This window comes from Melanotaenia boesemani, chromosome 13 (genome assembly GCF_017639745.1).
Source record: "Melanotaenia boesemani isolate fMelBoe1 chromosome 13, fMelBoe1.pri, whole genome shotgun sequence".
In the NCBI taxonomy this organism is placed as follows: domain Eukaryota; kingdom Metazoa; phylum Chordata; class Actinopteri; order Atheriniformes; family Melanotaeniidae; genus Melanotaenia; species Melanotaenia boesemani.
In genome coordinates, this window is record NC_055694.1 from 1656159 (window position 1) to 1781158 (window position 125000).

At 44.5% G+C, this 125000-nt stretch overlaps 2 protein-coding genes across 10 annotated transcripts; one reads left to right on the forward strand and one right to left on the reverse strand.

Annotated features, from left to right (window-relative positions):
• Nucleotides 1–18365: 18365 nt before the first annotated feature.
• On the reverse strand, nucleotides 18366–57978 carry ptpn18 (protein tyrosine phosphatase non-receptor type 18). Of its 5 annotated transcripts, XM_042004460.1 has the most exons (17): nucleotides 57892–57978; nucleotides 53609–53752; nucleotides 50056–50164; nucleotides 49430–49506; nucleotides 49227–49322; nucleotides 48604–48642; nucleotides 48221–48289; nucleotides 48077–48139; nucleotides 46756–46898; nucleotides 43482–43548; nucleotides 27780–27857; nucleotides 27003–27095; nucleotides 23733–23782; nucleotides 21712–21801; nucleotides 21083–21261; nucleotides 20899–20988; nucleotides 18366–19759 (listed from the first exon to the last, which is right to left on the reverse strand). In XM_042004460.1, the coding sequence occupies exons 2-17, from the start codon at nucleotides 53678–53680 to the stop codon at nucleotides 19686–19688; spliced, it is 1389 nt and encodes a 462-aa protein (XP_041860394.1). In that variant the 5' UTR covers nucleotides 53681–53752; nucleotides 57892–57978; the 3' UTR covers nucleotides 18366–19685. The 5 variants fall into 5 exon arrangements, with proteins under 5 accessions (XP_041860394.1, XP_041860396.1, XP_041860397.1 ...); XM_042004462.1 differs by lacking the exon at nucleotides 57892–57978 and having other exon boundaries at nucleotides 48077–48136; nucleotides 53609–53877; XM_042004463.1 differs by lacking the exon at nucleotides 57892–57978 and having other exon boundaries at nucleotides 20899–20982; nucleotides 53609–53874.
• On the forward strand, nucleotides 53959–101418 carry gripap1 (GRIP1 associated protein 1). Of its 5 annotated transcripts, none has more exons than XM_042004458.1 (29): nucleotides 53959–54196; nucleotides 69204–69270; nucleotides 70884–70945; nucleotides 71046–71072; nucleotides 71298–71405; nucleotides 71479–71644; nucleotides 72449–72612; nucleotides 72714–72744; nucleotides 74661–74827; nucleotides 78103–78150; nucleotides 78224–78255; nucleotides 78693–78740; nucleotides 79010–79109; nucleotides 79200–79277; nucleotides 79645–79737; nucleotides 87251–87385; nucleotides 87470–87565; nucleotides 89173–89283; nucleotides 89686–89787; nucleotides 89860–89973; nucleotides 90052–90129; nucleotides 92655–92750; nucleotides 93362–93418; nucleotides 93563–93662; nucleotides 94717–94847; nucleotides 95308–95424; nucleotides 95654–95747; nucleotides 98953–99125; nucleotides 99220–101418. In XM_042004458.1, the coding sequence occupies exons 5-29, from the start codon at nucleotides 71328–71330 to the stop codon at nucleotides 99292–99294; spliced, it is 2484 nt and encodes an 827-aa protein (XP_041860392.1). In that variant the 5' UTR covers nucleotides 53959–54196; nucleotides 69204–69270; nucleotides 70884–70945; nucleotides 71046–71072; nucleotides 71298–71327; the 3' UTR covers nucleotides 99295–101418. The 5 variants fall into 5 exon arrangements, with proteins under 5 accessions (XP_041860392.1, XP_041860387.1, XP_041860388.1 ...); XM_042004453.1 differs by lacking the exon at nucleotides 53959–54196 and adding an exon at nucleotides 57906–58032; XM_042004455.1 differs by lacking the exon at nucleotides 53959–54196 and adding an exon at nucleotides 57907–58032 and having other exon boundaries at nucleotides 74757–74827.
• The last annotated feature ends 23582 nt before the right edge of the window (nucleotides 101419–125000 follow it).

Here is a 125000-nt window from a genome sequence, read left to right on the forward strand (position 1 = left end):
TCTTCTTATTATTATTATAAGATGTGAAGAATCATCCATCATGATCGGCTGCTTGTGCAGCATCCTTCTCTAAAAAAATAAGATCCAGATCAGAGCAGGTCAGTCCCCAGAACAGAACCAGAACCTCTGGATCTTCATTCTTAAAGGATAATATGGATGAAAACCCACTGCTAACAGTTTGATGTCATGTGTGCAGATCTTTTTCTTTCCCGTGACATGTCTGAAAACTATCGCAGGACTTCGTCCTTTTAGTTTCTACTAGCTTTATTGTCTCAATCTGCTCGTACAGTCTTAAAGGTCCAGTGTGTAGGATTACTGCCATCTAGTGGTAAAGATGGGTAAATCACAATAGTGTATGTACAGTGGCCGTCAGTGGCCAAACTTCTTCCAGACATAAAGCTGTTTTCATGTGTGAGTGAATCCAGTGACTGCACGACAGGTAACTACTGTCTTCTTCTATGGTACTTATCCCAAACGGAGCTCTAGGTCCTTTCAAGCAAAGCCTGTGCTGTTGTTTTAAAGCTTGTTTGTTCATTCAGAAACACCGTAGTAAAAATGTGGCAGCTGCCATGTATGCAGACCTGTAGTGAGTAGATAGAAATGCTTCGTTCTAAGAGAATAAAATTTTAGTTTAGATTTAGTAAAGTGATTAGATGCCAATAGAAACAATGAAAGACATTCAAAAACTTGAACAGTCAATTTGAGTTAGCAGGAGACAAGAGAAGTTACCCGAAGCTGATTCATTCATTATCTACCACTTTGTCCATTACAGGTCGCAGGTAAGCTGGAGCCTATCCCAGCATTTAACAGGTGAGAGGCAGGTACACCTGGACAGGTCACCAGTCCATCGCAGGGCCAACACATAGAGACAAACAACCATTCACACTCCTAGGGAGAATTTAGAGTCATCAATTTACCTAACGTCATGTGTTTGGATGGTGGGAAGAAGCCGGAGAACCTGGAGAGAACCCACACATAGACGGAGAGAACATGCAAACTCCTAAGTCCTTTGTTTAAATACAAACATCACGATTTCATCAAACAACATCATCTTGGACATAAGTGCAGCAGCTTCTTCAGTACCTTGTTGAGCCAAAGAGCTGGACAAATCTTTCTAACTCATTCTGAGTAGAAGAGTTAAGCTAAATGTGGAAATGCTCCTTAAACAACTGAGTCTTTAGCTTGCTTTTAAAAGTGGAAATGGACTCTGCGGATCGGACGGAGTTTGGTAGATGGTTCCACCACCGGGGAACAACAGAGGAGAAGAGTCTAGCTACTGATGTGGCGCCACCTTGTGGTGGGAGCACTAGGCGTCTTTCACTGGCAGAGTGTAACTGTGGAGAGGGAGTGTAGCTCTGGATTAAGGAGTGGAGGTAGACCGGAGCCGTTTGGGTTATTGTTTTGTAAGCCAGAAGCAGAGCTTTGAATCTGATGCGCTGCAACTGGAAGCCAGTGGAGAGCGATTAGCAGCGGGGTGACATGAGCTCTTTTGGGCTGGTTGAAGACCAGACGTGCTGCTGCGTTCTGGATCATCTACAGAGGTTTAACTGAGCATGCAGGCAGGCCAGCCAGTAAGGAGTTGCAGTAGTCAATGCGTGAAATGACCAGAGCCTGGACCAGGAGCTGGACCGTGTGTTCAGTCATGTAGGGTCTGATCCTCCTGATGTTGTAGAGAGCAAATCGGCAAGACCGAGCAACCGAGGCAACATGGTCCTTAAAGGTCAGCTGGTTGTCTACCATGATACCAAGATTCCTGGTAGAAGACGTAGGCACAAGTGTGATTGAGTCAAGCTGCACGCTTATCTGTGGCGGTAAGGAAGGATTGGCTGGAAAGACAATAAGCTCAGTCTTGGACAGATTTAGCTGAAGGTGGCGATCCTTCATCCATGCGGAGATATCAGCAACATGCTGATATTCACATTGAGACGTGTCGTCAGGTGGGAAAGAAAGGAAAAGCTGAGTGTCATCTGCATAGCAGTGGTAGAAGAAACCATGAGAGCTAATGATGCACCGAGTGAGGAGGTGTATAGTGAAAAGAGAAGAGGGCCAAGCACCGAGCCCTGAGGTACCCCTGTTGTCAGCCCATGTGATCTGGACACGCCCCCTCACCAAGATACTTTGAAGGATCTTCCTGTGAGGTAGGACATAAACCACGAGAGGACAGATCCTGAGATACCAAGCTCCAAGAGTTTGGAGAACAGTATATGATGGTGGACCGTGTCAAAGGCAGCAGACAGGTCCAGCAGTATAAGGACTGAGGATTGACCAGTGGATCTGGCAACCTGTAGGGAATCAGTAACTGACAGGAGAGCAGTTTCAGTAGAGCGGCCTTGCCTATAGCCAGACTGATATGGATCTAACAGGTTGTTGTCTTGGAGGAACTGTGAGACCTGACTGAAGACGGCACGTTCTAGTAATTTAGACATGAATGGAAGCAGTGAGACCGGCCGGTAGTTTCCTTTTTCTTTTTTTTTTTTTTAACTTGTCCTGTCCAGCATCATAGCAGCAAAATGATAATCTGGTTGCTGTATCGTGCTGAACAAATTTGCTCTACCAAGGGGAGGCCTATGGGTAAGGCTCCTCTTGATAATCTGATTAATTTATTTATTTATTTACTTTGAATCACGGAATCTATGTAATCGTGCTGGACCTGACCGGAGGGGACAGAAAAAGATGGAAAATAGCAAAAAGAGCAAAAGGGAAAGAAGAAAGGAGACAAAAAGATCACAGACAGAAGGAAACGACCCTTCAATCCACACGATCACCAGACAACAAACTGTTACACCTGTACATGAACACACCAGAAAATTTCCTACAACTTTTACAAAAGCAGAAACACACACACAGAAAAAAACAGAGCTGCCAGTCATTAAGAGTTTTTAAATAATAACCAAATCAAAAAGACATAACAGCAACCAGATACTAACTCACAGGAAAAATACAAAAAAAAAAAAAAAAAAAAAAATTTAATAATCATCGCTTACTATTAAAACCCACTAGACAACTCAGTGACTGTGTCAGCATGCAGAGCATGAGAAACAAGGAGTGATCAGTGATGAAGGGTGGTGAGTGAGATCATGCAAATGCGACCACGCCTCCACGGAGGCCAAAGGCAGACCAGGGCCAGAGACCTGGGCCCTCAGCAGCAGCCCCGGAGCACCAACCCAAGCCACCCCACCACAAAGACGACTCCAGCCCCACCCGAAGGGCGGCAGAGGAGAGCCCCAGCAAGAGCCCCCCACGGTCCCGGGGCACAGGTCCCAGTGGGCCAAGATCAGCAGCCGCTGGCCCCGCCAGGGACCAGCTACCCAGGGCAGTCCAAGCGAAGGGCCCAGGGCCCCAGGAGCCCAGAGGCGGCCGCCCCACCCCCCAAAGGCAGAGGTAACATGCCTAGGAGGACCAGGCCCCCCAGACAGCCACCCGGTGTAGGCCAGCACACCTACCGGCCGGTAGTTTCAACCTGGGCTGGGTTGAGTGTGGGTTTCTTCAGCAGTGGGGTAACCCGAGCTTGCTTGAAGGCAGAGGGAAAGACACCGGATTTAAGAGAGGAGGTGATAATATGGGTTACTGCAGGTTTGATTGTAGGTAAAATGCTCTGCAGGATGTCAGAGGGAACAAGATCAAGAGGACAGGTTGTGGGTTTTGAGTTGACTAGAAGTCTAGAGACTTGGTCCTCATTTAGAGAGCTGAAGGAGCAGAGTGAGGCACCAGTAGCTGGTTTGGTAAGGCTGAGTTGATCAGGCTCAGTGAATTGGTTACTGATGGTAGCGACCTTTTCAGTGAAGTAGGAAGCAAACATTTCTGCAGTCAGCACAGTGGGAGGCTGAGCAGGTGGTGGAGATAGAAGAGAGTTAAACACCATGAACATGTCGTGTGTTGGGAGCATTGCGGATCTTGTTCTGATAAAAGGCTATCTTGGCCGCCTTTAGGCTGGATGTGAAAGTTTCAGGTTTTTGCTGCTACTCAGACAAGCCAGTGTGCTCTTTTGATTTGTGCCACTTTCTTTCTGCAGCCCCGAGTCCGGCTCTGTGCTCCCTTAGGACCTCTGTGAGCCATGGACTGGGAGGGTTTTGTCTGGCTGGTTTGGACACCAGAGGACAGGGTTTGTCCAGAGAAGAGGCGAGTAAAAAAATCTGTCATGTTGACACCAAGGGGCCCTGGGTTAAAGTGCTCATAAACATACCACGTCTTTATAATAAAACATATGTTCTGAGTACTGGGGGCCTGGGCCCCTGCAGACCTCTATGTCTAGCAACACCCCTGGCACCAGCTATCAAGAGCCACATAGAGACAAGACCTAGCAGGATCTAAGTTAAGCTGTTTAGCAGAGCCACATGGAGCTAACAAGAGCTAATAGAAGCTATTTGGAGCATCACAACATGGCTCCCACAACTCCACCTCATGTAAAAGAGATACCAGGAGCTAACTGGAGCTATCTGGAGCTAACTGGTTTATGCAGTGGTTCTTAGGTCATAGGTAGCATGCTGTAAACATGGTGAATGAAGAGGTTTGATTCCAGTGAAATGAAGCTGCAGAGTTAGAACCAGTGTGGTGGAAGTTAGCAGCAGCATCTTGATGCCTGCAGGCGTGTGTGGTTAGCATGAAGCAGCAGGCTCACGGTTTCCAGCTGGAGCCTAAAATAACGGAGAGTCGGGGCTGGTCCAGGTTCAGGTTTAGACTGGGGTTACCCTTGCCCTGTAATCAGCTGACAGCTCTGGTTTCGCCTTCTCTCTCGCTCTCTGTAATTTTCTTAATTGAAACCAGTCGAGGGTCTAACCCTCTGTTCATCCTCACTTTCCAAGTAGTTCCACCTCTCCCGTTTCCCTTTATTTAGGTTATTTCATTCACACACTTTCCTTCCTTAAACGGTTTCATTTTCCTCATTTTGTCTTACTCACTTTTTCTTGTTTATTATTCTCACCTGTCATCCTTTTTCTTCACTTGCTTTGTTTTCCTTTCACTTTAACTCCTTCTTCTCACTCCCTTTCATCTGTCATTGATGGCTTTACATCTACATTGTCTCCAGCAGGAAGTAAAGCCATCTGATTGTCTCCGAGTCTAGATGATCAGAAACAGCCTGCAGGAGACAGCGTGATTTCCCTTCATGTTGTCATGGTGACATGTTGGTCCTCTGGGAGGGAAACTGGTCCAGGCCTCTCTGATAATAACAGCAGTTCTAACCTTTGTGCCCTCCTCTGGGGTTTTTGTACATGTTATAATTTTTTTAAAATAAACTGTTAGTCAGATATTTACACTACAACCTAAGACGTTGGTTTTAATCAAAAACAAAAAGCAAACTTGTGGAGTTTTTGTGACTGAAGTAACTAGAATGATGTGATTTTGTGGAACTTTTATGAACTTGATGAATCTTGGGATGCTGTAAGTACATGATGATGAAACCTGATGTGATCAGTTCCACGTAAATTAGAAAAGATACTTCACGAAATCTTGGTTTTATTTTCAACACACAGAGATTTCAAGTTGTCCTCCATGGGGCCCGTTGTGTATCTGATGCCACATAAAAAATACGAATGACATCAAATCTGTTTACTCGTTAATCTTTGACAAGTGCAAGTTTTTAATCTCCACCACAGTCCCATCCTTCTAATGTTTATTCATAATGGAGGAGGCAATAACTCAAATATTCAAATTGACATTTAAAGGGTTAAAATCCTAAAAATGACGGAACGTTTATGAAAAAAATTGGTGTTTGACGAATTCCGGCTTCCTCCCAGACATGATGTCAGGTTAGCAGGTGGAATCCTCCCGAGGATTGAGTGTCACCGCTTGTCTGTCTGTCTATGTTGCCCTGCAACCTGTCCAGGTGTACCTGCCTCTAACCCCTCCTTTACACTGAGTGTGTGTGCGCCACAGCTTTGTTCTGCCCACCATGGCGCAGCATGTCAGGTGTGGAGCGCCCACGAGTGCAGTCCACCTAGCAGGATCCGCAAGATCACGAAATCACAGGAGAGGAGATCACAAGATTCTCCACTTCCAGGATAAACGTCTCATCGTCTGTGATGTAAAAAAAAAAAAAAAACCTCTGACCAGTTAAACACGTCATGTTTTCATGGGTCAGCAGCGCAAATCTGCACAGGGACTTTTATTTTGAAAAATACCGGAAGCTTTGACACTGCTCCCATGTCGGACTTTCTGTCTGCCCCCATCTGAACTGTGGAAATGCATTCTGGGTGTGTCAAAAATACGGCACATAAATTTAACGGAGCGCTGCGACAAAGTGCTTCTGGGACGCTTCTGATGCGTTGCACCACTGCTGACTAAAACAGCCGCGGGTAGCAGCGGCGGTCGCGAGTAGGAGCGGAGGTCGGGGGTAGGAGTGGAGGTCGCGAGTAGGAGCGGAGGTCGCGAGTAGGAGCGGAGGTCTCGAGTAGCAGCAGAGGTTGGGGGTAGGAGCGGAGGTCGCGAGTAGCAGCGGAGGTCGCGAGTAGCAGCGGAGGTTGGGGGTAGGAGCGGAGGTCTCGAGTAGCAGCGGAGGTCGGGGGTAGGAGCGGAGGTCGCGAGTAGGAGCGGAGGTCGGGGGTAGGAGCGGAGGTCGCGAGTAGGAGCGGAGGTCTCGAGTAGCAGCAGAGGTTGGGGGTAGGAGCGGAGGTTGGGGGTAGGAGCGGAGGTCGCGAGTAGCAGCGGAAGTCGCGGGTAGCAGCGGAGGTCGGGGGTAGGAGCGGAGATCGCGAGTAGGAGCGGAGGTTGGGGGTAGGAGCGGAGGTCGCGAGTAGGAGCGGAGGTCTCGAGTAGCAGCAGAGGTTGGGGGTAGGAGCGGAGGTCGGGGGTAGGAGCGGAGGTCGCGAGTAGGAGCGGAGGTCTCGAGTAGCAGCAGAGGTTGGGGGTAGGAGCGGAGGTTGGGGGTAGGAGCGGAGGTCGCGGGTAGCAGCGGAGGTCGAGGCGCAGCTGTAATTTGGCGCACACACACACGGTGGAAAAGAGGAGTCACTTATTATTTAATATTCAAAGAACTGAAGACATGGCCGACATTAGGAGAAGTTCTCCCTCATCACTACCAGGTTGAAATGAGCTGCATGTCTGCAACGACGTTAATTAGAGACGATCTAATTCACACGCGTGTGTTTTCAGCAGCAGGTTGATTTTTGTCCCCCCCCCCACCACCACCACCACCACAGGTGTAAATTGATGCCGATCTCTGTTTAATCTTTTTAAGTCACCGTAAAACTTCCAGCAGCATGCGTGACAATGGCCCTGTGTGTGTGTGTGTGTGTGTGTGTGTGTGTGTGTGTGAGTGTGTTCGGTTTACTGTTTGCTTCCTTTACATCCCAGCTACTATTACCTCACACATCTGGACTGTGTGTGTGTGTGGGATGTCCTCAGAAGTGATGGAAAACATGTGAGTGTGCAGCTGTTGGTTAAATCTCGAGTTTATGAGGTCGAAGTCGAGGAGCAGAACAAATTCTCTGCATCTCGCTCTTTATTTATTTTTACTTCTCTGAGGTTTGCCTGATATCCAACATATCTGCGTGTGTGTGTGTGTGTGAGCGCGCACATCAAAAGCAGTTTTTTGTTTGTCCTGCACAACTTTTCCTCTCTAAGTAAAAACCTGTATTTCAGTTTGTGTTCTTGTTGGTGCATTAAGTTGTTTCCAGAGAACAAACATTAAACAAACCACAGATTCTCCAACTTCCTGTGAAAAAGTGGTGAAATAAAGAAAAAAAACTGACGCTGAGGCAGATGAGACAGAGTTTAGATGTGAGTTCAGCTCCAGGTTATTTAAAAAGTCTATGACTTAAATCTGTGACGTAATCCATGGAAGATTTCATCTCCAAACCAGTTCCTGAAATCTGGAACTTTCTGCTGCTTCAGATCAGCTTCTACACCAGCGGCTCCAACCTGGAGTCCCTGGACCCCCAAGGGGGTCCCCCAATAGCACAGGGCCTCTGAGGCTTTGACTGTTCAGAGTCAGTGTGATTTAACCCTTTAAAGCTTGGCCTAAGAAGAAATGGGGAAGAAATTCTCCTTTTTAATCTTTATCAAAATAATTGGTAAAAAAAAAAAAGCAAAAATAAGTTTTATTATTTTATCACTGCATGATTATTGTGTTATCATTGCATCCAGCAGGGACAGAAGACACGTATCTGATTATGTACAACAGCATGCTGAGCAAAGTTTTTACCATAAAATGATGCATAAGGTCTCAGAAAATGTCAGATATGATAGAAGTGGCATTAAAGAGTTAATGGAAGAGACGAGTTGAGGCTTAAGAACCAGACATTTCTGTTATTGTTTATTTGTGTTTGCTTAAAGTTGTTTTCTTCATCCTGTAGATGTGTTTGTTTTTGTTTTATTATCAGCTGTTTGTATTAAAATGGTTGTTTCTGTTTGTGACTGACAGGTGAAAAAACTCGCGCCATGCAGAGGTTGTGGCCTGGGTCCCCTTGGGGGCCCCTGTCCCCCCAGGGGCCCTTTTAAGGGACATGTGGACGGCAGTAAAGTGAACCGTCCTGCTGCTGGAGGGATGGGATGGCCGGCAGGCGTGGTGCTGAGGCGGTTGCTATGGTTACGGCTGAGCCTGGCTTTGACCTGATTGTTGGAGGAAAAAAAAAAAAAAAAAACAATGAGTGAAAACTTCAAAGAGGGGCTGCTCAGTTGCCTAGCAACAAGGCAGGACTGTTCTCTCTCTTTCTCTCTGTGTATCCCTCTGTTTCATCACTCTCTCTCTGAAATCACGATCTGCCTTTTCACCACTCTATCGCTCCTCTCTATCTCTCTCCCTCTTACATCGCTCTTCCTCTTTTTATCATTCAGTCATCACACTTCCTCTCTCTCTCTCTCTCTCTCTCTCTTTGACTTCCAGTGTCCCTTGTCCTTTCCTAACTTCCTCTCCTCTTTCTCTCTGTCCCTCCATCACTCCATCCCTCTCACTGTGATATAAAAAAAGAATCTGTCTATTTTCGTTCTGTCATGTTATATATTTTCTGACTGAAAACCTGAGAAAGATTTCCTCCAGCAGTTATTTATCCATCAGGTTTGTTTCTGCGTCAAACCACCTGATTGATGAAACGCTGAAATGACAAAATTTATCAGCATCTGTTTCCTCGCGGTGCTCCAGTTTCCTCTCACATTTCACAACATGCCAGCGTCACTTACTGCAGAGTTTTCCTGCAGCTCAGCCTGAAAAATCCCCAGGCTCAGTTTACTGTGGACTGCATGGTAAATACTTCTATACTATGTGGTAAATACTTCTATACTGCATGGTAAATACTTCTATACTACGTGGTAAATACTTCTATACTGTATGGTAAATACTTCTATACTACATGGTAAATACTTCTATACTGCCTGGTAAGTACTTCTATACTACGTGGTAAATACTTCTCTACTATGTGGTAAATACTTCTATACTGCATGGTAAATACTTCTATACTACGTGGTAAATACTTCTATACTGCATGGTAAATACTTCTACACTACGTGGTAAATACTTCTATACTGTATGGTAAATACTTCTATACTACATGGTAAATACTTCTATACTGCCTGGTAAGTACGTCTATACTATGTGGTAAATACTTCTATACTACGTGGTAAATACTTCTATACTACATGGTAAGTACTTCTATACTACGTGGTAAATACTTCTATACTACATGGTAAATACTTCTATACTACATGGTAAAATACTTCTATACTGCATGGTAAATACTTCTATACTATGTGGTAAATACTTCTATACTGCATGGTAAATACTTCTATACTATGTGGTAAATACTTCTATACTGTATGGTAAATACTTCTATACTACATGGTAAATACTTCTATACTGCCTGGTAAGTACTTCTATACTACGTGGTAAATACTTCTATACTACGTGGTAAATACTTCTATACTACGTGGTAAGTACTTCTATACTACGTGGTAAATACTTCTATACTACATGGTAAAATACTTCTATACTACATGGTAAATACTTCTAATACTGCATGGTAAATACTTCTAATACTGCATGGTAAATACTTCTATACTGCATGGTAAATACTTCTATACTACGTGGTAAATACTTCTATACTACCTGGTAAATACTTCTATACTGCATGGTAAATACTTCTATACTACATGGTAAATACTTGTATACAACATGGTAAATACTTCTATACTGCCTGGTAAGTACTTCTATACTACGTGGTAAATACTTCTATACTACGTGGTAAATACTTCTATACTACATGGTAAGTACTTCTATACTACGTGGTAAATACTTCTATACTGCATGGTAAATACTTCTATACTACATGGTAAATACTTCTATACGGCCTGGTAAATACTTCTATACTACATGGTAAATACTTCTATACTACATGGTAAATACTTCTAATACTGCATGGTAAATACTTCTAATACTGCATGGTAAATACTTCTATACTACATGGTAAATACTTCTATACTACATGGTAAATACTTCTATACTGCATGGTAAATACTTCTATACTACATGGTAAATACTTCTATACTGCCTGGTAAGTACTTCTATACTACGTGGTAAATACTTCTATACTACGTGGTAAGTACTTCTATACTACATGGTAAATACTTCTATACTACATGGTAAAATACTTCTATACTACATAGTAAATACTTCTAATACTGCATGGTAAATACTTCTAATACTGCATGGTAAATACTTCTATACTGCATGGTAAATACTTCTATACTACGTGGTAAATACTTCTATACTACCTGGTAAATACTTCTATACTGCATGGTAAATACTTCTATACTACATGGTAAATACTTGTATACAACATGGTAAATACTTCTTTACTACATGGTAAGTACTTCTATACTGCATGGTAAATACTTCTATACTACATGGTAAATACTTCTATACTGCCTGGTAAGTACTTCTATACTACGTGGTAAATACTTCTATACTACATGGTAAATACTTGTATACAACATGGTAAATACTTCTTTACTGCATGGTAAATACTTCTATACTACATGGTAAATACTTCTATACTGCCTGGTAAGTACTTCTATACTACGTGGTAAATACTTCTATACTACGTGGTAAATACTTCTATACTACATGGTAAGTACTTCTATACTACGTGGTAAATACTTCTATACTGCATGGTAAATACTTCTATACTACATGGTAAATACTTCTATACTACATGGTAAATAATTCTATACTACATGGTAAATACTTCTATACTACATGGTAAATACTTCTAATACTGCATGGTAAATACTTCTATACTACATGGTAAATACTTCTATACTACATGGTAAATACTTCTATACTGCATGGTAAATACTTCTATACTGCATGGTAAATACTTCTATACTACATGGTAAATACTTCTATACTACATGGTAAGTACTTCTATACTACGTGGTAAATACTTCTATACTGCATGGTAAATACTTCTATACTACATGGTAAATACTTCTATACTGTATGGTAAATACTTCTATACTACCTGGTAAATACTTCTATACTACCTGGTAAATACTTCTATACTACGTGGTAAATACTTCTATACAGCATGGTAAATACTTCTATACTACATGGTAAATACTTCTATACTGCATGGTAAATACTTCTATACTACATGGTAAATACTTCTATACTACATGGTAAATACTTCTATACTACGTGGTAAATACTTCTATACTACATGGTTAATACTTCTATACTACAAGGTAAATACTTCTATACTGCATGGTAAATACTTCTATACTACCTGGTAAATTCTTCTATACTGCATGGTAAATACTTCTATACTACATGGTAAATACTTCTATACTGCATGGTAAATACTTCTATACTACATGGTAAATACTTCTATACTACATGGTAAATACTTCTATACTACGTGGTAAATACTTCTATACTACAAGGTAAATACTTCTATACTGCATGGTAAATACTTCTATACTACATGGTAAATACTTCTATACTGCATGGTAAATACTTCTATACTACCTGGTAAATACTTCTATACTGCATGGTAAATACTTCTATACTACATGGTAAATACTTCTATACTGCATGGTAAATACTTCTATACTACATGGTAAATACTTCTATACTACATGGTAAATACTTCTATACTACGTGGTAAATACTTCTATACTACAAGGTAAATACTTCTATACTGCATGGTAAATACTTCTATACTACATGGTAAATACTTCTATACTGCATGGTAAATACTTCTATACTACCTGGTAAATACTTCTATACTACATGGTAAATACTTCTATACTACCTGGTAAATACTTCTATACTGCATGGTAAATACTTCTATACTAGGTCCACCAACTCAGAAAATACAGAGCATGATGTTTGTGCTACAGGAACCAAACTGTGACGGCGGATCAGGAAAGGTCAGTAAAATCCACACGTGGTAATCTGGTGGTAACAGTGATCTAACACTGAGAACATAAGTTCTAACTTACATACATGAGTTCATCATGGCGGCCTTGTACACGTTTTTTTTGCAATTTTCGAAGCATCGTTTATTCACGTACTTAGAAAAGAACGCTACATGTTCATAAGCTGCAACCTGTGAGTAACCAGTAGGGGGCAGCAGAGGGACCAGTTTCATCAGATTTAAGGTCGACAGCAGTAAAGATGGCGGAGAAAACAGAACCAGGGGGCCAAGTTTTCCACAACAAAGTGTCCCTGCAGCCCACTTAGATATCATCCCTGTATTGGTTTAATTTTTATTCAATAACTAAAACAAATCTAGTTGCAGTTTAAGAGTTAAAACCTTGTAAACTATGAAATGATAAAAAAAATATTTAAAAAGTATGACATGATGCGATAAGATCATCACAAAGACATTTATACATGACATATGTGAAACTGCACATACAAATCAGGCTCCTACAAGAACATGTTTAAAAGCTCGTCATGATTATAAACATAAAATAAACTAAATATTAGAGTTTACTAAGAAAAAAGAGGCACATGGAAAAACTGACAGATGAAAAAAAGATCAAAGTTTATTTAGATATTTAAATAAACAAAATATAATAACTGTTTATTTATTTATTTAATAAACTTTTCTTAGAGAGTTTTTAGGTCACCGGACATGCTTTCTGCATCTTATTTTCCTGTTAAAGAATCAGTTTTCCAAGAGTTGGATGTTTGGTTAACTTCGGTGATGCTAGCATGTTAGCTAACACTCAGCTAACACTCAGCTCTGCCTCGTGAGCTCCGTTTAATAAACCAAACTTAGTTCATTGTTCTTGTGCATTATTTTTACATTTAGGGAGTTTGGGACCATGTTTGTCTTCATTTTGTCTTTTTAAAAACGTCCTCATAACTTCAGCTACAGGCTAGCGGCTAGCTGCGTGTCTTCTGCTTAGTGGTCCGGCCGCATGGGTAAGAATCACAGGTTTGGAGGCCTTAAAGAAGCACAGCAGATTTTTCCGGTGACTTCCAGTCGACGGCTGATGCAGCATCATCTTCATCCCACCTGCATTGTGAGATCTATCCAGCCAGTTTAATCTGGACCATTGTCTCATCGCTGCCTCTGTCTTCTTTGTCTCTCTTCCTCTGACCTCCTTGCATTTCTTTGCTGAATCAGCCACAGTGTGCATTCAAAATGGCCGGAGTGTTGGTATCCGCTTGCGAGTGTGAGTCGTGCGTAAAGTGAAACTCAGCTGCAGCGCAGTGTCCTGGAAGAAGATGACGTGAAGCGGTTTCTCAGTAGGATCCAGAGTTGGGCCCAGCAGATGCCACCGTGCCATAAAATGAGTTTTAAAATCAGAAACTTAACGTAGTGCGACTAAAGAAGCGCATGATTAAAACCTTCAGCTGCACTGATGATCTAGATTACCTGAACCGAAAGAAAACTTCAGGAACAGAAACATTTGCTGCTGGTAAAAAAAAGGTCAATCCGAACCCTGAAACTTTTCACATCTTCGTTTCTGAGTCTGCATCAGAATTTACAGATTTGAACAACAACAGATGCGATCGGTATCTCAGAATGAAGCTGTTTTTATCAGACTGTAACTGCAGAAGCTTCACGAAACCGTGACGGTTTAAAATGATACGAGCCTGGTCAGAGACAGGGGGAGGCCATCTTGGATTTTTTTTAACTTTACACTTATTTGACTTTTTTTTAACTTTATTTTTTACTTTATTTTGTTTAAAAATTAGCATTTAAATTTAATCTGTAAATAAGGGGGAGTTTCTATAAGACCTTTTCTTCTTTCTGCTCCTTTTGATTCTCATTTTTGGATTATCTTTTATCTGCTTTTCTTTTATTTTCTCGGATTGTATCATGAATGAATTCAATAAACTAAATTAAGATGAAAAAGTCAGTCAGAGCTGCTGGGTTAAATTACACCAGACTGCACAGGTGTGTGTAACACACAGGTGTGTTCGGTTACTGTACAACTGCACACATACGAAGCTCTGAGACTCTTTTCTGTCCTGTAACTTGCCCCATCGCTCCATTTCATCTCTTTCTCTGTGAATACCTGTGGTCTTCTCCTCCACAAGCCGACACCCATGACCTGGCAACAAGTGGAGTGTGTTTGGTGGCAAAGCTGCACACGAACAGCTGGCATCAAAAAGCTGCACTTAGTGGTTTTTAAAAATCAGTGATGGACGTGTGTATCAAAGTGTTTGTTTATCTATAACTGTGGGGACCCAGAACACATGAGGTCCTAGAGTCCAGAAGTTTGGTGGCCAGAACTTAATTTACGGCCGTATATAGAATTAGGTGAAGGTTCACACTCAGCATTTACATGGATCTTATTACATGTGATGTAATAAGATGCAACATGACCTAGTTTGGGATATGCAGATGAATTAGTTCGTCCCTTCAGTTTAGATGCCTGAGGTCTCAACACCTGTTCCATCATTACCGACATTTTTTAACAATGGTTTGGATTTGCAATTGATTTGAGCTTCCTCTGAGGAAGGTTTCCACCACCTGCTTCCATCTATCGCACCAAGATGAAAAAGGTCAGACCCGGTACTAGAAGGAGGTCTTGATCAAGAGGACGACCCGGTACTAGAAGGTGGACCTGATGAAGAGGACGACCCGGTACTAGAAGGTGGTCCTGATGAAGAGGACGACCCGGTACTAGAAGGTGGTCCCGATGAAGAGGACGACCTGGTACTAGAAGGTGGACCTGATGACGAGGACGACCTGGTACTAGAAGGCGGACCCGATGAAGAGGACGACCCGGTACTAGAAGGCGAACCCGATGAAGAGGACGACCCGGTACTAGAAGGCGGACCCGATCAAGAGGACGACCCGGTACTAGAAGGCGGACCCGATCAAGAGGACGACCCGGTACTAAAAGGTGGACCCGATGAAGAGGACGACCCGGTACTAGAAGGTGGTCCCGATGAAGAGGACGACCTGGTACTAGAAGGTGGACCTGATGACGAGGACGACCTGGTACTAGAAGGCGGACCCGATGAAGAGGACGACCCGGTACTAGAAGGCGGACCCGATGAAGAGGACGACCCGGTACTAGAAGGTGGACCTGATGACGAGGACGACCCGGTACTAGAAGGCGGACCCGATCAAGAGGACGACCCGGTACTAGAAGGTGGACCCGATGAAGAGGACGACCCGGTACTAAAAGGTGGTCCTGATGAAGAGGACGACCCGGTACTAGAAGGTGGTCCCGATGAAGAGGAAGACCCGGTACTAGAAGGTGGACCTGATGAAGAGGACGACCAGGTACTAGAAGGTGAACCCGATGAAGAGGAAGACCCGGTACTAGACGGTGGACCTGATGAAGAGGAAGACCCGGTACTAGAAGGTAAACCCAATGAAGAGGACGAACCGGTACTAGAATATAAACCCGATGAAGAGGACGAACCGGTACTAGAAGGCGGATCTGATGAAGAGGAAGATCCGGTACTAGAAGGTGGACCTGATGAAGAGGAAGACCCGGTACTAGAAGGTGGACCTGATGAAGAGGAAGACCTGGTACTAGAAGGTGGACCCGATGAAGAGGACGACCCGGTACTAGAAGGTGAACCCGATGAAGAGGACGAACCGGTACTAGAAGGCGGTCCTGATGAAGAGGACGACCAGGTACTAGAAGGTGGACCTGATGAAGAGGTCGACCCGGTGCTAGAAGGTAAACCCGATGAAGAGGACGAGCCGGTACTAGAAGGCGGACCCGATGAAGAGGACGACCCGGTACTAGAAGGTGGTCCTGATGAAGAGGACGACCCGGTACTAGAACGTGGTCCCGATGAAGAGGAAGACCCGGTACTAGAAGGTGAACCCGATGAAGAGGACGAACCGGTACTACAAGGCGGTCCTGATGAAGAGGACGACCAGGTACTAGAAGGTGGACCTGATGAAGAGGACGAACTGGTACTAGAAGGCGGTACTGATGAAGAGGACGACCAGGTACTAGAAGGCGGACCTGATGAAGAGGACGACCAGGTACTAGAAGGTGGACCTGATGAAGAGGACGACCAGGTACTAGAAGGTGGACCTGATGAAGAGGACGAACCGGTACTAGAAGGTGAACCTGATGAAGAGGACGAACCGGTACTAGAAGGTGGACCTGATGAAGAGGACGAACCAGTAGTAGAAGGCGGTCCTGATGAAGAGGACGACCCGGTACTAGAAGGTGGACCTGATGAAGAGGAAGACCCGGTACTAGAAGGTGGACCTGATGAAGAGGACGACGCGGTACTAGAAGGCGGACCTGATGAAGAGGAAGACCCGGTACTAGATGGTGGACCTGATGAAGAGGACGACCCGGTACTAGAACGTGAACCCGATGAAGAGGACGACCCGGTACTAGAAGGTGGACCTGATGAAGAGGACGAACCGGAACTAGAAGGCGGTCCTGATGAGGAGGACGACCCTGTACTAGAAGGTGGACCCGATGAAGAGGACGACCCAGTACTAGAAGGTGGACCTGAGGAAGAGGACGACCCGGTACTAGAAGGTGAACCCGATGAAGAGGACGAACCAGTACTAGAAGGCGGTCCTGAGGAAGAGGACGACCAGGTACTAGAAGGCGGACCTGATGAAGAGGAAGACCCGGTACTAGAAGGCGGTCCTGATGAAGAGGACGACCAGGTACTAGAAGGTGGACCTGATGAAGAGGACGACCAGGTACTAGAAGGTGGACCTGATGAAGAGGACGAACCAGTACTAGAAGGTGAACCCGATGAAGAGGACGAACCGGTAGTAGAAGGTGGACCTGATGAAGAGGAAGACCCGGTACTAGAAGGTGGACCCGATGAAGAGGAAGACCCGGTACTTTATGTAAACCTTGACTGAGGCGATGACTGAAATGTTTTAGTCATAAAAATTTTAATTTCTCATGTTGACAGTTTATCTGGTAAAAATTAGTCAAATGTTTTTTCCTTATCTCGGATTTAATATTTCCTTTCACACATTTTCTTTTCATTTTCTTTTCAGTGAGGATGACTTGTACGTTGTGAATTTGATATTTCTATTAGTTAACTAACTAGTTAACTAGTTAACTAACCACATCCGTCCTCCATGACATAAGCACAAGATGAACAATATCAACAGTCTCCGTCACCCTGGCAGCTTGCTTCACTGCCAGACCACCTCTGCTGGTTTCTGTAACCTGATTCACATCTCATGATATCACCGTCTGTCTTCACACAAACACTCGTGTTTTCATTACTTCTGAGGTCTTCACATTGACTTCCATTCATGTCCTGGAGAGTCTTAGCTGAAATCTGACTCTATTTTACAATTTACTTCGGCTTTATTTTCACCTCAAAAAGGTGGTGAGAAGAACACAAACCTCTCAAGTGTGTGTGCTTCTGTCCTAAAGTCCACAATGTCCTCATAATGTCTCAAAGGGAGATTGGTCCTCACAATCATGTCCATGCGTGCATGCACACACACACACACACACACACACACACACACACACACACACACACACACACACACACAGTCCTGCCAAAATTTAATTGAAACCATTTCTCTGTCTTCCAGTGTGTGATTTGTCCTCCATCACTCAGTCCTGGATCAGCTTCTGTTTCTTCTTCTCTGCTGCTGAGGGTTCATGCTGCTCTTCTGCCCCCTGGTGGTCATCTCTGCAAACACGTGACTCAAACTACCTGCAGAAACCAGGTGGAATTTAAAAAAGAAAAACACTCCAACACTTATTCCACACAAAACACCAGTTTATTCTGTAAATCATGAATAACAAATTTAACATTCAACAACATAACAGGTGATGTCATCCAGCAGAAGACCTGTGATGCAAACGGTAAGTGTGCAATGTGAAGGAGGTCTCTGTAAAGATGCTTTAGTAAAAATAAAGAGATGCTTTATGGGAAATGAAGCTTAAAGTTTTGAGGGTTCATCCATTCTGGGCACGAGTTTTATTTTTTTACTTAATAAAATCCACTTTAGATATTTTTACATAACAATTCAGCTTAATTTGTATGAAACAGACTCAGGTCGATAAATACACACAAAACAGATAAAAGAGAGAAAAACCAAACCTAGAAATTATAAAAAATCTCCAGTGTCAATACGTCCAGTATTAAGGCCATTAACAAATCACAGCACTTATTAAATTAGAAGAAGCCAGTAAATATATTTCATTTCGCTTCTGTGCATAATTAATTCACAGCATTTCTGAGGAAAATATTTGCTTAACATTTATCAGACAGTTGGAGTTTCAACACAGTTTTAGTTTTCAAGTAAAAACAGGTTCAGATTTTTGTATTTCAATTTGTTTTATTGTGAATTAACGGAAGGCCATGTAAGGCAGCGAGAGAGGAAAAAAGATCCTTTAAAATCATTATAAGAAGAAACTGTCCCAACAAACAATTCAGCTAGTGTCTTCCAGTTTGCTCAGAAACGTAGATTTCTGCTTTGGTCAGTTTGGTTTTCATCTCATTTACTGATCATTTTCTATTTTCAGTCCAGCTGTTTTGAGTCCCGACGTTGGTCCAGCTGTATGTTTCCAGGCACAACTTTCCCACTTTGTTGGTGCTTCAGCTCCAGACTCGTGTGCATAGTTGGGCTTTTACCGGTTTTTGTTTTAGAAACTACTTGTTCTGAAAATTATTTCCTATCAATTAAAGCAGTTTTATTTAATTAGTTGTTTTACAAAACAGAAAATTTTAACTGTTGAAATAATTTTCTGCCACATTTTTGATTTGTGAGCTGAATAAAAATCCTCAGCTGATTTTCTATTTTCCTTTTTCTCCAGGTCTTAAAAACACTTTTAGGACATTTTTCATGATAAATACTTTCTGGATGTTTTTTCATCACATTAACAGAAATGAACTAATGTGACTAATTTCAGACTGACTGACTGAAATTATAATTTTCTGAATTTAGCCTCTGATTGTGAGGAATTCCAGTTTAATGCTAATGGAGGAAATAAGTGATGAAGAAGATGATTCAGCGAACAGAACAAGATGAACTCGTGTTGGAAAAAAGCAGCTGTGTTGTTGTTGTTTTATAAACGAAGCACTGCAGATATCAGCATGCTAAAAATTACTAAACAGCTTCAGAAATTATTAAAGTCTGGCAGATTTTTCTCACATATCCTCTAATCCAGTTTTAGTAAAGTGAACTTTTCAGGAATGGATCAGATCAGAGAGTTGCTGGACTAACTGAATAAAACATCAAACATGGAATCTGAGCTTTTCTGACTGTGGACTTCAGTTTGGTTCAGTCCGGTCCGATGGTCCACAGTAAACCAGTTCACCTCTCCAGTCGGCTCCACTCAGCTGGAGGATCTCTGGGTCCTCTGGGCTTCCGAACGCGACAGTTAAACCCTAAAAAACAGGAAAATATATCAATGCACAGAGAAACAGGAAGAAAGTCCAACATTTAGAGAAGCAGAGCCAGACGGCAGATTTTAACACCATCACCTCCCACGTGCACCCTCATCCATCTCCAGCTTTCTGCAGGATAAAAAGCCGGCATGACCAGGAACGAAGCGGAACCAGGAGTCTAATCTTTAAAACCAGCCCACCTTCTTCACTGAGCAAACTTTATTTATATAGCACGTTTCATGTGTACACACACACACACACACACACACACACACACACACATATATATATATATATATATATTGGAAATTGCACATACAGCAAGATGCCAATAGGCTAATAATTCATGGAATATAATCAGAAAAAAATCAGACTCCTATATGAACAGATTTAAAAGTTCAAGTCAGGTTTATAAAGAAAATTTACTAAATATTAGATTTTACTATGAAAAAAGAAAAACATGATGGTATAAAGATGGTAATTTGTTTAGTAAAACGCAATGATAACATACATTCAAAATAAAAGGTTAAAAATAAATAAACATTAAATAAAATTTAAAGTTTATTTAGATATTTATACTCTAAATACATTTAATTAAAATGTTTATTTAATTAATAAACTTTTTTTTTGCCAGCCATGACAGATGTTTTCTGCATCTGTAGCGTATTTTGTTCCAAAAAATCCAGCAGCTGTCCAAGAGTTTTGGATGTTTGTTTGCTAGATGCTCCCTTAGTGTTGAAGGCTTCAGAGCTTCGGTGATGGATAGCGTTAGCTAGCATTAGCTAGCGTTAGCTAATGTTAGCTAGCGTCAGCTAGCGTCAGCTAGCGTTAGCTAATGTTAGCTAGCGTCAGCTAGCGTTAGCTAATGTTAGCTAGTGTTAGCTAGCGTTAGCTAATGTTAGCTAACGTTAGCTAACACTCCATACAGACCTCTCGGCTCTGCCTCGTTGCCTCAGTTTACTGAACTGTACCCATTGAGTTGGATTACTCTTGTGCAATATTTTTAAGGGGGTCAGGACCATTTTTGTCTTTACTTTTTTCAAGTATGCCTTAATATTAATATAATTTATAATTATAATATAATATTTGTCTCCGTCTGTGTAATATAAGACAGAAGAAACATGAACAGGTGTTCTCACCGATGCCACCAGGTGAACAGAAACTCGTCGTGTCAGGCACAGAAGAGGAGATATCTTCGTAATCATCATCATCATCTGCTGCTGCTGCTGAAAGATGTTCAGATGGAAGACAAAACAGAAACATGATCACATCTCTAACTCCCTCAGTCCCAGACAGAACCACCTGTCCAGTCCCCAGACTCACCTGTCAGAAGGTCCGCCCCTTCTGTTGGCTTGTGATTGGTTGGTGCTGCTAAGTCATAGATGGGCGAAGCCGACAGCGATTGGCTGAGCTGCTTAGCTCGGGGTTTGACGGTGCTGTAGATGGGCGCTGCCGGTGCTCCAGTGGGGTCGTTGTCATAGTGATGAGTGGCGGGAAAGGTCCTGGAAGCAGGCCAGGTAGGAGATGAAGTGTTCAGACATAGCCTACACAAACTACCCAGATGTAAGTACTGAATCTAAACTATTATCATTTGTTTATATGGAAATCCAAGATCAGTCATCATTATTTTTTATATTAACACTTTGAGACAGCACAAAGGACACTACCCGTCCCCAACAAGGTGGATTTCTCAACCTGCACGGCCGTTTAGTGCCAGTCCCTTTAGTTCCTGTTGCATTGTGCAGATGGAGATGCTTTAACTTTCACTATTTACGCTTAATTCTCTAAAACGTATTTATGTGAGGAGTTTAATTCAGATACAAAAACTCAATTTACAGCAAAAAATGTTAGTATTTGAAATTGAAAGGCTTGTAAAATCTGATATGTGGTGACAGATTTCCTTCCAGAACAGGTCGCCGCCTGGTGTGTCGCTTTTACAGGAAGCTGTTTACCTGCTGCCACCACCCGGCGCTGACAGGTGAGGCTGTTTGGGCTTGTTAACCACAGCGTACGTATCGTTCATGTTCAGCTGCTGCGACGATCTGGAAACAGAAAAAAATTATCAATAATATGTAAACACTTCGCTTCCCATCAATATAATAACAATAACAAATAGCTTTATTATTCCTGGTATCGTTATAACGAACATACACACTTAACTGAAGATAACACCAAAATAAATGAATAGTAATAAACAAACAAACACACAAACACAAACATAATTTAATACTTTTTTAAACTGGTTTATATGTGGACATTCCCTGAGCGTCGCCCTCTAATTGGTCCAGAGTTTAACCCACAAACCGAAATAGAAAAAGATTTTCTTGTTGTGCACCTGAAGTGTTCTGAAATCACGTTTATCCCCAAAGTTATCACCCCGTCCCTTCCGGTGAATCATTTTTATGTTTTCTGGTAGGAGATTGTTTTTGCTTTAAACAGGATTTGTTCTTAATTAAGTCTTAATTGTTTGGAGGATCTCTGTCTCCCGCCCGTGAATGAGCTGTATTGCTGTGTTTTGCAGAGTGAATGGTGGATGTGTTGTACTGACGTATTTTTACCCAGACTTCATGAGCAGTATCATATGCAGTGATTTAATGCTGCAATGCATCTTGAAATTTTATTTTGTACGTGTTTAATTTGTGACTTCTAACAGGTCAGCACCTTAAAAATGAGATCTCTGTTACTCTTTCACTAGTAACTCCATCCAGCTGTATCATATGTAGATTAGTTCTGTGATGATCAGAACGTTTTATTCCTGTTTTAATCAGATTTACTGATCATTTATTTCGGTCCAGCCTGCTTTTAATTTATTCAGTTCACTGTTAATTACTTGTGCTAGAATTTGTAAGTCACTGGCAGAACAATGTTTGTTCCATCAGCAAAAAAAACCATCCTGAATACTGTAGAAACCTCATATATATCACTGATATGCAGTATGAAGGGTTTGGGGCCCAACACTGGCCCCTGAGGGACGCCACAGGTCATGCCCAAACATGATGAACAAGCATTTCCCGATTTCATAAACTGCTTCCTGTTAGATTTTACATGTTTTATATTTACTCTCTGCCACCTTTATTTTGTTGATACATATGTAAAAACCAGTCACCCTCCAGATCAAATTCCCCTTTTTCTGTGTTAATTCATGTTTCAGATCCTGTTGAATGGTGGTGTAAATAGTTCCCAGTAATCCTTGATGCTGTTCATGTGTAGAACTGATCCAGGTAATCACGCTCGCTGATCCTCTGGGTTGTGTCAGCGTTGTCTCCAGGTGTAGACGTGTTGTTTCATCGTGTTAGTGTAGATTTTCCTTACAGTCCAGCCCAAGTTGAGCATCGGTTTTTGGTCTGGATGGTCAAAAGTGTGAACTTCTACGGACCTGAAAACCAGGAGAAACGTGAACACAGCGATCCGACAGACGCAGCTTCTGATGAATATTTACACAGGAAGTAAATCTGCTCTCTACTTCTTCCTCCAGCTGTTTCACTGTTGTCGTCATGGTTACGTAGTCTGTGACCTCAGCAGTTTCCTTCACTGTACCTGCTTCAGCTCCTCCTCACACCTCCTCTTCCTCTCCTGTTTTTCATCTCCTCTTCACACCTCCATCACTTTTTTCTTTTGTTTCTTTCCTTCCTTCCCATTATTTCCAAGTTCTTCCTTTCTTAGCTCTTTTTCACCTCCGCTTTCCTTCTTTCTCTTCTTTCTTCTCCTTCAGCTCTTCTTATTTAACTCCATCTTTCTCTGTTTCTCTTCCCTCCTGTACCACTGGTTTCCATGGTAACATGGTAACATATGGAGATGGTGGGATGATGATGGAGACAGGAGGCTGAGAAAGTGTTAATTTAACACCTCAGGGTGAAACATCCCATCAGACAGACAGGTGTACAGACAGACAGATGTACAGACAGACAGGTGTACAGATAGGTGTACAGACACACAGGTGTACAGACAGACAGGTGTACAGACAGGTGTGTACCTGGTGACAGAGGAAGCAGGTCTTGTAGTTTTCTTCTCTGGTTTCTTTAGCTGGAAACAGAACATAAATTATAATTTGTAGAAAACATTAATTCATATTTTTATTGACATCTTTCCCATTTTTCTGCTCAAATCGCTGAACCGACTTCAGTCCTAATTAAAAAAATCAAATATATAATTATTAAACTAGCCTTTAATGGCAGTTTGATGACATTATGACTGTTTCATGGAATATAAACCTGCTTCTGCAGGTGTGGCCAAAACGTCCGGTATGCTAGAACATCCTACCATCATGGTCTGAATAGAAGGAAAAAAAAAACTCATATCACTGAGATAAGAAGACAAAATGAAAATCTTTGCGCTGATTCAGGCGCCTTCGAACTTCGAACTTCGAACTTTCAGTAAGAAGCAAAAACCCAGTAAAAGGTGTAAACATGTGATACTGAAGGTTTGATCTCACTCTGGTCTAAAAGCTGTTGACAACTCTTCTTGTTACAGAAACACAGAAGTCTTCCTCTGATCAGACAGCATCGGTGTCAGGTTCACTTTCAGTCTGACTGCTGGAAATCAAACCGTCGACTGCAACAAACAACCAACATAATCAGATGTAGACAAAGAAGACTCCAATCACAGCTGACGTGACCTGATGCAGAGTTCAGTCACACTGACTCAACCTCAGAGACTAAAGCTTCTGTCCAGCAGAAAACACTGTACTTTACAACGCTCCCTTCAGCTCTGAACGCACCACAGTCCAGCTCTGACTGAACTTCGATGGCAACGAGGAACTAAAAAGAAAATGTGGAAGGTTTTGGGTGGATATTTCTGGACCTTAGTGGTCACTTCTGCATTTTACTTCCATCTAACTACCAAAAATCTCCGTCATGTCAGTTCCAGCATTTTAAGCGGATTTGCCTGAAGGTCAGATTCATCATGCGGATGTTTCTGAGCATTTATCTTCAACCAAAGACCCTGAATGTGGCATCATCCTGAAATAGTTTGAGAATTTGGTGATTTCTATTCCAGATTTCTCCCTTCTGAGTCCGTTGGATAGGAAGACAAACCAAAACAAAACCCTCGAGCAGGATCCCCGTCAGGAGCTGTAGATCAAACAGTTGTCTTCATCCTAAAAACAGATTTTAGATCTGAAGAAAAACTGATTCAGATTCAGGATTTCTGCTCGTCTTCATGACCGTTTATGGAGGTCTTCAGATGTCCACAAGTCTAAATATATGCAGGAGGGTTGCAGACATCAAAAATAAGCTGTTTAAATTCCATTAGACCCAGATGATGCTGTGCAAACAGATCCTCAGTGTATTTCTCTTCCAAACAATCAAAATGAAAATGATTTGTCATCACAACACAAACCGCTTCCAGTTGCAGCACTGCGTGGGCGCTGCCATGTTCCACGAAGAGCGGATGTTGTGAAATATCAGGAAATGACGTCATTACGTACATATTCAAAAATAAATCTAATAATGGACTAGAAAATGTTTTAAGAGCTTAGGTTTCTTCAGGCTGTGGATGCTGTAGGGCTGTCTTGGCTGACACGCCTCTGCAGCATCGCGTGGACATCGGAGACAGTTCCCCTGGACTGGCAGACTGGGGTGGTGGTCCCCCTCTTCAAAAAGGGGGACTGGAGGGTGTGCTCCAACTACAGGGGCATCACACTCCTCAGCCTCCCTGGTAAGTTCTATTCAGGGCTGCTGGAGAAGAGGGTCCGTCGGATAGTCGAACCTCGGATTGAGGAGGAGCAGTGTGGTTTTCGTCTCGGTCTTGGAACAGTGGACCAGCTCTACACCCTCTTCAGGGTCTTGGAGGGGACATGGGGGTTTGCTCAACCAGTCTACATGTGCTTTGTGGACTTGGAGAAGGTGGCGGTGGGGGGTTGCTCCAGGAGTCTAGAGTGCTGGACCCCCTTGTACGATCCCTGTATGATCGGTGCCAGAGCTTGGTCCACATTGCCGGCAGTAAGTCGGATTTGTTCCCAGTGAGGGGTGGACGCTGCCAAGGCTGCCCTTTGTCTCCGATTTTATGGACAGAAATTCTAGGATGAGCCGAGGTGTTGAGGGGATCCAGTTTGGTGGACTCAGAATTGTTATTTGGAGACTGATTCAGAATCCAGACCTCCATGGGTTGATGATATATGTATGCTATGTTATGTTATTCTCATCCCATTATGAATTTCAGCTGGAAAATTTCATTCATCAGGATCTAAGATGTGCTGTTTAAGTCTTCATACTAAAATGTTAATTATATAAAAATGTTTATTATAAACTAGCTGCATGTCATCCTGTCGGTTTTAGCACTCTGAGTCATGTGACCAACACGTTCTGCTCTGAGACTCTGAGGTTTTACACAAATCGACTCTGAATGCAGTAATTTTACAGGAAAGGCTGAACTTTTGGTAGATCCTACTTTTATACCCAATCCTGACGCCATCACCTTTCAATCTTCCAGATATTCTAGAAACTTTTCCATCTTTATGTGACTCTAGAACAGCTTTTACTGAGAATGCTGCAGCAGCTGATTTAAATTAGTTTCTATTTGCTAAATATAACAAAATTAATCAGTGAAGACACGGAAATCATTTATTTAGACTCAGAAAGTCAAAACTAATGATGAAATGATAGATTTAAGTTATTTTCCTCTCTGGGGTTTGTTGAACATCAGCTACAAATGTCACTGAGCAGAAAATGTGTTTGTAGTTCCCCTTTTTGTTCCAGAAACATGAAAACATGAACAAATTTACGCTCATTTTCACCGTAAACCCCAGAGCTGCAGCCTGCAGGAGCACATGTAATAACATATGGACCACATGCATAACATCAGCATTTTCATTAATTTCATTGTTGCACTCCTCTGTACTGTTTCATGTGTTTAACATTTTTAAAACTTATTTCTTCTTCAGCTTTGAAACTAGCTTCTTAGTCTGCTGTTGACAGACGGAGAGTCATCACATAAAATTCTGTTGTCGTATGAAAGATAAAACCAGAGAAAAAATCACCGGCATCTTTGCAAAGTTTATCTGAAGTGTTTCTGTCGTCATTGTGTCGGTGTGCTCCTACCTGTTTTATTTCAGCTTTTGTCAGTTTTATCCTTTTATAGGGTTCCGTGCTCCAAACAAGCTGCTGTAAAACTCAGAATTTACATACAGGAAGTCAGTATTACCAAGACTTCCTGTTTCTGCAGCTGCATCGTATCTACTTCCTCCACCCTCACTCCACCCCTGCTAACACCTCATGTTCATCTGATACCGGTGATCAGTGTTTACCTCCGGCAGGTTGGAGTAGAGCTGCTGGTCGGACTCCTGCAGGAAACGCTCCAACATGCTGATGATGGCGGTGAAGATGAACTGATACTGATCCTGCAGAGGAGACGAGACATTCAGGAAAAGCTCTTCAGACTGGTCATCCTTCTTCATGAAAATATTTACTAAATAATATCTTGTCATATTAATATAATATAAATTTTCTATAAAAACACCTGGATCATTTTCTTGTCCTGTTTATCATTGAGGCAAACTGGGTAATTACAGTGTATGTATATATACTATATTAAAAGTAGTTATTCTTTATAGAGTGTTGGTGACTCACTAATGTCCACTGAAATTGCTAATGTACGATCCACACCCATGCATACATTTAAAAACAGCCTTTAAATATGTGTCCACTGTAGTGGAAACTGCATCAAAGGGTTAAGCCACTAAAAGTTCCAGATTGAGACCGACTCATGACCGGATGTAATCTGAGACCTTTTGCATCATTTAATGGTAAAACCTTTGCACAAAACTCTGTTGAACACAATCTGACACTCTTCTGCCCTCTGGTGGACACTTTTTGCATCACAGTAATTTGACATATCACATTATAATAAAGAGTAAATAAACTAAAATTGTTTTTAATTTCTTTTTTTATTTTATTTTATTAAAGGGCTAAGTAAAGATGTCAGATTTTGAAATAAATAATTTTCTCCCCATTTTTTGGGGTCAGGCTTTAAAGGGTTCATTTTAGGGTTCGGTTTCAGAACCAAAGCATGTGCTGATACGTACTTTGGTCTGAACTGCTGATGGTCTCTGCCTCCGGAGCTCCAGGACGATCTTCAGGATGCTGAAACCTGCTGTGATATGCTGCACAACCAATGACACATAACTTCAGAACAAGCCTGTTCTACCTTCCGAGGTTGGTTCAGATGAAATTATCTAATACAAAAAAAACGTTGGGACATAATTGAAAGATTTACAAATCTTATCAACCCATAATTTACTCCCAGTAGAAGATGGTGAAACTGAGACATTTCACCATGTAATATGAAATACAACCTGATAGTGAATCTGAGGTAGCAACACGTCTGGAAAAAGTAGTTCCAGGGTGATGTTCAGCTCGGTGTAAAAAGTAGTTTCAGGGTGATGTTCAGCATGGTGTAAAAAGTAGTTCCAGGGTGATGTTCAGCATGGTGTAAAAAGTAGTTCCAGTGTGATGTTCAGCATGGTGTAAAAAGTAGTTCCAGGGTGATGTTCAGCATGGTGTAAAAAGTAGTTCCAGGGTGACGTTCGGTACGGTGTATAAAGTAGTTCCAGGGTGGTGTTCAGCATGGTGTAAAAAGTAGCTCCAGGGTGGTGTTCAGCGTGATGTAAAAAGTAGTTCCAGGGTGTTGTTCAGCACGGTGTATAAAGTAGTTCCAGGGTGGTGTTCAGCACGGTGTAAAAAGTAGTTCCTGGGTGGTGTTCGGCACGGTGTATAAAGTAGTTCCAGGGTGGTGTTCAGCACGGTGTAAAAAGTAGTTCCAGGGTGGTGTTCGGCACGGTGTAAAAAGTAGTTCCTGGGTGGTGTTCGGCACGGTGTAAAAAGTAGTTCCAGGGTGATGTTCAGCACGGTGTACAAAGTAGTTCCAGGGTGATGTTCGGCACATTGTAAAAAGTAGTTCCAGGGTGATGTTCAGCACGGTGTAAAAAGTAGTTCCAGGGTGATGTTAGGCACATTGTAAAAAGTAGTTCCAGGGTGATGTTCAGCACGGTGTAAAAAGTAGTTCCAGGGTGACGTTCGGTACGGTGTAAAAAAGTAGTTCCAGAGTGACGTTCGGTAGGGTGTAAAAAGTAGTTCCAGGGTGGTGTTCGGCACGGTGTAAAAAGCAGTTCCAGGGTGACATTTGGCACGGTGTAAAAAGTAGTTCCAGGGTGACGTTCGGTATGGTGTAAAAAGTAGTTCCAGGGTGATGTTCAGCGCGGTGTAAAAAGTAGCTCCAGGGTGACGTTCGGTACGGTGTAAAAAGTAGTTCCAGGGCGGTGTTCGGCACGGTGTAAAAAGTAGTTCCAGGGTGAAGTTCAGCACGGTGTAAAAAGTAGTTCCAGGGTGACGTTCGGCACGGTGTAAAAAGTAGTTCCAGGGTGAAGTTCGGCACGGTGTAAAAAGTAGTTCCAGGGTGATGTTCGGCATGGTGTAAAAAGTAGTACCAGGGTGGTGTTCGGCACAGTGTAAAAAGTAGTTCCAGGGTGATGTTCGGCAAGGTGTAAAAAGTAGTTCCAGGGTGACGTTCGGTACGGTGTATAAAGTAGTTCCACTGTGGTGTTCGGCACGGTGTAAAAAGTAGTTCGAGGGTGACGTTCGTTACGGTGTAAAAAGTAGTTCCAGGGTGACGTTCGGCACGGTGTAAAAAGTAGTTCCAGGGTGACGTTCGGCACGGTGTAAAAAGTAGTTCCAGGGTGACGTTCGGCACGGTGTAAAAAGTAGTTCCAGGGTGGTGTTCGGCACGGTGTAAAAAGTAGTTCCAGGGTGACGTTCGGTACGGTGTAAAAAGTAGTTCCAGGGTGACGTTCGGCACGGTGTAAAAAGTAGTTCCAGGGTGGTGTTCGGCACGGTGTAAAAAGTAGTTCCAGGGTGGTGTTCGGCACGGTGTAAAAAGTAGTTCCAGGGTGGTGTTCGGCACGGTGTAAAAAGTAGTTCCAGGGTGACGTTCGGTACGGTGTAAAAAGTAGTTCCAGGGTGACGTTCGGCACGGTGTAAAAAAGTAGTTCCAGGGTGGTGTTCGGCACGGTGTAAAAAGTAGTTCCAGGGTGATGTTCAGCACGGTGTAAAAAGTAGTTCCAGGGTGATGTTCGGCACATTGTAAAAAGTAGTTCCAGGGTGATGTTCAGCTCGGTGTAAAAAGTAGTTCCAGGGTGATGTTCAGCACGGTGTAAAAAGTAGTTCCAGGGTGACGTTCCGTACTGTGTAAAAAGTAGTTCCAGGGTGATGTTCGGCACGGTGTAAAAACTAGTTCCAGGGTGATGTTAGGCACATTGTAAAAAGTAGTTCCAGGGTGATGTTCAGCACGGTGTAAAAAGTAGTTCCAGGGTGACGTTCGGTACGGTGTAAAAAGTAGTTCCAGAGTGACGTTCGGTAGGGTGTAAAAAGTAGTTCCAGGGTGGTGTTCGGCACGGTGTAAAAAGTAGTTCCAGGGTGACATTTGGCACGGTGTAAAAAGTAGTTCCAGGGTGACGTTCGGTATGGTGTAAAAAGTAGTTCCAGGGTGATGTTCGGCACGGTGTAAAAAGTAGCTCCAGGGTGACGTTCGGTACGGTGTAAAAAGTAGTTCCAGGGCGGTGTTCGGCACGGTGTAAAAAGTAGTTCCAGGGTGAAGTTCAGCACGGTGTAAAAAGTAGTTCCAGGGTGACGTTCGGCACGGTGTAAAAAGTAGTTCCAGGGTGATGTTCGGCACGGTGTAAAAAGTAGTTCCAGGGTGATGTTCGGCATGGTGTAAAAAGTAGTACCAGGGTGGTGTTTGGCACGGTGTAAAAAGTAGTTCCAGGGTGATGTTCAGCATGGTGTAAAAAGTAGTTCCAGGGTGACGTTCGGTACGGTGTATAAAGTAGTTCCACTGTGGTGTTCGGCACGGTGTAAAAAGTAGTTCGAGGGTGACGTTCATTACGGTGTAAAAAGTAGTTCCAGGGTGACGTTCGGCACGGTGTAAAAAGTAGTTCCAGGGTGACGTTCGGCACTGTGTAAAAAGTAGTTCCAGGGTGACGTTCGGCACGGTGTAAAAAGTAGTTCCTGGGTGGTGTTCGGCACGGTGTAAAAAGTAGTTCCAGGGTGATGTTCAGCACGGTGTACAAAGTAGTTCCAGGGTGACGTTCGGTACGGTGTAAAAAGTAGTTCCAGAGTGACGTTCGGTAGGGTGTAAAAAGTAGTTCCAGGGTGGTGTTCGGCACGGTGTAAAAAGCAGTTCCAGGGTGACATTTGGCACGGTGTAAAAAGTAGTTCCAGGGTGACGTTCGGTATGGTGTAAAAAGTAGTTCCAGGGTGATGTTCAGCACGGTGTAAAAAGTAGCTCCAGGGTGACGTTCGGTACGGTGTAAAAAGTAGTTCCAGGGCGGTGTTCGGCACGGTGTAAAAAGTAGTTCCAGGGTGAAGTTCAGCACGGTGTAAAAAGTAGTTCCAGGGTGACGTTCGGCACGGTGTAAAAAGTAGTTCCAGGGTGAAGTTCGGCACGGTGTAAAAAGTAGTTCCAGGGTGATGTTCGGCATGGTGTAAAAAGTAGTACCAGGGTGGTGTTCGGCACAGTGTAAAAAGTAGTTCCAGGGTGATGTTCGGCATGGTGTAAAAAGTAGTACCAGGGTGGTGTTCGGCACAGTGTAAAAAGTAGTTCCAGGGTGATGTTCGGCAAGGTGTAAAAAGTAGTTCCAGGGTGACGTTCGGTACGGTGTATAAAGTAGTTCCACTGTGGTGTTCGGCACGGTGTAAAAAGTAGTTCGAGGGTGACGTTCGTTACGGTGTAAAAAGTAGTTCCAGGGTGACGTTCGGCACGGTGTAAAAAGTAGTTCCAGGGTGACGTTCGGCACGGTGTAAAAAGTAGTTCCAGGGTGACGTTCGGCACGGTGTAAAAAGTAGTTCCAGGGTGGTGTTCGGCACGGTGTAAAAAGTAGTTCCAGGGTGACGTTCGGTACGGTGTAAAGAGTAGTTCCAGGGTGACGTTCGGCACGGTGTAAAAAGTAGTTCCAGGGTGGTGTTCGGCACGGTGTAAAAAGTAGTTCCAGGGTGGTGTTCGGCACGGTGTAAAAAGTAGTTTCAGGGTGGTGTTCGGCATGGTGTAAAAAGTAGTTCCAGGGTGACGTTCGGTACGGTGTAAAAAGTAGTTCCAGGGTGACGTTCGGCACGGTGTAAAAAGTAGTTCCAGGGTGGTGTTCGGCACGGTGTAAAAAGTAGTTCCAGGGTGATGTTCAGCACGGTGTAAAAAGTAGTTCCAGGGTGATGTTCGGCACATTGTAAAAAGTAGTTCCAGGGTGATGTTCAGCTCGGTGTAAAAAGTAGTTCCAGGGTGATGTTCAGCACGGTGTAAAAAGTAGTTCCAGGGTGACGTTCCGTACTGTGTAAAAAGTAGTTCCAGGGTGATGTTCGGCACGGTGTAAAAACTAGTTCCAGGGTGATGTTAGGCACATTGTAAAAAGTAGTTCCAGGGTGATGTTCAGCACGGTGTAAAAAGTAGTTCCAGGGTGACGTTCGGTACGGTGTAAAAAGTAGTTCCAGAGTGACGTTCGGTAGGGTGTAAAAAGTAGTTCCAGGGTGGTGTTCGGCACGGTGTAAAAAGTAGTTCCAGGGTGACATTTGGCACGGTGTAAAAAGTAGTTCCAGGGTGACGTTCGGTATGGTGTAAAAAGTAGTTCCAGGGTGATGTTCAGCACGGTGTAAAAAGTAGCTCCAGGGTGACGTTCGGTACGGTGTAAAAAGTAGTTCCAGGGCGGTGTTCGGCACGGTGTAAAAAGTAGTTCCAGGGTGAAGTTCAGCACGGTGTAAAAAGTAGTTCCAGGGTGACGTTCGGCACGGTGTAAAAAGTAGTTCCAGGGTGAAGTTCGGCACGGTGTAAAAAGTAGTTCCAGGGTGATGTTCGGCATGGTGTAAAAAGTAGTTCCAGGGTGGTGTTTGGCACGGTGTAAAAAGTAGTTCCAGGGTGATGTTCAGCATGGTGTAAAAAGTAGTTCCAGGGTGACGTTCGGTACGGTGTATAAAGTAGTTCCACTGTGGTGTTCGGCACGGTGTAAAAAGTAGTTCGAGGGTGACGTTCATTACGGTGTAAAAAGTAGTTCCAGGGTGACGTTCGGCACGGTGTAAAAAGTAGTTCCAGGGTGACGTTCGGCACTGTGTAAAAAGTAGTTCCAGGGTGACGTTCGGCACGGTGTAAAAAGTAGTTCCTGGGTGGTGTTCGGCACGGTGTAAAAAGTAGTTCCAGGGTGATGTTCAGCACGGTGTACAAAGTAGTTCCAGGGTGACGTTCGGTACGGTGTAAAAAGTAGTTCCAGAGTGACGTTCGGTAGGGTGTAAAAAGTAGTTCCAGGGTGGTGTTCGGCACGGTGTAAAAAGCAGTTCCAGGGTGACATTTGGCACGGTGTAAAAAGTAGTTCCAGGGTGACGTTCGGTATGGTGTAAAAAGTAGTTCCAGGGTGATGTTCAGCGCGGTGTAAAAAGTAGCTCCAGGGTGACGTTCGGTACGGTGTAAAAAGTAGTTCCAGGGCGGTGTTCGGCACGGTGTAAAAAGTAGTTCCAGGGTGAAGTTCAGCACGGTGTAAAAAGTAGTTCCAGGGTGACGTTCGGCACGGTGTAAAAAGTAGTTCCAGGGTGAAGTTCGGCACGGTGTAAAAAGTAGTTCCAGGGTGATGTTCGGCATGGTGTAAAAAGTAGTACCAGGGTGGTGTTCGGCACAGTGTAAAAAGTAGTTCCAGGGTGATGTTCGGCAAGGTGTAAAAAGTAGTTCCAGGGTGACGTTCGGTACGGTGTATAAAGTAGTTCCACTGTGGTGTTCGGCACGGTGTAAAAAGTAGTTCGAGGGTGACGTTCGTTACGGTGTAAAAAGTAGTTCCAGGGTGACGTTCGGCACGGTGTAAAAAGTAGTTCCAGGGTGACGTTCGGCACGGTGTAAAAAGTAGTTCCAGGGTGACGTTCGGCACGGTGTAAAAAGTAGTTCCAGGGTGGTGTTCGGCACGGTGTAAAAAGTAGTTCCAGGGTGACGTTCGGTACGGTGTAAAGAGTAGTTCCAGGGTGACGTTCGGCACGGTGTAAAAAGTAGTTCCAGGGTGGTGTTCGGCACGGTGTAAAAAGTAGTTCCAGGGTGGTGTTCGGCACGGTGTAAAAAGTAGTTTCAGGGTGGTGTTCGGCATGGTGTAAAAAGTAGTTCCAGGGTGACGTTCGGTACGGTGTAAAAAGTAGTTCCAGGGTGACGTTCGGCACGGTGTAAAAAGTAGTTCCAGGGTGGTGTTCGGCACGGTGTAAAAAGTAGTTCCAGGGTGATGTTCAGCACGGTGTAAAAAGTAGTTCCAGGGTGATGTTCGGCACATTGTAAAAAGTAGTTCCAGGGTGATGTTCAGCTCGGTGTAAAAAGTAGTTCCAGGGTGATGTTCAGCACGGTGTAAAAAGTAGTTCCAGGGTGACGTTCCGTACTGTGTAAAAAGTAGTTCAAGGGTGATGTTCGGCACGGTGTAAAAACTAGTTCCAGGGTGATGTTAGGCACATTGTAAAAAGTAGTTCCAGGGTGATGTTCAGCACGGTGTAAAAAGTAGTTCCAGGGTGACGTTCGGTACGGTGTAAAAAGTAGTTCCAGAGTGACGTTCGGTAGGGTGTAAAAAGTAGTTCCAGGGTGGTGTTCGGCACGGTGTAAAAAGTAGTTCCAGGGTGACATTTGGCACGGTGTAAAAAGTAGTTCCAGGGTGACGTTCGGTATGGTGTAAAAAGTAGTTCCAGGGTGATGTTCAGCACGGTGTAAAAAGTAGCTCCAGGGTGACGTTCGGTACGGTGTAAAAAGTAGTTCCAGGGCGGTGTTCGGCACGGTGTAAAAAGTAGTTCCAGGGTGAAGTTCAGCACGGTGTAAAAAGTAGTTCCAGGGTGACGTTCGGCACGGTGTAAAAAGTAGTTCCAGGGTGAAGTTCGGCACGGTGTAAAAAGTAGTTCCAGGGTGATGTTCGGCATGGTGTAAAAAGTAGTACCAGGGTGGTGTTTGGCACGGTGTAAAAAGTAGTTCCAGGGTGATGTTCAGCATGGTGTAAAAAGTAGTTCCAGGGTGACGTTCGGTACGGTGTATAAAGTAGTTCCACTGTGGTGTTCGGCACGGTGTAAAAAGTAGTTCGAGGGTGACGTTCATTACGGTGTAAAAAGTAGTTCCAGGGTGACGTTCGGCACGGTGTAAAAAGTAGTTCCAGGGTGACGTTCGGCACTGTGTAAAAAGTAGTTCCAGGGTGACGTTCGGCACGGTGTAAAAAGTAGTTCCTGGGTGGTGTTCGGCACGGTGTAAAAAGTAGTTCCAGGGTGATGTTCAGCACGGTGTACAAAGTAGTTCCAGGGTGATGTTCGGCACATTGTAAAAAGTAGTTCCAGGGTGATGTTCAGCACGGTGTAAAAAGTAGTTCCAGGGTGATGTTAGGCACATTGTAAAAAGTAGTTCCAGGGTGATGTTCAGCACGGTGTAAAAAGTAGTTCCAGGGTGACGTTCGGTACGGTGTAAAAAGTAGTTCCAGAGTGACGTTCGGTAGGGTGTAAAAAGTAGTTCCAGGGTGGTGTTCGGCACGGTGTAAAAAGCAGTTCCAGGGTGACATTTGGCACGGTGTAAAAAGTAGTTCCAGGGTGACGTTCGGTATGGTGTAAAAAGTAGTTCCAGGGTGATGTTCAGCGCGGTGTAAAAAGTAGCTCCAGGGTGACGTTCGGTACGGTGTAAAAAGTAGTTCCAGGGCGGTGTTCGGCACGGTGTAAAAAGTAGTTCCAGGGTGAAGTTCAGCACGGTGTAAAAAGTAGTTCCAGGGTGACGTTCGGCACGGTGTAAAAAGTAGTTCCAGGGTGAAGTTCGGCACGGTGTAAAAAGTAGTTCCAGGGTGATGTTCGGCATGGTGTAAAAAGTAGTACCAGGGTGGTGTTCGGCACAGTGTAAAAAGTAGTTCCAGGGTGATGTTCGGCATGGTGTAAAAAGTAGTTCCAGGGTGACGTTCGGTACGGTGTATAAAGTAGTTCCACTGTGGTGTTCGGCACGGTGTAAAAAGTAGTTCGAGGGTGACGTTCGTTACGGTGTAAAAAGTAGTTCCAGGGTGACGTTCGGCACGGTGTAAAAAGTAGTTCCAGGGTGATGTTCAGCACGGTGTACAAAGTAGTTCCAGGGTGATGTTCGGCACATTGTAAAAAGTAGTTCCAGGGTGATGTTCAGCACGGTGTAAAAAGTAGTTCCAGGGTGATGTTAGGCACATTGTAAAAAGTAGTTCCAGGGTGATGTTCAGCACGGTGTAAAAAGTAGTTCCAGGGTGACGTTCGGTACGGTGTAAAAAGTAGTTCCAGAGTGACGTTCGGTAGGGTGTAAAAAGTAGTTCCAGGGTGGTGTTCGGCACGGTATAAAAAGCAGTTCCAGGGTGACATTTGGCACGGTGTAAAAAGTAGTTCCAGGGTGACGTTCGGTATGGTGTAAAAAGTAGTTCCAGGGTGATGTTCAGCGCGGTGTAAAAAGTAGCTCCAGGGTGACGTTCGGTACGGTGTAAAAAGTAGTTCCAGGGCGGTGTTCGGCACGGTGTAAAAAGTAGTTCCAGGGTGAAGTTCAGCACGGTGTAAAAAGTAGTTCCAGGGTGACGTTCGGCACGGTGTAAAAAGTAGTTCCAGGGTGAAGTTCGGCACGGTGTAAAAAGTAGTTCCAGGGTGATGTTCGGCATGGTGTAAAAAGTAGTACCAGGGTGGTGTTCGGCACAGTGTAAAAAGTAGTTCCAGGGTGATGTTCGGCATGGTGTAAAAAGTAGTTCCAGGGTGACGTTCGGTACGGTGTATAAAGTAGTTCCACTGTGGTGTTCGGCACGGTGTAAAAAGTAGTTCGAGGGTGACGTTCGTTACGGTGTAAAAAGTAGTTCCAGGGTGACGTTCGGCACGGTGTAAAAAGTAGTTCCAGGGTGACGTTCGGCACGGTGTAAAAAGTAGTTCCAGGGTGACGTTCGGCACGGTGTAAAAAGTAGTTCCAGGGTGGTGTTCGGCACGGTGTAAAAAGTAGTTCGAGGGTGACGTTCATTACGGTGTAAAAAGTAGTTCCAGGGTGACGTTCGGCACGGTGTAAAAAGTAGTTCCAGGGTGACGTTCGGCACTGTGTAAAAAGTAGTTCCAGGGTGACGTTCGGCACGGTGTAAAAAGTAGTTCCTGGGTGGTGTTCGGCACGGTGTAAAAAGTAGTTCCAGGGTGATGTTCAGCACGGTGTACAAAGTAGTTCCAGGGTGATGTTCGGCACATTGTAAAAGGTAGTTCCAGGGTGATGTTCAGCACGGTGTAAAAAGTAGTTCCAGGGTGATGTTAGGCACATTGTAAAAAGTAGTTCCAGGGTGATGTTCAGCACGGTGTAAAAAGTAGTTCCAGGGTGACGTTCGGTACGGTGTAAAAAGTCATTCCAGAGTGACGTTCGGTAGGGTGTAAAAAGTAGTTCCAGGGTGGTGTTCGGCACGGTGTAAAAAGCAGTTCCAGGGTGACATTTGGCACGGTGTAAAAAGTAGTTCCAGGGTGACGTTCGGTATGGTGTAAAAAGTAGTTCCAGGGTGATGTTCAGCACGGTGTAAAAAGTAGCTCCAGGGTGACGTTCGGTACGGTGTAAAAAGTAGTTCCAGGGCGGTGTTCGGCACGGTGTAAAAAGTAGTTCCAGGGTGAAGTTCAGCACGGTGTAAAAAGTAGTTCCAGGGTGACGTTCGGCACGGTGTAAAAAGTAGTTCCAGGGTGAAGTTCGGCACGGTGTAAAAAGTAGTTCCAGGGTGATGTTCGGCATGGTGTAAAAAGTAGTACCAGGGTGGTGTTCGGCACAGTGTAAAAAGTAGTTCCAGGGTGATGTTCAGCATGGTGTAAAAAGTAGTTCCAGGGTGACGTTCGGTACGGTGTATAAAGTAGTTCCACTGTGGTGTTCGGCACGGTGTAAAAAGTAGTTCGAGGGTGACGTTCGTTACGGTGTAAAAAGTAGTTCCAGGGTGACGTTCGGCACGGTGTAAAAAGTAGTTCCAGGGTGACGTTCGGCACGGTGTAAAAAGTAGTTCCAGGGTGACGTTCGGCACGGTGTAAAAAGTAGTTCCAGGGTGGCGTTCGGCACGGTGTAAAAAGTAGTTCCAGGGTGACGTTCGGTACGGTGTAAAAAGTAGTTCCAGGGTGACGTTCGGCACGGTGTAAAAAGTAGTTCCAGGGTGGTGTTCGGCACGGTGTAAAAAGTAGTTCCAGGGTGGTGTTCGGCACGGTGTAAAAAGTAGTTTCAGGGTGGTGTTCGGCATGGTGTAAAAAGTAGTTCCAGGGTGACGTTCGGTACGGTGTAAAAAGTAGTTCCAGGGTGACGTTCGGCACGGTGTAAAAAGTAGTTCCAGGGTGGTGTTCGGCACGGTGTAAAAAGTAGTTCCAGGGTGATGTTCAGCACGGTGTAAAAAGTAGTTCCAGGGTGATGTTCGGCACATTGTAAAAAGTAGTTCCAGGGTGATGTTCAGCTCGGTGTAAAAAGTAGTTCCAGGGTGATGTTCAGCACGGTGTAAAAAGTAGTTCCAGGGTGACGTTCCGTACTGTGTAAAAAGTAGTTCCAGGGTGATGTTCGGCACGGTGTAAAAACTAGTTCCAGGTTGATGTTAGGCACATTGTAAAAAGTAGTTCCAGGGTGATGTTCAGCACGGTGTAAAAAGTAGTTCCAGGGTGACGTTCGGTACGGTGTAAAAAGTAGTTCCAGAGTGACGTTCGGTAGGGTGTAAAAAGTAGTTCCAGGGTGGTGTTCGGCACGGTGTAAAAAGTAGTTCCAGGGTGACATTTGGCACGGTGTAAAAAGTAGTTCCAGGGTGACGTTCGGTATGGTGTAAAAAGTAGTTCCAGGGTGATGTTCAGCACGGTGTAAAAAGTAGTTCCAGGGTAACGTTCGGTACGGTGTAAAAAGTAGTTCCAGGGTGAAGTTCGGCACGGTGTAAAAAGTAGTTCCAGGGTGATGTTCGGCATGGTGTAAAAAGTAGTACCAGGGTGGTGTTCGGCACAGTGTAAAAAGTAGTTCCAGGGTGATGTTCAGCATGGTGTAAAAAGTAGTTCCAGGGTGACGTTCGGTACGGTGTATAAAGTAGTTCCAGGGTGACGTTCGGCACTGTGTAAAAAGTAGTTCCAGGGTGACGTTCGGCACGGTGTAAAAAGTAGTTCCAGGGTGGTGTTCGGCACGGTGTAAAAAGTAGTTCCAGGGTGACGTTCGGTACGGTGTAAAAAGTAGTTCCAGGGTGACGTTCGGCACGGTGTAAAAAGTAGTTCCAGGGTGGTGTTCGGCACGGTGTAAAAAGTAGTTCCAGGGTGGTGTTCGGCACGGTGTAAAAAGTAGTTTCAGGGTGATGTTCGGCACATTGTAAAAAGTAGTTCCAGGGTGATGTTCAGCTCGGTGTAAAAAGTAGTTCCAGGGTGATGTTCAGCACGGTGTAAAAAGTAGTTCCAGGGTGACGTTCCGTACTGTGTAAAAAGTAGTTCCAGGGTGATGTTCGGCACGGTGTAAAAACTAGTTCCAGGGTGATGTTTGGCACGGTGTAAAAAGTAGTTCCAGGGTGATGTTCGGCACGGTGTAAAAAGTAGTTCCAGGGTGACGTTCGGCACGGTGTAAAAAGTAGTTCCAGGGTGACATTCGGCACGGTGTAAAAAGTAGTTCCAGGGTGACGTACGACACGGTGTAAAAAGTAGTTCCAGGGTGACGTTCGGGACGGTGTAAAAAGTAGTTCCAGGGTGATGTTTGGCACGGTGTAAAAAGTAGTTCCAGGGTGATGTTTGACACATTCTAAAAAGTAGTTCCAGGGTGATGTTCAGCACTGTGTAAAAAGTAGTTCCAGGGTGATGTTCGGCACATTGTAAAAAGTAGTTCCAGGGTGACGTTCGGCATGGTGTAAGAGTAGTTCCAGGGTGGTGTTCGGCACGGTGTAAAAAGTAGTTCCAGGGTGACGTTCGGTACGGTGTAAAAAGTAGTTCCAGGGTGACGTTCGGCACGGTGTAAAAAGTAGTTCCAGGGTGATGTTCGGCACGGTGTAAAAAGTAGTTCCAGGGTGATGTTAGGCACATTGTGAAAAGTAGTTCCAGGGTGATGTTCAGCATGGTGTAAACAGTAGTACCAGGGTGGCGTTCGGCACGGTGTAAAAAGTAGTTCCAGGGTGATGTTCAGCATGGTGTAAAAAGTAGTTCCAGGGTGACGTTCGGTACGGTGTATAAAGTAGTTCCACTGTGGCGATCGGCACGGTGTAAAAAGTAGTTCCAGGGTGACGTTCGTTATGGTGTAAAAAGTAGTTCCAGGGTGATGTTTGGCACGGTGTAAAAAGTAGTTCCAGGGTGGTGTTCGGCACGGTGTAAAAAGTAGTTCCAGGGTGACGTTCGGCACGGTGTAAAAAGTAGTTCCAGGGTGACATTCGGCACGGTGTAAAAAGTAGTTCCAGGGTGACGTACGGCACGGTGTAAAAAGTAGTTCCAGGGTGACGTTCGGGACGGTGTAAAAAGTAGTTCCAGGGTGATGTTTGGCACGGTGTAAAAAGTAGTTCCAGGGTGATGTTTGACACATTCTAAAAAGTAGTTCCAGGGTGATGTTCAGCACGGTGTAAAAAGTAGTTCCAGGGTGATGTTCGGCACATTGTAAAAAGTAGTTCCAGGGTGACGTTCGGCATGGTGTAAGAGTAGTTCCAGGGTGGTGTTCGGCACGGTGTAAAAAGTAGTTCCAGGGTGACGTTCGGTACGGTGTAAAAAGTAGTTCCAGGGTGACGTTCGGCACGGTGTAAAAAGTAGTTCCAGGGTGACGTTCGGTACGGTGTATAAAGTAGTTCCACCGTGGCGATCGGCACGGTGTAAAAAGTAGTTCCAGGGTGACGTTCGTTATGGTGTAAAAAGTAGTTCCAGGGTGGTGTTCGGCACGGTGTAAAAAGTAGTTCCAGGGTGGTGTTCGGCACGGTGTAAAAAGTAGTTTCAGGGTGGTGTTCGGCACGGTGTAAAAAGTAGTTCCAGGGTGACGTTCGGCACGGTGTAAAAAGTAGTTCCAGGGTGACGTTCGGCACGGTGTAAAAAGTAGTTCCAGGGTGGTGTTCGGCACGGTGTAAAAAGTAGTTCCAGGGTGACGTTCGGTACGGTGTAAAAAAGTAGTTCCAGGGTGACGTTCGGCATGGTGTAAAAAGTAGTTCCAGGGTGGTGTTCGGCACGGTGTAAAAAGTAGTTCCAGGGTGGTGTTCGGCACGGTGTAAAAAGTAGTTTCAGGGTGGTGTTCGGCATGGTGTAAAAAGTAGTTCCAGGGTGACGTTCGGTACGGTGTAAAAAGTAGTTCCAGGGTGACGTTCGGCACGGTGTAAAAAGTAGTTCCAGGGTGGTGTTCGGCACGGTGTAAAAAGTAGTTCCAGGGTGACGTTCAGTACGGTCCAAAAAGTAGTTCCAGGGTGACGTTCGGCACGGTATAAAAAGTAGTTCCAGGATGACGTTCGGCACGGTGTAAAAAGTAGTTCCAGGGTGGTGTTCGGCATGGTGTAAAAAGTAGTTCCAGGGTGATGTTCGGCATGGTGTAAAAAGTAGTTTCAGGGTGGTGTTCAGCGTGATGTAAAAAGTAGTTCCAGGGTGTTGTTCAGCACGGTATACAAAGTAGTTCCAGGGTGGTGTTCAGCACGGTGTAAAAAGTAGTTCCAGGGTGATGTTCCGCACATTGTAAAAAGTAGTTCCAGGGTGATGTTCAGCACGGTGTAAAAAGTAGTTCCAGGGTGATGTTCGGCACATTGTAAAAAGTAGTTCCAGGGTGATGTTCAGCATCGTGTAAAAAGTAGTATCAGGGTGACGTTCGGTACGGTGTAAAAAGTAGTTCCAGGGTGGTGTTCGGCACGGTGTAAAAAGTAGTTCCAGGGTGACGTTCGGTTCGGTATAAAAAGTAGTTCCAGGGTGATGTTCAGCACGGTGTAAAAAGTAGTTCCAGGGTGATGTTCGGCACATTGTAAAAAGTAGTTCCAGGGTGATGTTCAGCACGGTGTAAAAAGTAGTTCCAGGGTGATGTTCGGCACATTGTAAAAAGTAGTTCCAGGGTGATGTTCAGCATGGCATAAACAGTAGTTCCAGGGTGGTGTTCAGCATGGTGTAAAAAGTAGTTCCAGGGTGATGTTCAGCATGGTGTAAAAAGTAGTTCCAGGGTGGTGTTCAGCATGGTGTAGCATCTCTTCTTCTAACATGTCTGGAAACATCTGGGAAGTGAGGAGACCAGTTGCTGGAGTTTTAGGAGAGGAATGTTGTTCCATTCTGGTCTGATGCAGGATTCTAGCTGCTCTACAGTCCTGGACCTTGGTTGCTGGATTTCTGCTTCCATGATGCTCCAGATGTTGTGTACTGGTGAAAGGTCTGGACTGCAGGCAGGCCAGTTCAGCAGCCGGACTCTTCTCCTGTGAAGCCATGCTGCTGTGATGGATGCAGGATGTGGTTCAGCATCATCTTGCTGAAATCTTGCAAGGTCTTCCCTGAAAGAGACGTTGTCTGGATGGAGCAGATGTTGCTCTAAAACCTCCATGTACTTTTCAGCATTGATGGAGCTTCACAGATGTGGAAGCTGTCCACGCCATAGGCACTAATGCAGCCCCATCCCATCAGAGATGCAGCTTTTCACCTGTCCACTGATAACAAGCTGGATGCTCCCTCTCCTCTTTAGTCTGCAGGACACGCCGTCCATGCTTTCCACAAACTAGTTCACATCTTCATCCAGGTTTCCACTTTGCCTCAGACCATTTTAAATGAGCTTTGGTCCAGAGAAGATGGAAGAAGCTGGTTCTGGATCCTGTTCACATCTGGCTTCTTCTCTGCATGATGGAGCTTTAACCTGCATTTGTGGTTTCAGGGTGAACTGTGTTCACAGACAGTGGTTTCTGGAAGTCTTCCTGAGTCCATGCAGTGGTTTCCAGTAGAGAATCATGTCTGCTTTTAATGCAGAACATCACCAGCATCCAGCCTTGTCCCAGGCACACAGAGATTCCTCCTGATTCTCTGAATCTTCTGATGATATTCTACACTGTAGATGGTGGATCTTCAAAGTCTGAGGAACATTTTTCTGAAATTGTTCCACAGTTTTAGATCCAGTTTATCTCAGATTGGTGAAGCTCTGTCCATTTTTCCATCTGAGAGACTCTGCCTCTCTGAAATGCTCCTTTTATACCAGTCATGTTACTGACCTGTTGCCAGGTAACCTGATTAGTTGTCCAATGCTCCTCCAGGTGTTTCTGGTTTGTACCAGGTACTTTTCCAGCCTTTTGTTCTTCCTGTTCTAACTTTTTCCAGACGTGTTGCTCTTTCTTTAAAAAAATCATTTTATTTCATGAAAAACGTTTCTGGTGTCTGATGTTGATCCAACCCAACAAACGAGTTGATGTTGTATCAACAACCTCCTTCGGCTCAACCCAACCTCAGAATATATTTATTTATTTCTCATCCTTTCTCTTTATCTTTAGAACTCGAGTTTACATGAACTCCAATCGTCCCGTAAACTCTACAGCGTATCTGAGCATTCTCGATCAGAATTAATTTTCTGTCCGTTTCTGAAGGGTTTCAACTTTTTCGTGACCTGATCTACAGGCAAGAAAAAAACAAAAACAACCGCTCGTTCTTTTGGTTTCTGGGGTGGATGTTCTTTCTGCTTATGCCTGAACCGTGTTGGGGGTTCAGTGATGTGATGAGTTCCAGGTTAGGGTTGAAAAATTAAACTGTCTTTTATTTATATAGAAGGAATTTCTGTCCATGCTAACGTAGCTACTGATCCATCCAGAGCCTGAAAACATGACACACACAACTGCACTGTTATCATCTGTTACCTTGGTAACCAGTAGGTCATGGATGTAGTCGAGAGCACAGATGACTCCTGTCCTTCCACAGCCTGCGCTGTAAAACACACACATAGCAACAGATGCAGTGTGCATGTTAACTGTGCCATCATTAGCAGGTGTTACCTGCTGCATATTCACAGCCTCCTGCTATCTCTCTCTCTCTTTCTCTCTGTGTGTGTGTGTGTGTGTGTGTGAGAAGCTGCCATATGTGTGATCTGTCCTGTTGAATGTTAATGACCAGCTGACCTGTGATCAGTTCTGCTGGCACAAACAAGGTGCAGAGATGATGAGGAATTAACAGCCATTTAAAGGAAGATGGAATGTTTGTTTTGCTATTGTCATGAGGACCACAGCAAGTTTTCAACCTCTGGACGAGGACATTTTGGCAAAGTGAGGACGTCTTGGCCGCCTTTCCTTTTTTTCCTCAGGAAGGAGGCAGAATGAGACGTCGGCAGCAAAGGTTGTGCAAAATGATATTGTTCACTATAATACCGGTAGAGTTTTTGACACTGGTGGAAAATGTAATATCATTACGTGATCACACATTTCCAGCATGATGCTGTTTAGCTGCATCTCAAACGGTGCAGCACAGGTGAGCTTAGCTGAGTGAGTGAATGAGGAAACATGGCAGAGCAAAGCATTGATGAGTATTGCTCTCCAATTTATAGATATTGGGGTGGGGGTGTCATTGCGTTTAATAAGAGCAAAAGGGAAGCAGACAACAGGAAACACACTAGATTAAATACTTGGCATACGTCTATATGATTTAAATATAGTTGCCAAATTTTCAAAAAGGCGTATTATTTTCTCAGACAGTATGTGATTTTTTTTCCAGGAGGAATGCAACCATTCAGGTGGAGATGAATTGGTGGAGAGGGGAATCAAGCTATCACACACAGCACTTCTTAGCTATACATAAGGATACTTCTATGAATTTAAATTGTGAATTATTTAGACAACCATGAAAACATGCAGTTTCCCAGTAAACAAAGTTCAGGATCTAATGGAACATTATTTCCCAAGATCCTGATTAAAGTGGAGCAGATGTCACACCAGATTAGCCTCAGCTTCATACACTGCCAGGTACAAAGCAGGAAGGAACCGACCTCAGTACCACATCTGAGGCACATCTCTGATATGTTAGATTTAAATTAATGTAAGTTTTCTGTCTGAGATATAATTGATGTAGAAAGTTGTAATTAATCAGCCATTACCAAGTATTAACAGTAGCTGACAGGCCTTTGACATAAATTGGCCCAAAGCTGTTGCAACCCCGAGATCTGACTCCCATTTCAATCTGGATTTATGCAGACCTGGTTCTGGCCCCCATTCAATAACTGGCACTCTCCTCACAAAGCAGTCTCTCACCATCACTCAAGACAGACAGTGTCATGACAAGACCCAAGTTAGTTTAAAAAAGGATCTTAGCTGGAGATAACAGTAAAGTTTGGTAGGAAAGGCAAGGCAACTTTATTTATAAAGTACATTTAAAAACAGGAACTGTTGGCCAGTGCTGCACAAGAGAAGACTCCAAAGCACACACAACATATGAAAAGAGAAACACAAACAGAAATAAAAACACCAACATAAGACAAAGTCAACTGTGACACATCAGGAAAGGCTAAAGGGTAAAAGTGTGTCTTTAGCAAACTTTTAAAGATGTCCAGGTTAGGAGCAGCATGAGGGGGAGGTTGTTTGGGGGCAGCAACCGCAAAGGAACGACCTCCCCGTTGGCTCAACCTATACAGGGACACCACCAAAAGTCTTTGGCCAAAGGACTTAAAGGATCTATGTGGAGTCTAATGGCATAAAAGATCTGCAAAGTAAGAGGGGGCTAAACCATGAAGTGATTTAAAAACAAAAATAAAATCTTAAAATCAATCATCAACATGATGTGCAGCCAGTGCAAAGAAGCAAGGGGTGATGGGGTGATGTGCTCGTGTGTTTGTTAAAAGACGAGCAGCTGAACTTTGGACCAACCAGAGGAAGCTAAGGTAAGACTAGTTTATACCTTTAAAAAGAGAGTGAATCATATTTCCTCTTCAGGTGTTCAAAAGACATAAAAAACACTCCATTGATGCAAAAGTTGAATTACTTTATGATACCAAATAGAATCTTATTATTTACAGTCATAGGAATAAGTTAATTTTGTCTTAAGGGTGTTTTAGGTGACAGTCCCACTTTCAAACCAATGCATTGGTGGACCTCATGCCATTGGATTAGATTGGAACAGATACTGTAGTCTTGGTTGGACGTTAATTTTGATGCAGTTGATTCTGCCAATCAAAGTGAGAGGCAGGTTCATCCACCTTTGGAAATCATCAGTTGTGAAATGGTGCTTTTCAAAAAGTCACAAAGACTATGTCATTAATGCCTAGTCTTTAATTTTGGGCATCCAACCAGAGCATCTGAAAACAGCTGTAATGAAACCTCTCCTAAAAAGGGACAATCTAAACAAGACACAAATGAACAGGCCGATCTCAAATCTGCCATTTCTAAGTAAGATCATCAGTTTTTCAGCACCTAAATGACTTGTTATGCTGCTAAAGTACAGGAACCACTCAAACTTAACTGACAGTTTTCCACACACAGGCTAACCAACACCAACAAAAAACAATTCCTCACACCAACTCCACAGTTCATTTAAAAAAACATTACAAAAAACCATTAGCAAGAACAAACATAGTAAAGAAATCATTCTTTACAAATGGAACCAACATTTTAGTCTTAAACTGGGTTTTCTTAGCTTTGTTGGTGTGACCTTTTTGTTATTTTTTATAGACCTTTTAACTTGTGTATTTTTATTCTGTCAGCTGTTCTGTTAAAGACAAATTTCCACTGCTCTGCAATGGACAATAAAATTCTAAGTCTAAGTCTGAGTCTCAACTTAAAACAACTGCCATGATGTCTCCCAGTCAGGTTTTAGACAGCACCACAGCACTGAGATGTTCGGACCAAAGATATTTTATTTTTTGGCACTATCACCTACCCCTAAAAGCAGTTGCATACCAAATGTGTGTATGTACAAATATACAGAACAATGTGTAAAGAATATAATGCAATACAGTCAATGTGACTGCATGAAGAAGTTCTCGCTACGTACTGATTTTTTACTTTTGTTATTCTAATAATCTGAGATGAGAACCTGGTGTTTAAATGTATTGTATATCTTCCTGTAAGTGAAGCAGAAATGGCGGGCCTCAGTTTACTGGTTATGTTATGCAGTCCCCATGCTACTACTCAGACAGGAATGTGTGTGTACCTGCAGTGTATCATTAGAGGTGAGGAGTGAACTCCTTGGCTGGTTCTGGCTCGTTCTAGCAGGTCCAGAACTCCTCCAGTCTCATAGGGGACGTCATGATCCGGCCAAGACAGGAACTGGTACTGAACCACTGAGCGGGTTTCCTGAAGGAGGAGGAAGAATGGAAGAGAAGAGGATGAGGAAGGGAAAAGCCAAAGAGAGGAGAAGAAGTCAGAAAGACGACGAGAAAGAGGATAAAGAGGGAAAATGATGAAGATGAGAAAGTGAAAAAGGAGAAAGAAGAAGGAGACGAAGTTTAGGAAAGGAAGAGGAAGAGGAAAAGGGAGGAAAGACAAAAAAAGAATGGTGAATAAGAGACAAATAAAAAATGGAAAAAAGGGGCAAAGTAAGGAGGAAGAATCGGACCGAGTAGAAGAGGAAATGGAAAGCATTAAGAAAAGGAGGTTGAAGAAGAGAAGATTATGGCAAGGAAGACGAGGAGGATGACAGAAAAAGAGGGAGGATATGGAAGAAAGGGGAAGAGGAAGAAAGGAAAATTAGTAATAAACGGAAAAGGAAGAAGAGGAGGAGTTAGAAGGTGAAAGAAGAGAGGCATGGAAGACAAAGATGAGGAGAAAGGAAAGAAAAGAATGAGAAGAAAAAGAGAAGGGAAAGGAGGAAAATAGAGAAGGAGAGGGAAAGGAGAAGGAACGAGGAGGAGAAGAGAGCAGGATGAAGATAAAAAAGAAAAAAGAATAGGAGGACGAAGAGAAAAAGACAGAGAATGATAATCAAAGTAGGAGAAAAAGAAAGAGAAAGAGAAAGAGAAAGGGAGAGGAGGAGGTGAAAGAGACATAGAGAAGACAAGAAGGAGAAATAAAGAAGTGAGAAAGATGAGAAGAGAAGAGAAGGAGGGAAATGAACAGGTGAAAGAAAGAAAGAAAGAGGAAGATGAATGAATGAAAGAGAAAGAAAAGGATGAAAAATGAGAAGTAAACAAACGAGAAAAAATAAGAGGAAGAGAAAATACAAGGACAGCAAAAACTGAGAAAATGAGGGGTGAAGAAGAAGAAAAGGAGGATGAGGAGGAGGACGAGTGAAACAAGATGGAGAAGTAAGAAAGAGTAGGATGATGAGGAATTTAGAGATGGAGAAGACAAAGATAAAGTAGAAGAAGAAGAAGAAAGGAGAAACATTGAAGAGGAAGAGAGGGGAAACGAAAAACAAGGAAAAGAAAGACAAGCAGCTGTAAGAAAAAGAAGAGGAGAAGAAAGAGGAGGGAAGAAAAGAAGAAGTGATGAATAAAAACAAGCAGAGAAAACAAAAAGGAAGAAGAAGAGACCTGTTGGAAGGAGACGGTGAGGCTTCTGACAACCACGTCCTCGTTGGGTCGAGACTCCCCCTGCTGGACAAACGTAGAAACTACACGTTACAACCACACGGACAACGAAGAACAAACTTCATGGATCCAAGCGGTGGTTCTTACGTTGCCGACTGTAAACGGTCCGAATGCAGCCGACTGCTGAGCTGCAGCCCAGTAACACTCACACTTTCTCTGCACACACACACACACACACCAACGGAGGGAAATAAATCTGGGATTAGAGACCATTTCATCATTTACGGTTCAGTGTTGGACAGACAGGAAAACACGTCTCACTGTTTTATCACCTTTATTTATACAGATAAATGTCACTGAGACGCAAGGTCTCATTTTCAAGCGTGACCTCTTTTAAATGTTCAGACAAAACTACAACATGTTAGACATTGTTAGCAATTACACGGCATCTAACCAAGTAACAGGAAAACACAACAAGCTCCTAAAAACTAAACATAAAGAGACAGAAGAAAAATAAGATCTGGTTTTACCTTCCCCATCTCAATCTCCCTGCAGGCCATGACTATCACCTGAAACACAATCTGATATTAGTCAGAGCCTCCTGAGGAGGAGGATGATGATGATGGTTTGTTTTGTGTTAAAACAAGGAAGTGACTAAAATACTAAGATAAAACGGTAAATATGTTTATTTATTTGACTAGAAAAACCTTCAAACTTGTTAATTGGGTCACAAAACAAACAAAAATGAATAAATAAACTGTTTCCTAAATATTTTCTTCAATTAAATTAAATTAATTTAATTTAATTTATATCTTTTCATTCGTTAATTTTTTAAATTTGTTTACAATAATAGAAAAATAATGAAAGAAAAATTAGGATAAATGTTTTAAAAGAAAAAGACTGAAATAAAAAAACTACAATTACATCTTTAATAGATTAAGATAAAAATAAATAAGTTAAATTAAAATAGTTATAAATGAATAAAAGCAAATAATAACAAATAAATAAATAAAATAAATTGGTTAGATAGAAATGAATTAAATTAACAAAGACCAGAATATTTGCATATTTGCAAGACCATAAATAAATATAAAACCATAAAATCAAGAAAAACAATGAATATCTTAAATTGTGGATCAGACTAATTCCTGACCTTGACTTCCAGCTGCCAGATCATCCTCCAGAAGTCTGTGACGGTGGAGCTGAGGGGCCCCTGACAGGCCACGTACCTGCAGCCTCCTGACGCCCCCTGCAGGACAAACCGCAGTGTTACAACCAACAGCTCAACACACACACTGTGACAGAAAAAGTGTGTGTTAGAGTTGTGTTTCCATGGCGACTGAGATGCGGCATCACCTTGATGAAGCTGGCATTGATGTAATCAGAGCTGGAGTCTCCGGTTGGAAGAGATAACACCACACGAGACTGGTCGTCTACACACACACACACACACACACCCACACACACACACACACACACATACATACACACACACAGATTTTTTTTAAAAACAGCCACAAAGGATGAGAAACTTCCATTGAGAAGAAAACGACTCTGCCACCCGCCACTCCACCTGCTCCAGAAAACAGAAAATCGAATCATTTCAGGGTCGAGTTACGTTTCGAACTTTTATATTTTATATGTGGATGAAAATGAACACGTTGCAGAAACGGAAACATCATCGTGTTGTTTGGTTGGAAAGATGTGAAAAGGATGGTACGTTTTCTGGAGGAAAACGAGGATAATTAGCTGAGAAATTAAATAAGCTCATATTTCTTCCTCAGACAGGATGCGATCAACGTTCCACGGTTCAAATAAAACTTTAAAACTAAACGAAACCGACAACAACTAATAAACTTTATCAGTGGAGATGGCAAGGAAGCAAGGAAGGATGGAAGGCAGAAAGGAAGGAAGGAATGAAGGATGGAAGAAAGAAAGAAAGGAAGGAAGGAAGGATGGAAGGAAGAGTAGACTGTCCTCACATGGCAGGATGTCTTTGTATCGGTTCTTCTTGATGTTCTCCTTCAGAGCTCCGGTCTCGGTGGTCAAACCCAGTTCTCTTTTTAATGTTAGCGACTCTGAACGCACCACCTGCACACACACACACACACACACACACACACACACACACAGAGGTGATGGTGGAAAACGACCAGCCACACTATGATGTAACAACAGTCTGAAACTGAAATCTCCTGGAATTATTCCTGGAATTAGTTATTGATTTCAATCCCAAGTTTGATCGGGATCGAATCAGGTCAGTGGGAAATTAATCGGCCACAGTGGGAGTTCAGGACGGCCGGTGGGTGGATTCCCGGTTACTGTGATGCTCTGGGATGGAAGATAAGTGGTGAAGAGGTTTCTAGGCATCGGGACGCGGCTTCAGGAATAATAAATGTCAACGAGTCTTTAAAAAAATCAGAAACAGAGTTTAAAGGTTGGAAACTGACGTAGACATTTAAGACTGAGAAGTGCCTCCAGTTAAACTGATAAACGGTAAATGGACTTGTACTTATATAGCACAGCTGGGAATGTACGGAGGCTGTCAGTGGCCAAACTTCTTCCAGACATAAAGATGTTTTCATGTGTGAGTGGATTCAGTGACTGCACTGCAGGTAACTGCTGTCTTCTTCTGTGGTGCTTTTAAGGGGTTAATCATCCCAAATGGAGGTCTAGCGCCGGTCAAACAAAGTTACTGCAGTTTTCAAACTTGTCCATTCAGAGACACCGTAGTACAAATGGTGGCAGCTGCCATGGATCAAAAGCAAGTAAATGCAAATGGTTCAAGAGGATATAACAGTTATTTTAGTAACGTTATTAGATGCCAAATAGAAACCATTTTTATTACATTTTACTGTCTTTGACCTTTGAATCTTTTCGTAGGTCATTGGGGCTGAAGTTGTCTTTGGCCCTGAACGTCTAAGAAAGACTCCTTTAGGTTCTCGGTGCTGCTGTAGACACAGTCGACCAGCAAATCCTGTTATCTGGATCACTTAGTGCGACTCTGGTCAAGTTCTGAACTGGTCTGAATCCGTTGGAAAATATAGATCTAGTCAAAGACGACATGTAGAGTTCCCCGAGACTCCATGTTGGGCCCCCCACTGTTCATCGCCGGCTATCAGAGCCCTCTCTGTGGAACCGGCTCCCAGCTTGGCTTCACAAAGCAGATTTGTTGTTAACTTCATTGTTTTTCTTATCGTTTATTATAATTAATATTTTTGTATCTTTTATGAAGAACTTTGAGATTTAAATCTGTGAAATGTTTTCTTTAAATAAACTTTACTGATAACAAACAAAAAGTCACTGAAAACACCACAAAACCAAAAGCAGAGTGAATAACAACAGAAATGGTTGTAAATCAGCCACTGTGGAGGAAAACCGGAACCTGAGGAGTTTTAGGTCTGTGGACTTTGACAGGATGAGTCATTTCAGGAACAACATGGAGGAGGAGGCTGCTGCAGCGAGTTAATAATGAAACAACCTGAGACGGAGAATGAGGAAGCAGGAGTCCAGACAAGGAAACAACCTGACAGGAAAGACCAAGCAGCTCCATCACACATCAGCTCAGAGTTCAATAAACATGTGTTTGTACATTGTTATTTAACATTGTCTTGCCTCTAGTGTCCTTTATTGTTCAGCAGGTACATATCAATGTGCGTCAAAGAGATGTCAGGATCAAACCCGGTCTGGCTTCGTTTGTAGGGCATCTGCTATACCAAGTGAACTTAACACCATGCCCACAGAAATGCTGATCTACAACAATTATTTTCCTCGTCTTTCTGGTCTTTTTCCTCCTGAAGCAACATTTCTGAGGGTTTATAAACCATGCTGCACTGGTCTGCTGCCTCAACTATTGATAAAACTCCGACAGAAAGAGCTGCTAAACTTTCCAGCACCACACTGAGGAGGTGGAGGAGAAGTCATTCCTCCAGGGTAGCTCCCTTCACTTTACACAGCAGCAGCTAGCAGCAGCTAGCTTCAGGCTTAGCTCCTTTCACTTTACACAGCAGCAGCTAGCTGTAGCTAGCTTCAGGCTTAGCTCCTTTCACTTTACCTAGCAGCAGCTAGCTGCAGCTAGCTTCAGGCTTAGCTCCTTTCACTTTACACAGCAATGGTGAAGCAGACACGGGACTCTGCTGGAGCTAGCAGAGCTGTGTGGTGTTTATTGCTAAAGCTGGTAGGAAAACATTCACCTCTGAACAGGAACTTTCTCAAAGCAACTTCCTCTGCTCTAATGCAGTTGAGGTGCTGTGCATCTCTCTCTCCTCCTTTCTAACTCGACCTTAAAGGGGCCATGCTGGTCTTTCAACACATTGCTGTAAACAGTATTATGTCTGTGCTTTGGTAGCTAATGCTTGTAATCAGTTTTTGTTTTTTAATACAGAAGTAAGTTTTACTCCATTTTATCTTTAAATATATTGCGTTACTTATTTTTTTGTTCTTTTTCATTTACTGTACTAAAGCATATGCTCTTAACATGATATTCTTTTCTCTTGTTCTTTATGTTTATTGGGTTCCTTTTATTTTTGATCCAGTCTCTCATTTTCCTCATTGTAAAGAGAAGGAGCTAATGCTAACGGTAGCCTGCCCGCTAATGTTTGTGTGTGTGTCTGCACATGAGCTTTATTATTTTTCTTTATTCTGTAAAGCACTGTGTATGAAAAGTGCTTTATAAATAAAGCTTTGATTGATTGATTGACTAATTGATTGATTGATTGATGTATTATGTCCAAACTCCATTTTTTGTGATGCTTCATAAAAATGTAAAAAACACTTAAATCTGTAGTTAATTAGTTAAAAACTTTAAACTTGCTGCAATCTTAAATCCTTCTGATGGTAGGAAAGAACGTAGTTTCTAAAGGTTTCAACAACATGTTTATGTAAACTATTTATGTTTTCATTATGTTTTATTTATTTAAATGACTTTTACTGACTTTTACCTCGTTGTCGCTGATTGTTTGCCTTTACGTAATTCTTTTTCTTTCTTCCTTTCTTTCTTTCTTTCTTTCTTTCTTTCTTTCTTTCTTTCTTTCTTTCTTTCTTTCTTTCTTTCGTTCTTTCTTTCTTCCTTCCTTCCTTTCTTTGGATGGATGGATTATAAGATGGATGGCTTGGTTTCCCTCTCAGGTTAAATTAGTTTGTCTGAAATTGAGAATTAATCTGTAACCAGAGTCCAAAGTAAGAAATGTATTTATTGTAAATAAAGTGAATGATAGATGTTTAGGTAACATGATAGAGAAGGAAAATGTGGACAGTAAACCAGCTTTACCAGCTCCAGGTCATGTGACCGACACATTCTGCTGCTGGAACTTTGCATGTTTTACACAAATCGCCGTCGGTTTGTGGGAATATTGCTGGCAGATCATTTGAATGGATGCTCAGAAGAGAAACCGCACACAGAAACACCGGCAGCTGTTTGTCTGAACTAACCTCCACCAGCCCGAGCAGAGACGTACTCATCCTCATTTTCAGCTTCTCGGCAAATTTAGTTTTTGATTGTAAAAGAAGAAAAATCTGAAAGTGGTTCAGACTCACGTTGAACTCCTGCTCCACAGTCCTGTGATCCACAGCCTTCAGTCCAGCCAGCAGGGAGGGCAGCAGCTCCATGTCTGGTCCAGAAGGATCCGGAACCTGAAGCGAGCTGGAGCACCTGGCCAGGTCTCTGAGTCAGAACTAAAACTGAAATGAAAACAAGCCTCTGAGTTTCTCTGCTTCTCTCTGAGGTGTTTTACTTCTCACTTCGCTGAGCGTCTCAGTTCTGCCTCTAAATTTAACTCTGTGAGTTAATAATTGACAGCGGGTCACCGAGCCTCCCTCCCTGACCAGAGAACAGGAAGTGTAAAGAAACTCCTGGTGAAATAAACAGGCTGGGACTGTAATGTGACAACCACGATGAATTTTAACGTCTACGCATGTCAGAGAGGTTTCCTTCTTCAACTCAACCGATGAATAAATGTTATCAACAAGCCTTAATGCACTCTGCGGAGGAAAAGACAAGAAGCAAAAGGAAACACAAACGACCTCGAATACAAAGAAGTGTGAATCTGATGCAAAGACCACACCGGAATTTCCAACCACGAAAACAGAAGAGATGCCTTTTAAATCCAAACATAACTACAAGAGGTTAGTTTCATTGTCTTAACTGGTGTTCACATGAGGCCACATCCGCCTCATGAGTCCTGAAGCAACTGGTGGCCTGCCTCAGTGCAGACTAGCGCGTGATGGGGGGCAGGTTTCTGCAGCACTGCAGGACCCTCGGTTTTAAAAAGAGCTGCTTGGTAGAGGTAGACGAGCCCACCCTGACCTTCGACTTTGACTCCAACCATTTAGCTCATGAACAGCATGAAATGATGGAAAAAGCAGAAAATGTGTTGAATTTTATGATATTAGCAAAAGTGCTGGGACAAGTCTTCAAGTGATTGAATTCAGGTCTTCTGACCAAGGTCCATAAAGACATGGATGGGTTTTTTCTGGAGGGGGTTGGTGGTCCCCTGGTCCCTGGGCTGCGGCATTTGGGTGGGTGCTGACTAGACTAGAGTTAAGCTGATACCGATGCTAGCATCGGAAATACTCGCCCATCCTGCCAAAAGAAAGGGGATCCGTACCTGCGAATATTTCTGGCTAAACACCATCCGTTACCGTGGGAATGGAATAATAAGTCTATGGTTCCTGCCCAACCCCACAAACACAGGAACATCTGCACATGAGTCACTGTTGTGCTAACATTTAGCATTAGCGTTACGTTAGCAATGTGGCATGCCTCATATGCAGGGCTAACGTTTCCAGAGGCGGATGCTGGCAGATTTACCACCAGCAACCTTATAAAGCTTCTGGGTCGTCATTTAATTAAATGAGAAATTTAATAGACCTCTTAATAAAATCACACAAGTATTGAATCGATACTCGGTATCGTATCGGTATCGGAACATCCCTAGTACTGACCCATGTTGGATGGCGGTCCAAGGGGGGCATCCGACGGGGGCATCCGACGGGGCAGTTAATAGGATGTTATTGATATCAGTGCTATTATCATTTCTGCCAATCGATCAGGTTTTCCTCTGAAACAGGTAAACAGGCGTAAAAACACCTGTCTGGCTATTTAATATCCTAAAAGGAGTAAAGTAACTCCACACACATCCAGATCAGTTATATCTTCAAACTGAAGTGGACCCTAAAACTACAGAACTGGTCTGAAAAAGGGAAAATAAAACATTGTGCCTCTAGATCTCCAGCTCCGGTCCTCGTGAGCTACTGTCATACAGATTTTAGAGGTTTCCCTGCTGCAATACACCTGACTCAAATCAGTGGGTCATTAAGAGGCTGGTGCAGAACTTTTCATTTGAGTGTGGTTTGTTCTAGTAGGAAAGATCTAAAACCTGCAGGACAGTAGCTCACGAGGACCTGAGCAGTTCCCTTGTTTAGACCTTTCCTTTAGCTCAGGTTTATACTATACCTTTTATTACACAACCAAACAGCAGGTTGTTGTTTGTCTTATTTACACGACTGCATGTTGGTTCTCCTCTGTTCCTATTCACGGGGATTCTGTTGGGCTCGTGGCTGCCGTCCCTGGTCTCCTTGGGCTGGGTTTCATGGCTGCAGATTGCTTTGGCTGGGCCCTTCCTCTAACCGGGGTCTTCCTCTGATTGGGGTCTTCCTCTGATTGGGGCCTTGCTCTAACCGGGGCCTTCCTCTGGCTGGGGCCTTCCTCTAACCGGGGTCTTCCTCTATCTGGGGCCTTCCTCTGATTGGGGCCTTGCTCTAACCAGGGCCTTCCTCTGATTGGGGCCTTCCTCTGATTGGGGCCTTGCTCTAACCGGGGCCTTCCTCTGGCTGGGGCCTTCCTCTAACCGGGGTCTTCCTCTATCTGGGGCCTTCCTCTGATTGGGGCCTTGCTCTAACCAGGGCCTTCCTCTGATTGGGGCCTTCCTCTGGCTGGGGCCTTCCTCTAACCGGGGTCTTCCTCTAACTGGGGCCTTCCTCTGACTGGGGCCTTCCTCTGACTGGGGCCTTCCTCTAACTGGGGCCTTCCTCTGATTGGGGCCTTCCTCTGATTGGGGCCTTCCTCTAACCGGGGCCTTCATCTGATTGGGGCCTTCCTCTAACTGGGGCCTTCCTCTAACCGGGGCCTTCATCTGATTGGGGCCTTCCTCTAACTGGGGCCTTCCTCTGACTGGGGCCTTCCTCTAACTGGGGCTTTCCTCTAACTGGGGTCTTCCTCTGATTGGGGCCATCCTCTGATTGGGGTCTTCCTCTAACTGGGGCCTTCCTCTGACTGGGGCCTTCCTCTAACTGGGGCCTTCCTCTGATTGGGGCCTTCCTCTAACTGGGGCCTTCCCCTGGCTCCTCTAGGCAAAGCTAATTTGTTTGGCTCAACGTGGTAGTAAATCAGTGGCTGTGTTGGGATCAATAAAGTTGTCTTGAATGGACCTGCAAAAGTCATGTGACTGAACATAAACAAAACAATCCAAAGGCTTTCTCTAATTATCGCCCACGACAGGTGGGTGGAGTGAAATACTCATATGATCAATACAACCTTATCTACAGTGTTTCCTTGGACACTAAAACTCAGTGGAACCGTCTTCCTGATACTTCATTAATTTTATAGATGATTTCCAGCAGAAAGAACATTTGTTCTAATGCAATTCTTTCTCAGTTCAGTTTGGGGATAGATTAAAGGAATAATTCTCTGGAACAGCAGCAGTAACGTTCTGTACTTCTGTGATGGAATTAAGCGTGCAGATATATTTGCAGCAGTATAACAGCTTCATTAATGAGAACATGGAAACGTTTGAGCTCAGGTTTACTGAGCAGATCAAGGGAAGCGCTGACTGGAGGTTTTATCGTCTGTGATCAACTGAAAAGGTCTGCATGGAAGCATGCAAATATGGAAATTACATCCCTATAATCCAGCATAGACATGAAAAATGGAAAATGTTTGAGCTTCACTGAGGTTCACTGTGAGACTTTTACTTTTCCAGATAATTTCACTTCAGGTCAGAAAGTGGTTGTTCGATGGAAACATTTACAGTAAATCATTTAAATGGAAACCTTTCCAGTAAAATCTTAAATGATTTAAATGAATGAAATGTGAAACACCTGGTAGGTTTGACATCAAAAGGTGAGACAAAGATTTTAGCTTTTATTTCCAGATATTTACTTCTGGATTTGATACACAGCTCAGGAGGGAGGATTATTAGTAACAACACCAAAGATTGAGCTATTTTAAAAGAACTGGGACTGATGTGTGTCCTTTCACACTGATAATCCGAACAACAGCAGAGCTGAATGTTTACTCTCAGCTGGGCATAACCTGGGCAGAATGTATCTGTAGCTAGAGGTGTAACATGGAAAGCAGAGCTGTTCGTGGGAGGGAACAAGCCATTGTGAAGCTGAAAGAAGATGGAAAATTAATCAGAGCCATTTCACAAACACTGATCATGACATTTGGGATGTCCTGAAGAACAAAAAGTCTTAAAAATTTTTCCATCACATGGTGAAATGTCTCAGTTTCACCATCTGATGTGTTGGTTATCTTCTACTGGGGATAAAATATGGGTTTATGAGATTAGGAAATTACTAAATTCTGTTTTATTTAAATTTGACATAGTGTCCCAACGTTGTTTTGGAATTGGGGATGTAAACATTGATATTTATATATTTTTCTTTTACTTCATCCTTCATCATATAAATGTCATCATTCTTAACGCAAAGCACTTAAAACACTGGATTGAATTAAAACATTCAGACCAAATCGAGTGTGTGTATTTGTGCAGTCAGACGCTGTGTTTCGGTTGCGTGAAACGGCGTCAGAGTGAGACCTCTGTCCTCGTGTCGCCTCTCTGCGGCTCTCCTCCTCCCTGTAGCTCCATCTCTCCGCTAGCTTAGCCTGCTAGCTGGCAGCCCAGGTAAACATGGCCATGTCGCAGGCTCTGTCCGAAGAGGAGTTTCATCGGATGCAGGTAAGGAAAACACGGCGGCTGTTTTTTCTGTCCGCTGGGATCATGGACAGGTAACTGTCAGTGTTGTGAAAATTACCTGTGGTGCGGCAGCTGGGTACAGCATTGCTGTCGGACACGATAGCTCATCGCGGTATTCGTTAGCCACTGAGGGGTGGGAGCAGTTAACGGTGTCCGGTGTTAGCGCAGGTGCTTGTATGGTAGCAGAGGGTCTGTTGATATTGATTTGTTTTTGTCAGGGAGGGAAGAGTTAGTCAGAGCTCAGCTCTCTGAGTGGAGAAGAAACGACTCTCATTAACTGTCAGCAGTGTTAGCTCGTTAGCCTAGCATTCCCTTTGAAGGAAACAGGAAAAGTGAGGCTAAGCTTTCTTCCTGCTAGCTGCTTCCATCTGACAGTTGGCTAACATGTTAGCTCTCACAGGATCGCCCCGATGAGATTCACGTGGTCTTTGAGGCTGTTCGCCTTTTTTAAAAACTAGTGCAGCAGTCACAAAACTCACATGAATAAAAGATGCAGACACTGGAAAACAGGTCACCCGTTAGCATGCTAGCCGAGGCTAATGTTAGTGTTTACACACAGTTAACAGTTTCTCCACCACACCAGCCTCACCATTTGCCTCCCAGTGACGGAAGAGTCCTGGAGAATAAGTACCAGCACATACACAACACTTCCATATAAAAGGAAGGGTTTTATTTTCTTTTATTAACCAGAAGCTAGGAAATGTTAGCCAAATATCAGAAGTAGGAAACCTCTCCATGTGAGGTGACAGATCCAAAACAAAAGTGTTTAATCAGACTATGACCAGGCTGTAACCAGACTATAACCAGGCTGTACCCAGACTATAACCAGACTGTAACCAGGCTGTACCCAGACTATAACCAGACTATAACCAGACTGTAACCAGACTATAACCAGACTATAATCAGGCTGTAACCAGACTATAATCAGACTATAACCAGGCTGTAACCAGACTATAACCAGGCTGTAACCAGCCTATAACCAGCCTATAACCAGACTGTAACCAGACTATAACCAGGCTGTAACCAGCCTATAACCAGCCTATAACCAGCCTATAACCAGACTGTAACCAGACTATAACCAGCCTTTAACCAGACTATAACCAGGCTATAACCAGGCTGTAACCAGCCTATAACCAGACTGTAACCAGACTATAACCTGTCAGGGCTCGGATGTTTGGACTCAGAAATACTCAGGTTCCCAGGGATAGGTATAAGATCTTTATTGTACAGAGATGAATAATGAGATTGTGCAATCCGGTTTTTTCTCCGCTCAGGGGTCTGTGAACACACAATGTAGAAGTTAGGAGGCAGGCAGCTGAGGAGAACTCTGAGAGGGATTGAGAGTTCACGTACCAGCAGTGGGAATTCAACGGGCGCAGGGTGTGGAATCCAGGGGTTGGAGAAGGTCCGCCAGGGGGAAGACTGCGGAAGGAAAGCTGCTGAACAGAGGAGAGGTAATGGAGGGATACAGGTTGCTGCAGAAGCACCTGAATGAAAGGACCGCAGAGGCAGGGTGTGAATGGTCCGATTGGGGGCAGATATATCAGTCCGTGATCCGAAATCCAATCCTGTTAGACAAGCCAGGGGTCAGAAAGCCAAGTGATCCAATATAACAACCAAAGCAGAGTACCAGACAGGGAGCAGGCAGAATCAGAGTCCAGGTCCAAAGTCAGATCAGCGTCAGGCGGGCAGGCAGGCAGGATAATTCAGGCGGGATACGTGCAGGGAAGAACCAAGACGATCTGGCACTGGAGGAATGTTGCAGAGCTGTATAAATAGGGCTTGGGACAGGTGAAGCGCATCAGCCCTAATCAAGAGCTGGTGGAGCTGAGGCGTTCAGGGCGGCTGGAAAAACTGAGCCACATACCACAGATCATGACAGTACCCCCCACACAAGGGTCGGCTCACGACGACCCACCAGGCTGAGCAGGAAAACGCCGATGGAAGCGGGCCCGAAGCGCAGGATCAACCACAAAGCGTGCAGGAATCCAGGAGCGCTCCTCCACGCCATAGCCTGCCCAGTCCACCAGATATTGAAGGGAGCGACCAGAGCGACGGGAGCGCAGGATCCGGCGCACAGTGTACACCGGCCCACCCCCCACGAACCGGGCGGGCGGAGGGGGTCTGGAGGAGGGCACCAAAGGACAGGAGAAGACGGGCTTAACCCGCGAGACGTGGAAGGTAGGATGGACCCGCATGGCCCCAGGGAGACGCAGGCGCACCGCTGCAGGGTTGATGACCTTGGTGATGGGAAACGGACCCACGAACCTGGGCGCCAGCTTCCTACACTCCACACGCAGCGGCAGATCCTTAGTGGCCAGCCAAACCCGTTGTCCCACCTGGTAGGGAGGAGCCGCCCTGCGATGACGATTGGCCGCCGTCTGATAACGCTGGGAGGCCCGCAGGAGCGCAGCGCGCGCACGCCTCCAGACCCGGTGACAGCGGCGGACCGCCGCGTGCGCAGAGGGGACCCTGACCTCACCCTCCTGTGGGGAGAACAAGGGAGGCTGGAACCCATTGACCACCTGAAACGGGGACAGGCCTGTAGCAGAGGAGGGTAGTGAATTGTGCGCATATTCCACCCAGGCCAGGTTGTGGGACCAGGCAGAGGGGTTCTCGGAGCATAAACATCTGAGGCAGGTTTCCAGCGTCTGGTTGGCTCGTTCAGACTGACCGTCGGATTGCGGGTGGAACCCCGAGGACAGGCTGACCTGAATCCCCAGCAGGCGGCAGAACTCGGTCCAGAACTTTGAGACGAACTGTGGACCCCGGTCCGAGACCACGTCCACGGGGATGCCATGAAGGCGGAACACATGGGTGGTTAGAAGGTCAGCAGTCTGCTTGGCTGTGGGTAATTTGGGGAGAGCAATGAAATGGGCCATCTTGGAAAAACGGTCTATTATGGTTAGAATGACTGTCATACCATTGGAGGAAGGAAGACCAGTTACAAAATCCATGGCTATGTGGGACCAGGGTCGATGGGGGATGGCCAGGGGATGTAGGAGGCCGGCAGGCCGCATTCGGGATGATTTGGAACGGGCACAGACAGGACAGCCAGCCACAAAGTCCCGAACATCCTGACGACAGGAGGGCCACCAAAAACGCTGAGAGAGCAGATGGTAGGTGCGCGTAGAGCCAGGATGACAGGCCAGACGAGAGGAATGACAGAGTACGAGGGTCTTGGATCGCAGGCGAGGCGGCACAAAAAGACGTCCAGCGGGACACCCGGCGGGTATAACCGCCCCAGTTTGGACCTGGTTGATCTCCTCCTCCAGCTGCACACGATTGACACCCAGACGTATGCGGTCAGGGAGGATGAAGTCCCCAGCCTCCTCAGCTTCATCCTCGGGGGAGATAGTCTGACGGGAGAGAGCATCGGGTTTAACATTTTTAGAGCCAGGACGGTAAGCCAGAGTGAAATTAAACCTGTTAAAGAATAGGGCCCAACGGGCCTGACGGGGCGTCAGTCTCTTGGCAGTGCGCAGGTATTCGAGATTTTTATGGTCAGTCCAGACGAGAAATGGTTCTGCAGCGCCCTCCAGCCAGTGACGCCACTCCTGCAAAGCCAACTTGACTGCCAACAGTTCCCGATTACCGATGTCGTAGTTCCGTTCAGCCGGCATCAGGGTCCTAGAAAAATAAGCACAGGGGTGAACCTTAGAGTCGTCCACGCTCCGTTGGGATAGAACAGCGCCGACGCCAGAATCGGAGGCGTCAACCTCCACTATAAACTGCCTGGCCGGATCAGGAGTGCGCAGAATTGGAGCTGTGGTGAACTGCAGCTTTAGCTGGAGGAAAGCAGACTCAGCATCATCGGTCCAGGTGTATGGTTTCTTTGCTGATGTTAACTGGTGAAGAGGAGAGGTTATGGCACTGTAGTTCTTAATAAACTTGCGATAAAAGTTGGCGAACCCCAGAAACCTCTGGAGTTGCTTACGGTTTACTGGTGTGGGCCACTCACGAACAGCAGAGACCTTCGCAGGATCCATCTCCACGCCGTCAGCTGAGATGATGCTCCCCAGGAATGAGACGGAAGGGCGGTGAAATTCACACTTCTCAGCTTTAACATACAGGTGGTGCTGCAGGAGACGTTGCAGGACAGTACGGACATGAAATGTGTGCTCTTCGGGGTTCTGGGAAAAGATGAGGATGTCATCTAGATAAACAAAAACAAACTTGTTCAACATGTCTCGTAAAACATCGTTAACCAGTGCCTGGAAAACGGCGGGGGCATTGGTTAAACCAAACGGCATCACTAAGTATTCATAGTGTCCATTAGGAGTGTTGAAGGCCGTTTTCCATTCATCTCCCTCTCGGATGCGAACCAGGTGATATGCGTTGCGGAGATCCAGTTTGGTGAATACGGTGGCCTGTTGTAAGAGATCCAGGGCGGTTGACATGAGGGGTAGTGGATAACGGTTCTTGATGGTTATGTCATTGAGGCCCCTGTAATCCACACATGGCCGAAGTGAGCCGTCCTTCTTATCAACGAAGAAAAATCCTGCCCCAGCTGGAGAAGAGGATGGACGGATGAGTTTAGCGGCGAGTGACTCAGTGATATACTGTTCCATGGCCTTTTTCTCTGGTGCAGACAGGGAAAACAAACGGCCTCGGGGAGGTGTGGTGCCCGGCAGGAGGTCTATGGCACAGTCATAGGGACGGTGTGGTGGTAGGGAGGCTGCTCTGCTCTTATTGAAAACCTCCTTGAGGTCATGATACTGGTCTGGTACCTGCGATAAACAGGGGTAACTAGCCTCCGTGGATGCAGCTAGCGTGTTGGCTGGTGGGGAAAGAGAACGGAGACAAGTGGTCAGACAGTTAGTGCCCCAGTTAATTATCCTGCCCTCCCGCCAATCTATCTGGGGGTTGTGTAATTGCAACCAGGTAATGCCAAAGATGACCGGGACCTGTGGTGAGTCGATGACGAGAAACTGGATGATCTCATGATGGCAATTGTCCATATGCACCGGGACGGGTTCAGTTATTGACGTAACATTATGTAAAAGATGGTTATCGAGCGCTCGGACCTGCACGGGTTTTGACAGCGGGGAGCAGTGGAAGCCCAGCTGTTCAGCCAGTTCTTTATCTATGAATTCAGAATCAGAACCTGAGTCGATGAATACTGAGAGTTCATGTTCCTGACCCGCTGCAGTGACTTGGATGTGGAAGACTGGACGGGAGACGGATGAATCTACAAGAGTTCGGCTCAGCAGGGTCCTCCCAACCCCTGCTGAGCCCTTCCTTTTACTGGACAGGAGCGAACGATATGGCCAGCTTGGCCGCAGTACAGACAAAGTCTTTCAGAGATACGCCAGTCTCGCTCAGCTTGGGATCATTTTGACCGACCGATTTGCATAGGTTCAGAGTCTGGCGTAGATGCAGAGGCGGGGTTATCCGAGGGTGGAGGAGCGGGTCTATGAGGAGTGCGGTGGGCGTTCGGGATCTGCATCCTCCCTCTCTCTCTCCTTCTTTCCCGGAGACGCTGGTCAATGCGAACTGAGATGTCTATTAGAGCATTTAGATCCTTTGGTGGGTCTCTGGCGGCTAGCTCATCCTTAATTTGATCAGACAAACCACTGTAGAAAGCGTCAAACAAAGCGGAAGAGTTCCAGGTAGAATCAGCTGCTAAAGTCCGGAAATCGATGGCGTAATCCGTTACCGTTCTGTTACCCTGGCTAATGGAGAGAAGAGTTCGTGATGCTTCTCGATCGGGACGGATAGGATCAAACACCCGGCGTAATTCGTCTGAGAAGCTTTGAAAGGTTTCGATGACAGTTGACTTCCTCTCCCACTCAGCGGTTCCCCATAATTTGGCTCGACCTGACAGTAGGGACAAAACGAATGCCACCTTGGCTCTCTCCGAGGGAAAAGAAGAGGGTTGTAACTCAAAGTGTAGGGAACATTGTGTCAGAAAGGCCCGGCACTGACCTGGGTCTCCAGCATACCTTTCAGGGGGCGCCATACGAGGCTCGTAGCCCGGGTTTACGGTTGGAGGATTAACGGGTGTGCGGGTTTCTGTGGCGTCTGACGTAGTCAGAGTGGAGATCCCTCTTGCCAAAGTCTTAACCTGTGTGATAAGTTCATTTAAACCAGCTTCCTGCTGACAAATAGCGTTCTCTACTCTGATTCTCCAATCCCTGGGATCTGAGGAGTCCATTGTTTGGCCAGATCGTTCTGTCAGGGCTCGGATGTTTGGACTCAGAAATACTCAGGTTCCCAGGGATAGGTATAAGATCTTTATTGTACAGAGATGAATAATGAGATTGTGCAATCCGGTTTTTTCTCCGCTCAGGGGTCTGTGAACACACAATGTAGAAGTTAGGAGGCAGGCAGCTGAGGAGAACTCTGAGAGGGATTGAGAGTTCACGTACCAGCAGTGGGAATTCAACGGGCGCAGGGTGTGGAATCCAGGGGTTGGAGAAGGTCCGCCAGGGGGAAGACTGCGGAAGGAAAGCTGCTGAACAGAGGAGAGGTAATGGAGGGATACAGGTTGCTGCAGAAGCACCTGAATGAAAGGACCGCAGAGGCAGGGTGTGAATGGTCCGATTGGGGGCAGATATATCAGTCCGTGATCCGAAATCCAATCCTGTTAGACAAGCCAGGGGTCAGAAAGCCAAGTGATCCAATATAACAACCAAAGCAGAGTACCAGACAGGGAGCAGGCAGAATCAGAGTCCAGGTCCAAAGTCAGATCAGCGTCAGGCGGGCAGGCAGGCAGGATAATTCAGGCGGGATACGTGCAGGGAAGAACCAAGACGATCTGGCACTGGAGGAATGTTGCAGAGCTGTATAAATAGGGCTTGGGACAGGTGAAGCGCATCAGCCCTAATCAAGAGCTGGTGGAGCTGAGGCGTTCAGGGCGGCTGGAAAAACTGAGCCACATACCACAGATCATGACATAACCAGGCTGTAACCAGCCTATAACCAGACTATAACCAGGCTGTAACCAGCCTATAACCAGACTATAACCAGGCTGTAACCAGCCTATAACCAGACTATAACCAGACTGTAACCAGACTATAACCAGCCTTTAACCAGGCTGTAACCAGACTATAACCAGGCTGTAACCAGACTATAACCAGACTATAACCAGGCTGTAACCAGACTATAACCAGATTATAACCAGGCTGTAACCAGCCTATAACCAGACTATAACCAGGCTGTAACCAGCCTATAACCAGATTATAACCAGACTATAACCAGACTGTAACCAGACTATAACCAGCCTTTAACCAGGCTGTAACCAGACTATAACCAGGCTGTAACCAGACTATAACCAGACTATAACCAGACTATAACCAGGCTGTAACCAGACTATAACCAGACTATAAACAGACTGTAACCAGACTATAACCAGACTATAACCAGGCTGTAACCAGACTATAACCAGACTATAACCAGGCTGTAACCAGACTATAACCAGACTATAACCAGACTGTAACCAGACTATAACCAGCCTTTAACCAGGCTGTAACCAGACTATAACCAGGCTGTAACCAGACTATAACCAGACTATAACCAGGCTGTAACCAGACTATAACCAGCCTATAACCAGACTATAACCAGACTGTAACCAGACTATAACCAGCCTTTAACCAGGCTGTAACCAGACTATAACCAGACTATAACCGGACTATAACCAGACTATAACCAGGCTGTAACCAGACTATAACCAGACTATAACCAGACTATAACCAGGCTATAACCAGCCTTTAACCAGGCTGTAACCAGACTATAACCAGACTATAACCAGACTATAACCAGGCTATAACCAGGCTGTAACCAGACTATAACCAGACTATAACCAGGCTATAACCAGACTATAACCAGACTATAACCAGACTGTGACCAGGCTGTAACCAGACTATAACCAGACTATAACCAGGCTATAACCAGACTATAACCAGACTATGACCAGACTATGACCAGGCTGTAACCAGACTATAACCAGGCTGTAACCAGGCTGTAACCAGACTGTAACCAGACTATAACCAGACTATGACCAGGCTGTAACCAGACTATAACCAGGCTGTAACCAGACTATAACCAGACTATAACCAGGCTATAACCAGGCTATAACCAGGCTGTAACCAGACTATAACCAGACTATAACCAGACTGTGACCAGGCTGTAACCAGACTATAACCAGACTATAACCAGGCTATAACCAGACTATAACCAGACTATGACCAGACTATGACCAGGCTGTAACCAGACTATAACCAGGCTTTAACCAGGCTGTAACCGGGCTGTAACCAGGCTGTAACCAGACTATAACCAGGCTGTAACCAGACTATAACCAGGCTGTAACCAGGCTGTAACCAGACTATAACCAGGCTATAACTAGGCTGTAACCAGGCTGTAACTAGACCTCCAACATGACTTTAGTGAATTAGAAGCTCTGATGGCACAATGATCCCTATCTCCCCACAGCAAAGACTCTTTTAAAAAGAATCCTGGGTCCAGGCGGTGATCCGCATCTCCCTCAACATCTAATCACTTGTTCTTTTTTCATTTCTGATTTCCTGAAATATTAATCATAAACTGTGCATAACAAGTTATGTGGCTGACAGACTGACGGATGCTGGTCACATGACCTCCTTGGTGGAAGTAGTGAAGGTGGAACTTCGTGCAGAACTTCCAGCATCCTGTCGGCTCATGTTCGTCCTGCATTTCCTCACGGATGAGCACACAGCTGTGACAGGAAAGCGTGGTTCAGCCATACTAATCTGGGATTCAAATCCTGAGTTTCATGTTTATTTCTGAATGGTTCTTTATTGATTTGAAGCTAGACTGAAAGTGGGGACATGTGAAAGAATTAGTAGATGAAACTGTTGATTATTTTCTGGTCAGATTCTGAGTTTGCTGTTTAAAGAGTTTGACTGACCTGCGAGCGAACAGCCTCAGCTGGGTGAAGCACGGCAGTGGCAGTGTCATGATACGAGCAGCACTTTCTCTCCAGCGTTGGCTTCTTCCCTCTGGGGTCACCTGACCCGTGTCAGATGTTTGTGATGACTGAAGAGTCTTGAAAGATCCTGGAAGAGTTGTGAAAGTGTGGGTGACGGTTTCTGGCTGCTTCCTGCTGTTGTTTCCCAACGAGAAGCGTCGGTGTTGAAACGCTGAATGTGACCCGATTCCATGTTGGGAAACCGGCATCCTGTAAACCTGCTTCATCAGACCCTTAGTTTGTCTCCATTTTTCTTTGTCTTCAGTTATTTTACATAAAATATTTACACACCGTCCTCTTCATCGGGGCCACCTTCTAGTACCGGGTCATCCTCTTCATCGGGACCACCTTCTAGTACCGGGTCATCCTCTTCATCGGGACCACCTTCTAATACCGGGTCATCCTCTTCGTCAGGACCACCTTCTAGTACTGGATCTTCCTCTTCATCAGGACCACCTTGTAGTACCGGGTCGTCCTCTTCATCAGGTCCACCTTCTAGTACCGGGTCGTCCTCTTCATCAGGTCCACCTTCTAGTACCGGGTCGTCCTCTTCATCAGGTCCACCTTCTAGTACCGGGTCAGACCCCCTCTTTAATCCTGGTGTGATAGATGAAGCAGGTGGTGGAAACCTTCCTCAGAGGTTTTCTCCATATTGACATGACAGCATCACACAGTTGCTGCAGGTTTGTCGGCTGCATCCATGATGAGAATCTCCCGTTCCACCACATCCCAAAGCTGCTCTACTGGACTGAGATCTGGTGGCTGTGGAGGCCGTTGTAGTCCAGTGAACTCATCGTCATGTTCTAGAAAGCAGGTGGAGATGATCTGAGCTTTGTGACATGGTGCATTATCCTGCTGGAAGTAGCATCAGAAGATGCTCCACTGTGGTCATAAAGGGATGGACATGGTCATCCATCTCCTCCACCAGGAGCGGTGGTGTGTATCTCTGTGGGGTAAATGTGATGGATATTTAACCCTTTAGCTGATTTACAGAAGTTTTCCAGCATTTCTATCCCGTCCAGGAGGTTTACAATCCAGCCACTAAATGTAGTTTTATTCAGAGACTCTATCTGGTAAATCCACAATGATCCATGATAACAGCATTATTTATCACATTTCACCATAAAAACATCACCATCACTACTATGTTGCTAAGAGACCTCTATTTAGACCTGGACATGATGATGAAGCCACTTCCTGTCAGACTTTCCACCAATCAGAGAGCTTAGATTGACGGTAACGTCCAATCAGGAGCAGCCAAAGATCAACCAGTGAGCAGAAAGTTCTATGTGTGTGTGAAAAGAAGAAAAATAATGCTCCTCTATGGCTGGAATAAAGCCAAGAAGACGTTTCTGATGCACGGTGGCGCCACAAAGCAGCTGAGCTGGAGTTGGTTTAGTGAGGATAGCAGGTAAATAGTAGCAGGAATAACTGGAAATGAGGAAAAAGTGGAAACATGGAAATAGTTTCTGTTGTGTGTTTGTTTCAATAACAATATTTTTTCTCCTGAAAGCCAAGACTTGAGAGAACGATGAGATGAGAAAAGGTTTGGTCACTGTTGATCTGTGTGTTATTTCTACAAAGTTCTGTTAGTAATAAATTCTGCTTTCTTCTTCTGGTCGACCTTTATGCTGCTACATCTATTCATACATTCATTTTACATCATTTTACCTCCCAATCTGACAGCTGGGGTAAAGGTCAGCAGTTTCTGAAATACTCAGACCAGCAACCATGCCACGTTCAGAGTAACTTAAATCCTCTTTCTTCCTCCTCCTGATGCTCAGTTTGAACTTCAGCAGGTTCGTCTTCACCCCGTCTGCGTGCTGCCGTGTGATTGGCTGGTTGGATATTTGTGTTAACAGGAAGTTGAACAGGTGGAGCTGATGAAGAGGATGGTAGCAGGATGTTGTTGATGATATTTGGTATAATTTTTGGGTTTGCTGTGGTGGACTGGCGACCTGTCCAGGTGACCCTGCCTCTCACCTGGTTCTTGCTGGGATGGACTCCATCTTTCCCTCAACCCGAGTTGGACTAAGCTGTGTAGAAAATGGATGGATGGATATTTAGATTTTAAATGCTTAGAATGTCCTCCAGCTGTTTCCACCTTTCTGTGTGGTTACCATGGTTACCGGAGTTGTCCATCATGGGTGTAAAAAGAGGCGGTAAAAGGATTTATTATTGAAAATGTGGTAAATGTTGTGTCCAGGCCCAGCTGCTGGAGCTGCGGACTCAGAACTACCAGCTGTCCGATGATCTCAGGAAGAACTCTGCAGGTAAATATTTTTGCTCATTCACCACCTCCTGCTGTTTGTGTGTTTGTTTGTTTGTTTGCTTTCCGGTTGGACTTGGTCCCACCATCTCACGGATGAAAAGAGATTTCCCAGAAGAAGACAGATGCAGAGAATTGTTTCCATGTACAGTACAGTTCCAGGTACAGTACACGTACATTCTTACTGGAAGAGAAGAAGACGCTCTGACTCGTTTAAACCAATCCCAGCGGTCGTGGGCGGAGCTACGCTCGCCTGCAGAATTCTGGTTGGATGAAACGTTTGTTGTGATTAACATGGTAACAGTACCTGAAGCAGTGGTGTAGAAGGTTCGTTCGTTTCCTCCTCCTCAGTACAAGAAAGAAAGAAGAGAGAAAAACCGCCGGCCAATCACTGAGAGCCGTTTACAAGCAGTAACAGGATAGGAGGAGAGGAGGAGCCCAGCGTAGCGTAGCACCGGGATACGGAGCCACGGAAGCAGAAACATTTCCACAGAAACACGGACAAATAAAAAAACTGGAAAAGTGTTGGACCCGCTCACCAGGAAATCGTAGGTGTCAAAACACCCACATTCCCACCTGAAGGAAACGTTGAAGTCCGGTCGGTTCAGCCAGGAACCTGAAGTCCTTAAATCCATTTAATTAATGACAGTCTCGACCAGACCGGAGGAGCCCAGACCAGGAGAATCCAGACCGGAGGAGTCCAGACCGGAGGAGCCCAGACAAGACCGGAGGAGCCCAGACCAGGAGAATCCAGACCGGAGGAGGCCAGACCGGAGGAGCCCAGACAAGACCGGAGGAGCCCAGACCAGGAGAATTCAGACCAGGAGAATCCAGACCGGAGGAGCCCAGACAAGACCGGAGGAGCCCAGACCAGGAGAATCCAGACCGGAGGAGTCCAGGCCGGAGGAGGCTCTTCAGGTCCCAGATGTTACAGCCTGGAGAAACTCGTCAAATTTAAAGAATGAATGGATTTAAAGCAGAAATACTGTGAGATTAAAATATGTTGTTTTAATGAAAGTCAATGGGACATTTTTGTCCCTGAAGGCTCCCAGAAGGAGAATCTGATACTACATAAAAATCTGAATGCAGTTTAATAAGTTTTGCTGCTGATCTTTGACATTTCCAAGACTCATCTCCCTGATATTTATTACATGGAAAAAATTCAGTTTTTATGTTTCTTTTTTTAATATGAATAATTAATCATTCAAGTAATTTAACATTTAAAACATTAAAGGCTCCAAATGATCAGATGTTTCGAAGTTTTAAAAAGGTTGAAAGTTTTTTAAGTAATAAAAAATATTAATGATTGATGAGTTTGTATCAGTTTTCATGTGCATGGACATTTATTATGTGAAAGTTACCAGAGGAAGTTGAATTTGAGGAGGTCACAGCAGTGGTTCTTCTCCTGTGTGAGGTGCAGCACTGCCCTCCAGTGTCCTGCAGGCAGTACTGCACCCCAATGTTAACCAGGAAGTAGCTGCTGCTGATGTTCTCTCTGTTTTGTTTCTGATAGTAAGATGTGACGCCGGTGGCATCCAGACCAGCATGCACTGGGTGCGTTCCAGCTCAGTTTAAACCTCCATCAGGTTAAACTCTTTTTTTTTCTGTGACCAACAGAGCTGAACGCCGTCCGTCAGAAGAACTCGGCTCTGGAGAGAGATTTCATCAAAGCTCAGAAGGTGACGATCAGAACTTCCTGTTTGGATTAATGAAGATGTCTCATCTTTTTCTCACAAACACACACCTGTCTTCATTACTTTCTCTGTTGCTTTCTTTTAGGCATTAAATAAAAGCAAAAAGGCTCAGGTGAGTTTTCCTGATCTGGTTGCCATGGCCACTGCAGGTAACACTTTATTCGTCACTGTCCTGAGTGTTTTTCTGAATCTTAAACCGGTTTTATTTTCCATTCCATCCATTTTATTTTCTTAATGAGCCTTCGGAGCTCCTCAGATCTCCGGGCAGACGTGCAGAGCGCTGTGCAGGCGGTCAGCTCCGATTTGACGTGTGCGCCGCCTGGTTGTTTGTGTGCAGGAGGTGGAGGCGCTGCTGAGCGAGAATGAGATGCTTCAGGGGAAGCTGCACAGTCAGGAGGAGGACTTCCGGCTGCAGAACAGCACGCTGATGACCGAACTGTCCAAAGTATGTCTGAGCGCAGAGTGCCAAGCTCCGCCTCCCAGTAGATAGACAGTTTACCTCATGGTTGTTTTTCCAGCTGTGCACGCAGATCGAGCAGCTGGAACAGGAAAACCAGGGCCTGAAGAAGGAAGGGGGAGGAGCTTCAGTGTCCAGCCCTGCAGCAAACTCCGCCTCCAGCCCCGTAGATAGAGAGCTTCTCCGACTCCAGGCAGAAAACTCCGCCCTGCAGAAGAAAATGAAAGGTGAGCGCTTTACCGCATCATCCCTGATGAACGCGAAGGCGGAGGGTCAGTATCAGCCAAGAGCCGATGATCAATACTCTGATTCATTGATCGTCATCAGTGTGAGCTCCTATATAACATGTTCAGCTTCGTCGGGTGTTAACACCATGCCCAGGAGGAAAGACATCTGCAGTGATCTCAGAGATCAGCAGACAGCTGCTTGTGGGCAGCGCTGGGAGATGCTTTAGTTATTGATACTCAGTTAAATCATTAGTCACACGGCACCAGTTAGAAAACTAACACCTGAACTTTGATATCAGTCTGCAGGGTCTGTAGGTCCGTCTGGGAAGGGTCAAAGGTCATAGGTCCACGGTCAGACCCCAGAGAGCCACCTCAGTCAAACATGGAATTCAGTAAAAGTTCTAACAGGAAACAAACAACAGAGGAAAATAAAATTAATTTCCTCTCTGGGAATATCTGGAACCTTCTACGTGGTCATGTGACCCAGGCTGGAATCATCTTTGTTTCGTCCTGGTGAACAAAAAGGTTATTTTAGACAAAATGAATCATTTAAATTCATTTAATTTTTTCCTACCGTCCATCTCTCCTGAATAAAAACGAAAAGCTGCTGAAGAATCCAGTTTTGTTTTTGGTTTGTTCCTTCTGGGCTTCTGTAGAAACAGATGTGTGTCTTTGTCTCAGTGTGGATCTTTGCCTGATCCTGGATCAGGTTTCTGTAAGACCAGATGAGTCCTGCAGGTGTGGCGGTCCAGGTGAGTCCAGAGTGATGTGAACTCATGTCTCTGTTCTCTGATTCTCCTGCAGCTCTCCAGGAGCGCTTCGACAAGGAGCTGCAGAGGCAGGCGGTTGCCCACGGCAACCAAAGCGCTACCACGGAAACCGATGGGTCAGCTGGTGCCAATGGAGTCTCTGATGTGACAGGAGGTAGGGGGGAGGAGCCAGAGGGAACCAATCAGAGAGAGGAACAGGTGAGTTTTTTTTAAAACTTTATTTAAGTTTGTAAGAAAGGTCAGAAAAGTGATGCTAAACCGGTCTGAACTGGTCTGACTGGGTTTTATTGGTCCTGCAGACGCTCCAGCGCTCAGAGAAACAGCTGCACGGTGAGTTCTCACACAGATTTCAGCCTCAGAGGAACGATGGAAAAACAGGAGCGCCTGCGAAGCTGAGCCCATGTCATCGGTCGCTGATGTCATCACTGTGATGTCATCCATGTGAGCGATGTCAGCCAGAGAGCAGAAGCTGCAGCTTTATCTCACTTTACTTCATTACCTCGTTAAAACAATCAGTAAACAACTTATTTATCCATCCTGATGCATCTTCAACTGCTTAATTCGGATTTATTTTGTTTCGTGTTTCGTTAAATAGAAAACAACTCGTCATATTAAAGATTATTAATGTTCCTTTAATGAGTTTGAACCCTTCAAAAACAGTAAAAACCTCATTTATTAGCAGTTTCTGCTCTTTGCGGGGCTCCTGTTGTTCCTTATTTCTCCTCAGAGGAGCGATTCCTGATGTATTGATCATATCAGCTGCACAGTGATCAGATTTTTACTGGATGGTGATGAGAAACAGGATGAATCCTCCGTCAGGTTCCAGCAGCTGCACTTCCGGCTCAGCTGTGGGTTAAACCAGAACCAGTTGGTCCATTTCCACTCCTGATTCTGGACTTTCTGCAGCCCGTTTCATGGAGAGCTGAACTTTGGTTCTGGTGGTATTCAGGATCTTTCAGTCAGTTCTTCATCAGACTGATACGATGGAGGAACTATTTTCCCCGGTGGATGAGTCCGTCTGTCTGAGTAAACATAAAAACTCTGAATATCACCAGAACCTGGCCGGTTCTCATCAGCGGAGCTTCATCCAGAGGTCCGGACCGGTTCTGAAGATCCAAACCTGCAGCACGAAGATGATCAGCAGCTGCCCTGTAAACCGTGTAAACCGGCGGTGGTGAGGCGTTTAAGCGGCTCGTTTTCTGGTGGTGGTTGTTGGTTGTGAAACCTCAGAAACACGAACATGTTTTCAGCTCGTTTTCTGTCTCGTATGGAGCGCCCAGCTCGAGGAGATGTTCTGGATCATCCTCGTGCTGCTGAACACTGATGGTTTGGAGGATATCTCAGAGGGAAACCAGTGTGGTCCTTTCTGGTTCTGGTTCCTCTCAAACGGGGCCAGCTGGGTCAGTCTGGTTCCTGTTTGGGAGCTGAGGCCTGGCTTTCCGAGCGTAGAGCAGCTAGCTGGCTCAGGCCAGACACACACTACAACCATCTCACAGGTCAGGGTTTCCATCCTGCGCTCACACTTCAGCGGCGCTTTCTGGCAAACCTGCTCACCTCAAACTTCGTTTAGATTTCTTTACTCGCCTTCGGTCGGATTCACGGTGAAATCCGGGAGCTGAAGGTTTTATTTCCGCCTGCTCGTCGGTAACGATGTTCAGAGTCAACCTGGTGCATTCAGTCATGTGACTTTTACCAACCAGGGTAACTGAGACGAGCATTTCCACAGTTTGATGTGAGTTCAGCTTAGAAAGTTGGTCTCTGTGATGGGATAGATCCTTCCTGAATGTCTGAATCAGTCCAGTTCCTTATACTGGAACCAGACCAGCATCTGCACAGCCAAGCTGATGAAAACAAGGAGAATCCTGGAGGTCTCGACTTCCTGCGTTTTCTTCTTCTGGAAGGACGACGTCTGCTGTTCGGCCCTATCATGGCGTCCAGTCTATGTCATGTTTCTCAGGAAGATTGTGATGACATCGTGGTGGACTCGTCGTCTCTGACTCGTGAAATCAGCCTCCAGTTAAAGAAGCCTGTCTGAGTGAGATCGCACCGTTATTGTTCTCTGGTAAAAGTCAGACGAACACGCCGTCAGTGAACGCATCACAACAAAGCCGGCTCGCTGCAGCTCTGCCAGGAAATCCCGGCGTCGCCGGTGTGGTTCCTCCAGATCGGCTGACGTCAGGCAGCGTGAGGCGTAGTGTGTGTCTGGCCTAACCACTGCCCCCTGCTGTGTGCGGCGCCCCCTTTAGGCCTGTCAGAGAAGAGCGTAGAGAAGATTGTAGCTAAGCAGGCAGCGCTAGGCTGGTCGGCTGCTCTCTGTCCAATAACTCCCTGCTTTGGACCAGAACTGGAGATGGCACTGAACACGGAGCAGGAGGAGAAGAGGCTGCTGAGGGAGCAGATCCAGAACCTGGAGGTACGAACACAAGCACCCAGATTTACTTCATCTCTTCTTCCTTTTATCCTGAAACCGTCCAGGAAGCCGTGAAGTCATTTTTTACATTAGTGGACATAAATCTGTTTTCTAGAAAGAGACGGAGGTTTCCATAGTAACCCTTCTTCAGGGCTTTCAGCCTGAAATGTGAATCTGGATGTAAAATCCACCGATGAGATGAAGCTGAAGAGATGGAAAGTTTAGCTTCTGTCAGGAGTTCGTTGGTTATTTCGTCGTTTTAGACGTTTAAGACGCGAGGAATAATTAGTTATTCCCAGATCATAATTTCCATCCTCAGCTGGTAATAAAAATGAGCTTTATTTTATTTCATTTTATTTTATTTTATTAATTCTGTTTTATTTTTATTTAACTTATTTTTAATTTTACTTAGTTTTATTATACTCGAGTTTTTACTTTTATACTATTTCATTTACTTTTTTCTTTTATTTTAGTTTTTCTATTTTATTCGGATTCATTTGGTTAATTTATTTTTTATTATTTAATTTATTCTTTTTCTTTTTGTGAAATACATCAATAAACATTAGAATGCACATCTGGTATTATGGGTCAGAGTCCTGGTCCAGAGTCCTGATCCAGTCCTCATGTCTTCATCTCTGTCTTTAAACTGGTCTGGATTAATAGTTCTCCATCTTTCTGAAGGTCTTTCAAAGTTTTTATTTGGACATTTTCCACCTTTTCCCTCATTTCCAGTCCAGTCCTGGTACCGGACCGGTTTTAAAAGAATGTAACTGTAGGAGTCATTCAGGCTGAATAAAGCTGGAGGGATGGGATGAGTTTCTAAAGTGAAGGACTGGGATTCTGTAGAAAAACCAGCAAAGATCAGACAGTCTGAAAATGGTTTCCATGGAAACGTGGCTGTACAGAAGCCGAAGGGAAACAGGAGAAAATGCTGAGGTAGGTCACATGACACAAGAACTGGACTGAAGATCAGCTGTTTTCGGTCGTCATGGAGATGTGTGATGAAGTGAGGATGGGATCAGGACGGGGAATCTAACATGACCCTGAAATATGCTCCAACGAAGACGAAACTAGAGACGTCCCCGTTACAGATTTTCTTCTACGATTATCATGATTTTCATGCGTAAATCAGTTTCTCAGCTCTATAACGTGTAAAATCACCTGAACACTCCTCATTAGTTTTCTTATTTCTGTCTTTTCTTGCCAAAAACGAACTAATATAAGAACAGAGTAAAGAAACTAAGACGTCTGATTCCAGCTAAATCTGCTCTTAGGATAAATAAATCCTACACATTAACTCTGGATTCAGCTCAGATTGAAAGGACCTCTACCTGGACCTGGAGGCTTCTTTCTGTAAACCACGTTATAAAAACGACTTTTCATCCTGAGGAGAGAGTTTAGAAACCAGGAAGACTTCCAGCTGCTGTTGGTTTGGGACAGAAATAAAACTACAGCAGTGAAAATAAACCAGACGTAAACCTGGAATTAGAAGCTGTTTCTTCTCATGTCGGGTCGATTAAAACTGTCCGTCACAAACGACCTGTTTACTTTCTTTTTCCCGTCCGTGTAACGTAACGGCCAGTGAACGCGTCACGTTGCTGTCGGACATGAAACAGCGAGTTAACATTTAACTTCACTGTTACGTTACATCAGAGTCGTTTATACAAACTGTTGTATTTGTCTTTAATGTAGCAGGAAAAGCTGCAGGTTCCTAATCCGCTAGTTTAATCAGCGTCTTCATCTTTTAGTTTGGAGGGAAAACTCTTCCTGTCGTAGCGTCCCTCTCAGGCTACCGTAGCGTCCCTCTCAGGCTACCGTAGCGTCCCTCTCAGGTCACCGTAGCGTCCCCCTCAGGCCACCGTAGCGTCCCTCTCAGGCCACCGTAGCGTCCCTCTCAGGCCTGCCACCGTAGCTTCCCTCTCAGGCAGGCCACCGTAGCGTCCCCCTCAGGCCACCGTAGCGTCCCCCTCAGGCCACCGTAGCGTCCCTCTCAGGCCACTGTAGCGTCCCTCTCAGGCCACCGTAGCGTCCCCCTCAGGCCACCGTAGCGTCCCTCTCAGGCCACCGTAGCGTCCCTCTCAGGCAGGCCACCGTAGCGTCCCTCTCAGGCCACCGTAGCGTCCCCCTCAGGCCACCGTAGCGTCCCTCTCAGGCCACCGTAGCGTCCCCCTCAGGCATGCCACCGTAGCGTCCCCTTCAGGCCACCGTAGCGTCCCTCTCAGGCATGCCACCGTAGCGTCCCTCTCAGGCCACCGTAGCGTCCCACTCAGGCCACCGTAGCTTCCCTCTCAGGCCACCGTAGCGTCCCTCTCAGGCCACCGTAGCGTCCCTCTCAGGCCACCGTAGCGTCCCCCTCAGGCTACCGTAGAGTCCCTCTCAGGCCACCGTAGCGTCCCCCTCAGGCCACCGTAGCGTCCCCCTCAGGCTACCGTAGCGTCCCTCTCAGGCCACCGTAGCGTCCCCCTCAGGCCACCGTAGCTTCCCTCTCAGGCCACCGTAGCGTCCCCCTCAGGCCACCGTAGCGTCCCCCTCAGGCCACCGTAGCGTCCCCCTCAGGCCACCGTAGCGTCCCTCTCAGGCCACCGTAGCGTCCCCCTCAGGCCACCGTAGCGTCCCTCTCAGACTGCTGCTGTGTCCGAATGTCCACACTGCTCCCTACATAGTGCCCTATAGAGGGGTCACACCATTTTGTCGGAGTGTCCGAACGTCCAGAGAGAAAAAAGTAGGGCACTCAAAATTACCCACAATGCATCTTGAAAAGTAGTGAGCATTGATGGTCACTTGACGGGTCAATATAGACCACAATGCATTGCGGGCAGAAGCTCAACATGGAGCAGGGAGGCGAAGAAATTGAACTGCACGAAATTACCTGTAAGCAAACAAACAAAGAATAAAATACAACATAAGGAATAAAAATATTCACACACAACTTTGGATTGGATTTGGAACGACATCTAGACGCGGGTTGTGGTTACCGTGGTGATGGCGGTAGTCCGAATCGCCAAGAGAATGAGTTGCTACGTAGTGAAGGAGGGGTTGCGGTCGGGTGGACGTTCGGACACAGCCTGCCTCTTCTGCAGCGTCACGCAGCACAAGCAGAAACACGTGGAAGAAACTTTGCGTTCCTTCCTTCCTTTGAGAGATCTCTATGATTGAATAATCGTGGTGTTTAATACTGTGATTACCTGTGAAATAAAATAATCGTAGATGAGTTTGTAGATGAAACCTGAACCGTCTGTAGAGACGTCCTGAAGCTGAACTTGTTTCTGGTCCTGCAGGCGTCCAAACAGGCTGAAATCACCAAACTCCAGGAAGAGATGACGAAGGTAAAGATGTGGGATCAGAACATTCACACAGAAGATGAACGCCTATAACATGAGCCGTCTGTTTGTGTTTCAGCTGTCTGACAAGTTAAAGAAGAAGCAGGACAGGTGAGCTCATCACCAGCCTGTTGTTCATCTTTCTTCTTCCACTCTTTATTTTATATTAAAACCTGAAATGAGCCATCCGACCTGAGCCCAGCGTAGCATCCTGCTACCAGAACAAGCTCCGTTACCACGACAACTGCCTCAGTTTTATTTGAGCTGAAGCTCAGATTTTATTAATGTGAATTTATTTAGTTATCCAGTTAAAACATGTTTCACTGTTTAAACCTGATGCTGCAGCTGTGGGCTCAGTTCTGCTGGAGTCCTGCAGGGGGCGCACAAGCTGCATGAACATGAAGCTCACTTAACAGCAGTGGTGCTGTTTACTGACTGTTTACTGGCTGTTTACTTACTGTTTACTGACTGTTTCCTGGCTGTTTAGTGTAGATGGATTTCACTGTTTGCTGACAGAATCAGTGATAAATAAAGTTTTGTTTCTTCAGTTTCCAGCGCCTGCAGACGGAGAAGGAAGCTCTGTACAACGACAGCAGGTCAGGAACGCGTTTCTACTCAAACTCAAACGTCTTCTTTTCATTCTGCTGCATTTTTAATGGAACGTTTGACTTTTCGCTCCTGCTGCTGGTTGTTGATGCGGCAGAGAGGAAGATTCCAGCATCATGTGATGATGAAGTTATTCCAGATTTTTCCTCCCGCTGCAGACGTTCATGATTCCCTACAAACCTTTAAACAGACTGGTTTCATTCTGTAGCGTGTTGTTGTTGTTGTTGTTGTTGTAACGTGAAGCGTTTTTTCTCTGCAGGACAAAGATTGATGAGATCAACCAAAGAAAAGAAGAAGAGCTGAAAACCGTCAACGTTCGCGTCCAGAAGCTCCAGTCAGACCTCGCAGCAGCCAATCAGGTCAGCCTCATCGTCATGGCGACCATCCACAGCTCCACACAAGCCTCAGAGATCAGCTGACAGATGAAACCATCTGTGTTTGTGTTTCAGACGATGGCAGAGCTGAGGGAGCAGCTGCAGAGCAAAGACAAGGACCACGAGCTGGCTCTGCACGCCCTGAAGGACCAGGTAACTCCTCCCATCAGGCTCCCCCAGAGCCTGCCCGCCTCAGCTCGGGGCACACCTGGTTTTTATAAGAATTTAGTGAAACAGTTCTGAGCTTCTTCTCACGCTCGTCCACTTCCTGAAAGCAGCTTCTGCTCAGTGACTCGCCTCCTTTCTGCCGGAGTGAAACTGGAAACAGAAAAGATCAAACTGGTCGGCTGAAATCTGTTGTCCAGTTTGACTCTGACAGGTGGACGTTCCTCTGCTCGCTGCTTCCTGTGTTCCTGCTTCGTTCTCCCCTCAGCCTCTGCTCTTCATCCCTCTCTCTGCTCTCTCTTTTCCTTATCTGGCCTCTCTGCTGCCCCCTGGTGGCGGTGTGATGGTACTGCAGGCAGCCAATCAGAGCGTGCTCAGTCAGGAGCAGGTGGACAACATCCTGCAGGAGAACGATGCTCTGAGGACCAACCTAGCCGCTCTAGAACAGGTAACAAACCCATGTTCCTCCTCCTGGAGAGGATAAACATCAACCACCAGAACCATTAAACCTTCAGAACCAGCTCACCACTACAACCATAACACGTCCAGAAACATGACATCATCAGACGTCATCAGAACCACCACACTGGATTGTTTTTGTAGTCAGATGGAGAACATCAGTTAGAACCCAGACAGAGCTGTTTACATCCAGCCATCAGAGCAGAACCGTTTATTAAACACTGATGGAAAGAAACAGTTCTTAGAAACAGAACCAGATGGACACAGACCATGGTTCTCCAGAAAGACCTGACCGAAGCGTCATCATGAACCCAAACCAGCACCGACCCGTAACGCCGGACCTCTGTTCTGGAACAGGCTCGGTACAAACTGAACTTTGACCCGGTTGACACAAACGTCATGTAGGAGGTACAGAAGTGCCACAAATCAGCAGAAATACAGCACCGAGTTATTAATTATGTCATTACCTTATTAAAATGAGATATAAACACATTCATCACTTAATGAAATTTTAAAATAAATGCCTTTATTAGATTAATAATTAATTTAATTTGTTTTATCTGTTTTAACTCCCACCCTTACATAAATTATATTTATTTGAATTAATCATACATTTTATTATTTATTAATATTTCTAGTTTTAATAAATAATGACACATTTATTAAAAGCAGTATTTATGCGTTTCATTGTGGCTCTTCCTCCAGAACCTGTTTATTCTCTGTTATCTTTGATGTTAATAAAACTCCCAGCCCGTCTGCCGGTTCTCCAGCAGGTGATCTCTAAAAACCCGCATCTAGAACCGCACTCAGGATGAACCTGTGTGCTCTGGAACAGGTAACTTTACCTGGAACCCTCATGTAGATCCTCAGCAGAAACGTCAGTCTCACGTCCCCAGAACGTCCTCAAGAACCTGAAATAACGTTCCCATAGAAACAAAACCAGTCCGGGAACTCAGTAAAGGATGACTTTATGTTTGTGTGTTTTCAGCTGAAAAGAAAAGTAACATGACAAACAAGAACCATCCAGGTCCAGTTCAGGGTTTTTCAGGACCCAGAAACTGGACTCCAGAGAGACGGGGTCTCTGACAGGACAAAGACCAGAACCAGAGGACTTTCATGTCCGAGCTGGCCGGGTTTTTTTTCTAGAATCAGAAACAGCAGCTTGATCGTGTGATTGATCGTGTGATTGATAGTGTGATTGATCGTGTGATTGATCGTGCGATTGATCGTGCGATTGATCGTGCGATTGATCGTGTGATTGATCGTGTGATTGATCGTGCGATTGATCGTGCGATTGATCGTGTGATTGATAGTGCGATTGATCGTGCGATTGATCGTGCGATTGATCGTGTGATTGATCGTGTGATTGATAGTGTGATTGATAGTGTGATTGATCGTGTGATTGATAGTGCGATTGATCGTGCGATTGATCGTGCGATTGATCGTGCGATTGATCGTGCGATTGATCGTGTGATTGATAGTGTGATTGATCGTGTGATTGATCGTGTGATTGATAGTGTGATTGATAGTGTGATTGATCGTGTGATTGATAGTGTGATTGATAGTGCGATTGATCGTGCGATTGATCGTGTGATTGATCGTGCGATTGATAGTGTGATTGATCGTGCGATTGATCGTGCGATTGATCGTGTGATTGATCGTGCGATTGATAGTGTGATTGATCGTGCGATTGATCGTGCGATTGATCGTGCGATTGATAGTGTGATTGATCGTGTGATTGATAGTGTGATTGATAGTGTGATTGATCGTGTGATTGATAGTGTGATTGATCGTGCGATTGATCGTGCGATTGATCGTGTGATTGATAGTGTGATTGATAGTGTGATTGATCGTGCGATTGATCGTGCGATTGATCGTGTGATTGATAGTGTGATTGATCGTGTGATTGATCGTGTGATTGATAGTGTGATTGATAGTGTGATTGATCGTGTGATTGATAGTGTGATTGATAGTGTGATTGATCGTGCGATTGATCGTGCGATTGATCGTGCGATTGATCGTGTGATTGATCGTGCGATTGATAGTGTGATTGATCGTGCGATTGATCGTGCGATTGATCGTGCGATTGATAGTGCGATTGATCGTGCGATTGATCGTGCGATTGATCGTGCGATTGATAGTGTGATTGATCGTGTGATTGATCGTGCGATTGATCGTGTGATTGATCGTGCGATTGATCGTGTGATTGATCGTGCGATTGATAGTGTGATTGATCGTGCGATTGATAGTGTGATTGATCGTGTGATTGATAGTGTGATTGATAGTGTGATTGATCGTGTGAATGATCGTGCGATTGATCGTGCGATTGATCGTGCGATTGATCGTGTGATTGATAGTGCGATTGATCGTGCGATTGATCGTGCGATTGATCGTGTGATTGATCGTGTGATTGATAGTGTGATTGATCGCGTCATTGATCGCGTCATTGATCGTGCGATTGATCGTGCGATTGATCGTGCGATTGATCGCGTGATTGATCGCGTGATTGATAGTGTGATTGATCGCGTGATTGATCGTGTGATTGATCGTGTGATTGATCGTTGATCATGTGATTGATCGTGTGATTGATCGTTGATCATGTGATTGATCGTGTGATTGATCGTTGATCATGTGATTGATCGTGTGATTGATCGTGTGATTGATCGTGTGATTGATCGTTGATCATGTGATTGATCGTGTGATTGATCGTTGATCATGTGATTGATCATGTGATTGATCGTTGATCATGTGATTGATCGTGTGATTGATCGTGTGATTGATCGTGTGATTGATCGTTGATCATGTGATTGATCATGTGATTGATCGTATGATTGATCGTTGATCATGTGATTGATCGTGTGATTGATTGTGCCATTGATCGTGTGATTGATAGTGTGATTGATCGTGTGATTGATAGTGTGATTGATCGTGTGATTGATCGTGTGATTGATCGTTGATCATGTGATTGATCGTGTGATTGATCGTTGATCATGTGATTGATCATGTGATTGATCGTTGATCATGTGATTGATCATGTGATTGATCGTATGATTGATCGTTGATCATGTGATTGATCGTGTGATTGATTGTGCGATTGATCGTGTGATTGATAGTGTGATTGATCGTGTGATTGATCGTGTGATTGATCGTGTGATTGATCGTGTGATTCATCGTTGATCATGTGATTGATCATGTGATTGATCGTATGATTGATCGTTGATCATGTGATTGATCGTGTGATTGATCGTTGATCATGTGATTGATCATGTGATTGATCGTTGATCATGTGATTGATCATGTGATTGATCGTATGATTGATCGTTGATCATGTGATTGATCGTGTGATTGATTGTGCGATTGATCGTGTGATTGATAGTGTGATTGATCGTGTGATTGATCGTGTGATTGATAGTGTGATTGATCGTGTGATTGATCGTTGATCATGTGATTGATCATGTGATTGATCGTGTGATTGATCGTTGATCATGTGATTGATCGTGTGATTGATTGTGTGATTGATCGTGTGATTGATCGTTGATCATGTGATTGATCATGTGATTGATCATGTGATTGATCGTGTGATTGATAGTGCGATTGATCGTGCGATTGATCGTGCGATTGATCGTGCGATTGATCGTGCGATTGATCGTGTGATTGATAGTGTGATTGATCGTGTGATTGATCGTGTGATTGATAGTGTGATTGATAGTGTGATTGATCGTGTGATTGATAGTGTGATTGATAGTGCGATTGATCGTGCGATTGATCGTGTGATTGATCGTGCGATTGATAGTGTGATTGATCGTGCGATTGATCGTGCGATTGATCGTGTGATTGATCGTGCGATTGATAGTGTGATTGATCGTGCGATTGATCGTGCGATTGATCGTGCGATTGATAGTGTGATTGATCGTGTGATTGATAGTGTGATTGATAGTGTGATTGATCGTGTGATTGATAGTGTGATTGATCGTGCGATTGATCGTGCGATTGATCGTGTGATTGATAGTGTGATTGATAGTGTGATTGATCGTGCGATTGATCGTGCGATTGATCGTGTGATTGATAGTGTGATTGATCGTGTGATTGATCGTGTGATTGATAGTGTGATTGATAGTGTGATTGATCGTGTGATTGATAGTGTGATTGATAGTGTGATTGATCGTGCGATTGATCGTGCGATTGATCGTGCGATTGATCGTGTGATTGATCGTGCGATTGATAGTGTGATTGATCGTGCGATTGATCGTGCGATTGATCGTGCGATTGATAGTGCGATTGATCGTGCGATTGATCGTGCGATTGATCGTGCGATTGATAGTGTGATTGATCGTGTGATTGATCGTGCGATTGATCGTGTGATTGATCGTGCGATTGATCGTGTGATTGATCGTGCGATTGATAGTGTGATTGATCGTGCGATTGATAGTGTGATTGATCGTGTGATTGATAGTGTGATTGATAGTGTGATTGATCGTGTGAATGATCGTGCGATTGATCGTGCGATTGATCGTGCGATTGATCGTGTGATTGATAGTGCGATTGATCGTGCGATTGATCGTGCGATTGATCGTGTGATTGATCGTGTGATTGATAGTGTGATTGATCGCGTCATTGATCGCGTCATTGATCGTGCGATTGATCGTGCGATTGATCGTGCGATTGATCGCGTGATTGATCGCGTGATTGATAGTGTGATTGATCGCGTGATTGATCGTGTGATTGATCGTGTGATTGATCGTTGATCATGTGATTGATCGTGTGATTGATCGTTGATCATGTGATTGATCGTGTGATTGATCGTTGATCATGTGATTGATCGTGTGATTGATCGTGTGATTGATCGTGTGATTGATCGTTGATCATGTGATTGATCGTGTGATTGATCGTTGATCATGTGATTGATCATGTGATTGATCGTTGATCATGTGATTGATCGTGTGATTGATCGTGTGATTGATCGTGTGATTGATCGTTGATCATGTGATTGATCATGTGATTGATCGTATGATTGATCGTTGATCATGTGATTGATCGTGTGATTGATTGTGCCATTGATCGTGTGATTGATAGTGTGATTGATCGTGTGATTGATAGTGTGATTGATCGTGTGATTGATCGTGTGATTGATCGTTGATCATGTGATTGATCGTGTGATTGATCGTTGATCATGTGATTGATCATGTGATTGATCGTTGATCATGTGATTGATCATGTGATTGATCGTATGATTGATCGTTGATCATGTGATTGATCGTGTGATTGATTGTGCGATTGATCGTGTGATTGATAGTGTGATTGATCGTGTGATTGATCGTGTGATTGATCGTGTGATTGATCGTGTGATTCATCGTTGATCATGTGATTGATCATGTGATTGATCGTATGATTGATCGTTGATCATGTGATTGATCGTGTGATTGATCGTTGATCATGTGATTGATCATGTGATTGATCGTTGATCATGTGATTGATCATGTGATTGATCGTATGATTGATCGTTGATCATGTGATTGATCGTGTGATTGATTGTGCGATTGATCGTGTGATTGATAGTGTGATTGATCGTGTGATTGATCGTGTGATTGATAGTGTGATTGATCGTGTGATTGATCGTTGATCATGTGATTGATCATGTGATTGATCGTGTGATTGATCGTTGATCATGTGATTGATCGTGTGATTGATTGTGTGATTGATCGTGTGATTGATCGTTGATCATGTGATTGATCATGTGATTGATCATGTGATTGATCGTGTGATTGATCGTGTGATTGATCGTGTGATTGATCGTTGATCATGTGATTGATCGTGTGATTGATCGTTGATCGTGTGATTGATTGTGCGATTGATCGTGTGATTGATAGTGTGATTGATCGTGTGATTGATAGTGTGATTGATCGTGTGATTGATAGTGTGATTGATCGTTGATCATGTGATTGATCGTGTGATTGATCGTTGATCATGTGATTGATCATGTGATTGATCGTTGATCATGTGATTGATCATGTGATTGATCGTATGATTGATCGTTGATCATGTGATTGATCGTGTGATTGATTGTGCGATTGATCGTGTGATTGATAGTGTGATTGATCGTGTGATTGATCGTGTGATTGATCGTGTGATTCATCGTTGATCATGTGATTGATCATGTGATTGATCGTATGATTGATCGTTGATCATGTGATTGATCGTGTGATTGATCGTTGATCATGTGATTGATCGTGTGATTGATCGTTGATCATGTGATTGATCATGTGATTGATCGTTGATCATGTGATTGATCATGTGATTGATCGTATGATTGATCGTTGATCATGTGATTGATCGTGTGATTGATTGTGCGATTGATCGTGTGATTGATAGTGTGATTGATAGTGTGATTGATCGTGTGATTGATCGTGTGATTGATAGTGTGATTGATCGTGTGATTGATCGTTGATCATGTGATTGATCATGTGATTGATCGTGTGATTGATCGTTGATCATGTGATTGATCGTGTGATTGATTGTGTGATTGATCGTGTGATTGATCGTTGATCATGTGATTGATCATGTGATTGATCATGTGATTGATCGTGTGATTGATCGTGTGATTGATCGTGTGATTGATCGTTGATCATGTGATTGATCGTGTGATTGATCGTTGATCATGTGATTGATCGTGTGATTGATCGTTGATCATGTGATTGATCATGTGATTGATCGTGTGATTAATCGTTGATCATGTGATTGATCATGTGATTGATCGTGTGATTGATCGTATGATTCCTACGCTGAGAAGCTGAAGCTTCATCGTCTGTATGGAAAGCTGAAAGAGACAAAAAAAAAAAAAAAACTCAATAAAAATGTGAAAAAAGTAAAATAAATTTCATTAACATGAGAATTCTGAATATGAGGAAATGACACTAAAAACATTTAAAAATTAGTTATTTAAAAGAAAATTAAGAACATTTTGAAATTTGAATAAATAAGTTTTCAAGATGAAAAAAATACAGTAATTAAAAACAAAGCATTTGTTTTAAAAAGTAAGAATGTTTAATTGGATATGAAAACATTTAAAGAAGAAATGAAACACTAATAAAACCGTTAAAATGTGGTTATTAAAATGATTTAATTAGACTAAAAATCCAAAGAAAACATTCATAGAAAAGTAAAGAAAAAGAAGTAAATCAATAAATAAATCTGAGAATTATATGAAGTGAATAAATTGTTCACAATTAAATAATTTAATTTGTCTCTTCCGGTCCTCCGTACGTCTGAACATCAACAGAACGTTTCTGAATTTTAGTTTCCGTTAAATCCACTAAAACCGTTGATGGAAACTGGATCAAAGATGCTGTGGTCAACCCAGCTCCATCTTCATCTCTCCTTCACCATCATCATCCTTTCCTGCCTCGTCCTGTCATGTGACCTGCAGCTCTGTGTCTGTCTGCGTCTCTGCTGAGGCGTTCCTGTAGAAACTGTGAGGATGAATAAAGTTATTGAAACGTGTGCAGATCCAGACGGTGAAGACGCAGGAGATGAACCTGCTGAGGGAGCAGCAGGAGGCGCTGACGGCCGAGCTGCAGCAGAGGCGCCTCCAGCACGACAGTCTGTTGGCCCAGAAAGACGACCTCAGCTCCCAGCTGCAGGTACGCCGCCGGACGCTCCCACGTTCCGGTTTGAGCTGGTTCCAGTGAACACGGCAGTCACAGTCTGCTTCGTTTCCTCTGCAGGAGTCCAGCTTCGCCAACAGGAAGCTGCTGGAACAGCTGACAGAAGAAGGACAGGAGAAGGAAAAACTGCTGCGAGAGCTGGACGAGGCCAAGAAGGTACATGTCCATGTGCACGTGCACCATTTCATCCAAACAGGGACGTCCAAAGCCGGTCCTGCAGGGACGCTGTCCTGTAGGGACAAAGTCCTGCAGGGACACCGTCCTGGACAAACGCAGGGAGAGGCAGCATGTAGCTGTTGAACAGCAGTGGCTCCAGAATGGAGTCTTGGGCAACTCCACAGGTTATTTAGGTTCGCTCAGATTTATAGTTACCTATCGCAGTTATTCTTATTCACGGGGCCGCAGCAGAATCAGCTGAGCGCCACCTAGAGGGCTGTGAGGGCCGCAGGACTGCGCAACTTATCCATTGAAGACATGAGAGACATTACTGTTATCCATGAGAAGCTCAGCTTCTTGTGTCAGTTGTTCAACAAGCTCCAATAAGCAGAAGAAGACACTCAGCTAGCTGCTAGCTAACAAATCTAAACTATAAATTTATTTACAGTTTTTAACAGTTGTAACTTTTTATTATTATTATAGTAATTTATCGCATCATTTTATTAATCAAATTTCCATCAATTTTTTCCAATTCCCTCCTTTTTTCTGTAGTGAAATCTAGTATTTGGTAGATTAGTTTATAATCCTGAGCTTGTAAGTGTGTTTGTGTAGGAGCCGGATTTTATTCCGTGAACTATCAGCCTGCTCGGCCTCTTGTTACAGTTTCACTTACATGTGATGTGTGAATGTCTTTGTGGTGCATCAAGTCATATTTAACAAGGTTTTAGTTTTTAAACTGTAACTGGATTTGGTTCAGTTATTTTATTATAGAAGACGGTGGAGTTTTCCGTCTGGGCTCTTTGTTCACAGCAGAACCGCCAACAATGATAAACACTCGCTAAGGCGTGATTTTAATTTGCTCCTGACTTCATCATCACAGGAGGCCACTTGAACCAGCCCCTCTTTCCCGCCTAAAGTCACGCTTTACTGCTGACGCAGCTAATGCTCACGCTAACGCTAACGCTAAGGGACGAGCCTGAAAGTTTAACCCCTGCAAGGTACAAATGAGCCCGTGTGTTTTGTAAGTGGGGTGAGGTACTCTGCCACGTTAACATTTAGTTGTAAACGTGCCTCATCCACCATCTCGGTATTTTAACTCTCAGGCTCGGAGTCTGTAAGCTGCTGCTCGGTCAGGTTCGCTTGCCATCACTAAGCTGTTGGAGAAACTGGGCCAGCCCCCCTCCGACTCTGGCCTCCCTGCGGCCAATCAGTGCGCACCTCATTGGCATTATTTAAATTAGTCAAGAGACAAAGTTGTGGTATGAGCAAAGGGTCAGAACAAGCTCTATGTTTGATTTTTTTTAATAAGTCTTCAGAAATGATTTAAAGACACTTCGAGGACAGTGGACACATGAGAAGACCAGGTGATGACACCTTTAAACACAAAGTTAAATCAGTTAAACCAACACGGTGGTAATATGTGAATGTTTCCCGCACCAGTTCGTACTGGAAAGGCCCTGACCTATAAACAAAGTCATCCCTGTCTTTTAGAAGGGTTTGGATCTGGTTTGGATCCAGCAGGACCAGGACTGACCGGACCTTATGTAGAGCAGGAAGCCTGACATGAAAAAACACGGCTGAGCATCAACATGCATGTGTGTGTGCAGACGGCGGAGAAGAGGAAGGCCATGCTGGATGACATGGCAACGCAGCTGAACCAGGAGAAGTCGGACCACAAGGAGGCGCTGTCGGACCTGAAACTGCAGCACGAGAAGGAGGTCAGTCTTCGTGTCTCATCTCTGGTTCTGCTGGGGTCCAACCTCGCTGGTCTGCAGTAGAACTGGACTACTTTACATTTGAGCTTCACGGTGAAACAGTTTACCCAGCTGTCAGTTATTTCTTTCATTATGACCTCCGGTATTTCCACACAGCACCTAAAATCACACAAAAAACAAAGTCTGAGCAGGAAACGGTTTATTGTGTTAATACAGGAGCTCAGAACTAAAATCACATGAGGACGAGCTCACAGCATTAAACCAAACAAGGCAGGTAACCTGGTTTAAAGCTGAAAGAAAAGTAGTAAAAACAGCATTTCTACCCCGGGGGTTAAATTAGTCGTTGATGATTTACTTCCTGTTTCCTGTTTTGCCTCCTCATCTCGTTTCCTCGCCTCCTCTCAGGTTCTTGGGGTCAGAGCTCGTTATGAGAAGGAGCTCAGAGGACTCCATGAGGACAAAAATCGCTCCGAGGAGGAGATCCGACAGCAGCTTCGAGACGAAAAGGTACAGAGGAAGGAAGTCCTCCAGGTGAGTCATGTGACATCAGGATGATGATGACGGTGTGGGTGTGTCCAGGCTCGAACGAAGGAGCTGGAGGGTTTACAGCAGCGTGTGGACGAGCTGCAGGCTCAGGTTCAGTCCATGGAGGGAACCAAAGGATGGTTCGAGAGACGACTCAAAGAGGCAGAGGTGAGTCCAGAACCAGGAACAGGACCAGGACCAGGTTGCTACCTGGTTTAACCCCGACTGCTGTTTGTGTGTGAGCAGGAGAACATGGAGAAGAAGGTTCTGCAGCATCAGGAGGAGACGGAGAAGCTGCAGCAGGAACACTCCCTGCAGCTGCAGGTACAAACACACCTTTACACACTGTAAACAAGTCACACACTTCCTGTCGCCATGGCGTCCAATCTGAGACAGCGTTGTGTGAGCGTGGCGTTTTCGTTCCCACAGATGAGAGGTTCTGGAGGACCTGGACCGTTCCTAATGTTTTGTTTCTACCAGGATTAAAACCTCTAAGTCTAATACAGAAACAGGTTTTATCTGGTTCAAGTCCTGGACGGACCTGACATATCTGCCTCAGCACCGCCTAACTACGATCTGGAGTCTACAAACACAAGAAGATATCCACAATCTGCTGGACCTGGCCCACCAGCAGCGCTCCATTCGCTGCCTCATTAAAGGCTGCTCTCCTGGATACGGCGGCACCATGGGATCCAGACGCTGTACCGTCCTCGAGCTCCACAATAAACGCCAGCTTTGGTCAGAGGTGGTCTGTCGCAGGAAGTGGTGGACTGATGCTGTGTCGGCACTCCGACCAAGGACGGGCGGACCGCTCCACCACCCAGCTGGGATCCAGCGGCAACCGGGAATGAGGGCCCGAAGCAGGCGGCTGCTTCTGACGGCATCCGCACTGATGGAGAGTCCCGCCGCTCATCTTCAGCACAGCATCGGCAGCTCCTGAAAGACACGGTGGTCACCCTGGGTCTCCTGCCGGGGCTCGAACCGCCGCATTTCCACCTGCGGTTGCTGCAGCTGTGATTTCCACCTCCACTCCCGCTCTAGGTGCAACGAGGAGCGTCGCCTCCACCCTAGCAGCGGGAAATCCAGCCAGTGGTCCGACCAGGAACGCCGCCACTCCAGCGGTCAGTCATGCGGGATCCTCGGCCTCCACTCCCGGCGTCGCTCCGGCGAGGAACGCCTCCACCACTGCCGCTCCTGCAGAGACCTCCGCTTCACCCTGTGGCTCTACGGCCGCGAAGGCACGGAGGGTCTCGCTTGGAGCTGGCGCCGCGTGCTCATCGTGGGAGACTCCGTTCATTGTCCGGCATGTCCGCATGAACAGGTGCCCCACAGCTTCCCAGGTGTCACAAACATCAGTAACTCCGCCCACCAGCCAGGACGCATCTCCCCCAGTCACACCCTCCTCTCCATCACCTGCATCCCTGTCCAAACACTTCTACCATCAAACAACTCCAGGTACAAAACCACGTCAACGGTCTCACAACCGAACCTTCCTGCTACATCCAACATCTTTAAAGAGCCATGTTGGCCAGCTGCTTGGTGTGTGTGTGTGTGTGTGAAAGAAACTTTAATGAGTTGCTTCAGCACTGGAAGCATTTTATAAATAAAGTTTGATGTGATTTGCAGGTACAAACACACCTTCAGCCTCCTCCTGACCGCAGGTCTTTAGGTTCCTTAAACAAAGAACAGAATGAAACCAGAGTTTAAACAAACAACAAGCCGCCTTCACACTCACACACTTCCTGTTGCCATGGCGTCCAACCTGAGACAGGTGTGTCAGGAAACAGCTGATTGGTGAGACTTCAGGTGGTCACGTGACTCAACTATGCGTAGGAGTGCGTTAGCATGTGAACTGTAATTGAGTGTGTTTCTAATTAAAGTGTGGTCGTCTCCACGGTAACTGGAGGCGGTTAAAGCGTGTTAGCAGCACAGACGTGAGGATCTGTGGTCCTTTAACTTTTTCCTTTCATTCATTTTTGTTTCTTTCATTTTTAATTTTTTGTTTACTCATTTTTTCATATAATTAATGAACTTTTATTCATTTTTATATAATTAGTTTGTTTTTCGAAAAATCTGTTTTCCTTTGAATATTCTATTTTATTCCTTTCAGTTTATTTTTTTCATTAATTTATTTTAGTTAAATTTATTTGTTTTGATTTATTTATTTCAGGCTTCCAGCATCGTTTTAGCTATTTTACATCCAAAGAAGCAGAATCCTGAAGTCCGTGTGAACGTTAACCAGGAATTATTTAAGTTAAATGATGGGGTGAGCTCTCAGCCAATCAGATCATCAGGATGACTGTGTGTGTGGAGAAAGTGTTTCCTCAGAGACGGTTTGAGCTGATTAGCGTTTGTGTTATCTGCAGGATGAGCAGGACGCTGAAACTTAATAGGAAAAGTTAATTAATGATGGAAGACGTCTAATTAGTGGGCATGTCGGGCGCGTCTGACGTCTCAGTTTCAGGCTGATGGTGCGTTCAGGGGACATGTCCATTCCAGTATTCACATAGCTTAGCTCACATAGCAAGAGATCCGCCTCAGATTCCAGCATTGTTCATTAAACCTGCAGGTTTTCATGTTCCAGACTAAAAAACTGTGTGTGTGTGATATTACAGAGAATCAGCTGTTTCACTGGTGGTTTCCTCCAGATTACATGGTTTTATTTCTGAGTTCGGCTGCAGCCTGTGGACGTCTTTAATTAATTAGCAGCAGCAGATTAGAGGGAATTAAACTGACTTCCATTCCTTAGAGAAATCCCTCGGCCAGCTGGATTAAGAGCCGGGTGGGGGGCGGGTTTCTGGAGGAGGAAAGTTTGAGTTTTCCTGCAGCTTTGTTTCTGCATCCTGCAGGAGAAGCAGGAAGAGGTGGAGGGACTGAAGCAGCTGCTGGTGGAGGTGGAGAAACAGAGGGATGAACATGGCGACACCATCGGGAAACTCAAACAGGTGATAATCAGAACGCCGTCACCCTGCAGCGCTACACCGGGTCAGAACCGAACATCTGCTTCATGTCTGTGGTTCTCAGGCCTTTTACATCACCTACCACTTCACAAGATAACAGGCTCTCCAAGTTCCAACACGGTACACTAAGAACATGCCCTGGACATTTTACCGTTAACCGTACAGACACTTCCATTAATCTGGAAACGGAAAATTCTGACAGAAAAAAGCTGGAAAAGTAGAAACACCTAGTGGTCATCAGTGGTACTGCAGGTCAACATTGACAGTCACAGAAAACCAAAAAGAAGAACAAATGAAAACTTTCAACCAGGTGGTTGAAAGTAATTGGTTAAGTAAGTAATAAGTTGGTTACAAGCTAAAAATAAACTGCTAATTATCAGAAAACGAAAAGAAGAAATGATGAAAGTGGGCCGAGTTCTCTTCAGATGATGAATGATGGATGAATAAACACTGATCAGCTGATCGGGTTGAAACGGGTGGTGGAAGGAAATGAGCCGGGGAAAATCAAGATGAATGGATGATAATCAGACCAGCCTAAAATGAATTCCTTGGGAATGTTTTCCAGTTTAACAGCAGGATGTGTTTGTGACCTGCAGGAGATCAGAGACACGGTGGACGGTCAGAGGATCCTGGAGAAGAAGGGAAGCTCAGCGGTGAGTTGCCGTCTGATCAGACCAGCTTTCTGCTTGCTGTCTGACAGGCGGTGGATGGAGAGCGCAGCTAGTCAGTAATTCTGCAGGCTGATTTGACACCAGCCGTGTGTGAAAATAATAATTATGAAGTAAATCTGTGTGCAGCTGAAGGACTTGAAGCGGCAGCTGCAGCTGGAGAGGAAGCGAGCAGACAAGCTGCAGGAGAGACTCCAGGAGATCCTGACCAACAGTAAAACCAGGACAGGTAAACTCACCTGAAACTACCACATCACCGTCTGCGTCTGGGATGGGTTCAGGGTCTGTAGGTTTTTGGAGCATCAGCTGGTTCTGAGACCTGGAGATCATTGTTCTGATGTCCTGGATAACGCATGAAGGAAAAGTCCTCCAGAAACATCCTGAGGAGTTAAATATGCTGGACGTACAAATGCAGCAGTCATCAGTGTGTGTGTGTGTGTGTGTGACCGATGTGATCGCAATGGGACCAATGGGTCTGATAATCAGTGACATGCAAAACCTGCATCAGGAGGTTCTGGCTCGGTGCAGGACCTGCTGCTCAATATTTAATTCTTCACTCTGATTCCCAGCACTGAGGTGCATGCACACACACACACACACACACACATACATACACCGTGTGGGGCAGTCCTCTGCTTCATGTTTTATCAATGATCTGTGCTGAATGTTTAAAGGACTCTCTGTACAAAGCTGAAAATAAGACATTTTAAAGTAGATGCTTATCCTGCACCTGCCTTAAAGGGACAGTCGGGCCTTAAAGGGACAGTCAGGGCTCAAAAGGGACAGTCAGGCCTTAAAGGGACAGTTGGGGCCTTACATGGACAGTCAGGCCTTAAAAGGGACAGTCTGGGACTTAAAGGGACAGTCTGGGACTTAAAGGGACAGTCAGGGACTTAAAGGGACAGTTGGGGCCTTAAAAGGACAATCAGGGCTTTAAAGGAACAGTCAGACCTTAAAGGGATAGTCGGGGCCTTAAAGGGACAGTCGGGCCTTAAGAGAACAGTCGGGGCCTTAAAGGGACAGTCAGGCCTTAAAGGGACAGTCAGGCCTTAAACGTACAGCCGGGGGCCTTGAAGAGGCGGCCGGAGCTATAAAGAGGTGATCTGCTGTTTTAAAAGGACATTTGGGGGCTTTAAAGGACAAATGGTGTCTTAAAGGGACGGCTAAGGGCTGAAAGGGAAAGCCCACTGGTCCACAGTGAGGCAGGACTTCAGAACCAGTTCCTCTTGGACCGGCCAGGTTCTTAAACTGGTTTCTGATCTGATTGGTTGTTTGTGTCTCAGGTTTGGAAGAGCTGGTTTTGTCCGAGATCAACAGTCCCAGTCGGACTCAGCAGACCGGAGACTCATCCTCCGTCTCGTCCTTCTCCTACAGGGACATGATGAAGGAAACCCAGCCAACCAATCAGAACAAGGTGGGTGTTCTGATGGTCTCAGCTCAGCTTTGTTGACCCGTCTCAGGTTATTTATGTTTTCTGTATTTATATAGTAAACATCAGCTGATCTGAGTTCAAACTTTTTTCTTTTGTTTTTAGAAGATTTCGGTATCTTTCGGTAGATCCCCAGCAGTTCTGAACTGATCCAGTTCTGCAGTTCGGCTTAGTCAGTTGGACCTTTCTCTCCGTCCCTCTGTTGTTATGAAAGCTGTTTCCATGGCAACAGTTATTGTCTCCATTCTGTTTTTAGGTCTTTTCTATTAATAAACATCCTGTAAATAGATCTGAGAGGTTTCTGTTGGAACAGAAGAAACTCTGTCGGGTCAGTTTGATGATGATTGCTCGTCATGAGTAGCAGAGTCACATGACGGTGGAGGTTCCTGTCCCTTCTGTCCTCGCTGTCCTTCACCTGACCGCTGTCCGTCTCTCTGTCCATCAGTCCGGAGGAGGCAGCCCTCAATCCCAGCGACCGGCCGAGCTATCTGATGACGAGGTCGGGGAGCTCTTCCAGCGGCTCGCCGAGGTCCAGCAGGAGAAGTGGATGCTGGAGGAGAAGGTGAGGAGCCCTCTGTTACTATGAAAACCAAACTTTATAGCTAATCCATCTGCAGATAAAAAATTCTTCAGCTGTCTCATCTGCAGTAATTTCAGCTTTTGATTGACAGCTCTGTGAGCCAATAGGAGCTTATTGTCCACAGGATCCAGAATGTGTTGGCAGAAATGTTCTGATCCAGCTGTACGTCCAGACGAGTTTTCCTCGACTCTTATCAGTGGTTTTCCCTTAGGTGAAACATCTGGAGGTGAGCTGCTCGTCCATGGCTGAAGACATCTGCAGGAAGAGCGCCATCATTGAGACGTACGTGATGGACAGCCGCAGAGGTGAGTCAGAGGCGGATCATCAGGGTGTTCGGTTCCAACATCTGCTCCGAGATGGTTCAGGTTTTACTTCTTGATCAGTTTAATATGATCAATAAAACCACCCTGATCAGGTCAGATTAAATATTTTCCAGGAGTTGGGGATTGTCCTGCAGCTCACAGCTGGAAAGACAACATGAAAACCGTGTGAGCACGATCAACGGCTCAAAGATTTTTATATAAAGATGGTGTTGTGTTTCCGCATGCGTTGTTGATAACGCCATCGTGTTTCTGTCGCCGTGTTGTTGCTGTCGTGCTGTTGACGTGTTGTCGCCGTGTTGTTGCTGTCATGTTGCCGTCGCCGTGTTGTTGCCGTCTCCGTGTTGTTGCTGTCATGTTGCTGTCGTGTTCCAGTCTCCGTGTTGTTGCCGTCGCCGTGTTGTTGCCGTCATGTTGCCGTCTCCGTGTTGTTGCTGTCATGTTGCCGTCGCCGTGTTGTTGCCGTCTCCGTGTTGTTGCTGTCATGTTGCTGTCGTGTTCCAGTCTCCGTGTTGTTGCCGTCGCCGTGTTGTTGCCGTCATGTTGCCGTCTCCGTGTTGTTGCTGTCATGTTGCCGTCGCCGTGTTGTTGCTGTCTCCGTGTTGTTGTTGTCTCCATGTGGTTGCTGTCGTGTTGCTGCAACCACTCTGAGGACTTCAGGTTCGGTAGAAATGATTACAGAAAAATCCCTGATGAACAAATGAACTCTCTGGAGGTTTGAGCAGATTAGTTAGAGGCTGTATTTTGAAGCTGAGTCTCCTCGGCTTAATGTGCCTCCGTCCCTCCCCGTGGTGTTTTTAATTTCATGTCTGACTGCCTTAACCCTCCTCTTCCTCTGCCTTCCTCTCCCATTAACAGTGATGTAACCTGCAGTAAACCTGAGAACTGAGCTGTTTCTCTGCAGACACACTGATACTCTGATTACATTTAGTTAAAACCAACAAAGCTGATACTCTGATTACATTTAGTTAAAACCAACAAAGCTCAGAGTAGTGCTGCAGGGCAGATGCCTTGCTCAGCGGCTCCTGGTTTGCGTCCATGCTGCAGCTTGGTTCCTCTCCGTCTCCATGGAAATGGTTCACCGTGTAACTCTCCCCATCTCACTGTTTGTCCACACTGGTTCTGTTTGGTCTCCTTTCAACCAACCCTGGTCCACTTCCATGGATGGTCCGGTTCGTTTGGAGCAGTGTGAACGCTCATTCAGACTCGGTTCAGACCAAAGAAGCAAACTCTAGTTTGCTTGCAGTGTGGAACAAACTGAGCATCCAGGGAACCAGAGACAGGAAGTGGCATAGATCATCAACATGGTGGATATCTGGCGCTCCCTGCTCTTCGTCCTGGACACATTCTGGTGAAAACCAGATTAGGTTTAAACTCCGAATTAAACCCTTGCTGATCTACCACCATCTGCTGGGGCAAGGGTCAGTATGACAGTAAGGTGTGAAATTATTCGGCGGTCCCACTCGATCGTACAGTTATTCGGACTATCCTGGTGGGAATGTAGCCTAAATCAGGTTAAGTTCTGGACTCTGGACTTTACCTGGATCATGTCAGCACTTCGATTCTTTCATTTTGCAGCCATTCTGTTGTAGAGCTGCTGCTGTGATTGGGTCACAGAGCCAGTTTCAGATGAGTTTTTTATTTTTATAATCTGTGAGTTAATCTTTAAGATAATCTGTTAGATAATCTGTGAGGTAATTAGAGATATTCTGCGTCGTGTTCCAGTCTCCGTGTGGTGGCTGTCGTGTTGCTGCAACCACTCTGAGGACTTCAGGTTCGGTAGAAATGATGACAGAAAAATCCCTGATGAACAAATAACTTTCTAGAGGTTTGAGCAGATTAGTTAGAGGCTGTAGTTGAAGCTGAGTCTCCTCTGCTTAATGTGCCGCCGTCCCTCCCCTGAATTAATCTGTGGCATAATCAGAAGGGTAATGCATGGTAATCTGTAGGGTAGTCTGTGGTAATCTGAAGGGTAATCCGCGGTAATCTGTGGGGTAATCTGTGGTAATCTGTAGGGTAGTCTGTGGTAATCTGAAGGGTAATCTGTGGTAATCTGTGGGGTATCTGTGGTAATCTTTAGGGTAATCTGTGGTAATCTATAGGGTAATCCGTGGTAATCTGTGGGGTAATCTGTGGTAATCTGAAGGGTAATCCGTGGTAATCTGGGGGGTAATCTGTGGTAATCTTTAAGGTAATCCGTGGTAATCTGTAAGGTAATCCGTGGTAATCTGTGGGGTAATCCGTGGTAATGTGTAGGGTAATGCGTGGTAATCTGTAGGGTAATCTGTGGTAATCTGTAGGGTAGTCTGTGGTAATCTGTAGGGTAATCCGTGATAGTCTGTGGTAATCTGTGGGATAATCTGTGGTAATCTGTAGGGTAATCCGTGGTAATCTGAAGGGTAATCCGTGGTAATCTGTGGGGTAATCTGTGTTAATCTTTAGGGTAATCTGTGGTAATCTGAAGGGTGATCCGTGGTAATCTGTGGGGTAATCTGTGTTAATCTTTAGGGTAATCTGTGGTAATCTGAAGGGTAATCCGTGGTAATCTGTGGGGTAATCTGTGGTAATCTTTAGGGTAATCTGTGGTAATCTGAAGGGTGATCCGTGGTAATCTGTGGGGTAATCTGTGTTCATCTTTAGGGTAATCTGTGGTAATCTGAAGGGTAATCCGTGGTAATCTGTGGGGTAATCTGTGGTAATCTTTAAGGTAATCCGTGGTAATCTGTATGGTAATCCGTGGTAATCTGTGGGGTAATCCGTGGTAATCTGTAGGGTAATCCGTGGTAATCTATGGGGTAATCCGTGGTAATGTGTAGGGTAATCCGTGGTAATCTGTAGGATAATCTGTGGTAATCTGTAGGGTAGTCTGTGGTAATCTGTAGGGTAATCCGTGGTAATCTGAAGGGTAATCCGTGGTAATCTGTGGGGTAATCTGTGTTAATCTGTAGGGTAATCTGTGGTAATATGAAGGGTAATCCGTATTAATCTGTGGGGTAATCTGTGGTAATCTTTAGGGTAGTCCTTGGTAATCTGTGGGGTAATCTGTGGTAATCTGTGGGGTAATCCGTGATAATCTGTGGGGTAATCTGTGGTAATCTGTTCAGTGGAGCGGACCTGAAATCAGCAGGATGTCTGGAACTGTACATGATGTCTCCTCATCTCCTATATCTTTGTCTACTTTTCTCCACAGACGTGTCGGGTGGTGCAGTCGGAGGTCACGGAGGCTCTCAGGGAGAGAGAGGAGGTCTAGGTTCGGTGCTCAGAGATCTGGTGAAACCAGGAGACGAGAACCTGAGAGAGATGAACAAGAAGCTGCAGAACATGCTGGAGGAGCAGCTGACCAAGAACATGCACCTACAGAAGGTAACACACACACACACACACACACACACACACACACACACACTGTTGTTTTGTAGTTCTCACTGTAAGACTATTTTGTCTTGTTTCTCTGCAGGACCTGGAGGTTCTGTCCCAGGAATTAGTCCGTGTTAGTAAAGATGGTGGCAGCACTGCAGTTGGGTCTGTATGAGACTATCACCAGGATCATTTCTACCCATCTCCTTCTGTTGCAACTCAAGTTCTGCTGCAGGCTCGGACTACGACCCGGAGCCAACACATTATCACCACTTCGGGCTGGCCTTCTGGCTATGGCTAAATACTGGATGCTTTTGCATGAGGAGGGAACGGAAACGGGGACATTAAAAACTGCTTCATTCATTTGTTGCTGTTGAATGTACTGTAGTTAGACTGCACTGCGTCCTGGCTTTTACCTGGAAAACCTGAAACCAGGACATAGCCAGGCCCTGTCTGCTGGGTCTGGCTATGTCCTGGAGTACGGCTGTTCTGGTTTTTTCCTGAATGTTGGGCCTATGTCTTTTACCTGGATTTAGTAACAAAGTGGTTTATACTGATCATGTCATCACCTGGCCAAAATATAAGATTCTTTGTTCAGAGGTTAGCGAAACAGTCACCATGACAACCAGGCAGAAACTGTTGATCATATTCTCGACCAATCAGAGATTGTCTATAAAAAAAAAAAAAAGGAAGAAACAATGACCCGATCAATCCCCCTTCATTAAACTTGTGGTTTGTTGCCATGGTTACGGTACAAGGCTTCCCTGCAGGAATCACTGATGCGGTTTCTCGAACCTTGTTTCCGTGCGAAGACTCACCATCCATCGTGTTAGCGCAGGAACTCCAGAACTTCGGTCGGGTCCGTGCAGTTTCTAGTTTCTGCCACCAGGTGTCGCCCGTTGTCCACGCCGGATCTTTAACTGCGATGAAGGAAGCTAGAATTTTGAGTCCCGGCTGAATTTTATTTATCTTTTCACTCGCATTTCTTCAGGTTTTCACATATCACTGATCAGTTAAGGTAGAAATTAATTTCATGCTTATGAAGTCGTTAAGCTCCACCCCTCGGTCAAACGAAAAACTTGTTCATCCTCAGTGGTCGTTTTAATTTACCAAAAAGTCGTCTCCCAGAAAACTGCTATAAAACATTAGATGCATATTTATCTTTATATAATTATTCAAATTATTTTTAACCTTTAAATCCAAATTTTATTACATGATGTTGCTGCTTTTATGGAAAAAAAGTTATTTTCTATAAAAATCCATTTTACAACTTGAATTATATGGAAAATAACTTGAAACACATTTGATGCGTTTAGTTTTTTTTTATAAAACCAGGGACACCCTGGAAACCCTGAAGGGGTTAAAATAATTTGAGTATTTGGTAGTTTTGATGAATTGAGTAAAAAAAATCGTGGAAAAAATATTAATCTGGAATGTTTTATAGCAGGTTCTAGAAGAGGAGAGTTAGCTGTAGCTAACGGCTAATCGATGAATGAATTGATTACCAATCGGCTCCTTCAGGTTCGTTTCACTTCCTCTGAATTTTCTTTCATTTTTGGGAAAACTGGATGATAAATGATGAAAGATGCGTTGATTTCCGTCCGAGTTAACGAGTCTCCGCAACGAGGAGGCCGATTGACATCTGGCTCTAAACAGGAAGAAACCAGTTATTTGGAGGTAAATTAGCTTCAGATTTCAGGACCACCTCATCTGGAACGTAGAACCGGATCATGTCAGGATCTGGATCTTTGGGATCCGGATCTTCGGGAAGGTTTCATCATAACAGCCTTTCCAGGGCTAGGACTAAGTTCTGGATTTTTTGGGGAATTCCGCCGTTATCACAGGACACCGAACGTTGTGGAAAAGGTTCCAGCTGCTTTGATGCTGACTGGATCTGGACTTGGAACTTCCTCTCGGCTTTGCCTTCACAGACTCTGGGTCTTTTATCTGCTGCATGGCCTCGCCTACGTCCTGGATGAAGTTCATGGTGAGCGCCTGCAGACGCAGCTACATCCTGGACTCTTTACGTTGTAACTGGCTGTTTTTATTGTTGTGTGTTGGGCTCAGATTTTAGATCTTCACAAGAAAACTGGTCTGCTTTTCGCTGCGAGGACTCGGAGGAGAAACTGAGACAGGAAGTGGTCTGGTGGCTCCGGGACCAGACGGTGTTTCTGGTTGTAATGTTTAAATCTGTGTACATATCATGTGACTTCTAACTGTACGAAGAATCAGCTGATCTATTTATGTCCGATGATCATGACACTAATTATTGTAACTATGAAGAAACATGAGATGAAAACGGAGTCTGAGTTTCTTTGCAGGTTTTAACTTTACAACAATTTACATGAAAAACTAGAAATGTTTCTTCTGACTTTATAGATCTCATATTTCCCAGCTTCCCTGAACGCACCACATTAGCGTTTCGTCTCAGACTGACGAGCAACGTGGAGCGAGATTCTTCCAGTTTCCATGATGGTGATGAAGATGACGAAGAGGAGAAGGACAGACCGTCCTCTCTGCGGCGAGCGGAGGAAACGGCCAACCCAGCTGATCGTATCCATGGTTACCGCTGGAGACAAACGTTCTCCAGACCAGTTCCACCATCAGCTGATCTGGTCTCCGGTGGGCCGGACCGGTAGGACGACGACATGAAAACCTTTAAATAACGAAGAAAACCACAAATGCTTCCAACAAGGAACAATATTTAGCTTCAGTTATAATTTACATAATTTAGCTGTTTTATTTATTAATGTTCTATTTTTATTTATCTTGATAGTTTTTATTTTCTATATTTCATATATAAAAATATAAAATATTTGATTTTATTCATATAAATTTATAAAATAAAAATTTGTATTTTAGTTTATAGAAGTTAATTTTATACATTTTTAGATCATTTTATATTTATAGATATAAATATTGATACATTTTTAGTTTTAATTTTGAATATAAAATAAAAAACAATTGTAATATTTTCTAAATAAAATGAAGATATTTTTAATGTATAAAACATACGAATGAAACAAAACTCCGACCTCCGGCTCTGTGCACGGTGACGTCGGTGCACGCGCTCTGTGTTATAGTGTAAACACAGAACGTTTCCTGGAATATGAATAATAAATAGTTAATAATACACGAAATAAAATAATAATAGGCTTTAGTAAGTATTCTATGAAGTTCATAAATATAAAACAGAATAATAACTGATCATATGGAGTATAATAAGCTTACAGTATAATAGTGTCAACAGTCGACACATGACGGGGACGTCTTAGGACAACGGTTGTCCTCGTGGACGTCTCTGAGGATAATGGTTGTCCTGTAAACTGGGTGAAATATTAGAAACCAGCAGCAAATATGAATAAACATGAAGAAGAAATCTGTTATTCATTATAAATCCAGAAGCTTGAACTGCTTTAATCACCTGAGCTGGATGCTGTGACTCCGCCTCCTCCATCTTTCCCACAATCCTCTCTGTCTCAGAATAAAAGTAAAGTTTCTGATGAAGGTCGACATCCTCATCAGGGAGACGCCGCCTAGCTCAGCAATAATTACCCGTCCAGCACTTCCTGTCCCTGCAGACGGATTAGAGAGGAGACCTCACCGCTGACGGGGCCAACCTTAACGAGATGGCTCCTGATTGGCTGGGCCGAGGGTTAATTGAAGGGGAGGAAGTTGTGTTTTTAATTAAAAGGAAAGCTCAGAGGGAGGAAGAGGGTCTGAACGGTGCTGTTTTCTCCAACTTTGTTCCAGTTTCTTCAACTTCTTCAACTTCCCACTCCTAAAAGGAAAAATCCACTCATCTGCAGACTGATGAGGCATTAAATGTCCCTCAGAAAAAAGATTTCACCGTTCCAGATGTTAGAATCCAACATTTACATATTCCAAAAACAGCACAAAGACGGACCATTTAACCACCGATCAGATGAAAATATCTTCAATAAACAGCATCAGGTTAAATTTAACAGCATAAAAATAAAGTTTAAAATACGAAAATTTTTTCTAATCAGATTTTTTTTTAGATGTCAGTGTTTTTTTATTTGATGCTGTAAAAAATTTAATCTAGAAAGAAAAAATAATAAAATATAAACTGATCATTTTATGGCTGAACTCTGTCAGGACCGCCTACTAGTACCGGGTCGTCCTCTTCATCAGGAAAGCCTACTAGTACCGGGTCGTCCTCTTCATCAGGAAAGCCTACTAGTAGCCTACTAGTACCGGGTTGTCCTCTTCGTCAGGAAAGCCTACTAGTACCGGTTCTTCCTCTTCGTCAGGAAAGCCTACTAGTACCGGGTCGTCCTCTTCGTCAGGAAAGCCTACTAGTACCGGGTCGTCCTCTTCGTCAGGAAAGCCTACTAGTACCGGGTCGTCCTCTTCGTCAGGAAAGCCTACTAGTACCGGGTCGTCCTCTTCGTCAGGAAAGCCTACTAGTACCGGTTCGTCCTCTTCGTCAGGAAAGCCTACTAGTACCGGGTCGTTCTTGATGGCTGCACATCCATGATGAGAATCTTCCATTCCACCACATCCCAAAGCTGCAGTAATAAATAGGTAATAAAAATATGAAAATAAATAAATTTCTGTGCATATTTTAGAGCATTGAATGGTGCTGCATAGTGATAAAAACATGGCAATATGGGGGTCTAAAGTGTTAAAAATGAATTCACTCGTGATATGTATGATTAAGGCTTTTGATAAAGAATATTTATGAAATTTTTATTATAGGTTGTTTTTTATGAGCACATGTTAAAATGGTCTGTACTTATATATACCATATAAAAGTGAGATTACCAAAACTATTTTAATGGTGCATCAGAGGGTTAAACTAGGCCACGTTAGTTCCAAGGGGCTCAAAGTACGCCAAGAACATATCCCCCCACCATTACACCAGCAGCAGCCTGAAGCGTTGATCCAAGGCAGGATGGATCCACCATGGGCTTTACATTAGCTGCTAATGCTATGACTGGGGCCTTCCACATTAGCAGCTAGCACTAAGACCACAGGTTCCCACTTTATCAGCTAAAGCTAAGACCGTGGGCTTCCACATTAGCTACTAAAGCTAAGACCACAGGTTCCGACATTAGCAGCTAATGCTATGACTGGGGATTCCACAGTAACTGCTAATGCTAAGAAAATAGGTTTCCACATTAGCAGCTAAAGCTAAAACTGCGGGGTTCGCATTAGCAGCTAATGCTAAGACCAAAAATTCCCACAATAGCAGCTAAAGCTAAGACCACAGGTTCCAAAATTAGTGGCTAACGCTAATGTGCCAGGTGGTGCCATGTTTAACAGGAAGTTATGTCACTACGTACGTACTCTACTACTACTCTACGTAAGTAGAATTTTTTTCAAAAATTGCACCTCAGACGTGGATGTACACGTTAGATCAGATTATCTGATCTAAAGTCTAATGTAATCTGATTACTCACAGATATCTGATTTTGATGGCCATGGGAACAGGCTCATCGTTTGTGCATTCTCTTGTTTATTTTACTTCCTGTGCACAATTTTCTGGTATAAAACCACCCTTGTGGGGACCTGATGCTAGGCAAAGTGTGAAGGAAAGTTCAATTCTGGTCCACAGTGGATGGAAGTCAACGTCCTGACCTAAACAACTGTAATATTGTCATTGTGGTGTGTTCACTGTGATGGTGATGGTGAGCTCTTATGATATGTTCATGGTCCTTCTTTGTGATTCCGTTACTGTGTTCTCTGTGATGCGTTCACTGTCCCTCGTTGTGACATCGTTTTCTCAAAATTTAATGATTCACATTATGGGAATGTGTCTTCTTGTCCATATAAAGAAGATGTGTCCCCGTAATTTAACCGTTAAGACAGGACTCAGAACATAGTCCACACCCACGCACACACACACACACACAAACACACACACTCTCTATATTTAGCTGCTGCAGCAGAAAACTCGTGAATTTTTTAAACTCTGTAACCCGACTTCCACCACCTCCTCTCTCTTTCCTCCCTCCATCAGACATGTGGGGATCTCCGTGGCAACCCCCTGGTTTCCCGGGACGACGAGAGCCCGGTTACATCATCACCGTAATGTCGCGCTCTACTGCTGAGGGTCTGAAGCCAAAACGAAGCGCATACATTAAACTGTGTAAACCTTGACATGGCTTTGTTGTGGAGCAGAGCTGTTTAAATAAAGCTGAACTGAATAATTATGATGTCACGTAAACGCACGGTTGTATATAACATTTAATTTCTGTCATTTTGAAAAGAAAAACGTAACCCTCAAACCTCCAGCAGATCTCCGAGGTCCACCAGGAGCGGCTCTGTGGGGTGAAGGGTGATGGTAGCTACGCTGGAGGTGATCGACGGAGGTTTTCCAGACTTTTACCTTCCAGACTTTACCTTTTACGTTTTCAGTAATTCAGCCTAAAGGTGGAAACTATTATATAGATTCATTATGTGCAAAGTGAGATATTTCAAACACTTATGTGTTTTAGTTCTGATAATCACGTCTTAAAGCTGATGAAACCCCAAAAATCATAATTACAGAAGATTCTAATTTTACATGAAATAAAAAAACGATATTAAATAAGAACTGTGACCATGTGAGAGTCTAGTCCTTGTTAGAGAAAACTCTGAGGTTTTCCTTCCATGCATGTTCGTTGATTTAGTCAGTGAGAACAAACAACTTCTCTCAAAGTCAAGATATTTATTTTTACAATTAATTGGAAATGTTACAGGATTCTGTTTGCTGAGACTATCTCACCCTCTCTGGTGACAGAGGAAGGAGTTCTGCTGCCAAAATCAGAACCCGGCCGCTTTCCCTGAACCCAGTAATTAAACCTTGTCTAAACTAAACAGTGATTGGACGCTATAACTAATCAACTGTTGTGAGGCAGATTTTTTCTGCATCTTCTGTTATCAGCTTCATCTGTCTGCTTCGGCTCCATCTGAGGTGCCAGTTTCCTGTTTCTGCAAAAGACAGAAGTACGGCCAAAAGCATCCACACGTCGCAGGCCAGACATTTCCCCTAAAACCAGTTTGAGTCTTTAAATGTCAGCTTCTCCTTTTCTTCACTTAGGAACAGAAAGCAGCGCCTGTTAATCCAACATTCCACAATCTTCTTGTCAAGGTCCTACACACGTTATACATTCAAAGACAAACCAAAGTAAAATCTAACATCCAGGTCTCCGTCTAGTCCTGCATATGAACCCAGGTCTGGGTCTAGTCCTGCATATGAACCCAGTTCTCGGTCTAGTCCTGCATATGAACCCAGTTCTCGGTCTAGTCCTGCATATGAACCCAGGTCTGGGTCTAGTCCTGCATAGGAACCCAGGTCTGGGTCTAGTCCTGCATATGAACCCACTTCTCGGTCTAGTCCTGCATATGAACCCAGTTCTCGGTCTAGTCCTGCATATGAACCAGGTTTCGGTCTAGTCCTGCATATGAACCCAGTTCTCAGTCTAGTCCTGCATATGAACCAGGTTTCGGTCTAGTCCTGCATATGAACCCAGGTTTCGGTCTAGTCCTGCATATGAACCCAGTTCTCGGTCTAGTCCTGCATATGAACCAGGTTTCGGTCTAGTCCTGCATATGAACCCAGTTCTCGGTCTAGTCCTGCATATGAACCAGGTTTCGGTCTAGTCCTGCATATGAACCCAGTTCTCGGTCTAGTCCTGCATATGAACCAGGTTTCGGTCTAGTCCTGCATATGAACCAGGTCTTGGTCTGAGTCCTTCTGCATGGACTCCTGCCTCCATGCGGTGTGGATGTTACCAGCCTGTGGTCCTGCTGGCTGGAATGAAGACCAGGATGCTTCAGTCCTTCAGATCTTCTGCATCGCTCCCTCTCATGTGTCTCATCTTCCTCTTGGACAGGCTGCATAGGTTTTCTACGGGGTTCAGTTCTGGAGAGTCTGCTGGCCAGTCCAGCCCAGTAATCCTTGGTCCTTGAACCAGGTTCTGGTTCTTGTGGCAGTGTGGGCAGGTGCCGAGTTCTGCTGGGAAATAAAGTCCACATTTCTACAAAGGAAGCATGAAGGGCTCTAAAACCTCCCGGTAGACGCTGCGTGGACTCTGGATTTAGTAAAGTCCGGTGGACCAGCACCAGAGGACACGGCTCCCACATCACCACCCACTGTGGAAACTTCATGCTGCTCTTTAAGGGTCTTGGATTGTTGCCTCTCCAGTCTTCCTCCAGACTCTGGGACCTGGATTTCCACATGAGATGCAGAATCTGCTCATCAGAAAAGACCCTGTGGACCACTGCTCAGCAGACCAGGTCCTGGTTTCTTTAGTCCAGGTGAGACGCTGCTGACGTTGTGTTCAGGAGCGGCTGGACTAGAGGACTACGACATGAAGTCCAGGTCCAGGATCCGTCTGTGTGGCGGCTCTGGAAGCTCTAACTCCAGCCTCAGTCCAGTCCTGGTGAAGCTTTTCCTGACCGTCCTCTCCAGCTGCTTCATCCTGCTGCTTGTTCCAGCTTCTCCTTCCTCTCAGCTTCTTCTTGATGAGCTTTGATGCAGCACTTTGATCATCCAGCTTCTTCTGCAGCCGCCGGCTGAGGCTTTTCCTCCTGGTGGAGGGAGGTGATGGTTTTCTGCCCAGCTGTCAGGTCATGATGCTGGACTCTACTGGAACAGACTGAGACCATCTAGATGCTCAGGAGGCCTCTGCTGGTGTCTGGATTAGTTATCTGGTTATAGCGGCTCTTAGAGGCTAAAACACTGAACTTTTCTGAGATTCAGCTGTTTTGGTTTTCGTCAGCTATAAGTTATAATCATCACAATTATTACAAATATATGCTTGAAATATCTCACTTTGTATGTAATGACAAGGAAACTATAATATACTAGTTTACTTATAAAGTTAAATTACTGAAGTAAATGAAATTTTGTGTGATATTCTAATTTCTTGAGTTTCACCTGTAAATCCTGTCCAGGAGGTTTACAATCCAGCCACTAAATGTAGTTTTATTCAGAGACTCTATCTGGTAAATCCACCATGATCCATGATAACAGCATTATTTATCACATTTCACCATAAAAACATCACCATCACTACTATGTTGCTAAGAGACCTCTATTTAGACCTGGACATGATGATGAAGCCACTTCCTGTCAGACTCTCCACCAATCAGAGAGCTTAGATTGACGGTAACGTCCAATCAGGAGCAGCCAAAGATCAACCAGTGAGCAGAAAGTTCTATGTGTGTGTGAAAAGAAGAAAAATAATGCTCCTCTATGGCTGGAATAAAGCCAAGAAGACGTTTCTGATGCACGGTGGCGCCACAAAGCAGCTGAGCTGGAGTTGGTTTAGTGAGGATAGCAGGTAAATAGCAGCAGGAATAACTGGAAATGAGGAAAAAGTGGAAACATGGAAATAGTTTCTGTTGTGTGTTTGTTTCAATAACAATATTTTTTCTCCTGAAAGCCAAGACTTGAGAGAACGATGAGATGAGAAAAGGTTTGGTCACTGTTGGTCTGTGTGTTATTTCTACAAAGTTCTGTTAGTAATAAATTCTGCTTTCTTCTTCTGGTCGACCTTTATGCTGCTACATCTATTCATTCATTCATTTTACATCATTTTACCTCCCAGTCTGACAGCTGCTACACACTGGTTTATACTGGGATTAAAAGCTGCTACAGACTGGTTTATACTGGGATTAAAAGCTGCTACAGACTGGTTTATACTGGGATTAAAAGCTGTTACAGACTGGTTTATACTGGGATTAAAAGCTGCTACAGACTGGTTTATACTGGGATTAAAAGCTGTTACAGACTGGTTTATACTGGGATTAAAAGCTGCAACACACTGGTTTATACTGGGATTAAAAGCTGCTACAGACTGGTTTATACTGGGATTAAAAGCTGCTACAGACTGGTTTATACTGGGATTAAAAGCTGCTAAAGACTGGTTTATACTGGGATTAAAAGCTGCAACAGACTGGTTTATACTGGGATTAAAAGCTGCTACAGACTGGTTTATACTGGGATTAAAAGCTGTTACAGACTGGTTTATACTGGGATTAAAAGCAGCTACAAACTGGTTTATACTGGGATTAAAAGCTGCTACAGACTGGTTTATACTGGGATTAAAAGCTGCTACACACTGGTTTATACTGGGATTAAAAGCTGTTACAGACTGGTTTATACTGGGATTAAAAGCTGCAACACACTGGTTTATACTGGGATTAAAAGCTGCTACAGACTGGTTTATACTGGGATTAAAAGCTGCTACAGACTGGTTTATACTGGGATTAAAAGCTGCTAAAGACTGGTTTATACTGGGATTAAAAGCTGCAACAGACTGGTTTATACTGGGATTAAAAGCTGCTACAGACTGGTTTATACTGGGATTAAAAGCTGTTACAGACTGGTTTATACTGGGATTAAAAGCAGCTACAAACTGGTTTATACTGGGATTAAAAGCTGCTACACACTGGTTTATACTGGGATTAAAAGCTGTTACAGACTGGTTTATACTGGGATTAAAAGCTGTTACAGACTGGTTTATACTGGGATTAAAAGCTGCTACAGACTGGTTTATACTGGGATTAAAAGCTGCTACAGACTGGTTTATACTGGGATTAAAAGCTGCTACAGACTGGTTTATACTGGGATTAAAAGCTGCTACACACTGGTTTATACTGGGATTAAAAGCTGTTACACACTGGTTTATACTGGGATTAAAAGCTGTTACAGACTGGTTGATACTGGGATTAAAAGCCGTCACAGACTGGTTTATACTGGGATTAAAAGCTGTTACAGACTGGTTTATACTGGGATTAAAAGCTGCTACAGACTGGTTTATACTGGGATTAAAAGCTGTTACAGACTGGTTTATACTGGGATTAAAAGCTGCTACAGACTGGTTTATACTGGGATTAAAAGCTGTTACAGACTGGTTTATACTGGGATTAAAAACTGCTACACACTGGTTTATACTGGGATTAAAAGCTGTTACAGACTGGTTTATACTGGGATTAAAAGCTGTTACAGACTGGTTTATACTGGGATTAAAAGCTGCTACACACTGGTTTATACTGGGATTAAGAGCTGTTACAGACTGGTTTATACTGGGATTAAAACCTGCTACAGACTGGTTTATACTGGGATTAAAAGCTGCAACAGACTGGTTTATACTGGGATTAAAAGCTGCAACAGACTGGTTTATACTGGGATTAAAAGCTGCTACAGAGTGGTTTATACTGGGATTAAAAGCTGTTACAGACTGGTTTATACTGGGATTAAAAGCTGCTACAGACTGGTTTATACTGGGATTAAAAGCTTCTACAGACTGGTTTATACTGGGATTAAAAGCCGTTACAGACTGGTTTATACTGGGATTAAAAGCTGCTACACACTGGTTTATACTGGGATCAAGAGCTGTTACAGACTGGTTTATACTGGGATTAAGAGCTGCTACAGACTGGTTTATACTGGGATTAAAAGCTACAACAGACTGGTTTATACTGGGATTAAAAGCTGCAACAGACTGGTTTATACTGGGATTAAAAGCTGCTACAGACTGGTTTATACTGGGATTAAAAGCTGTTACAGACTGGTTTATACTGGGATTAAAAGCTGCTACAGACTGGTTTATACTGGGATTAAAAGCTTCTACAGACTGGTTTATACTGGGATTAAAAGCCGTTACAGACTGGTTTATACTGGGATTAAAAGCTGTTACAGACTAGTTTATACTGGGATTAAAAGCTGCTACAGACTGGTTTATACTGGGATTAAAAGCTGTTACAGACTAGTTTATACTGGGATTAAAAGCTGCTACAGACTGGTTTATACTGGGATTAAAAGCTTTGAGGGTTAACGATCATTTCATTGATTAATTAGTTTTCTAATCTGTGTCCAATTGGCTGCAACAGATGTCTTTTAAATCCCGTCAGTTTCCATGGCAACACTACACACAGCACTTAAAGGGCAGTGAACACATCATCTGAGATGACCTGAATGCATCAGTGGACATCAAAGGCATTATGATGGACAGACATGAGGAGAGGATAGTGAACGCATCGCTGTTTTGTTGCCTGGCTTCAACAACAACCTGAGCTCTGATAAAGTTCAGACTCGCTGCCCTGAACAGAGCGAATGCATGACCGTGTCCACAGCCAGAGAGCAGTTCGGGGCCCCTGGGGGCCCCCCAGCATTGATTGGACTGTGTTTGTAACGAGAGCCGCTGCGTTTGTTTTTAGCTTCAGAGTGGGAGGAGAGAGATGTGGCACTGCGGCAAGACACACAAACTCCATGTCTTTATATAGCCGGCGCTGGCGGAGGGGGAGGAGGTAATTGAGAAGAAACAGCTTGAGGTCTGATTACAGAGGCACTCTCCTCGCTCTTCGTTTCTCTTTCTGGTTTCAGACATCTCAAACCTGCTCTCCTGAGAACTTTAAAGCTGCCTGTACGCATGCAGGGAAACCAATTATTTACTAGTCCAACAACAGAAACAGCTGATGAGCTGCAGGAGACGCCGCCAGTCCCCCAACAAACCCATAAACCACAGGAAATAACACAAATCTCACTAAACCAACAGAACATCAACCTCCGGAAAGAACTGAGCAAATTCATTAAAATGTTTATTAAAATGGTCCAACAGTCAGATGTGTAGAGGTTATTCTCTTCTTTTTCTCACCAGAAGCCCAATGAAATAAATAAATAAACTAAAAAATAATATAAAAAAAACATCAAAGATTTTAAGATAAGATCAATTTATAATAAAAAAAAAGGGGTGGGACCTGGTAAAGTGGACGGTGAGGGTATGATCCAGAAAATGAGCTGAAATGATGGGATTGTATGAACGTGAAGAAGCAGCACGGTTTACTTCCTGTGATCTCGGAGGATTTGGAAGCAGAAAGAGAAACTTTGCCCTCAGAGCGAATGTCCACTCATCTGCAGCCAGTTTATCTGAGAAGCCCTCGCACCTCCCAGTTCATTCAGCTCTGTGGAGATGAGCAGAAGCTGGATGAACATGTAGCCGCTCTGTGAGGAGGTTCCTGCAGAAAACACAGGGTTTCACCTAACAGCTGATGACCACAGAGCCAAATGCCCTGCAGAAAACTCGGTTAGGCGATGACGTGTGAAGAGGCGTTTTTGTTTTAGAACAACCTTCTTGAGGGAAAAGTGAAGATTTGTGCTGTAAGCATGAATAAATAAGTCATGACCCAGAGAGTGAGCCTGACCCTGGATGTGAACTGAGCTCCACATTATTCATGATTCTCTCCAACCTGTTCGGTCCGTCCACAGGATGATGAGTTCAGCACATCTGAGACCAGACGAGGGATCTGACTCCGACATAATGTTCACCTCCAGATTTATTCATTATTTATTTACTCGATTTCTGACAGGCTGAACTAAATCCTCCACCTTCGGATCATTTTTTATTTACAAACCCAGTTCCAAAAAGGTTAGTAAAATGTAAATTAAAACAGAATCTTCTCAACATATTTTACTCCCAGCAGAAGATGAAACGGAGACATTTTACCATGTGATAGAAAAAATGAGAACAGGTCAGTAACATGACTGGGTATAAAAGGAGCATTTCAGAGAGGCAGAGTCTCTCAGATGGAAAGATGGACAGAGCTTCACCAATCTGAGACAAACTGGATCTAAAACTGGAACAATTTCAGAAAAATGTTCCTCAGACTTTGAAGATCCACCATCTACAGTGTAGAATATCATCAGAAGATTCAGAGAATCAGGAGGAATCTCTGTGTGCTGGGGACAAGGCTGGATGCTGGTGATGTTCTGCATTAAAAGCAGACATGATTCTCTACTGGAAACCACTGCATGGACTCAGGAAGACTTCCAGAAACCACTGTCTGTGAACACAGTTCACCCTGAAACCCACAAATGCAGGTTAAAGCTCCATCATCCAGAGAAGAAGTCAGATGTGAACAGGATCCAGAACCAGCTTCTTCCATCTTCTCTGGACCAAAGCTCATTTAAAATGGTCTGAGGCAAAGTGGAAACCTGGATGAAGATGTGAAGTAGTTTGTGGAAAGCATGGACGGCGTGTCCTGCAGACTAAAGAGGAGAGGGAGCATCCAGCTTGTTATCAGTGGACAGGTGAAAAGCTGCATCTCTGATGGGATGGGGCTGCAGTAGTGCCTATGGCGTGGGCAGCTTCCACATCTGTGAAGCTCCATCAATGCTGAAAAGTACATGGAGGTTTTAGAGCAACATCTGCTCCCATCCAGACAACGTCTCTTTCAGGAAAGACCTTGCAGATTTCAGCAAGACGATGCTGAACCACATCCTGCATCCATCACAGCAGCATGGCTTCACAGGAGAAGAGTCCGGCTGCTGAACTGGCCTGCCTGCAGTCCAGACCTTTCACCAGTACACAACATCTGGAGCATCATGGAAGCAGAAATCCAGCAACCAAGGTCCAGGACTGTAGAGCAGCTAGAATCCTGCATCAGACCAGAATGGAACAACATTCCTCTCCTAAAACTCCAGCAACTGGTCTCCTCACTTCCCAGACGTTTCCAGACATGTTAGAAGAAGATATGCTACACCATGCTGAACACCACCCTGGAAATACTTTTTACACCATGCTGAACACCACCCTGGAACTACTTTTTACACCATGCTGAACATCACCCTGGAACTACTTTTTACACCGTGCTGAACATCACCCTGGAACTACTTTTTACACCGTGCTGAACGTCACCCTGGAACTACTTTTTACACCGTGCCGAACGTCACCCTGGAACTACTTTTTACACCGTGCTGAACACCACCCTGGAACTACTTTTTACACCGTGCTGAACACCACCCTGGAACTACTTTTTACACCATGCTGAACATCACCCTGGAACTACTTTTTACACCGTGCTGAACATCACCCTGGAACTACTTTTTACACCGTGCTGAACACCACCCTGGAACTACTTTTTACACCGTGCTGAACATCACCCTGGAACTACTTTTTACACCGTGCTGAACACCACCCTGGAACTACTTTTTACACTGTGCTGAACATCACCCTGGAACTACTTTTTACACCATGCTGAACATCACCCTGAAACTACTTTTTACACCGTGCTGAACATCACCCTGGAACTACTTTTTACACCGTGCTGAACACCACCCTGGAACTACTTTTTACACTGTGCTGAACACCACCCTGAAACTACTTTTTACACCGTGCTGAACATCACCCTGGAACTACTTTTTACACCATGCTGAACATCACCCTGAAACTACTTTTTACACCGTGCTGAACATCACCCTGGAACTACTTTTTACACCGTGCTGAACATCACCCTGAAACTACTTTTTACACCGTGCTGAACATCACCCTGGAACTACTTTTTACACCATGCTGAACATCACCCTGGAACTACTTTTTACACCATGCTGAACATCACCCTGGAACTACTTTTTACACCATGCTGAACATCACCCTGGAACTACTTTTACACCATGCCGAACGTCACCCTGGAACTACTTTTACACCATGCCGAACGTCACCCTTTACTCTAGGGTGACTGTTGAGTGTCATATTCAGAAGTGTGGATTTCAGCCAGGTCGTGGAGCAGTGGACCAGCTTTACTCCTGCACAGCGGCTGAGGGGGTAATGGGAGCCAGACCCAGGACTCACTGAAGGGATTATATCTCTATTTTGGCCTCGGGATCCCCCAGGAGGGATCGATGTGGGGAGGGATAAGTGGTAAAAGATGGATAGATGGATGTTCTAGCAGCTCTTTACTACGCTTCAGGAAACTCCTCTTGGATCTAATAAAGAAGCAAAGTCCCAGTTTTCTGAGGCGGCTGCAGCATAAATCATCTCCAGCGCTGATGAAGGGCTTCATATTAACGTTGATGACCTGCAGCTCCAAACTGTAAATGAAAAGATCTGAAATGTTGCTTCCCGGAAGTATAAAACCACTGCAGCCTGTTTTAATTTGTTCCTTTATTTAACAGCGTTAACTGAATTATTAGCAGCGCTGCAGTCATTTATTACAAAACTCACATTTCTGTCAAATTTATTCAATTTATCTGAGAAATATCTGGTTCCTCCGGGAGATAAAGCATATAGATTATCAGAAGCTGCTTGTTTTCTGCTTGTTTAGCAGTTTAGTTGGAACAGGAGTGTGTGTGTTATTGATTTGTTTGTTGTGTGTGCATAAAGACTGAACTCTGGAGCCATGGAAGAAGGTCATGTGGTCTGATGAGTTCAGATCTACCCTGGTCCAGAGTGATGGAGCATCAGGGTAAGAAGAGAGGAGGATGAAGGGATGCAGCCATCATGCCTAGTGCCTACTATACCAACCTGTTGGGGGCAGTCTATGATCTTGGGTTGCTGCAGTTGAACAGGTCTGGGTTCAGGTCTAGGTTTAGCAACATTATGTGTCCAAAGAATGGGGTCAACTGATACCTGAATATACTGAATGAGAAGGTTATTCCATCTTTCTTGATGGCACAGTGCCAGGATTCATGGGGCTCAGATTGTGAAAGAGTGGTTCAGGGAACAGGAAACATCATTTTCATACACGGATCAGTCCAGACCTGAACCCCATGACGAAACTTTGGCTTGTGCTGGAGAAGTCTTTGTGCAGTGGTCGGACTCTCCATCATCAATACAAGATCTCTGTGGAAAATTAACGCAACACTAGATGGAAATCTGGTGAAGTTTATTGAAATAATTACGGAATCATAGCTAAAAGAGATCCAACCACATATTAGAGGTTGTAAATGATAATGATGATGATAGTGATGATAATGATGTAGTGGTTTCCTGTCCAATACTTTTTAGGCTTGACTAGAGAGATCTGATTGGTTTCAAGGTTGTCGGACTTGTTTGAGACCAGCAAGCGAAACAGCAGCAAATGTGTGAAAGTATCATTGCATTTAGAAACATCCTTGATGTTTCCACAGTTAATAGATTTCTAATATCACGAAAAATATCTAGACTATATTTTATTGTATTACTAATCTTCTTTATATGCTTTTTAAACCCAAGAGTTAGATCCAAGATCACACCTAAATGTTTAACTTCCTCTACATTATTAATTGTTTACCCATTAACATGAAGACTTGGAAAAATCTGTTGGCTCTACTTCTTTGTAAAATATATGTTTGTGATGGTTTTCTGAATGTTCTGTGTAAGGCATGATAATCTAATCCAGTCTTAAACGTTGACATGTGACAACTTAGCAGCTACTTTTTCAGCCTCTCTCTTACATGTATATGACAATGTCATCTGCATACACCAATTTCCACTTCACCACGCACTGATGGGAGATCATTAATGTACAACCTGAACAACAGGGGTCCCAATACTGATCCTTGTGCCACTCCCATATTACTGACACTTCATGATAATTTCATGTTATCAATATGAACATATAACTTCAGAAATAGGATTTTATCCACTGTAATGTACTAAATAATGATCTATAACTGACAGAGAGCAAATAGAGATGAAGTAGTTCTGGCTCTAACTATCCATCTTGATGTAAAATCAATTATTGTGAATGGAAATTTAAATGTATAGTTAAATAAAAATGAAGTTTCATTAAGTTACATTTATTCTTGCAAATGTAAAACATTACAGCCCAAATAAATGAACAGTTGTTGAAATAAATGAAAATCTTTGAAAATACATTGGCTGACATGGCAGAAGATGAAGGGTTTGATGCATAACGGAGAAAAATAATTGGTAATTAGTCGCAGTACCGGGCTGAGGCACCAGGTTGAGCCTCTCACAGGTGAAGCTGCAGGTGTGTTTGAACTTGAAGCTGCAGAAAGGATAAACTAATTACAACTATGTGGCAGCTGTTAACTATGTTGTCATGTTAAATGTTTTCTGGAAGTTTAGCTAGCAACTCATGCTAATGCTGAAGTTGGACTGTGAAACGCTCATGCAGAATGACATCTGAGAGTTGAGTTACACAAATAACGTTAAGAAAAATAATACTTCTATTAGTATTTTTTACGGCACCATACTTTCTGCTTTACTTGAGTAAATTTGTGAAGAGCAGGGTTTGAATTACTGGGGAGCTGAGGGGAGCTTGACTCCCCTGAAAGGCAGAGGAGCTCCCCTTAAGACATTCAGCTGATTCTTTAAGGGGAAACCCTAGAAATAGTCCACTTTCGGGTTACATTTAATTTTTCAGTAAGATTCCTGATGTTTCTTGAAAAGAATAGCATTGATTTGTCAGCTTTGTGTGTTTATTAATTTAATTTAATGAATTAAACCTTCCAAACGACGCAGGTGATCCGTTCTGTTTCCTTCAGCACCATGGACAGCAGCATTGTTTGTTTGTTGTGTGCTGTGAGCATCCAAACAACTAACACCCGATATGCTTCCTTTTGTGGTAGTTGAAAGAACTTTCTGTCCTTGTTTCTGATTAAACAAGCTGCATAGAGTAGCAGAGGGGTTTTTGGTAGTAAACATGTTTTGACTATGCTATGTGCACTAATATTTATGCACGTGACGTGGGAAGTTGCGACCATAAGGCTCCCCTGAAAGCCCTGGTGTAATTCAAGCCCTGGTGAAGAGGAAACATTACTTTTCCTCTGCTACAAAGAAGAGCACTTGACTTGAAACAAGCCTGTTTTCTTGTTTGTAATCCAGGGTCCAAGTTTTGGTTTAATCAGATCACATCTTGTGATTTTGAACATATGAAAATGAGAAGTGAACTTAGGCGTGTTGTGGTCTGTGTGAGGTAATTTCTTCCCACCTCCACCCTGCAGGACTTTAGCCTGTTCGCTACACCGATGCCAAGCGGGCATTGTTGAACAAAGCACCGCGGGCATCCCAGCTGGCAGGCCGGACCCGTCTTTGTCACCTCTGACAGCTCAACACAAACTGAATCTGGGGCTGAAGCCAAAGCTTTGCAGCTCAGAGACAGAGTGTCGGCTCAGCCTGCCAACAACTGATGCACAGGTAGATAAGGACGACAGGTGGGCAGGCAGACACTTGCTGAACATAATGAAGCCGTCTCGGGCTGAAAGGAAGGCTGCAGACAGAGCCGAGAAGCAGCAGATCAGATCAGACGGGAGAACAAAACCCATCTGCCCCTTTAGTTTACATCCAGCGTCACCCTGGGAATAAGACTTTAGGAAACCACTTCCTCCTCCATTAGCGTCCCTCCAAACTTCAAGCAGATAAAAGTTGCTCTGGTACCAGGACTGGTCCAATACTAGGACTGGTCCGGTACCAGGTCTGGTCCGATACCAGGACTGAACTGGAAATAAGGGAAAAAAAGCAGAAAATGTCAAAAGAAAAACTTGAAAGACCTTTCTTTGGAATATAACAACAAAGAAATAAACAAAGACTTACAAAGATTAAGACATGGGGACTGGATCAGGACTCTGGGTCAGGACTGTAAGTGAGCTGGTTTTGTTTGTTTTTCTTCCTGCAGAAACATAATCCAGATTAAATCAGCTGCAGTCAGACAGACTGACAGATCCAAACAGGTCGATAGTGCAGGGAGGACAGAGGGACAGGTGGATGTGCATAGGAGGACAAAAGGACAGATACATAGGAGGACAGGTGGAACAGAGGACAGGTGAAGTGACAGGTATGACTCAGCACACACACTTGTGATCATGTTGCTGTGGTGTGTAACAGTACAGTCTCCTACAAAGACCAGGATCAGGAGGGCAGACAGGCAGAACTACAGACGGTCTCAGGTTTCCATGGGCCCCTAAAGTTTCCACAGACAGAGACCGACGGGAAGGCAGGAGGGAGACAGGTGGACAAACACCTGCTTCACCTTCTCAGCTCTGGCTGGATGGAGACAAGCAGGATGCCGATGGCCAGACCAGCATCATGTTACAGACCGTGGTCCTGAAAGAGAAGTTTACATGTTCCTGTCTGATACAGGAAGCCAGGACAAGGGCCAGGGTCAGAGATCTGTAAACAATGTGAGTCATTTCCAGCCCAAACATCTGGAAGGATCTTCATCAGTTCAGTGAAACTCCACTGACCCGTTTTTAATTCTTCGTATCAGGACATTATGTCACATGCTGTTATCTAATTGGCTTTCTTGAAGATGACATCATCATCCAGGAGCAGTGCGGACCCCTGATTGGTCAGAGCTGGCAGGCAAACACTTCATTACTTCATGTTTTTATTGTTCTTCCTCTCCAATGTCCCTCCATCATTTCTATCATCTCTGGTATGTTATTAAACAGCCTCTCCTCCTCCTCCTCTTTGTCTACACCTCCTCCTCCTCCTCCTGCTGCTCTCAGCTGGTACGTCATTAAACATACACCAGTAATTACTTTCTTCTTCTGCTGTCCAGATCTGTGAAACACCTCATTATCAGTCCATCTGCGCTCTCAGCTGGAACCTCCTCTTCATCAGCATCTCCTCGCTTCCACCAAACTCCAGTAGAGCCACCACTTCCACTAAAGATACGCTGTAAACCTCATCCATCTGCTTTGTCTTTCAGCTGGATGAAGTGATGCAGTTTGGGTTTTAACAGCTGAATGTTCTGAATCTTTTTATCATTCTGAAGTAGACACAGCTTCAATAAACAAAAGACTCATATGACAGAATGAAATTATTTTACTGTATTTATATTTCTATCAATTATTTGAGGGCGAACGATGAGAAAACGCTTCATATGAAACTGAAGTGAGTGCTGGATGTCAGTTTGATATCAGCTGGCATCCAGTCCATCCATATCAGCTGGATATCAGCTGATATTGATTCACTGTATCAAGAATAAAAGCATGACGTCGTTCTGGTGTCGATGCAGCAGGTAGAGGACCCTGCATTCAGTGTAGCCATGTCCAAAATATTAAAACTCGGCATCTGGTCCAGGACATCTCCTCCTGGTCCTGTTGTGGTCAGAGGAGCTTCTCATTCCTTCCATCGGAGTCTTCCTCCTTTGTTTGTTGGAGCAAAGAGTTCATTCTGCTTTCATTCTTCTGCTTCTCTTCATGTTTTTCTGTTTTCAGCTGCGTTACTCTGTCTGTTAGCAACATAACTCATAAAGTTATGGATTAAATTTTCAGGAAAAACAGAAAAAAGGAAGAAGTGATTAGATTTGGGGAATGACCCGGATCATCGTCTGGATCCAGGAAATTCTTTACAGTGGGGAGATAGGCATCATTTTGCTGTTACAGCTTCTAATCCCTCAGGTAACGCCCAGAATTACCGGCATAGTTTATAAGTACAAGATGACTTCATAGTAGATATAAGATAAGATAAGATAATCTTTATTAATCCCACTTGGGGAAAGTTCCCTGTTACAGCAGCTCAAAAGGAGAAAAAACAAGTTAAATAAAAATATAATTAAATGAAAGAAACATTATATACACAATACAATAAAAGTGCATAATTAGCTGTCGGTCATACCGTCATATGAGTGTGGGTTTCGGTGATGTAGTAGATTGTAAAGCAGCATTATACAGTCTGATTGCTGTGGGTATGAAGGACCTGCGGAAGCGTTCCCTTTTAAACTTTGGGTGTAGAAGTCTATCACTGATGGAGCTGCCTAAGGCCCCCATAGTCTGATGCAGAGAGTGAGAGGTGTTGTCAATGATGGCAGACAGTTTTGCCAGAACTCTCCTCTCCACCACCACCTCAATGGAGTCCAGGGGGCAGCCACAGACTGAGCTAGCTCTTTTTACCAGTCTATTGAGTCTGTTCTTGTCCCGCTCAGAACACCCCCCTCACCAACACACCACAGCATAAAAAACCACGGATGCCACCACGGTCTCGTAGAAAGTTCTCAGCAGTTGCCTGCTCACGCCGAAGGATCCCGGCCTCCTCAGCAGGTATAGGCGACACTGACCCTTCTTATAAAGAGAGTCAGTGTTATCTGTCCAGTCCAGTTTATTATTTAGGTGGACACACAGGTACTTGTATGTCCTCACTCTCTCGATGTCAAGTCCCTGGATGTTTAACGGTGCAGTAGAGGAGGGATTTCTCTGGAAATCGATCACCATCTCCTTTGTCTTGCTGGTATTTACTAGAAGGTGATTCTGCTCACACCAGTTGACAAAGTCCATGATGACCTTCTTGTACTCACAGTCGTTCCCCTTGGACACACATCCCACTATAGCAGTGTCATCGGAGAACTTCTGGAGGTGACAACTGTCCGTGGAATACCTGAAGTCAGATGTGTACAGGGTGAAGAGGAAAGGTGATAGTACTGTGCCCTGAGGGGCCCCTGTGCCGCAGAAAACCACATCCGACACACAGTCCCTCAGCCTCACATACTGGGGTCTGTAAGTAAGGTAATCCATGACCCATGCAGCCAGATGGTCACTGACCGCCGCCCTCTCCAGCTTCATCCTGAGTAGTAAAGGTTGAATCGTATTAAAAGCATTGGAGAAATCAAAAAAAGTGATCCTCACAGTGTTTCCAGTGCCCTCCAGGTGAGACAGGGATCTCTGCAGCAGGTAGATGACTGCGTCGTCCACCCCAATGCCAGGCTGGTATGCAAACTGCAGAGGATCCATATTTGGGCTTACCAGTGAGCGGAGATGGTTAAGGACGATCCTCTCCAGTGCCTTCATCAGGTGAGAGGTTAAGGCCACAGGTCTGAAGTGGATGGGCTCCTTGGCACACGGGATCTTGGGTACTGGGACCACACAGGAAGTTTTCCACTTGACCGGAACTCTTTCCAGACTCAGGCTCAGGTTAAAGATGTAGCAGATCACCTGACATAGCTGGTCTGCACAGTCCCTGAGGAGTCTGGGGCTGATGCCATCAGGACCCGTGGCTTTCCTGGCTTTGATCTTCTTTAGTTGCACTCTGGACCAGATGGACCAGGTTGTGGTCTGAGCAGCCAAGCGGGGGGAGGGGGTGGGAGCTGTAGGCGTCTGCTGTGTTTGCATACAGCAGGTCCAGAGTTTTATTGCCCCTGGTGCAGCACTCCACATAATGATGGAAGTTAGGGAGAGTAGCAGACAGGGAAGCATGGTTGCTGATGCGCTGTCAGTAGTTGTGCCACAACACTGTGGAGAAGCTCACAGGCTGCATTGGCATTGGCCGAGGGGGGGATGTACACCGTTATTGCGATGACATGTGAAAACTCCCTCGGCAGGTAGTACGGCCGAATGCTAACTGCTAGCAGCTCAATATGCCTAGTACACTGTTGCTCCTTAACATGAGTGTGCCTAGGGTTACACCACTTGTTGTTCACAAACATCGCTATTCCCCCACCCTTCTTCTTACCACTCTCCCTTAAGTTTCTGTCTGCTCTGACAAAATGAAATCCGTCCAGCTGCACCAGTGAGTCCGGGGTGAGCTCGGATAGCCAGGTCTCTGTGAAGTGAATCAGACTGCACTCCTGGTATTCCCGCTGTAGCCTTGTTAGCGCCGCTAGCTCTTCCATCTTGTTCATGAGAGACCTCACGTTTCCCGTGATAAAAGATGGAAGGCATGGTTTGTACCTTCGTCTCCTCTCACGGCGTTTAACTCCGGCTCTGCTTCCCCTCCTCCTCCTCCTTAGTTCGGCGGGGATATTCAGTCTCTCCTCGTGGGGTAGCTTGGCTAAGCGCTAGTAACTGCTCCCGAGTGTAAACGACTGAGCCATGGCTGGATGCGTTGGCCGACGCAGTGTATAAAAGTTCAAAAAGCAGTAAAAACACAGAACCAGTCTCACTAGCTTCACATCCGAGTATGGACGTGAACAGGAGCGACTACTGTAGACACATAAAATGTAAAGGAAATAAACAAAGAAGAACGTCAGAGCTGCCATAACTGGCCGCCATTCAGTCGGCGCCATCTTGCCATCATATTATAATCTGACCCGGATCATGTAGATAATCTGGATGTGGTGATCCAGGAGGTTAGAGATATAGGGGGTACTGGGTGGGCCTTTTGGGGTTTTTCTCAGTAACATGTATGTTGATGCTGACTGTAGTAATCGGACATGTTTCAGCTTTCAGTAGAGACCAGGGTTCTACATATGGCCCTGTGGAGAGAAACTTCAGACCTCAGACAGGAGGCAGGAAAATAGATCCTGTAATGAGGCTTTAGTTCTGGTAGTGGTGGTTTTTCTCTGTGCTGGTGTGAGGAGCTCAGTTCTCTACAGAACCAGAACCTCTGCTCGGTTTCCTGCTTCCAGCTGAGTGCATTCCCTTCAGCATAAATCCACCAATCAGCTGCCTCTGACTGCGAAAACCTCCAAGTCACTGAGATCAGGACCGGAGTCAGAGAACTGATCAGATCTATTGCAAAAGCTCTGAAACTCAACCCTCATGCCATCCCATAATATCCTGAAACCAGAGAATGGTTCCCTGGTCCAGCTCAGGCTGCTGGTGTTTACTGTACATCCTGGGGCTCGGGTATTAGGTTTCTATTGGACCCGCTGGTGAACGGTTACGGAGAGTTCAGCCGTCTGGACGCTAAAAGTAAGCGTCTGGATTTTCTGCTCCTTCATCATAAACCCAGCCGACACCTTTTATACAGAAGCTCACAGCTTTACAGGTAAACCTCCATCTGGGGGCGGAATCTATACAAGGGGGCGGAGAGTCCAGCTGATGTTAACACCTGAGAGCAAAAGAGTCTTTGTCTGGTTTGATGAAGAGCTGAAAAGAGTTAAAGAACAAGTCCACTTCATCCGGTCCACCCAGTGCACCTAGTCCACCTGGTCCACCTGGTCCACCTGATCCACCTGGTCCACTTGGGCCAGCTGATCCACCCAGTGCACTTAGTCCACTTAGTCCACCTGGTCCACCTGATCCACCTGATCCACCTGGTCCACTTGGGCCACCTGATCCACCCAGTGCACTTAGTCCACCTGGTCCAGCTGATGTGAAACACCTGAGAGCAAAAGAGTCTTTGTCTGGTTTGATGAAGAGCTGAAAAGAGTTAAAGAACAAGTGGAAGATCAAGTACGTCCACTTCATCCGGTCCACCTGGTCCACCTGGTCCACGTGGTCCACTTGGACCACCTGGTCCACCTGATCCACTCGGTCCACCTCGTCCACCTGATCCACTTGATCCATTTGGTCCACCTAATCCACCCAGTCCACTTGGTCCACAGATTACGTAACAAACTAACAAGTTAAGCTTTTTACTGTAGAAAGTCAGAATATTAATGAACATTATTACGAAACAAGGAATCCATTTTTCATTCAGACACAATGATTGAGATTATAAATGAATCTAAATAACGTACGAAGCTGGTTTCCAGAAGATCATATTTATTCAGAATGAGAATAGTTCCAACCTGAGAGATGATTTCATATAAAACCCCAGCATCAACGTCTCTGAAGGGGCAGAAAACGCCAGAATATTCCTCCCTGCAGAGTTAAAAAGGCTTCTGGTAGTTATTAAACGGTTCTTCACATGGATGCAGGAGACAGACGTTTGACTCAGTGTCCTGGTAAAATTTAGTTTTCATTTAACGTTTCAAAAAGTTTATTTTATCTTTATCTCATTATATTTTCTAATCATCGGCTCTTTTTAATCTCTTTAAAGACAGTAATTGATTTTTCTTCTTTAGTTTTAATCTAGATTGTTCCAGAAATCGCCTCCTCACACAGAAACACGTCCTGCATCGCTTTAGTTGTGAATCCTGGTCTTATAAATATCTCACATTTTCAATGATCATGGTTTTATCGTTGTTGTATATGAACGTGTGGGTGAATATTGTTGGCAGGAGGCGGACGGACTTTCAGGTTATCTCCACCACAGAGATTATTTCCTTTTCTGGCCTGGAAACGTGTCCCAGACACCAGATGCTGCAGCCCTGCAGTTCGGCCTGAGTTGTGGCTCCAGTGCAGGAGAGCCGAGGGGCCCTGGAGGCCCCGGGGCCCCGGGGCCGTCTCATCATCCTTTAACGATACAGCTATGATATAAAACTCAGACTCGGTGATCTGCATTGGAGAGGGTTGCGTGAGAAGGAAGCGGCGACTTGCTCGGCCCTAACTTCCTCCTGAGAGTCTGTGTGTGTGCTGAAGCAGAGTCTGCGTGTCAG

Excerpts from the sequence above, each read along its gene's own strand:
- ptpn18 (XM_042004460.1), bottom strand. The coding sequence starts at position 53,680 with ATGGAGCTGCTGCCCTCCCTGCTGGCTGGACTGAAGGCTGTGGATCAC. Across the intron at positions 27,858-43,481 it reads ATGACCTACTGGTTACCAAG|CATATCACAGCAGGTTTCAG; the intron begins GTAACAGATGAT and ends TTGGTTGTGCAG. Across the intron at positions 19,760-20,898 it reads CTGTTCACCTGGTGGCATCG|GGTTTAACTGTCGCGTTCGG; the intron begins GTGAGAACACCT and ends CCTGTTTTTTAG.
- gripap1 (XM_042004453.1), top strand. The coding sequence starts at position 57,985 with ATGGCCATGTCGCAGGCTCTGTCCGAAGAGGAGTTTCATCGGATGCAG. Across the intron at positions 89,788-89,859 it reads AGCAGCTTCGAGACGAAAAG|GCTCGAACGAAGGAGCTGGA; the intron begins GTACAGAGGAAG and ends GGGTGTGTCCAG. Across the intron at positions 94,848-95,307 it reads AGCCAACCAATCAGAACAAG|TCCGGAGGAGGCAGCCCTCA; the intron begins GTGGGTGTTCTG and ends TCTGTCCATCAG.